This window comes from Lagenorhynchus albirostris, chromosome 2, assembly GCF_949774975.1.
Source record: "Lagenorhynchus albirostris chromosome 2, mLagAlb1.1, whole genome shotgun sequence".
Classification (NCBI taxonomy): Eukaryota; Metazoa; Chordata; class Mammalia; order Artiodactyla; family Delphinidae; genus Lagenorhynchus; species Lagenorhynchus albirostris.
In genome coordinates, this window is record NC_083096.1 from 172,091,503 (window position 1) to 172,233,659 (window position 142,157).

Below are 142,157 nucleotides of genomic sequence, written 5' to 3' on the forward strand. Positions count from 1 at the left end.
AGAGCTGAAGCCTTTGGCAACAAAGGTTTGCTGCCCACAAGCAGAGGGACCCCAGTTACAGAAATCCCTTCTGAGCCTGCCTCTTCACTTATGTGTCCTCAAGACTTGATCCCCTCCCCCTGCCATCTGATTCAGTGAATGAGAAAACTGGAGGTTCTGTGGGCTCCCCAGGCCCTAAGTGGGGTGGGCAAAGTTGGAACTGGGGCTTCAGTCTAAGAGCCCAAAGCTGCTTCCGGATGCCTGGCTTGGGTCCTGGTACCCTCGGCTGGCCCACTGCCGACAAGCCCCACCCACACGGCCCCGCCCCCGGCTAAGCCTGTTCCTGGTGGTCCCAGTCCCCCTGCCTGGGCTGGATTCCCCCCTCCACCCAGCAGAGGTGTGTGGAGAGGCTCCTGAAGTCCTCAGAATTCCTAGGTGATTCCCTGGGAATGCCTCAGGGCTAGGGTCCCCCCTTCTGCTAAAGTCCCAGTGTTCAGAGGAGGAATGGCCGCGGTTCTGGCCCTGAGCCGGACACCCACCCGGGAGGGCCGGCTCCCAGCACTCCCAGAGCGGCCCTGTGAGCTCCACCTCCTCCTCTGGCCAGGGGACCAACTGGAGTTGGGGCCAAAGGGCTCCAGGACGTCATCCCAGACACCATCCTCCTTTGGGCGCTCAAGGTACTCTATTCAGGGTGAGCTGTGATCTCTGTGTCTGAAATGGCACAGAGGCCACGACAGGATTCGGCCGGGGGAAGACTGCAGGCTGACCAGAGACCCTCCTGGGGGGACAGTGAGGGGGCAGACTCCAAGGGGGCCACTCCAGGTCCCTAATCACAGGCAAATGGTGGATGGGCTGTTCGTCTCCAGAGCGCTGGCCATGAGAAGGGAATGGGCTCCTTTCCTGGCCTCCTGGGACCCCAGGGCAATGAAGGGACTGAGGCTGGGAGGCTCAGGGATCAGTAAGGGTTAGGCCGGGACTTGGGCTGGGGCAAGTCGCCCCAGGGGCCCTAGTAGGCCTGGCCAGTTTCCACAGGCAGGAGTCCCAGCACAGCCGAATGCTCCCCAAGCTTCATGCGACGCTGCGTGGAGAGGCTCACGTTTTTGGCCAGGTAATCAACAGCAGCTGGAAAAAAAAAAAAAAGATAAACTCCTAGAAATTGAGGTTCTTTTTGCCTATTATTCAATCTGCCCCACATCCGTTCACCCATCCATCCATCCATCCATCCATATATCCATCTATCCATCCATTTATTCCTTCATTAATTTATCCATCCATCCTTCTGTCCATCTATCCATCTCTTCTTCCATCCATCCATCCATCCATCCAATCATATATTTATCCATCTATGCATTGTCCATTTATCCATTCCTCAGTTTGTCCATCCACTCCTTGCCTCTCCATATGTTCATCTACACATCCACCCATCCACCCATCCATCCATCCATCCATCCATTTCTTCATGAAGCTCTTTCTCTCACTTCCTCTCCAATCATTCAGCACATATTTGCTTAACACATTATTTACCCAGCTCTTTCGTGGATTCTGTAGGGAAGTACAGAGGGTATCACATTGTTTAGAGAAGAATTAGTTCCTCTTTCCACCTATCCCCGCTCTGGGGGACATCCAGTGAGTCCCATGGCATCCAGGTAGCAATGAGGACAAGGTCCTTCTGCCTTTTTTGGACCCTAAGCCCAGCTCACGGATGAGGCAAAGCAAGACCTCGTACTCAAAAATCAAAGGAGATTTTTCCGGGGAGCTGAGGGGTCCACGCAGAAGGAGGAGCTAGAAGCCTGTAATGTAGGGAGTTGAGACGTTCAGCCTTGTCACTTCCGGTCACCCAGAGGAGAAGAATGAGAGTTTGAGGGTGTGTACTTGCGTGTGGTGAACCGTGGAAACGAGAATCTCCGGGATGTAGTAATGGGCACGAACAACACTAGTACATGTACGTGTGCACCGATGTGGGTGAGTGGTGTGCACCTACATGTGTAGAAAAACAGTGGGAACACCTGTGCATGTACAGGTAACTGCACAGGTGAGCTCTACCTAAGCCAGGTCCATGTGTCCGGGTGAGTGCGTATGTGTGTGCAGGTATGTCTACGTGTGTTCTGTCCTCACTGTCCTAATTGTGCCTGCCTGGGGCTGCAGCAGAAATCATCCCTGACCAAATGACGACTGGCATGTGACCAAGGCCTCTTGAAAGGCACAGAGATGCCACCTCCCAAACCAGAATCTGTGGCTGTGATCAATCCTACCCCCTGGACCCCTCGGATCCAGAGGCGAGAGGAAGATGGAGAGGGGACTATGGTAGGAATCACGAGGCCTGGCCCAACACCCTCTCTGTCACTTGCTCACTGAGGGGCCCTGTAACACTCTACATGTCTCCTCAAAGTTGGGGGCTCCTGCCTGGGATGGGTGGGTAGAGCCAGGAGGTGATGGGCATGGCTGGAGTGCAACTGGGGAGGTGAGATGGGCTGTATCAATAATTGAGCTCCAGTGGGACTTCCCTGGCAGTCCAGTGGTTAAGACTCCACGCTTCCACTGCAGGGGGCTCAGGTTCAATCCCTGGCTGGGGAACTAAGACCCCGCATGCCACCCGGCATGGCCAAAAAAAAAAAAAAAAAATTCTAAAAAATAATTTGAGCTCCAGGAGGCTGTATTGCCTAGGGGCTCAAATGACCTAGACGCAAACTCCGCTCCTGTCAACTCTCAGCGTGTGATTTGGGGCATACCAACTCACCTGTCCAAGCCTCAGGTTCCTTGGGAGATAATAATAGCACCTAGGCTGAAGGGTAACTGGGATTAAATGAGAAAATGTATATAAAGTGGTTAGCTAGCACTGTGCCCGGCACACAGTGAGTTGGATAGATGTGGGCTCCCGGGATTGGGGCTTAGTAAGCGGACATGCCCTTTGATGGTGCAAGAAGGAAAGGAACAGTGAATGGGGCAATTCAGAGGCCCAGTTACCTCCTGCTCACGTGGCTTTGGGCAAATCACTTTGCCTCTCCAGCCCTGTTTCCTTGACTGTAAAATGGGGAGAACAAATTCCAGACTCCTCAAGGGCTGTTACGAGAATCAAATGAGATAATGGGCTTTAAGATGCCAGGCACGGAGTGCTCAGGGCATGGCCTCCTAGATTCCTAAAGGATGTGCAAGAGCCCTGGGGTCTTTCTGGAGTGTGTGGACCCTGTGCCCCTCAGCTTCCCAGGCTCTAGGGACTGAATTGGGCCCCTTGGGTGCCGCCTCTGAGGTCATTCAGCCTCCAGGCTCCCAGCAGGTAGGACAGAGTGGTGGCGGCCTGCCTTGGATGTAGCCCTTGCTCTGGGTGAGGGTGGGAAAATCTCCCATCTCTGGCCTCAGGGGGACCTGGCAGCTGTGGTCACACCATCTCAGCTACTTGGAGCCAGTTCCATCTGGGCTCCAGGTCCTGCCCACGAGAAGGCCTCACTGTCAGGGTGATAATAGGAAGGGGAAGAGGGGAAGCTAACGGTTCCCCAGAGCTGGCTCTCTGCCAGTCCTGTTTTAAGCACTTCATGTGCATCATCTCATTTAAACTTCTCGCAGCAACTCTGTGAGGTTGGTATTATTATTATCATCCCCATTTTGCATATGACAAAACTGAGGCCCTGCCCTGAGAGGCTGCATAACTTGAAAGATCCCAGGGCTCCTAAATTATGGAATCATAATTCAAATGCAGGCAGTCTGATGCCAGCTGCTACTCAGCCCCGACCAACCCCACCCAGCAGCCTCCTATAGCATCACCCTTGTTCGTGTACAGCACTTCAGAGTGTACGGAACACTCTATACCCCAAAGCCTGCAATGGCCCCATTTTCTACTTCAGGAAACGGAAGTGACTCGTCTAAGGGCACAGCTCTTCCTGCAGGTGGGGCAGAAAGGCCTGGCTTTGAATAACAATGATGGATGGCAACCACTAGGTACTAGGCGGACAAAATCTCATCTGATTCTTTCAACAGTCCCATGCTTTAGATACGGTTGTTCCCATTTTACAAACATGGAAACCAAGGCTCAGAAAGATGGCTGGCCCAGAGGCACGCGCACGGCAGTGAGCTGGAGGAGCCTGAATTTGTCCTGCTTGTGCCTCTGGGCACTCTGTCTCTTCCTCTTTAGCCTCTCCCTGTCACCAGCCACAGCCCTGCGCACAGTAGGTGCTTGTTGTCAAGATGAGCGAGGAAACACCAAGCCAAAATTTACCTACGACCCAGCCTACTTCAAGGGCACCCGTCATCCCGCAGAGTCTGCCTCTCCCTGGGGTCAGGCCGGGGTCCAGCGAGGGGCAGGGCTGTGACATTTCTCATTATGGCGTCTGTCAATGGCCCTTCCTGTCCTCCTGTCTCTCTGCGCCTCCCCTCTTTTGCCTCGCGCCTGAGCCTGGGCTCTAAATGTCTCAAATTAGATTAATCGGGAGTTGGCAGGAGAGGTGGCAGCGATGCCAACCAGTAAACAGATCTCAGCCGTCAGCGTCTCGTCAGCCCACGGCCCCAGAGGAGGACCCTTCTAGACACAAATTCTTATTAGACTTGTCAGATCTATTAAAATTCTTTTCACACTTCTGCGTTCTATCAGCCCCATCATTAGTACGGCCCTGGCCTCTGGGAACACCAGGGCCGTATTAATCTGCCATGTGCCCCGTCCCTGCCCCCCTGCCCCCACCCACTTTAGGGACGGGGAGAGACGGATGGATGGACGATGGCAGGGAGCAGGAAGGGAAGGTGTGAAGGTGTCCCTGGGAAGATGAGAGGCCCGGGAAGAGGAGGTGGACTCTGCTGCTTAAGAGTTTGGCCCACGTGACTCCAGGCACACCTGAAAGTGATGCTTTCCGTGGCTAAAGGTATGGCCGTGTGCACGTCGATACGTACCACCGGGTGATCTCAAGCAGCCAATCTCTCTGGGATCCCATTTCCTCATCTGCCCAATGGGAATAATCCTGCACCCTGCACAGGGTGGCCGTCAGGATGGAATGCCAGACCCATAGTAGATGCTCAAGAAACCATCATTTCTCCTTTCTTTATACACATACATCTTGAATAGTTCTCCCTTGAAGCTATGTATAGACACACATTAGTGAATACCCACAGAGAAATAAATCTCTGTCCATGCACAGGTGCATGTGAAGCTGTGCACATGAACCCACACCCAGGTGGGTCAAGGTGTGCATCGTTACTCAGGATCTTATACAGGTTTGTGGTTTGGCCCAAAGAGAACTAGGTTTGAAGCTAGGCGACCTGGAGTCCATCACTAACTTTCTGTGTGACCTTGGGGAAAGTTCCTAGTCTCTCTGAGCCATAGCTTTTGCATCTGTAACCTGAGAGCAAATAACCTGGGATTTTTGAGGATTACACGAAATGAGGAACATGCATTTCGCCCAGTGCCCAGTGGGCTAACCTCATGCATGGGACGGATGTGAGAAGATGACAGGTGGCCCTGGGCATACACAGCACGGCTTGGAACATGAGGCTCTCGCACATGAGCTGTGGGAGCCCAGTCATAGGTGGGTTTGGCCACCCATGAACATGGGGCAGTGGTCAGTGGGAAAACCGTGTGTCCCTGGGCTGTCCCAGGATGTCAAAGGTGAGGGGGATGGTACCAGGGGAAAACATCAAGACGATGGAGTCTAATCCCTGGGCCCCCATTTCACAGATGGCAAAACTGAGGCTCAGAGAGGCAGGTGACTTGCCCACACCGTCGTGGTGGAGCGGCAGACTCTCCCTCAGGCCCCTCCCAGCCTGCCCCTGGAGCCTCTGTGGGGTGGGTGGAGGGGTATGGGGTCTGAGTTGGGAGGGCAGGAGAAGGTGGCCCAGGAGGTGCTCTGAGAGACCCTGGAGGAGCCAGGGGAGCAAGGGTGGAGCTAGAGGGGGAGTGAGTGGGAGGAGGGGGAGCCAGAGGGAGGAGGGAGGAGGGAGGATGGGGGGGTGAGTGGGAGGGTGAGTGGGGACAGGGGAGGAAATCACTGGCCAGCTTTTCCCCAGCAAAGGGGAACAAAACTCCTTTCTCGCCTCCTGGGCCCTTTTCCTTTTGATCCCCCCTCCTTCGCGGCCCCCGTGCTGACTTTGGGGTTAATTTTATTTCCGAGTTGGGCAGGCGCCCCTGGAGTGGGGCACAGGGCTCCGGGTGTGACTAACGCCTGCCCCAGGCCAGGGCTGCCGCCGCCGCCACTGGAGCTGCTCTAAACTCTTTATCAAGAGCATGTGTGTCCCGCTCCGTGCCCGGGAACACGGGCTGGGGCAGGGGGTCACCCTGGCCCCTCTGGAAACACTCCTGTGCACATGTAGGCACCCTGCTCTCAGATATACACGCACACGTGTGTTCTATGACCCCATGCACACACATTCACACACAGTTATACACACAGACAGCATCATGTGTTCACACCCAGATGCACAACTGGACACCAGTACACACAGCCACACCTATGCACACACTCAAGCAGACCCACAGCCGTATGTACTCTGCACACACACACACTCCCCAATACACACACTTACACACTCCAGCGTATGTACATGCTGAACACACATGTACATACTGCAACACATATTCGTACACTTACACACACCCCTACACACATGCACACATATTTGTTATACATTCCACATAGCGACGTAGGTCAAACACAGGCACCTACATAGACACTGAGCCACAGGTACACACTTCAACACACGTGCATATGGGTTGTAGCCACATATACTCACATGACCAAACGTGTGCAGGAGTGTTAACATGCAAACCCACATGCAACCACGTGCACACGATATGCTCATTTATACTCACACGCGTGTGTCATATACACATATACCCACATGTGCCACTCACACATTCACATATATACATATAAACATACTCACCTATACGCAAGATGTGTGCACTTACACATGCATGCCGAAACACACACACACACACACACACACACACACACAAACTGTAAGGTATCCATGACGCATGTATTCGTACTCGCCCAGATACACGTATGTGAACACGCACATATACAGGGAAGGGGCTGCGAACACGGCTGGGAGGCGGAGGCCGGCACAGCTGGCCCTCATTTAGCCGTGGAGGCCAAGGCTGCGTGAGGATGGGTGGGTGGGTGTGGGCTTAGGAAGCAGAGGTCAGTGGGGCTGGGTCAGGGCTACACTGAGGGCAGAGAAGCACAGAAAAGCCCTGGGGCTGGAAGGTCACACCCTCTTGTCACATGCCCTTCTGATTGGTTTGACACCAGCAGGTGATGCCTTTGTCGGGGGCGGGGCAAGAGGGGCAGCCTGTGACCTTGGCTCCCCGGGCTGTTTTGACTGGCCCTGTTGCTGCCCCGTCCGTCTGTCCGTCCATCCCCGTCCAGCTGGAGGCTGTGGCCCAGCCCGCCTTTTGCAGCCTTTGGTCTGAGGGTCTGCCGTCTCTCACCCCAGGCCAGGTGCCAAGGGTGTGGCAGCTGGGATGGGCGCCTGAGACCAGCTCACGGTTTGGGGAAACCAAGGCTGAGGATGGGCGCAGGGGAGATACTGCCTTGCCCTATAGCGGAGGTGGGGCGGGGAGAAAGGGGCAGGATCTCTCACGCGGCAGTTGTCTGACACCAGCACACGCGGCTCTCCGGAGCACTTGAAATGTGCCTGGGGCAACCGGGGAACTGAATGTTACCTTCTGATTTCATTTTATCCAACTTAAATTTAAAAACTGAAATTCGCTTTAATTTAGTGGTTGGGAAACTTTTCAGTATATTTGGAACAACTTGGGTGTGTAAATCTACTTCCTCAGTTGTAAATTTGATGCAACTTAAATGCAGATCAAGTATTTCCAATGAAAACAGCATCTGAATGAAAATAGGCTGGATTTCAAAGACAGTGTACGAAAAAAAGAGTGTAAAAAAAACCTTATTACAAATTTTGTACGGATTACACATCGAGATGATCACCTCTTGGATATACTGGGTTACATAAAAAATGTTAGTAAAAATCATTCCACTTGTAAAACGTGGCTACTAGGGAATTTTAATGACACTGGTAGTTCGTATTAGTTCCTATGGGGCAGCGCGGCTCTAAGACAGTAGTAGCGTCTCAGCATCATCTTAGGACAGCCGTTCCGCCTTCTTGGAGCTCCATTTCCTCACCTATGAAATGGGCACCAGCACCCCAGCACCACCTTGCTGTTCTCTACACGTAAGTGGGAGGTCCTTGGAGGTGGGCGGGGCAGGGAGAGGGAGGGGGACGCCCAGGGCGCCAGGCACTCACTCTGGCCATACTGGCCGTACTGGTAGCCAGCCACGGGGTCCACGCTGTAGCCGGGGGTGCTGTAGGTGGGCGGGCAGTAGGACTGGGAGGTGGGCAGGCTGTCTCCCGGCTTGATGGAGTCGGCCCGCTGGCTGCAGCTGGCCGAGATGGAGGTGGCAGAGTCCAGGCCGCCGTGCAGCGGAGAGATGGAGAAGTCGGCCTGGGGCTGCGGTGGCACTGCGCTGGGGTTGCTCAGAATGCTCATCACCTGCGGGGGAGAGACCGTCAGTGCTGGCGCCATGGCAGGCGGGCGGGGCTCGGAGGAAGGACCTGGCAGACGCGAGGGTGAGCAGGGGAGATGCCAGGCTGGCCTTGGACAGGCCTTTGCTGGAGTTGCTCCCTTGAGGCCCCTGCAGCCTTGAGATCCTCCATTTACGTGGCTTGCTTGCCTTTGTGGGCAAGACGGTTAGCAGTTTGTCTGGTCAAGTCCTGGCCCATGGAGCCTCCCTCCACTGAGAGCTTTTGGGGGCAGAGGGCAGGCATAGTTCCCCTCTCTATTCCTAGGCCTGGCTCTGAGGGGCACCTTATTTCTGTCTGCTGAATGAATGAATGCATACATGCATAAACAAATGACTGACTGAATGAATGAATGAACCAGCTAATTATGCCTCTCCCATCAGACTGGGATGCCCCCATCTTCCAACACAAAGGTTAAAGACTCTGGATCTGTCCAGCTTTACTCCCCCATCCTGTGCTACTATGCTCTTGACTTTGAGCTTCTGCCCCTACGTGGCCAGTGCTTTCAAATAGCATTGATTCTGGCAGCTCCTGGATGTCTGTGACCATCACCCCCTTCCTGCTTGGCCTGGTTTAGCAAACAGGAACTCACCATCAGTGCTGGCAACCCCAGCTGACAGGGTGAGGCTTGTCTCTAGAAACTCAGCTTAAAAACCTGGTGTGTTCACTTATTCATTCAACAAACATGCATTGATGATGACTATGGCTCTAGGCCTCAGGCCGGGCCCTGGGACTTCAGAGGACGAAGAGCCATGGTCCTTGACCTTGACCGGAGGAGTCTCTGGGTCTGGTGAGGGTGGCAACTAGCAACAGATCATCAGAATATGGAGTGATGAGGGGCATGGTAGAGGCAGCAGAGGGGGCTGTGGGAGCCCAGAGGAGGGCGCCCAGGCATCCCGGTGGCCCAGCTACTGGAGATAGAGTGGGAAAGGTGGTGAAGGCAGCAGGTGCGGGCGGGGGGAGGTGCAGGTGGGGTGTCCTGGTCAATCCAGGAGAGATGACGGGGAGGGGGATAAAGAGGCAGCCCTTGTGGACCTGACCTGCAGGGCCCAGGATCCTGATGGCCTCCTGGTAATGCCACCCTTTATGGGGAGGGAGGCCCCAGGGCCGGGGTGGTCAGTCTGGCTGATAATCTGCTCAGCACGGAGCTGAAGGGCCATGCTGCAATCCATGCTGGGCACACGGTGTGCTCTCTGACGTCCCCACGCACCCCCCTGGGGAGAAAGCAGGCTTCGGGCATTGGAGCAATGATCTTTTTGCCAACTAGACACCTTGTGAAAATTTTCACCTGCCCATTTTTGACCCATCCCTGCCACAGGCATGAGGCATGGGCGGGGTGGAGGGCATGGATGTGGAATCCTCAGGCCAGGGGCAGACACTGAGCTCCTCCACTTACTGGCTGTGCAGCCGCCAGGGGTCCCTTAACCCCTGTGACCGCCCCCATCCTTAGAGTGTGGCTGGGAGGTTGAGACAGGCTCTGTGTGTGGAAAGTGCTCAGGTATCAGCAGCCCCAGATCCTCTAATGCTCCTCTTCCCCTTCTCCTTACCTTTCCCTCCTCTTAGCAACAGACTCGTGTGACTCTCCCGGTGCAGAGCCCTGCAGAGAGGTGTGAGGTGGAGCCATAAGGCCCATTTCTCGGATGGAGAAACTGAGGCCTGCGAAGGGCTGTGGCTTCCCCAGATCTCACAGCAGGTCTGCCAGGGAGCAGTCCAGGCCTGGCCCCACTCCCCCGATAATGGCAAGTCTGACTCTCCAAGATGGGTTTTAACCACGGTAGGGGTTCTCACCCCAGATGTTTGTTCCCTGGCAGCTGTTGATGGGGGTGTGCAGTGGGGTCCCTCACCCCTGGGGGGCCTGGTTCCTCCGGAATGCCATGAGCACAGCCTCCCCCTGACTCTTCGCACAATGTACCCAGAACGTTCCCCTCAGCCCTGGGGGTCACCCCCCTCTGTCCTTTCTTTCTCACCCTCTCCCAGAGCCAAAGTCAAGGGCACCAGGCCCACTGGGGCTGGACTTTGTCTCCACCGCAGCTGGGGGGGTTTAGCTGGGACTTCATGGGGTGTCAACCCAGTGAGATGGCAAAGACACACGGGGATGGGTCTGGGAGAAGGAGACACCTGGACTAGTTTGGGTGTCTTTAGGGAGCTGAGTTCTCCCAAACTCACTCTTTGTTGAACATACTTCCGAGGCCTCTCTCATGGCAGGGTCCACCCAGGGGTGCTGGTGAGAGGGGCCCGGTGAAGGGGGTGGTGTGTGAGGACGTCTGACACCGCTGAGCTGGGTTTGTTGCTCTCGGAGTGTTGAGATGGGGTCCTGGGTCTGAGGAATTTGCTGGTGTGTGTGTTTGGTGGGCCTGGCGGGGGGTGGGCGCCGTACTCAGGAATCTCACACTGCCCTGGGGTTAAGAGACCCGATTCTCTTCCAGGTTGCCTGTCAGGTTCCCACCTTCCATCTAAATTAAGAAAATCACCATCATCTCATTCCCTACCCCATATCAACACTAACCCTGCTCTTCCCTTCAAGGAGGCCTGGGCCCCAGGAATAAACTTAGAGGTTTGGGGAAAACACACAGGCCCCCATTTCTTTTCCTTCAAAACGACAAGTGTGGGGCTGGGAGACTCTTGTGAGGGTTTGTCAGCTCTGGTGAGACCCCAGTTTAATCCTTACCTCCTGCACAGCACCCAGATGCCACCCCCAGAAAGGATGGGATGGAGGGGACAAAGCGGTTGTGGTTAGGGAGAGGAGGTGGGTGCTTTGGGGGATGGGCTGGGAGCTGTGCATAGACCCAGCACTCATCCTGCAAGGCAGAGCCCTGTAGACAACCACCACCAAATCTGACGACATGGCTTGAATTATCTGTGGCTCCTCGTACCTCCCAGATAAACAGGGCAAAGTCTTCTTGTGACTGGACCTCTACCTGCCTGTCCCAACTCCTCCCACCCATTCCTACCTTGCACTTTATGGCCCAGCTATCCCAAACCATATAGTGTTTCCTGAAGACATCCTTCATTCATTCACTTATTCATTGATCAAACGTTTCACAGACTGCTACTATGTGCCAGGCTAGAGATAGGGCTGGACTGCGAGCTCTTCGAGGGCAGGATGGAACTGTGTTTCATCCATCATTGCAGCCTCAGTGCCTACATTGTACCTGCTACATACTATGAGCTCAGAAAATCCCATTGAATTCATGCATATTCACTTAGCAAATACTTATTGAGCACCTAATATGTGCCAGACACTAAGCCAGGCGCTGAGATGCAGTAATGAACAGCAGCAGCTCCACGACCTCCTGGAGCTGCCAGTCGAGTGAAGGAGGCTGACAACAAATAAATGAACAAATAATATAATTTATGATACTGATAAACGCTCTGGAAGAAAAATAGAGTATGTGGAGTAGTCAGGCAAGACCTCCCCAGAGAGGTGAGATTCAGCAAGACCAAAAAGAACCAGCCAAGGGAAGACAGAGCAGAGAGTTTTCCAGGCAGAAGAGTCAGCAAGTGCAAAGGCCCTGAGGTTGGAACACCTCAGGTTTGAGACATAGCAAGAAGGTCAACGAGAAGACTGAAGATCCTCGGAGCTGCAAGCCTTCCTGGAATGCTTTGTCAGCAGGAGCTCATGTGGTGCCCAGTGGCTTGGACCCTGGGTCATTAAGAGACAGCTCAGAATCAGCTCAGGCCCAGGGAGCTCTCCTTGTAATGGGACTTGTTCAATGGGGTTTGCCCTGGGACATCAAATCAAATCCACGTCTGGGGTAGGTGTGAATGGGGGATGTGCAGCATGTGCCCGCTCTCTTCCAGAGTGCCTGGAGGCCTGGGGATCAAAGGGTTTCCCTTGCATCCAACCTCTGTCTCAAGGCATGACCACTTCCAAGCTGATGGGATTGGACCCATCGAAAGAGCGGTGGGAGCTTCCCTGGTGGCGCAGTGGTTGAGAGTCCGCCTGCCAATGCAGCGGACACGGGTTCATGTCCCGGTCCGGGAAGATCCCACATGCCGCGGAGCGGCTGGGCCCGTGAGCCATGGCCGCCGAGCCTGCGCGTCCGGAGCCTGTGCTCCGCAACGGGAGAGGCCACAACAGTGAGAGGCCCGCGTACCGCAAAAAGTAAATAAATAAATAAAGAGAGGTGAGAGAGGGGAGCACTGAATGACTTCTCCAGCAAATAGGCTATTACCCCCATTCTGCAGATAGGGAAATCGAAGCACAGGAACGTGAAAAGGAGTGCCTGAGATCACACCGCCAGTAAGTGGCAGAGCTGGGATTTGAACCCGTGTCTCCCTGACCCCTAGCTGTGTTCCTTCCCCACAGCAAGCTGTGTTGGAGAGCACGAGAGAGAGAGAGGCCCTCGGCAACCGCACTGCACAGAGCCCCGCAGGCCTACGTGGCCCTCGCCGGCCTGTGGCTGGCCCATGGGCCCCCGGGAGTCCCTCTTTGCCCGCGGAAGCAGGAAGCGTTTGCCCAGAGTTAGGGGCCCAGCTGAGGTCTGGGGCCTGCAAACTTTTGAACTTGAGGAAGTCCTGGTCTGATGCGGTAATCCACCCCCCTCAAGTATGCTAAGGCCTCTCCCCCGGTGGGTTTTACTTTTTTCCCCCCGGTGACCTTGCTTTCACTAATGTATCACTTCTTGGTACGTTACCGTTACTAACTCAAAATCAATACCGACCTCCACATCTGTAAGGTTTTATCTGAAGGCAAATCTCTGGGCTGTCTGTCAGGCTGAGTGACAGCCATCCCTTCCTCTCCCCCTCTACCCGCATGCCCCCCCCAAGCCCCTTCCTCTCCCTCTGCTCTAAATCAGTCCCAGCCTCCACCAGACTAAATCAATAAGGGGCCGGTCTCACCCCGCCACCTTCTGCCGCCGGGGAGAGGCTTCTAGGTTTTGGGGGGTGGGGGCTGCGGGAGCCAAGCACCAGCCCCCCTCCCACATCCTCTGCTCACCGCCCCCTCCCCCGGGACGTGCCGGCGCTCCCCTACTTTAAAAGAAGGGGATGGGAAAAATGTAATTAATTCCCTCCGTTCCTGAGCTGGCCCCGAGGGCCTGGGACAGAGGAGGCTGAGCTGTGAGATCTGCACCCTCTGTGATAACCGAACGCGGCTTTGGGAGCGAGGCTGCAATTAGAAGGGGTGATCACCGTCATCGGGGCTCCACGGCCAGGTTCAGGGTGGGTGAGTGGGCCCATGGCAGGATGCGGGGGGGAGGGAGGGGCAGGGGCCGAGACTGATGAGGTCGGGACAGTGGACCTGGAGATGAGACTGGGGTTAGAATGAGGCCAAGGACCACGGGACCAGTGACCAGGCAGCAGGTGGGGAGCCCCGCCTCTGCAATGCCAGAAGGGGACCCTGAGGCCTCAGAGGGACAGCGGTTTCACCAAAGACACTCGGCCAGTGAGTGCTCTGAGGGGCTTCCCTGCAGCATTGGGGGTCAGGATATTTGCATGAGCATCCCTGCTCTGCCGCTGACTAGCTGTGACCATGGGCAATTTCTTTAACTTTTTGGACCTCAGTTTTCTCATCTGTATAATGGGAATGATAGTAATTGTAGCTACCTATAGGGTTATTGGAAAGATTAAATGAGTCAATGCACATAGGATGCTTACGCAGTGCCGGACGTGTCATTTGTTCTCGGTAAATGTAAGCTCTCCCCCTCCTCTTCCTCTCCCCCTACATTCCACCTGGATTAGATGGGACATGGCTTGAGACGAAGCAGACACAGGGACCTCCTCCCTGTCAGGGACCTCCTCCCTGTCAGGGAGCCTGTCTTTTCTATCTCTTCTCCCCCAGGGGGCCTGGCACACAGTGGGTGCTTTCTGAACGGAGCATCACTCTGCCTGCACTCTGGAAAGGGAGCAAGGCATGTGTCACGTGGACACGTCATACCCCTCCGGGGGATGGTCTGCGGAGGCCCAGTTCATGGCTTGCCTTGGTCCCCAAGGGTCCCTGAATGTGCTCATTTGTAGAGAGTGGCGAATCTATGAAGTCTCGAGCTGAGAACTAGCGAGGCCCAGAATTCACACACCCACACAACACACACACTGCACAGAGCAGCCCACACTGCACCTCCACAGGGACACAGACCTGCATCCCAGAAGTAGAGGCAACTCAAAACACCTCTTCTCCAGATCACCACATGGCTTTTCATCAAAACTCCGATAAACTGTCATGATAAACTTCACGTACACCCACCTACCCTTCTTAAACTCATCAATGCACTTTTGTGCACCCACCTGCACGCAAGCACATCTAAATACACACGTGAAAGCTGGGAGGCACCTCGGAGACTGGCACATCTTCAGAGATGGGCAAACGGAGGCTCAAAGAGCGGCAATGGTTTGCACTCGGGCAGAGTTGTCCCCGCAAACTAGCGGCAGTGTAGCCGGTCCTGGGGCTCACGATGGCCATCCCTCCTGCCGGTAGGCTCCGGTTTGGCCCCAAAATGACCAGCTGGCTTGGCACACAGCGCTTGGCACACAAGTGCTTTGATCTCCAAGCCTTAGGTCTGATTGCAGCCCTGCCTAGTCCACCCGCTTACTAACTCATCCTCCTGAGTTCCACAAGAGCTGAGAGGGGCATGTTTAGGGAGCAGCCTGTTCCCATTGTCAGGGAGAGAAGGTAAGGGCACAGCTTGCCAGGAATGGAACACAATTTCCGTCTGCATTACATGAAATATGTCTCTTTGGACCACAGACTGTCCCAGGCTGAGGATGAGCCGGGGAAGCCCAGCTCATGACTTGCCCTGGTCTCTCAGGGTCTGGGGTCCGAAGTCCACCTCTGTGTCCAGATAAACCCCATAAGGGCAGGCTAAGAGCTGGGGAGAAGCCACAGGGCGGCCCCCTGGGGTTTCTCCGCTCGGAGACCGCTTCTCCATGTTGGCTGCCCAGTGCAATCACCTGGAGAGTCTTTTAAAATGTTGATGCCAGGACCCCACCCCTTAGAGCTGCTGATTAGTTGGGAATTAGTTGATTCTCTGGGAATCGAGATTTTTAAAAGCTCATTCCTCCAATGCTTCTAGTATGCTGCCAACTACGAGAACCACTGCTCTCAGATCATCACTATTATTGCTACACACACAGTATGACTACACCTCCACACCCATGTGGGTGAAATCACGGGCACGCAAACAGAGTACACACAGACACTCATACCGGGATAAGCACGGCATTATACAGACAAGCCAACACGGACACACAAAGAATGAGACACATGAACAACTGCCCGCCCCTACGCCATCCACACACTTCGCAGATGCACACGGGCAAACAGACCTACACACACCACACAGCGCAGGCATACATCACACAAACGCACACCTGCCCATCCCGCCGCCTGTTCCCAGCTCCATGCTGGGATTAGTGCAAGCGAGAAATCACCCACCCGGATAGCCGCCCACCACCGCTGCTCCCCCTCTCTCGCGCTCAATTCTCCGCTAAGAGGATCTGGGCCCCCTCCCCTCTCCCTGCCTCCTGTGGACAGCGGTAATGGGCTTCGGGTGCTGACTTTGAGTATCCGAACAAGATTTCCCGCAGGCCCCCCTGTCGCCGCCCCCCACTTCGCCTTCCATCTTTCTGCTTGTGGCCCTCGCCTGCCACACCCTCCACCAGCCACATCTCACACAGCAGCCCCCCGCCAACCAGGAGAGCTGGTGCCCAAGCAAGGATCCCTCCCCTGCCCGACCCCAGCCCCAGCCCCCTGGCTCCTGTTCCCCTCACGCTTGTCCCCACCCAGTCTTCCATGAAGGCCATTCTCCTGCACGAGCACAGCACCTTACAGTTTCCAAAGCCATCTCCCTTTAAGCCTCAGAACCATTCTATGAAGCGCTGTTACCTCATTTCTCAGATAAAGAAACTGAGGCTTAGGAGGGGCTCACCCAGAATCACCTAGGGGATGAGCACCGGGGCAAGAACCCTCGACCGCTGACTTTTAGTCCGGTACTCTTGCCCTGCAATGGCTGTGGTCTTCACTTACCATATGTGGCTCTGGGTCCTTCTTAACACTGTGTATGTGTGTGTGTTGTGTGTGTGTGTATTATACGGGAGCATATGGGGGATACTGCATGTGTGAGACTAGCGTGGGTGTGTACGCACGCAGGTGCACGTGAAAGTACTGTGTGTATGTATATTTGAATTTTGTATGTGTGTTTGTGAGTCTGTGTGTGCATGTCTCGTACGTGCACACATGTACCCATGAGAGTACGTCTGCAGATGTGAGTTCTGTATGTGTGCTCCTGAGTTCGTGTGATAGTATTGTGTGTTCATGTGTGTGAGTACCGTTTGTGCTTCTCATGTGTGAGTGTTGCTAATGGGTACAGCATGTGTGTCTGGGCACATGTCCAGTCTGCCCCTCTGGTTGATCTCACCAAGGGCACACACTGGGGCCTGGGGACCTCAGAAGCTCGGGAAACAGGCTGTCACTGACTGTCATCTCTGGCCAGGAGGGCCCTCCCCACCGCCAGAGTCCACCAGCTTCTCTCCTCCCTCCACGTGGGAGTTCCACAGACCGCACCCAAAAAGACTCAGGAGTCAGGCTCTGTTTGATGGGAGAGGAAAGCAGGGAGGATAATTTCTGCAGAGGAAGGATTCAGCCAAGGCTGTGGTAAGAACCTCCTGGTGTGTGAAGGGAGATACTCTGAGAGACAAAGCCAAAAAAGGGCATCACTGAGAGAAAACTTTCCGCCCTGCCATGGTCCCCCTTTCTCCCCTGGGCACAGACTGACCTTGACCTTGGATTGGACCAAGAGCGGCTAGAGGCACATTTGCTGTCCTATTTACTCCCTGTGCCCATCACACAGTAGATGTCTAACAAATATTTATTGAGTGAGTGAATCCGTGAATGAATGAATTTACTTATCTTTTATCCCCAGCACAGGGCCTGGCACAGAGTTGGGTGGATGAAAATAAACGGAAGGTCCCTCCTCTCCCCAGGGGTCCTTGCCGGCTTAGCTAAAGGCTGTTTTGAAAATGGTGGGATGCACAGAACGACTTCCCACTCATTGTCCAAGAAGCTAAGACTCTCTCTCTCTCTCTCTCTCACACACACACACACACACACAAATTTCCAGTGTTTGGTCTACAAGATGTCAACCTCCAAATATGTGGAAACTTCTAGAAGCATCTAGAAACACTGGTGGGGTGGGGGCCGACTTTGGCTTCCCCCTCCCTAGGTGGATCCTGGGTTGGCCCCAGTCTGAAGGGGTCCGTGCCAGGATGGGTCCAAGGGCTCCTGGTCCCTGGTGGGTGCTGGAGCTGATGGGGTGCGGTGGGATTCAGAGACCATTTCTGATGGCGTGATAATGGCGGATGGGGATTAGCGCAACTCCGCTCTCAGAGCGGTGGTGGGGTTGGAGAAGGAAGGGGCCGATCGCCGGGAAAGATATGACTATTTAAAGATAATGATTGCATAAATTTAATTAGCACACTTTCACGCGGCAAATGGCCGTTTTGTAATTAATGTATCTGGCCTTACTAAGCATGAAAGATCCCATCTCCTCCCCCTCCCCTCCAGCTCCCCCTCCTCTGCGGCCCTAATGAAAGACAGAGAGCAAGTGACAGAAACAGTTTGTCAGCGGCTCCAGGTGTCAGGGGCCTAATTGGCTGAGCTGAAGGGAGGAGGGGGAGCCGGGAGGGCTGAGTGGGGAGGGGGGGCCTCCTTGACTTTGGCCGGGCCCAGGTTGGGAGAGGAGGAGGCAGACAGGGTGGCCTGGGCTCTCGGGCCCCCTGGCGTGGTGGGAGTTCTCCCCCTCAGTAATTACCAGAGACGAGGACGCAGATTGGCCATGGCAGGGAGTGAGTGGCGGCAGGGAGGCCTCGTTAGTACCTGGGCAGACAAGCCGGCACGTATCACAACGCGTTAGGGACTCACGGCCATGATGGCTCAGGCCCTGCTGGTCCTCTCCAAGGAGCAAAGTCCCTTAAGTGGAAAGAACGAGTGAAAAAAGGAACAAACCTCAGTGTCCTCTTGTATAAAACAGCCCCTGGTTATCAAGAGGCTCACAAGGAAACCTGATCGTAGCCTTCCGTAATTAAGCACCTACTATGGGCGGGCGGCACAGCCATTCACTCCTTACCACAGCTGTCAGAACAACGTGGACGTTCATCTTTCTAGAACTGGAATGCCTTTCACCATCCATTGCACCTTGCTACGGCTGTGGTAGCAATGACACCAGCTGTGTGCAAAGGTTTTGTTGAGGTCTTCTGAGAAGATCAAGAAACGGCCAGCCTTAGGTTCAATGAACTATGGGTATTGGCTGTTCCAATACAGATCAGGAAACTGAGGCTCAGGGGAGCTAAAAAAAACTCACCCAGGTCTGTACAATCAGGAGGTGGTGGACTGGGGCTTGAACTCAGAAGCTGTAACTCCAAAGTCGATTCTCTTTCCAGCATCTATCTCCGGGACCCACCGCAGGGCCAGCTCAGAACCTTTCCTACACGCATGGTACCACGCCCTGCAGGCTGCCTAAGGTGCTTGCCGGGCCCCAGAGGGAAGTCTCTTTGTTAGGTGGGTATAGCAGTCAATTGCAATAACGTCCCCCAAAGTTAGAGCTGCCTGGTTTTCTTGTAGGGTGAGCCGGTAATGGGGTCGAGAGGGTTCCAGCCGCCGTGCCTGACCCTTATGCCTTGGCCGCCTTGGCGGCTGTGTTCTCTCCCACCTCTCTGACAATGACCCTCCACCGTCTTCACCAGCTGCCCTCTGCCAGCCTCAGCCACCAGCCCCTGCCCCGGCCAGCCCAGCCCCTGCCCAGTTTTCTTGGAGGAAGGCAGGGCGGGGAGGCCTTGAGCCAGCCTCAGCTGGGTGGAGCAGGGCCCAGCCGGCCCTTTCCCAGACCAAATTCAATTTCGAAGTTTAATGAGTTTGCGGAGGAGCCGGGTGAGCTCACTGACGCCACTCCTTGCCGGCTGGGTGGTTCCGGCCCAGCCACCGAGCGAGCAGCGGCCCGGGCTGGGAGAGCCCTGGGCTCCATCGAGAGTGGCGGGGGCACTGAGTGAGTGAAAAATGTCAGAGCAAATTGCTCTTGACAGCGTTAATATCTGCACCTCATAGCAATAATTACATGTAAATAAATAGCAAAATCACACTCAGCTGGAGGCAGCTTGGCGAGGACAGACGCTGCTAAGGACCAGCTGGGGACCCGGGATGCTCTGCTCCATCCTTTTCTCTCCTTCTTAGAGTCTCTGCTCCCCCCTCACCCTCAACCAGATTCTTGCTGCAGCACAGAGCAGGGACCTCAACATCCCGGCCACCCATAGAAGAAGTGGAGGGGGAAAAGAAAACATGTGGGTCCCCCGTGTTCTCATCCAGCCTAGAGGAACAGCTGGACCAAGCATCCTCCCAGCCGCTTTCTCTCCTCTCCCCCCTGAGCATATCATTCCGTCTCCGAGTCTCTATAGAGAGAGGCCTCTGAAATCCACATCTCCGCCCTGAGCTCCCTCCTGGGCAGCCCCCTGGCCTTGACCTCCATACATCTACCCTGATCCAACCCTCCTCCTGCACTCCCTGTATCTGTCTACGATTACATCAGCCTCTTGGTCACCCAAACTCCACACATCCAGTCATCTCTGCCTCTCCCTCAGTCTCAACATCCATGATGTTGCATGGCGTCATGTACCATAATACCAAGTCACGAGAGAACATGGCACAACTTCCTGGAGTGTCGACTCGCCCTGACGCTAATTAATTTTATTGTGATGGTCAACAAGTATAGCTCCACAGTGGCAAAGCATGCAAAATGAGCCTGCATTTTAAAGCGAATACATACAAATCTGTTACAGCCCACCTCCGGGGCCTCGGGGGAACACACTTTGGACTTCGGAGAGAACTTTGAGAAGCCCAGTGTGCAACCAGAGTTGCCTCTTGCTGCCATGTTTGGAGGCTTCTGGGTTTGGTTTTGTTCTTCTGTCTGTAAAAGCAAGGACCACGTCTCATCCGTGTCTGGGTTCACAATACTTAGCAAAAAGCCTTCGGAGGTATTTGAGGGAGGAAAGAAAAGAAACAAAAGGGAAGCAAAAGGCTAGGAGGAAGGGGAGGAGGGAAGACAAGGGCATCAGAAGGTAGGAGATAGGGAGGAAGCTGCCGCCCAGGGACTTGACACTCCAGATGAGCCCAGGGATGACAGGTAGCTGGATTGAACCCGGGGTTCCACTCTCTCCTCCCCAGAGGGACCCTGTTCTCCGGGGACCCAGCCTCCCTCCCATTTCCTGCTTGCCCTGTAGGGAGTCCCCAAGAGTTAGGGCTCCCCTGCCTGGGGAGAAGGAGCTCAGAGGGCCGGCCCTCCAGCTACTCCACCGCCCTGCCTGCCTCGCCTGCACAGGGAAGGCAACGCGGGCTCCATTCTTTGCGAAACAAATATCTTCTCCGGAGCAGCCCCTGCGTCCCACACCATCTTGTTTAGCTCACCGACTAATCCACTTATCGAGGATAAAGCGCCTGTGAATCCCCATTTGATAAAGGCAGCCACAAAATTAGCAGAAACGTGCCCACGGCTCCGATGTACCAAACAACAAGAGTCTGGGGACGGTCACGGAGAGATGCTGTCTCTTTGCAGGCCCCGGGCTGGGAGAGATGCGGGAGGAGACAGAAGCTTTCTGATGGTGCAGCGGGCTGGGAAGGCGGTGCCCTGGGTTATCTGAGAAGGGGGCTGGGCAAGGTGGGCTAGGAACCAGAATGGAGTGCCCACCCCATCCTCTACCACATGCACCCCAATGCAGCCGGTTTCCCAACACCCAATACAATCCAACTCCATGACCCTGCGCTGACTGCACTTCCAAAGGTAACCATCTGTAATCCCAGCTAACAGGCTTCAGTGCTTACTCCATGCCAAGCAGGGTCCTAAGCATTTCCCGTGTTAACCTATTTTCTCCTCACAACAACCCTGTGAAACAGGTACTGCTGTCATCCACATTTTATAGATGAAGACACCAAGGCCCAGAGAGGTCAAGTCATTTGCTCAAGATCACACAGCTCGTAACCACCCATCCCAGCTGGAGAGTTATTATCTAAAATAAAGCTCTCCCATTCGACCACGACCAATTTGAACTCAACCTGCATCTCCAACTGTGGTCCCCAACTCCGACAGAAGTCCCCAACGCCACCTGGCAGTACCCCCAACGATCCATGGTCCCCTCCCCTGCCACTATGTATAAGATCCTTCAAATGGCTGAAGCCTGTATGCCCCCTACATGGTTTGATGACGGTCTAATTCACCTCCCGGGGTCACTGTCAGAGCCAAAGTTGTTCTTCTATGCCCTATGTCCACCTTTAGTGCTTCTGTTATCAGGGCTGTAGGGTCCTCCCAGCAGGCTCCCAGAGGTCTCTCTGCTTTGCCCCAAGGGATTCCGGGCCCTTTGCTGACACAGCCTCCTAACCGTGGCTGCAGGATTATGAATGTCACACAGATGAGAAAACGGGGACTTGGATGAAAACTCAGCTCATCTGAGTTTAACTGGCTCCTCTGAGGGTGGCTTTGAGGAAGGGTCAAGGAAGAGGGAAAACCAGGCGGTGATTCTGGAAGGTTCGGTCCCTAAGCTGCCCACACACCCACCAGCTCTGGCTTGGGGAAGAGGGGCAGGTCCCAGGCCTTGGGGGTGGGGACATTAATCACAGGGGAGCCCCTGTCAGGGTGGCATCTGGAACTAAAGGGAAACACTCATCAAAAGGCCAAGACCTTTCACCCTGGGCTCTGGGGGCTTGGAGACCAACCACTGCCACACGAGGAGGCCAGGGCTGGGAGGAGGGCATCTGGGATTCAGGCCTGGGCTTGAGAAAAGGTCCCTGCCATGGACACCTGGACCATAGGGGAGAGAAGGAGCATGGAGAGGAGCTGGGCTCTGGCAGGTTCCCATGTCCCACTGGTGCTTGGCAGGAACCCCAGGTAAAGTTCCTTCCCTCCCCAAGGCCACACAGCTAGGAGGAGGTGGGGCTGGCATTCACACTTGAGTCTGACTGCAGAACTGGGTATGTGTCTCCCTCAGGTCCTCTGCCCCTTCTCTCCTCCAGCTTTGGGGGTCCTCCCTCCTGTCTGGGCTCCCTTCCCCATCCCACTTCTGTGAGTTCATCTCCCTCCAACTGTGCCTCTGACTTTCCATCACTGCCGTCACCCTGGTGTCTCCCTGTTTCTGCCTTTTGCTCCCCATCCCAGTCCCTGTCTGCACACTCTCTCTCCTTTTCCTTCTCCATGTCTTTCTTCCCATTTCTGTCTCTTGGTCTCTGGGTGTCTCTCTGTTTCTGTCTCTTCTCTCGTCCTGCCTCTCTCCCTCTGCCTCCGCCGCTTCTCCATCCCTCCCTTTCCCTGACCATTCTGCACATCTGTCTGGACTGACCTCCCTTCTCTCCACCAGCATCTCACACCCTGATTCTCTCTAGGGTCTGTGGGTCTGTCTGTCCGCATTCATGCCCCTCTGCCCTCCGCTCCTACACACCTCCAGCAGGGGGCGCCTCCCAAACCAGCCCTGGAGCCTAGTGAGCCAGGACTGAGGCCACTAGGCCGGGAGGCCAGGCCAGCACCCTGGTAGAGCTGGTTGTCGGCCCAGCCCTGGACTACAGGCTGGAGGAACCCTCAGCCCATCTCCTCTGCCCCCCTGCTTCCTCCTCTGAGGGATTTCGGCGGCTTCCCTCCAAGGCCCCTTCCCTTCCCCTTCCTCTGCTGCCCAGGGTGGTCCATTCTGAGTCACTCAAGGAGCTTATGGGGCATCTGAGAGCTGGGACGGCATAACGAGCTCATTTTAGCCAGTACTTCTCAAGCTTTCCTCAACATGGGAAGCCCCTGGGCGCCTGTTCAAGTGCAGACCAGACCTGGAGAGGCAAGGGTTCTGTTCTGGCAGCCCGGCACAGAGGACAGAACTGAATCTCTGGCGTTGGGCAGACCTGGCTTTTGGATTCCAACATTGTCCCTTGCTGCTGACCTTGAGCTTTGCCCCTCTGACAATTCCAGGCCCTCAGGGCTCAGGGAGGACCGAATAGCTAATGGGGGCAAAAGCACATCGTGGACTCCTCTGGTTCTGAACAAATCGGGGATCTGTTGTAATTATTATGAACAGTAAAGGTGCTAGAGAAGTAACTCCATTTCTTTGGGAGCCAAAGCAGGGTGGGACCCCAGCTGGGACAGCCGCTTCCTCCAGAGGCCTAGAGAGGGAGACTGGAGTTGGCTGGGGTGGGAGTCAGCATCCAGGGGGCTCAGGGAAGGATGCCTGGGCAGTTAGGCGTGGTGGGGGGCATTATCTGTGGTAGGGAAGGGAAGGCAGCCTCTGGGGGAGGCTCAGGAACATCTGCCCCCAGGCTTCACGTCTCAATTTCAGCCTGGACCGTCCCCTTCGTGCAAGACACTTGCCAGGGCTCTCGCGGGACCTTAATCCTCCGATGCCGCAGGTCACACCCCGGTCTGGCAAAAGGGTCGCCCGCATGCTGAGTCTCCGTGCTCTCTGCTGGCCCCCAACAAACGAGCAGGATGGAGGGACGGGAGCCAGGCAGGGATGGGTCTCCCTCTCCTTGCCTGGTGCTCCATCCTTGGAAAGGTTGCCCAGGGCTTTGTGTCAAAGCAGGGATTGCCCGTGCCACTTGGAGCAGAGGCAGAGAGGACTGTAAATGCTGTCCACCAACCCTCTGGAAGGATCCGGCCATTGCCACACCCACCGTGCCGCGGAAAAGCCCAGCTAATCCCTGAGTCTTTCTAGGCGGTGAGAAGTGTGGAGGGCTACCGCAGGTGTCTCTATTATAACAGGAGGCAGTGGGTTAACTACTTCAAGGGAGCTTTCCAGCCCAGAGATTGCTGGAGAGGGGTCTCAGTTCAATTCAAACAGCCCTGCCCCTGAGTCACTTCCTAAAGAAAGGGGGTTGAGGGTCAAGGTGCTGATGCGATGTTGACAAGGTGAAGGCTCGCTAATCCGGTGCTTTCCATGTGCCGGACCTCACCCCAGCTGCCTCAGATGGCGCCTCCTTTAAAATACAGAAGAGCTATATTTCACACAGCAGAGCTCCTGTATTGACCCATCAGGGTGGAGCCTGGGAATTTCGATTTTTAACAGGCATTCCAGATCATTCGGACGCCCAGCGTTGGGAACCACTGACTCTAATTGAATCCCCTCCCATTCTAAGAACCCACGCTCCAATAGTCTTGACAGAACCAGATCCTGCCTGCACCCCAGAGATGGGGATTCTGCCTCCCCATGACCTCTGTCATCACCCGGATCATGCTGGCTCTCTCTGTCCCAAACAGACAGCGCCCTGGGGCTTTAGGCTGGGATTGTGAAGGTTCCCTTTTGCTCTCCCTTTACATAATCTGACCTCTCGTCACCTCCTGAACCTCCAAGGTAGACCCCAGTTTGCCAAGGAAGGTGGTGGGAAAGCCAAGGTGGACCTCCAGCTGGTCAGTCCAGTCCAGCCTAGCCTGGCATCCCCGAGAAACATATTTCTCTTGTCAGGTGGGTGCGGGGGCCACAGATACTTCCCTACCTCCCCACACCCTCTTGTCTGGGGCATCCTCTCCTCTGGAGGCTTCTGGCGCCTGGTTTCCTTTGCTTTCTTTTGCCAAAGTAACTGGAAGGTTTTTGAAGGCAGGGACCGTGGGGCTGGGCATACGATGGATGCTGTGTCCAATGCGGGCCCACCGCTGTTTATCAGACCCCTGCTATGAGCCAGGCTTTGTGCTGGGGCCGCGCGCCCCCAGAAAAGCCTGGTTCTTGCTTTAGGGGGAGAGAGCAGTATCCAGAAAGTTCGAATTCAGAGGCAAATCTGTTTCCCTGGGAAGGAGTGCGGCCACCCATACTGGAGGACGGGAAGCTTCTCAGAGGAAGTGAAGAGGGCTTGGCTAAGGGATGAGAAGGGAGGGTGAGAACATCCCAGCAAGTGCATCCTTGGCTAAGAGGAGCGACTGAATGGAGGATGGGAATGAGGGAGGAAGCCCTCACTGGAGGCGCTACCAAGCAAGGAAGTGCCTGTCTGCGGAGCGCACTCGCTCCCCTGGCCCTCGGCCACCGGCCACCAGCCACCGTGCGCGCGTCGGCTGGGCCGACGGAGGCAGAACCCGCAACCGCAAGCCCCGCGCCGGGCCCGGCGTTCCGGGCGGCGGCCAGGCTCGCTGCTGCTCCCCGATCTCAGGCCCGGGCCGCAGGAATTAAGCAGGCCGCCGAGCCCGAGCGCGTCCTTATCTCGGGGAGACAGTTGTTGGGAATCACTCTGACTGAGTGGTTTTGTCTCCCCGCATTTTCCACTGTCAGGCGGCCTCGGGCCATGGATCAAAGGCGCGCGGCGGCGGCAGCGGTGGAGGCGGCGGAGCGCGGGGAGGGGCGGCCGCGCGGATCCCGCCCGATCCCCCCACCTCGATGCCCCCGCCCCGACCCGGGTCTGCCGGGCCGGAACCGCGCCCGGTCCCTGCCTGGAGCTCACCATCAGCGGGCTGGAGAGAAGGGGAGAAGAGGGAACACAGAACGGGAGGGGGTAGAGGGTGAGGGGGCGGGGAGGGGCTGGATGGGGAGAAAGAAGAGGTGTTTGCGGGAGAAGCCGGGAGAAGAATGAGAGAGATTAGGGGGAAGAGAGTGGGGGAGGGGACTGGATTTGAGAGAAGGAAGGATGGAGCAAAAGAGGGTCAGATGCAGATGGGGCTAAAAGGGGAAAAGGAGCAGGAGAGCTGGGGATTGGGGGGAGGAAACGGGAAAAGGAGAGAACAAGGAAGCGGAAGAAAATCAGTGCAGAAAAGAAAGCAGCGGTTAATTTCCCATCAGCTGGGCCCAAGAAAAAGTTCTGGGCTGAGGGAGGGCACATGGAGAGGAGACTGGCTGGAGGAGGACGGGGGAGGGCAGTCTGGCTGCGCAGGGCTTGGGGTGGAGACTGTCCTCCTTCCAAAGAAAGTGCTGGCTCTCGTCACTGAGAAGGAAAGGGAAGCAGAGAGTGGTGGTGACTGGCCGAATTACCCCGCAGGAGCTGGGGTGGCACTCAGGCCTGACCTTCCAAAGGTCGCTCGCGATGCCTGGGGGACACTAGCCCAGGTCTCAGATACTCCCAGAAGCCCCAGGAGAGGAGCCTCCTCTGCCTGTTTCCTCCCCATCAGCCTCAACCCCACAGCAAAACTCCCAGGGCAGCTCGAAATACCTGTCCCAAGCCCTTGAAGGTGTTGGAGAAATGTTCCCAGCTGGGGCGAGGGCCAGCAGAGAGAAGGGACTGGTGGGAGGGTCTGGAGAGAGGGGGGAACCCTGGGGCTGAGGCTGGGGCAGGGCAGGAGGGTAGACAGGGAGGCAGGAAGGAGCAGGGGAACTCAAAGGTGCTGAGAAGAATTAGCTGGGGGCCTGGCCCTGCGCCAGCTCACTGTGTGGCCTTGGGAGCCCCCATCTGCAAACAGCTACCCGGCATCGTGCGAGATGCCAACCTGCTCTGCATCTATCAGCACGCTTACTCCTCAGACTGGTTCCATGAGATGGGAAGTATTTATTAGCCCCACTTTACAGAGGGGGAAATCGAGGCAGAGAAGAACCTGTTTGGAAGCACCCAGCTAGGAAGTGATGGTCCTGGGGATTGGGCACAGGCCCAGGGATTCCAGAGCTGGTATTCTGACGCCTCTCCTCTCCTGCCCCTTAGGGCACTGGGAATAGCTGAGATCAAAGAGTTTGGGGCCCTCAGAGATCTCACCAGCGAGTGGGAAACAGACCATTTTTGTGACATGTACTGGCTAAGAGCATGGTCACTGGGGCCAGGCAGTCTGAGTTCAAGTCCAGGCCCTGACACTTGTTAGTTCCTGACCTTGGACAAATTGTTTAAACTGCATGGTGCCACTGTCCACCACCTCATTTGTAAGACAGAAATCATTCCAGGCCCTCCCCGTCCAAAGGAGATGTTATGAAGATTAAATGGAATAATCCGTATAACGGGCTTAGCACAGCACCTGGCCTGTGGTATAAGGGCTCAGAAAATGGAACCATTATTATTATTACTTAGTATTTGTCTACCAACACAGGTACTTTTAATATACTGATAAAATGTGATCAATGCACAGGGAAAGCACAACTAACCCAACATAAGGGGGTGCAGGAAGGCTTCCTGGAAGGGACCAAGTCTTTAAAAGTAAGAGTGAGTCTGAGATGATGACAGGATGGTGGAGGAGACCCAGGCCGAGGGAGCAGCGGGTGCCAAGGCTTGGAGGCAGGGGACAGTATGGCCCTCTGGGGACCCTCAAAGTCACTCCTGCCTCTCCTATCTGGGTACGTGCCTGGCCTCCCAGGTCCGGCTGCCCTGCCATCCCAGAGGCCTCCCTCCTGCTGGGGACCCCAGGGACGGGCCTCAGCAGTTCTGAGTCTGCCTGCTGTATTAAATGCTAATCTCTCTCATTTTCTTCCCCTCTATCTGCCGGGACTGTCTGGTTCAGAGGCCCCAGCCCCGTGCTAATCAGAAAGAAGGACAAATCCGCTATCTGCATTCTTTCCCACCAAGCCAGGCAGGTCTGGTTGGCTAAAGCCCCAGCCTGTTGGGAAGCTCCCCAGGCCCAGGCTGGGGCCCCAGGAGGGTGAAGAGGAAGGCTGGCCCGACCCAGAGACCGAGAGGCTGGGACTCACGTGCTCATACAAAGAACCCACGGGAATCACGGACTCTGATCAGGAAGGTTCCTGACTAGAAGTTGGCCTCTCACTTTCATTGCACCGATAGGGAAACTCAGGCCCAGAGCGAAGAGGCATCTACCAAGGTCACACAGTGCGTTAGAAGCAAAGTCTGGAGGGAACTCAGATCGCCTGACTTTCCAGCCAGTGACCAGGCCTGGCCTGGGCTGAGCCGGACCTCCAGTCCCAGAAAAGAATGGCTAATTCAATTTCTCCCTTGTCCAGTACGGTTTATTACAGGATATAATGTAGTTCCCTGTGCTCTACAGTAGGACCGTGTTGTTTATCCGTTCTATATATAATAGCTTGTATCTGCTAATCCCAAACTCCCGATCCATCTCTCCTCCCTCCCCTCGCCCCCAATTTCTAATTAGGGCAGGGAGAAGCAAAGAGGGAAAAACTGTCACTTACTAAGCTCTTCCTCTATTGCCAGGCATAGTTTTAGGTATTTCACATGAAGAGTCTCATTTATTTCTCAAAATCCCACAAGGTGACCAGTATTGGCCCCATCTTCCAGATGAGGAAACTGAGGCTCAGTGAACTCATGTAACTTGCCTGTGGTCACATAGCAAGTAAGTATAGAAGACCTGGGATCCAAAACCTGGTCTGTATGATCATTTCACTCAGCCCATGATGTATCTGAATTAGACACTGTTTTAGCATTTGCCATATTATTTGCTGCTGTCCAGTCTGCACCAACCTCTTACCCCTTCCCTTATTTTCCCCTGAGCAAATGCTACCTTGCCCTTTGAGACTCCTCCTCCAGGAAGTCTTCTTTGACAATGCCCTCCCTTTTCCAAACTCCTCTGCTCTTCCTATCCTGTCTGACCAGAAATCCCTCTCAACTGTCAATAACTGATTCTCTCATTGCTCTTTGGTGGTGCAATGGGGGTAGTACTGTCTCCCCTAAAACATACTCGATAAGAGCAGAGACAGACACGTGTTATTTCCTTTTTGTGCCTCCCTATACATTGTGTTAGTAACAGGAGCCAGAGAAATGAATTTGAAGGCAATTGAACATACTAACATTCAAACTAACTGATCAGCTGCCTCAAAACTCTCTGGGGTACGGACCACAGCTGTGTGTAGTCAAGCCTGCAATACTCCTGGGGGTTCACCAACACTTGCTGGAGGCCTACCATGGGCCAGACACTGAGTTCTGTGTGTCGCTAGAATGAATCACCATGCAGAGTACCACTGCCTCGCCTGGGGTCCTACTGAAGACCGTGGTCCCTGACATCAAATGGTGTGTGGAAACATCTAGGTCTCCTCTTTCCCACTTGTTTATACCAGGCCTTACTCTGCTCATGGGGAGGGGCAGAGGTCAGCTCCTGCCCACATCTTCTCAAGGTATAGGGTCTTGATTGCTATAGATGTATCAGTAGTGGACAAAAAAGAGGCCCAGAGCATCCCTTGAGGGCAGCCCTCAATCCACAGCCCTTGTCCAGACTCAGGGAGATGAGCTCAAAATGCCGTCTTCCCAGAATCCCACTCAGTCCTCTAAGGAGAAAAAGCCAGGGTTGCCCTCAATGGTAAAAAGACCCCGAAGTTGGGGACTTCTCTGGCGGTCCAGTAGTTAAGACTTCTCCTTCCAATGCAGGGGGTGCAGGTTCGATCCCTGGTTGGGGAGCTAAGACTCCACATGCCTTGGGGCCAAAATACCAAAACATAAAAAGCAGAAGCAATACTGAAATAAATTCAATAAAGACTTTAAAAATGGTCCACATCAAAAAATCTTTAGAAAAAAAAAAAAATCCCGCAGTCACCCAGAAGCCAGGCCATAAGCTAGACCCCCCAATTCCTAGCAGGGCCTACACACAGGCATGACCCGCCTCCATCACCAGTATTCTGGAAAGTTCCTGATCCCGGTCTCGTCTTTCTGTCCACCACCCCCTCAGTCCCCTCCACCCAGGAAAAGGGGTGAGAAAGGCAGAGACATAAACACGAGTCTGTTTTCACAGGAGACGAGGCTCTGCCCAGGCCTCTCCCTGTGGGCTGGAGCTGGGCCTCTGATTGACGTGAGCAGGTGGCTTTGTTTGGCCAGCCGCCAGGGGGGAAATAACTCAGCTTTTCCCACTGAGGTGGGTTAACCATGGCCAAAGGCAGAGCTGGACATGAGAGCAGGGTCTTGGCAGGTCTGTCTGCCCAGGGGCTGGAAGGACTGAGGACGCCTGGGACCCCACGGCTGATTCTCTGAGCCTGCAGCTCATCCTCGTCCCGGGGTGGGCCTGGCCGGGAGTTATGGGGAAGGGGGCACTGGGGGTGTGCGGAGGCCTGATGAGCTAAGTGGACGCTCCTCACGACCTCCAGTTAGTACCCTGATCAGGGCTGTGACTCAGGCTGGCAGATGTGGCTGGCTGATGTGGGGGAGGTCTGGGAGCTGGGCTGTTACTGGTGCAGTGAAAGCCAGTCAGGGGGGGCAGATACTGCAAAAGGGGATTTGGCTTCAAGTCCAAGAAAATCTGGCCACAGGTTCTCGGTCCTTTCCACAAGCTGACCCCTGACCCCACACCATCACCAGTGGTCACCATGAGCAATGGGTAGGTGGCTGAGGTGATTCAGTTAGCTTTCCCCTAATCCTGGGAAAAACCAGCGTCACAGCCTGTCCTTCCAACTGGAGCCGGTCACTCCTTCCATCCCAGCTCATCTTTCCCTGGGACCTGAGGGCGGAGGGAGGAAGATGGCCTTTCCTGTGCTTTCTGCGGAGAGGGGTGCTACCTGTACCCTGTCACCCTCTCTTCCCAAGACTGGAAACCAACTCAGGCATTTTCCAGGTGGGAAGGAAAGGGGGAAAGAGATAGAAGAAATGAGGTGGCAGTAAAACAGAGTTGGGAGGCCAGGGCACAGACGGGGGAGGTGGGTGGAGAATTTATTAAGCACCTACTACGTGCCAGGCACTGTACTCAAATCTCCCTTAGTCCTCACAGCACCCCCTGAGAGGTAGGGATTATTACTCCCTTTTACAAATGAGGAAAAGGAAGCCCAGAGAGGTTAGGCAAGCTGCCCCAGGGCCACACAGCAACTTAGATAGTGGCAGAACCAGAACTCCAACTCAGGGCTGCTTGTTGGCAGAGGTCAGGCCAGTTTCTCTTGCCCCAGGCTTCCCAGGAGAGACTTCCCGGGAAAGGACGAGCCTGGAAGAGACCCTGAGAAGGCGAAGGGAAGGAAGCTGGAGGCAAAGGGGCCGCCGGGAAGGGAGGAAAAGGAAGGGCTGGGCGGGGCCCAGAGGCGCGCTCACTCGGCTGGGGTTAAAGCCTCATGTTCCTACAACCCGCTAAGCCGGAGAAATGAATTCTGATCCTTCCAAAACCCAACCTTGGAAAATGTGCGAGAGAAGGGTCTCCTTTCAGGGGAGCAGGAAATCCTCCACACCTCCTCCCGACGCCCCAGTAATGCCAGGATGTCCCCAATCTGCTTTGAGGAATGGAGAGATTAAGAATAATAAAAAAATTGCAATAAAATATGTGTGAAGGAGGGGGTAATTGTGGACAAACGCAGCATTCAAATTCATTTTTCAGCCCTTTTACACACCATTTCAATCTTATTTTCTGCTTGTTAATGAGATCTTGTTGCCTGGGCTAGGCAAAACCTTCCAATATCAGGACGTAATTGCACATAATTTTCTCTCCTACCAGTGATTTGCATCAGTTTTTTAAAAATTCTGGGCTATTTAACACCCCACGATCCCCCTCCCCGTCTTCTTGCCGACAAATCTCTTACGCCCTCCTCCTTCCCTGTCCCTGGTCCAGCAAGACTCATTTTAAATGCTTATTATAAACGCAGTGTCGCCAATAAAGGGGAAAAAAACACACAGAGGAAGTGAGGGGAGAAAAAGGCAAAGGGAGTTTCCAGTGGCCACCGCGCGAAGGGCCCTGGCTCAGGTCCGCAGTGTGAGAGGTTTCTCCATCTCATCCCGCTGAGGGTGATGAGAAGGTGAGGTGCACGGGTCAGGCGCATCTGCCTTAGAATTGCAGCGCCACCACTCACCTGCTCTGTGGCCTTCAGCAAGTTACTTAAGCTCTCTGAGTCTCTCTTCCCAAGTTCTGTGGGGCCAGAGTAACTTCACAGAAGCAAAGTGCTGACAGGGGATGTGGCATCCCGTAGGTGATCAGCTGATGGGGTGTCTTTCCTTGCTGGACTGGCTCCCCTGGAGGCCTCAAATGATGCCAGGAGGGCAGTGGTGGGACTCTACCATGGAGGGGCATTCTGGAAACCCCATTCATAAAGAATTGAAAAGCCCTGAGCTTTATTCCTACTGGTCTAGGGAGGAAGGGAAAGCTTGAAGGTGTAGACCATGAACCTGACCATGCCGTTAACTGCCACTGTGGCCTCAGACCTCAGTTTCCCCATAGGGACCACAGGACCAATCTTACGGGGCAGATAAAAGAGAACAGCCTAGCGGGCTCTGGAGCCAGACCATCTGAATCCTAGCTTTGCCACTTTCCAGAACCTACCACGGGGCCTGGCATGCGGTAGGGCTTAATTAATACTTGTTAGATGGGCAGATGGATGGATGACCCTGGACAAATCCATTTCCTCATCTGTAAACCAAGGTCACAAGGTAGCCGCCAAGACTGGCTGAGTGAGAGCTGCTGGTATGACACTTAGCCCATTCACGGCTGGCCCACGGTAAGCGTTCATTCTACGTAAGCCGTCACTGTAACTATTACAGGAGGGAAAGGACAACGAGGCTTGGTGTACTGTGATCACAGCCGTGTGATTAACTTCACACTTAGAGACTATCTTTCATTAATTCCACATGGGGGAAATTGTAAATATGTAAATCCCTTTACAGGTTCCTCCACGTTAAGCTCCAGAGAGGAACAAAGGGGACAATGCGCAAGGGACGTCATGAAGAGGCAAGAGGAGGGGTGGTGGCAGGAGAGAAACGCCCCCTTCCCATGAAGCAGCGGCGGGAGCTGTGGGTGAGGTGTCTGGAGCCCTGGGTGCGGGTCCCAGCTCAGCTGCTAACCTGACAGTGTGATCTGGGCAATTTTCTCCCCCTCTCTGGGCCTCAGTTTCCACTGCCAACTCTGATAGTCCGCATCTAAGAAAGCCTGGGGGAGAAGGCAGCTCCCGCTTCGGGCTGCCCCTGTTAACACATCTGCACAGGCCCCGGAAAAGACCCCAGCACAGGGCAGCCTGCCTGTGGCCTTCAGCTCACATGACCCCGGAAATGGCAGAACCTTGATCCTGATGCTTTGCTTGGGAGCTTTGACTGGTCAGTGCTGCGGCTATGAATGGCCCCCGTGGCCTGTCTCCCCCATCACATTGGGAACTCTCCAAGACAGGGCTGTGCTTCCACCACCAGACTGGGGCGTCTAAGGACAAGGGGTTTCCTGAGGACAGAGTCGTGTCCCTCCTCTCAGACTGAGAGCTTCTCAGGTTGGGGGCTGTGTCTCCCCCATCAGACCGGGGAATCTCTAAGGACCTGAGTGTCCCCTTTCTATCTCTGCCCACCACCCTTAAAATTGTGCCCTGCTCGTGATTCCTACACGTGGGCTGGTATGAACTGATCCACCTGCAGGAATCAGATCCCTCGAAGTGATGTCACAAAAGGGTCCTTTTGTCCTAAGCTGTCCTGAGCTTGTTTCTAAGAGTTGTTTCCGAGCAAAGCCAGGGCCATCCACGTGCTGAGTCCCTAATCCTACCAGGCTGGGTTCTGGGGGTGGGTGAGGGCCTAGGCCCCGAGGGAACCAAGCCTCAAGGTCATCTAAGCCTCTCATATGACTCAGCTCTGCCTGCTGGCCCCTAACCTGAGTTAGGCCTCAGTGTTCTCATCCATGACATGGGCTGAAGGAGCTTTCCCTTCCACTGAGAAGGAGGGACTGGCTTCCGAGATGATTTCTCCTCGCTGCCAGCCAGTCTCTCAAAAAGAGAGCATGTGTGGGCGTTTCTGAGAGGCAGGAGGGCAGTGTGAGCGGGTACAATCTCGGGTTCTGGAAACGACGGGTGAACCCAGGGTTTGACGCTCAGGTAGATTAGTCTATAGGAAGCACTGAGAACAGGGTCAGAACATCACAGCGGCTCAGAAAGCTTAGCTGTCCTCGTCCACGTTGTTATTAAACATGCTGCATGCCTTGCTGTTTTATTATGTTTATTGTCTGTCTGTCCTGTTACACTGCCAGCTCCACTAGAGCAGGGACCTTCATCCCTGTGTTCACTGATTTATCCCAAGTGTTCACTGATTTATCCCAAGTGCCGAGAACAGTGCCTGGCCCATAGCCGGCACTCCATAGCTGTGTGTTATATTAGAGCCAGAGGACAGGCCTAGAGCTTAGATGAGTAAATGGCTTTTCTGTGAGATTCTGCTGGGCAGACTCTCCGTGGAGGCTCTGAGGCTTGGAAGCACCCACTTCCCAGGCTGGGTCTGAGGCCAGGACCCGGGTCAACCCACGGAGAGGAGGCAGGTCCTCTCCACGCAGCGGCAAGCCGGTTGGTGAGACAAGCAGGTGCTCAGCAGAGCCCCAGCTGGGTCCCCGACCGCATCCCCTTGGGCTTCTCTAAGAACAAGGGCCGAGGCTATCTGGGCAACCGTGGACCTGCGATCCTGGATGAGGGAGGGGTATGCTGGCCCTGCAGCCCAAGTGGGGCCCATCCTCCCCCTGTTGCCCAGGTGAGCTATGGAGAAACCGCTCCTGCTGGGAAGACAGACATGGTAATGAACCTCTCTTGGTGGAGATCCCCAAGACCACAGAGATTGCTGACCATGTGTAGCTGGCCTGTCAGATGGGGGAAGGAGTACAGGGAAATGCCAGGGATTTCTGTATGAGACCCTAAACACCCCCTCGCTGCCCCCTTCCTTCAGGAAGTGTTTGTAGCCTAACCCGGAGGTTCACACACGCAGAAGCACACACAGCCTGACCCTGCCCTCACGTCCGCCCCGCACGCAGCCCCCTCCCTGCCCTCTAGCAGCTGTTCACCTCCTGGTCCCCTCGGCCCCTGGCAGACCCTCCATCTGTCTTCACACCTTTGGTGGGAACCTCCCGATGGGTCTCCAAAGTTCACGCAATCCGTCACGCCCCGCACAGCCCCTCTGCCCTGAGGAACGGGGCGGAAGCCTTGAGGGTCTCTCAGAGGAGGGGTGAGGGTCCAGGTCAAGTGGGGAAAAGGTCGGCTTTGGTCTGGCTGCTCACCTTAGTGGGTCAGGCTCTCTCCGTTCTTCTGCTTCCCTCCCTGAGGTTCAATTCTGGGCTCAGACAGTGTATGGAACATCTTCTCTTTAATACCATTGCTGAACCATAGGCTCCGGAAGCCAGGGGCCCCTTAATTTGCTAGTTTCTCCTCTGTCTTGTGACAGAAGTGCTGCTCTGGGGACGAACCTCAGCCCACGTGGAGATGGGTGTACACGGAAGAGCCGTGGTCAGGGAGCCAGGTGCCCCGGACTCTCAGGCCCAGCCGCCGTGTCCTAGCCCTCCACCTGTAAAGTGAGCTGGAGGCCCACTTGATCTCAACACCCCTCTTCAGATTTCCTCCAATATGTTTTGTACCATAAGGCCAGGCCTGGACCACATTCTCGAGTGTGGACACTGTGGGTCTCTGCAGCCATCCTTACCCAGCCCGCTCTGGATCCTGTCATGTCTAAACCTGGCTCTGGAAGGTTAGCTTGGCCAGTTAGTCCTCGGCACTAATGAGATGGCGCTGGTGGCCTTGAACCCCAAAGAGGCCAATTAGGTTCTACTGGAAAAACATTCTGGTCTACAGGCTGCATCACCCTCCCAATGTGGGGCCCACGAGGACCTGCTGCTTCACCCCTGGGAGCTCTCCCTTCAGCTGCGTGGGTTCACCGGGCATTCAGCTCTGCACTGGACCTGGCCTAAGTGCTTTACCTAGGTCATCTCATTCAGTCCTCAGCAACCCTATGAGGTAGGGGCTAACATCACCCCATTTCACGGATGAGAAAACTGGGGTGTAGAGAGGGAAAGGGATCTTACCCATAAGTAAAAGATGGAACTGAAATACAGTTAGTCCTTAACGACACACGTTAATTGAGGCAAATAGGAATGACCCCCAAACATGCAGAAATCGAACATTTGGGGGAATATTTTAGACCAACGGTAGCCAGTTTTTTCTATAAGGGCCAGTAACGTTTTAGGCTTTACGGGCCATGTGATCTCTTTTGAAACTATTCAACTCTGCTGTTGTAGCACAAAGGCAGCCATAAATAAATACGTAATGAACGGACATGGCTGTGTTCCAATAAAACTTTACTTACAAAAACAGGTAGCTGGGTGGAAGTGGCCTGGGGGGATGTAGCTGACCTTCTCTTTGGTCCTTTTCTTTAGGTAACACATTTCTCATACCAACTATATTGTCCTGGAATGGCCGGGGTGGTGGGGGTGGGTGCGGGGCAGGGGTGAGAGAACTAATGTTTATTTGGCCCCTATTCTGTGCCAGGCTCTGTGCTAAGTGCTTTGACCTGTTAGCACATTGAATGCAGAGAACACCCCTCTTAGGAGGTTAGCAGCTCTCTGTTTAATTACTCTTTTGTTTAATGGGAGATAAACTAAGGCTCAAAGATGCTTACTAGCCTAACACCCTGAGCAGAGGAGCTGGGATTTAAACCCCCTCCAAGCCTCACCTTTTCTACCACGTTACAGCTGTTCAGATAAGTTTGCACCCCATGTGTTCTCACCACAGACATGACAGAGGTGTCTCAGAAAATGGGAGGCAAGGTAAAATGAGACTTGGATTCAATTCTTTCCCCCACAGATATTTGAGAGTCTGTTATAGCGACAAAAATGAGCTCAGCAGTTCTTCCAATTTACTAGGATTTCGAGCATCACTGAGTCCTGTTCCCCAAACCCTCCAATAACCACATCAGCCTCAGCCTTGTCTTTCTGGCTTCATCTAAAGATGGTCCCACCGCTTCTAACAGCACCGTCAGGCGATGAGTGACTTAACCAGCAACCAACCACATGCGAGTAAACAGAGTTCCAAGACCCAATGAGAGTAGAGTTCCCAGGCTAGAACCATCCCTCCCCTCCCCACCCATTGCCACAGTTCTCTCCACCAGTAGTATGTGGTCCTTTCTTTCACTCATTGGTCACTCCTAGTGACCAAAGTGGGAGATGGAGCCCGGGATGGAATCCAGGAAAGACTCCCGATTCTAGAACAAAGCCCCAACCAGTCAGCATCCCATAGGAAATGGTGCAAGGCTTCCATCAACGCGCCGAAAATGCCTGACTTTTATGGACTGAACAGCCATGAGGGGGGTGATGGGCCAGTTTAATAAGCTCTGGGTGGTGAGAAATATGGAAACCTGTGATGGAAACCTTTTCTCTGCATCTGCCCGCTGGGTCACCCAGGTCTGTGGCTTGAAGAAGATAAACCCAGGGTGAAGGGTCACAGAATAGTGACACGTGCAGGTGGAAGGAGCACCCCCGCCTCCCACTTAAACTCTCTCAAGGTGTCCAACAGCCATTCTTCCCCAAGGGAGAGTCAGCCTGTGTCCCCCAGAGCCCTCGCTGGCTGGACTGGCGATCATCTGGTGATGGGACCCTGGGCGGGGTGTGGGGACACCTACCTGAGGAGACAGGCCATTGCTGACAGGGTTCATGTGGTTGGAGGGCGCTGCCGGGTTCATGAAGCTCTCGGAGTAGCTGGTGAAGCTGTGGCGAGCTCCGTAAGCAGAGCTGGTGTCTGCGGCTGCAGCGGCCGCAGCCAGGCCCCCCTGGTGCATGGTGGACGGCGGGAGGGGCTGGGGCCGGTGCACAGTGCTGCCCCCATCTGTGGAGAGACCCAGGAGAGGGCCTGAGCAAGCGGCCTCACCCCAGAGGGTGAGGGAGGGCAAGCACTTCCTGTTTGGAAGGCAAGACCTGAGCCTCCTCCTTCTCCCAGCCTCCGTCCATCAGATGGAGTGGGGAGGGGACCACCTTCTCTTGCTACTTGGGATGGGACGACTGGCTTCTGGGCAGGACACTACGGACTGGTAAGTCTTGACTGACCGCCAATCAACATTCCAGACAACCTCTAGGCACCTACTATGTGCTGGCCTTGTTCTCAGTGGTTGGCACGTAGTAGGTGCTCAATAAACATGATCTGGACTGGAAGTCAGATCTCCTTGAGGACTGTGTCAATCTGCCCAGGCCTGTCCCGATAGCGCTTTATGAGTGCCGACCACTCACCAGGTGCTCTTACAAATAGTGTCTAAGGGTATGAAGCGATAGTGATTCCCATTTTACAGATGAAGAAACTAAGGCTCAGTGGGCTCAGGGCCCTTGTGCAAGGTGACAAGGCTAGTGAGTGGGGGGTCAGAGTTTGAACTGCCGTTCTGTTCCTAGCTGCTGAGCTGCTCTTCCTCTCTGTCCCAGCCCCTCCACGTAGGCCTTCCGGCAGATGGAACCATCACCATTGGCAACAGTTCAATTTCTCATCAAAAATCACGGGGAGGCCTCGCCTCAGCTTCTAGAACTCTAGCCTGCCAGTCCTTTAAGAGGAGGCCACGGGGCTCCATGAGGCAGAAGTCAAGTAGCAGGATTCTTAATGTGTGCTGGGGGCGGAGGGTGGGAAGGGGAGGGCAGACTGGGGGCCAGGAGCCAGGGAGGGAGGGGAGTTACTCTTCTCTGCCCACCATCATCTCTTCTGCATTTTAATAAGACCCAGGAGATGCATGTGACTCTACAGTTTGAGAAGCTCTGTTCTAAACAGGTGCATGGAGGCGACCTTGTTTATCTTCACCTGGATGCAGAGCCTAGTAGTTCAAGGGCAGGACCCCATCTCTTCTGTCTTAATAGTCTGTCCCCATGAAAGCAGCCAGGCAGCCATTAAAGAGAAACCAAACACCCTCTTATTCTTTCTTTGTTACGGAAGGAAGGAGTGGGTGGGGGTGGAGGGGAATGAAAAGGTGTGGCTGAGATGCCTGGATGGGGCTGCGCACTCACCTTGGGAGATGGTGGTGGTGGGGTAGGTGGAGTCTGGCAGCTGGTAGGGGGGCAGCGTGGGCATGCCGGTGGGCGGGAAGCCGCCTGGCAGAAGGTGGTTGAATGCTGCCAGCTGGTTGGCTCCTGCCTGTTTACGCCAGCGGGCACGGCGGTTACTGAACCAGACCTGGGGGATGGAGAGCGGAGCATGGACAGCCCTCAGCTTGGCTCCTGGCAGGGAGCTGAGGCACGGCTATACCCTCCATCCAGCCAGCATCCTCTTCCGTGGGAGGAGATCCTCACCTCCCTGCAACTCGGAACAGTTTGCAAAGTGATTTCATAGGTACAATCCCATTCTGTCCTCCCGACCGCCCAATGAGGAGGTCATTATCATGATCCCCATTTTACAGATGAGCAAACTGAGACCCAGAGAGAGTGGGGGACTTGTCCACGTGACAGGGTGGGTCGGAGAGGCATAGCCGGGTCTGAGTGACTCTCAGTCCAGTGCTCTTTCCCTGCAGCTGCTCCCGCCCTCAAAGATGTGTGACCACCCTTGTTCATACACATGCTCACTCCTCACCTCCTCCAGGAAGCCCCCAAGCAGGAGGCCGCATATCCAGAACCCACCTGAATTGAGACCCACCTGCCACACTCAGATGTGAAAGCTAGTTCTTTGTCAGGAGCCTGAGACCCTGCTTGGCTTTCGCTGCATGGGCCCCCTTAATTAGGAAAGCCCACCTTCCACAGACACAGGGATTGATTAAGCACCAGTGGGAAGATAACCTAACATCTTTTTTTTTTTTTTTTTTGCGGTCCGTGGGCCTCTAACTGTTGTGGCCTCTCCCGTTGCGGAGCACAGGCTCCGGACGCGCAGGCTCAGCGGCCATGGCTCACGGGCACAGCCGCTCCGCGGCATGTGGGATCTTCCCAGACCGGGGCACGAACCCGTGTTCCCTGCATCGGCAGGCGGACTCTCAACCACTGCGCCACCAGGGAAGCCCAATCTAACATCTTTGGGTCTCCCTTTCCTCCAAGACCTGTGCTAGCTCTTCGTACGTCTGTTCATACATAGACCCGTGAGGCCTGCCCTTCTAGTCCCATTTACAGAAGGGGAAACTGAGGCTCAAAGAGGTCAAATCACTTGCCCAAGGCCACACCACTAGTCTGTAATAGATGTGAGGTTCAAACTTCAATCAGTCTGACTTCCTAGAACCTTCGTGTCTGGATTTGCAGCAAATTCCCTGGGACAAGCCAGAGAAATATTAATACAAGAATGAGTGTGCAGAACGGGGCTGCTGTGAGAGAATGCTTCTCCACCTCTGGACTTTGCACACAATGTTCCTTCCAACCTAAACGCTCTTCCAGGGCTGGCTCCTTGGCCTGCGGGGCTCAGCAGAAATGCCTCCTCCCTGTTCCAATGAGGAATCCCTGCCTCAAAAGTAAGTCCAGGCAGGTCCCCATCCCCTTCTATCAGGAGGCCTCCAGCTGTGAGCTGCCTCATACAATTATTGTCTTTATCTGTTTCTTTGTTTCCCCTTCAGGCCCTAAGCCTCACAGGCAGAAGCCAAGAATTCCTGGCCCATGGCTCACAGCTCTATAGGAATACTTGTTGAATGAATGAATGAATGAACGAACAAACAAATGAACAGTGGAAGGCAGAGATGGCTCTGGTGTGCCTTTGCTGGTGTTTGGCCACAAGGCTCAGTGGGGGGTCCCCCCACTGGTGGGTGAAGACAGGGATCCCCTGGCATGGATCATTTAAGACACCCAAACCTCTGGACGATGTCTGCTGACCTGAGGGCGGTCTCAGCAGGGACGGAGGGGTGTTTATGGCCCCTGGTATTGGCTGTCCTTTCTCCGAGGGGAGAAACGGTGTTCAGCTTACCAAGCTGGATGAACAGGGCAGCTGGCTCTTACCCGTTAAGGATTCACAGAAAAAGGAGATGTGGCAGCGAAATCAAGACCAAAAGCTGGCTCCCAAACAAAATGAAGGTCCTGGCTTTTCCCCACCTCCCCAAGGCAGCGAGGGCTTCCCCACGGGCGCCCTGGGTGGGATGGATGTCTGCCAGTCCGACTGAAGCAGTGTTACCTGCTCCCTGCTTCAGACGGAGGGTGTGGGGAACGGCTTTGTTTTAAATCAGCATTTCCCAAAGGGTGGGGCTCCTCCACTCCAAGGTGGAGAGACATCCCCAAAGGCGAGTAACACAGATGATAAATAACCCTGAACCACTCCCATCTCTTCTGGGCCTGGGGCGTGTGGAAGAGACAGTCTCAGCCTGGCGCTCAGCATCCTTCCTAACACTCGCCAGTCTCCCTGTAGAAAGCACAGGGAGGACGCCCTGGCAGGTGATGTATTCCGGCAGGACTTTCCCATGCTGTCTTGTTTTCCCTTGTGTGAGTGTTTCCAGTTGCCTTCCTTTTTATGAGAGTGATATGCATGTTTATTTTAAAATACACTGATTTGGGGCTTCCCTGGTGGTGCAGCGGTTGAGAGTCCGCCTGCCGATGCAGGGGACACGGGTTCGTGCCCCGGTCTGGGAAGATCCCACATGCTGCGGAGCAGCTGTGCCCGTGAGCCATGGCCGCTGAGCCTGCGCGTCCGGAGCCTGTGCTCCGCAACGGGAGAGGCCACAGCTGTGAGAGGCCCGCAGACCGCAAAAAAAAAAAAAAAAAAAACCACTAATATTATTTTAAAAAGTAAATGACAATACAGATAATACGCAAACGTGGCCAAAGTCCTGAAGATGGTCAGAGAAAGACTTAAGTTTGGGACGCCGTGCTCTAGTTTCACTGCATGCAGCTGTTTCTTCGGCATGGGTCATCTGTTCCTCAAACAAAGAGGACTCAACCAAGTTGGAAGCGTTCTCGCCCTTTCCCTTCCTTTCCCTCCTCCTTCCCGCCCTCCTTACTTCCCTCCTTCCCATCTCAAACTGTTCCTGGGACTCCACTCTGTGTCAAGCAGGACAGTAAGGATAGACGGTGAGCAGGACACAGTCCCAGCCCTCAAGCTGCCCTTGGCCTGGGCACATGACAGATAAGTCAAAGGACAGCTGCTCTCTGGTGCAGTCAGCTCAGATGAGGTGGCATGCAAGGTGCTATAAGGAGGTCTGAGGAGGGGTTTCCAACTCCTCTCAGCATCCAGGAGGACTTCCTGGAGGAGAGGACACGTCTTTTGCTTTTTTTTCCTCTCCTCGCTTCTTCCTCACTGTCCTGTCTCCCGAGGGCTGCCTCCACCACAGCAGGCACCTCCGTCCTCACAAAGTGTGACATGATGGTTAAGAGCAGGGACTCTGGAGCCCAGCTGCCTGGCTTTGAAGTCTGCCTCTGACTCCTAGCTAAGATGGGCAAATTCCATTATTCCTCTGGGCCTCACTTTCTTTGTTGCTAAGAACCACCTACCTACCTTCTTGGTGGTTCTGGACCTCAAAGGAGTTAACACAGGCAAAGTGTTTACTTAGAACAGCATCTACAACTCTTATTCTGCTGGAAAGCCTCCGATGGCTGAGCTGGAAAGGCTCTTAGCCAGTATGTACTTCAAGCTTCCTATTTACGTCTGGGGAAATGAAGGCTCCAGGAGGGACAGTGGTGGCCCCAGTGTCCCACCCAGAATCCCTGCTCAGGGTTGAGTTCTTTAAAAGTAGAGGCTGGATTTTATTACTTACTTTTGGTCCTTCCCTCAACACCTAGCCCTGGTAGCAGGACACTGTAGGAAGCATCAGTTTACCGAGTTGAACATTTCACCTGGCCCTTCTTTCAATGTAGCACCGAGGAAAAGAACACGACGGACAGACTTGGGCTCGGGTCCCAGGACAGTCACTTATTACGTGTGTCTTTGGGAAGTTGCTTCTCTTAGTGAAATCTCGGGTTTCTCACCTACGAAGTGGAGAGACGAATCGTCCCTACCTCCTAGGGTTACAGTGAGAATGATGAAGATGATGTATGTAGGGTGCCGAGCGTCGTGCCTGGCGCATAGAGATGCGTCATAAATGTCATCTAGTGTAATGAGAAGATGTGGCGTCAGTTATTACTTAGCCGGTCCCTCTAGTGCCTCCAAAATGTAATTCTGTTCCGAATGTGCCCAGCCCACCCCCAGGCAAACAGCAGGGCTCTGATCTGGGGCCATATGTAAAGAGTTGCACACAGCCCTGGTCTCTTGGTGCTGGTCATCTGGAGGGTGAGATGTTTTCATAGGCAGTTGTGGGAGACACGTGGGGTGGCCTCGGGACCTATCAGACCTGCAGCCTCTGTTTCTAGAAGAAACACACAGGCTCAGGGATCTTGGAGCTCAGGACGAAACAGATTTGTTCACCTGCAAGGAAGATGTATGCAAAGGTTGGCTTCGGGACCCCAGGTGTTTAGAAATGAAGATTCTTCCAGGGAAAGGCGTCATTGGGCCCTAGGCATGCGTCCTCCTGCCTCACGCCCCTTTCCTACCCTTCATGGTGGTTGGGCTTTCTGGGGGCTGAGATGGGGCGTCTCCACCAGCCATCGGGGGTACCATAGAACACCATATAATGCCCTGCGGGGCTTCACAAGGAGGTTCCCGACCCTCTGCTGGGGAGCAGGGCTGGAAGGGAGGCAGAGGGGGTGACGGACTTGACTGATAGAACCCCGCCTGACATATATTTACCTGCTTCCTTGCTTCCTTGGACATCAGCCCCAGGACAGCAGGGATTTCTTGTCGGCTGAACCCCCTGTGCTTAGAACCATGTCTGGCACACAGTAGGGACCCAATATGACTGCCACATGAATGACCTTGGAGTTTCAAGGGTGGCCAGAATTGGAACCACTAAGAATAGGTGGAGTTCAATAATAATGGCCCCTACTCAGGGCACTTCTGTGTGCCAAGCACTTCCTGACTCTGTGTCTGTGTTTACGTGCAATCATTTAATCCTCAGAACAAAGTGGACCCTGTTTTTGTCATCTCCATTTTGCAGAGGAGGGAACTGAGGACCGAGGGAGTAAGTGATGGAGCTAGAATTCACACATGGGCGTCTGGCTCCGAGACCACTCTGAACCACTCCAGTATCCCGTCTCCCGGCACCACTGAAACGTGATGGCATAGGACTGCAAAATCCCCGAATCATAGGTTCTTAGAGTCAGACGCCAAGACCTTAAAAGTAATCAGCCCCAAAATCAAAGCAGTGCTCAGAGGGTTTCAGGTCCCTGCTCCCTTGTCCACAGCGGGAACCCTCTCACCAGGGTCTCCGATCCACTGGACACTGCACTTTTCCTCGAACACTTCCGGTTACAGGGATCTCATCACCTCACAAGACAGCTCTGATAGTCAATAAGTTAGGATCCTAGAACTTTAAGGAGGCTTAGTGCTCATTTAGCTTGATCCCTTTATCTATAGATGGGAGACTAAGTCTCAGGAAAGGAAGCTGACCTGTTGAAGGTGACACAGCTGATCAGAGGCAGAAACCGATGGGAACCCGGCCTGTGGCTCCCAATCTTGTGTTTTTGTCCCTGCAGACCTTTATATGGGATTTAGGACATGGTCCTATCGGCCCTGGTCTCCCCACCACTCCGAGGGGCCTCTCAGAGCAGCCGTGTCCTCCAAGCCTTCTCTTCTCTGGGACAAATATTCTGTTATTCCTGTCTTGATTTTGGGGTCCACCTTTATTTATTTTTTAAAAACTCAACATGTATTGATCTCTCCTTGGCTGGGATCAGGCCAAGTTCTCAGGCTAAGGGTTGTGGGGAGACCCCGCCCCACCCTGGGGAGCTCAGAGCCTGAGGGGGGAGACCCCGCCCCGCCCCGGGGGAGCTCAGAGCCTGAGGGGGGAGGTGGAGGACGGCGGCCTTGGTCCCCTCACCGTGAGTCTGCCTGAGCTCTGGCTGCCCCCCCTGTTCCCAGGCCCCCCTCCATCCTTGGACCTTGAGTGACACCTGTTTCTGAGTCCCCTGGGCCAATAAAAGCACTGCCCTGATAGCCAAGAAATTTTACAAGGAGCGGTCAGGCTTCCAGGTGGTGGGAAGCAGCCATGGCCACCAGACGTGGGAATGAGAAAGCACCCAGGAATGTGCCCAGAACAGCTGCAGGGGGATCAGAGGCGGGGGAGGGAGGCTGGGGGCTGGGGGGCAGGCTCGGGTATCACCCCGGAGAGGAGGCGAAGGAATGAGATGAGCTGGCTGCTGCCGCCTGCCCACTTCCCCTCAGGATCTCCCTCAGGGGCAGCCAAGGGTCCCCCACTCCAGGATGGGGGTGGGGAGGGCAGAGGGAGGTACGCGGGTCCCCGGATTGCTTAAATGCCAGTTTGCTTCTAGAACTTTATTGCTTTTCAAACCCCAGGCTCTGAGTCCATTTCTTCCTTCTGAATGGCTAGAACCTGGGCTTGGCATCCATCAGGCTTGAGTTCCAGGCCCAGCTCAGCCTCTGCTGAGCTCTGTATCCCCCCCATGTCGCTTCTCTGAGCCTCAGCTTCTGTGCCTGCGCCTTGGGGAGTGGCCATCCCAACCTGAGAAGGCGGCCTGCGCTCCCACCAGGCCACGTGGGAGTAGCCCCCAGCACTGCCGCTGGCATAAGGTAGGTGCCCAAGCAAGGCTGGTCCCCCTTGATAAGATAGAAGCGCCCCCAGTGACCAGTTGGGGGCGGGACCTCTGTAGACCCGCCTCCCCCATTCACAGAGAAGCCAGGCCAAGAATGGGCCCCCACAGGAGCTGTCCATCAGACCCCTCTCTTCCTCCTCTGCACCCTCCCCGACCCACCCAGCCTGAGCCCGTCCCAGCCGGGCCCCTAGAGACTCTGACTTAGAGAACTGTAGACCTCGTGGAATCCGAGAGCACAGCTTGGGGAGCAGAGGCAAGTCCCCCCACCCCACTGCAGGCCTTGAACCCCAGACAGACTCTGCTCTTTCCATGCCCTCCCTTCCCCCAGGCCCACTGATTAGGAGCCACGCACTTTGAGGGTGTAGAGGGCGTGTTCTAGGCCTGCCCACCCTTCCCCGCATGCTTCTAACTCACCAGGAACATGCTCCCAGTCGGCCTGCATGCTTCTCATAACAGGAAACTCATTACCCATCTTAGGAAGCTACGTCTCTTCTGGAATGTGTGTCCTGATTACTTCCTCCCCTCCTCAGAGATTTGGAGACTTTTCTACTCCCCGAGCTCCCTCTCTTGTGGCTGAACCAATGTCCTTCCTTCCTCCCTCCCTCACCCTTTTCTCTTCTCCCTTTCTGTCTCTCCCTCCATCCCTCCTTCCCCCCTTCCCCGCCCCCCCACGATCCAAGTCCTCACTGCCACTCCTGGCTTCCCTGGGACTGCCTAGGGATTAGTTAATCAGTCAACATTCGCTGCCCATTTACTCTGTACCAAGTGCCAGGGCAATACTTGCCTACACGGTTCCTGGATCACTTGCTGCAGAACCTCCATCCCCACCCTGGGGGGTGCCCACCAAACCCTCTGACCCTGGCCACTCCCACCTTCCCAATCCTGGTCTCCGGATGATGCCCACAGCACAAAGCCCCAGGCGCCCCCTCACCTGCACGCGTGCCTCCGTCAGCTTGGTTCTCTGCGCCAGCTCCTCCCGGGTGTAGATGTCCGGGTAGTGAGTCCTCTCGAAGGCCTTCTCCAGCTCCTCCAGCTGCTCGGCTGTGAACGTGGTCCGACTGCGGCGCTGCTTACGTTTCAGAGGGAGGTCGGGTTCTGACTCCACGTCCGAGCCCTCATCCAGACGGTTGCCTACAGCCAGGTGAGAGGGAGGAAGAGGGTGGGGGCCCAGTGAGATGGAGGGGTGCTTTGTGCAGGCCACCACGGCACTGAGCCTCAGATCCCTCCTGAGCACAGGAAGGATGTTCCCCCCGGCACTATTTATCAGCGTGAAGGCTGGGAAGCAACCTCTCTGCCCAACCTTAGGGGATTGGTTAAATACCTTATGGCCCAGCCATTCCTTTAAAAAAATAACCCCTGTAGTTGGGCATTTCGGTTATTTCTACTGACACGGAAGGATGTCCATGACATGGCACTCAGGGGATGGTTTCATGAGGAAACACACTTGTCAAAATTCCTAGAACTATATTCTCCAAAAGGGGGAGAATTTTACTGAATATTCACTGCACCTCAATAAACCTGACTTTAAGAAGAAGGCAAGGGGGTATCCCTGGTGGCGCAGTGGTTGAGAGTCCGCCTGCCGATGCAGGGAACACGGGTTCGTGCCCCGGTCCGGGAAGATCCCACATGCCGTGGAGCGGCTGGGCCCGTGAGCCATGGCCGCTGAGCCTGCGCGTCCGGAGCCTGTGCTCCGCAACGGGAGAGGCCACAACAGTGAGAGGCCCGCATACAGCAAAAAAAAAAAAAAAAAAAAAAAAAAAAGAAGAAGGCAAGGTACAACCAGTGTGTGGAGATCAATCCCACTTTTGGAAAAAGCGTGCATAATACATCATAGAACACTACACTCAAAAGACCAACAAATGTTAACCTTCAGGGTGACAGAATTTTTGTTTTCTTTTTAAAACTTATTTATAGTTTAGTATTTCTTAAATGATGATCATTTAAACAATGACACTATTGCATTTTTGGAAAATATTGCAAAAACTAACGAAAGGAAGAAGCAGGAAGAAAGGAAAGGTTGGAGGAAGGGAGCAAATGCTTGTGCCCAGGGCTGGCAGTCAGGAAGCCTAGATTCCAGGCTTGGTTCTCCCCCAGATGCCCTGAACTGTGACCCTAGGAAGGCTACCTTCCCTCCTTGGGTCTCAGTTTCCCCATTTACAGTATGAAGCGTTTGGACTACGTGACTTCCACACCCAGGCCCTTCCTGGGATGTTCCAGGATCACTGAGTGATCTTACAGGCTGGAGGAGACCTCACCTGATGACCTTGACCATAGCCATGGCTCCCACCACATCATCCCCATTAATTTCCACCCTGAAGCCTAGGGGTAGGTGAAGGCCTTTGCTTCTGTGCAGAGAGAGCCCAGGAGTCGGGCCCTGGATGGGCTGTCAGGACAGGAATTTACCTCTGTCCCAGGTCCAGGTGATGGAGGCTGCAAGAAGGGCTTGATCAAGCTCCTCGGCCGTCAGGGCTGAAGACACCCTGGGGGCTGAACTGACTCTCCACCCCCATCAAGCTTGGGCCTCGTGCCCATCCCTGATCCAGCAGAAGGAATGCTAGCAAGGAGCCCCCTAGCCAGGGCTCTGAAACTGCACCCTCAGGAGCATGGAGGAGGGGGCTGGTGAGAAGAGGAAACCAGGGAAGGGAGAAGAGAAAGCGGCAGAGATGGTCTTCCTCCTCCCCACTCCTGCTTTCTCCCTTTTCTTGTTTCATTTCTCTCTCCCCTCCCTTTCCATCTCCATCTTTGATATTTGTGGAGTACAGCTAGGTTTTGTCATTCATTCATTCCCCAGAGCATTGACAGAGCACCCGCTATGTGTCACGTGCAGACTACGTAAGCTGTGTTCTGGAAGCTCACCTGAGTCAAGCTGGAAGAGCCTCAGAGATCATGTGCTCACACTACAGATGGGAGAAACTGAGTCACAGAGAAGTAACATCACACACCCAAAGTCCCTCAGCAAGTGTCCACACCCACACTCAGACCCTGCTCTCCTGTCCCCCATCCTGTTCTTACCCAGTGGCTTCAAATGTTGGTTATACAGATAGGTCTAGGCTCCTCCCACAAGGGACAACTGTCCCCCATCCCTGAAAAAAACACAACACCTAATGCAACCTCTTAGATGTCAAGTGGAGGTGAAGGGAAAGGCATTCCAGGTGGGGGGAAGAGCATGTGCAAAGTCCTGGCGTGTCAAAGGGCAAGATGCGTGATGCCATCATGGGGCTGCATCCCCCAGAGGCGATGCTCCTCTGCCCCAGACCCCCTTTCCCCCATCCTGCTAACACGGCCATCGGGAGGTCATCCCTGCTTTTCATTGGCTGCTGATTGTGATGCCACACAACAAGGGAACCAATGGCAAGGAGACCTGCCTTCATGGCTGCCTGCCTCACCCCTAAAGGCAGACACCTGGGGTCGGATCCAGCCACCCCCCTGCCCTTTCCCAGCTCCCTGTCACTAAGAGGAGGCCGGAACGGTCACAGCTGGCATGCTGGGGTGCTTTCCCCAGCACGTCTGGGGCTCAGAGCCAAATACAAGTAATCCCAAGGATTCACTTCCTGAAACTCACTGCATAACTTCGATTTTCTGACGTTGGCAAGGAGAGAGCCCTTGGGGCCTCAGAAGGAGAGAGCTGAGATTGGCAGGCAGCAAGGGAGGCCAGCCTGTAGATGGGGAATGGGACACCGGGCTCTGTCCTCCAGTGGGGACCCTTGGGCTCGGACAGGAGCTGAGATGGGCTGTTGGGGGCAAAACCTATGGGCAGAGATCGTACTCAGAGCTGTGAGGTCAGATCGGGGAGGAGATGGAGAGCCCCAGCCTGATGGAGAAGGCACAGCCCTGTCCTGGGAGAACCCCCAGCCTGATTAAGTCTCACTTCAGTTTAGAGCAGTGCCGTCCAATAGAACTTTCTGTGATGATGGAAATGTTCTAGGTCTGTGCAGTTCAATACGGTAGCGTCAGCCACATGTAGTACCGAGCACTTGAAATGTGTCCAGTGCAACTGAAGATCCGAGTTTTTCATTTTATTTCATTTTCCTTCAAATTTACTTAGCCGCACGGGGCTGGTGGCTACCCCACAGGACAGCATGTCTTTAGCGCCGCTGGTCTCTCTTTTTAGCAAGGAGAGGACAGGCCTCAAGATCTTTCTGCGTGCACTAGTCTCCAGGTAGAATTAAACGACATTGTTTGTTTTTAGGATATTTGTTTTTATGGTTCCCATCTGTTTATAGGACGTGACAGGCATATTTCATTTACAAGAGAATTTGTTTCCTTGAACTCAGTGTTTTTTGTTTTTTTTTTATTACGGTACGCGGGCCTCTCACTGTTGTGGCCTCTCCTGTTGCGGAGCACAGGCTCCGGATGCGCAGGCTCAGCGGCCATGGCTCACGGGCCCAGCCGCTACACGGCATGTGGGATCCTCCCGGACCGGGGCACGAACCCGCGTCCCCTGCATCGGCAGGTGGACTCTCAACCACTGCGCCACCAGGGAAGCCCTTGAATTCAGTTTTTAAAGATACTTTTGCACCAAGTAAAATATTAAGGAAATAACAGAATAGGCTGTAGGACTGTAACCAAAATCATGAGTGCAGTTAGCAAATGACCGACTGGAGATAAGTTCAAGGTGCTTCTGTTACTAGACCTTGCCCAGCCTCAGTGCCCAGTCAGGCCCCAGGTGCACTGGATGCTCTTGCCATCTAAAGTACTTCTGGCTTTCTAGGTGCCTCATGGAATTCTGTGTTTATTTCTTCCTCATCTCCCTGTCCCTCCTGCCCCTTATTGAGCACAGATCTGGGATCTCCTCGAGCCCAGAGAGACACCCAGATGGCAACCCAGACTAAAAAAGGCAGAGCAGGGCCCACAAGTCTCTGTTGATTGAAAAGATCTGGAATGATCCACTAGGATGATGGTGGTTGCCATAACAACCTTCTGGATGCTGAGTGGGGAGAGCAGGGCCGTGTCCCAGTAGCTGGGAGATCCAGAGAGATCTCAAGAGAGCTGGACTACAGTCTGTGACTGCAGGCCCCTGGAAGAGATCTCTCGCCTCCATCCTGGCCCATCCCAGCGGAAGAGCCCCCCCATGCTAGGTTGGAGCCACTCTTTGGTATGCCATCCTCGTGGCAGGTCTATGAAGCTGGCACTATTGGTTCTTTTACAAATAGGGAAACAAAGCTCAGAAAGGTTCAGTAACTTGAGAGCGGCCACACAGCCAGTAAGCCCATGCTCATTCCTGGAGAGGGATGGGGCGGAAGGACAGGTTGAGAGGGAGTTTCAGGGACCCTCTGGGGCAGCTCTGGTCTAGTCAAGAGTCCTTCTCTGGGAGGCCTGACACCTGGATTCTGAGCTCTGTCTCCACCCTTGCTGTGTGGCCTTGGACAAGTTGCATCCTCTCCCTGGACCTCCACTGTCTTGGAGGTACACATGAGGATAATGATACTTCCCTGCATGCCTTACCGGACTGCTGTGAGAACAGAATGAAAGGAAGACTATGGGAGTAATTTGGAACATGTAAAGGGCACATGAAGGATTATTATTATTGATGAGGATAATGATGATAATAACAGAAAAAAGGAGCATCAACGCACTCCTACTCATCCAGCAGAACCCAGATGGTGGGTGTCCTCCCCCAGGAAGCCTTCCTGGCCCATCCAGGCCAGGCTGGTTTCACTGCTCATCCTTGGAGCTCTCAAAGCTCATCAGGAGACATCAAACTTGCCTGTTTATGGGTCTCTTGGTCCCACTGGACTGGGAGAAGGGACACAAAGAGCCCTGTTGCCACCACATCACCTTCACTTTGGTTTCCCCTGTGCTGCCTCTCCCCCTCCCCACCCCTGGGAACCCTTTAGCCTCTGAATTAAGTTAATAGGATTAGGTGGACTTGGCCACAGAGAGGCCCTGCTGGCTGGGGCTGAGTCCTCCATGCACTGGGAGCTGGTTGCCTCTTGGTGAAGCCTGGGCAGCTAGCACAGGGTGGGGGACATATAGGGAGGGGGACACGGGCTCACATCCATTAAAGAGGCTGGATTTGGGGTGACCAGTGGGGGAGCAGCCTCCTGGCCATCTGCAGCCCCTGCCTTCCTGCTCTGAAGCAGCTCTGGGTAGAAAGGCCCCAGTGGGGGTGGGACAGAGCCTGGAGCTGGTCTGGATAGCCCCAGGAGAGGAATATGATGAGGGACCCTCTCTCTGGGTTCCCAGATCCTGTCTTGCTTAGGGATGTGAGGAGTCCACTACAGAGCAAGGAAGAAACAGCCCCTCCCTTGGGGCCCTCCCGATCTTATGGGGGAAAAACAGTCTCTGGTTTAGGAAGCTTCCAATCTGATGGAGGAGGCCTCACCCCTGTGATAGGAATTTCCCAGTCTGATGGAGGAAACACTACTTCCAGATGAACTGGGCCCAGGACAGGCATAAACGAGGAAGACAGCTCCGTGATTTGAGAGCAGCCTGAGAATAGAATAAGGGATGAGCGAGCGGGTGACAAGAGCTGTCTGGCTTGTCAAAGCTTTAGGGTGGACGGAAGCAGGTCTGCTCAGGTCAGAGTCCAGCTCAGGCCAGGTTGATGGAAGTGGAGGGAAAATCGCTGGGGGGCAGCTCTCCTGTTCTCTACCCCAGCCTCTGCCCCCTCCTTTGAAGCGTGCTGAATTTCACAGCCACTGACATGGGGGGCCTCAGTTACACCAGCAAGGCCCCACCATCATTGGCCCTGCCCACATGTCCAGACTCACCCCACCACTCCCTGTCCAGCTCTCAGAGTCCTAAATGACCCAGCTGGGCTGTCTCACACCTCCCTGCCTTTGAACTCCAGCCTCCTCTGCTCGGAATGCCTCACCCTTTCATCAGTGCACTCCTGTTCACCCTGCAGAACCCAGCTGGTGGGTGTCCTGGGTCCATCCAGGCCAGGCTGGTTTCACTTCTCATCCTCGGAGCTCTCAGAGCTCATCGAGAGACATCAAACTGGCCTGTTTCTGGTCTCTTGGCCCCACTGGACAGGGAGATCCTTGAGTCCAGCAGAGACTGTGCCTGGCACACAGCAGGGGCCTAATGAAGCCTCCTTAAATGAATAGAGCTTGGCAGAATGCTCAGAAAGTTCCTTTCAAACTCTGACACACTGCAGCAGTCACGAGCCTATACTTGTGCATGCACTCTACAGTTTACAGGCCCTTTCATAGTTCCAACACTAATCTCTCCCAATGGAGTGTCAAGCAGGCAGGATTAGCCCCATTTTACAGATGGTCGGTGAAGTCTCAGGCCAGTGAGGCCGGGAAGAAAACCCAGGACTTGGGACTCCCAGCCCAGTGAAAGCCAACTGTGCTATAATTCCCAGGTGATGGAGAATTCCATTTCTGATCATGAAAACCCAGGAGGCTTCTTCTCCATCCCACCCTCCCAAACTTTCTCTGTTCTCCCTTTTGCCAAAGAAAAGCATGGAAATGAGATGGTCACAATTTCTGGACCTACCCACCTCTCCCTCAGGAGGCGGGAGGGAGCTGAGCCTTCTCCACACCAAGTCCTTGTCATCGAAGATCCGTGGAAGCCAGCAGTTGGCCCTGAGGTTTGGGGTCCTTATCTCAGCCCCCCCCAACTCAGAGACGCCCTCCCACCCCGCTCCTGAGCTCCCCCGTCCCCGCAGCCTCCCAGCCCAGCCTTTATTACAGTTTAACATAGGCCGGCTCACAGCGCAGCAGAGAAATGAATCACATAATAGTTGATATGCGTTTTAATCAAGTAATTCGGGCAGAGCCGAGAGCCAGCGAGTGTGGGCTGGGTGTCCCTGAATACCAAACAGGCCTGGGCGCAGGTCTTGGAAAATGGAAAAGTCATTTACAGCTCAGCTGGGGGCCCCGGGCCGTGGCGGGCGCCCTCCCAGCCCCTCCACAGGAACTGCTCAGCTGTAACCAGCGTGGGGTTCGTGCAGCTCAGTAGGGCCGGCGGGAGCCGGACCAGACAGCACACAAGGCCTGGTGAAGTGGGTGGATGGAGAGGAGGGAATCAGACCCCTAGTTACACCTCCCTGGAAGCGACCCCTCCCACTCACCTTCTCTGCCCAAACTTCTCTCGGGTACCCTTCCCAGCACCAGCACCCAGGCATCCAGGTCACAGACCTCAGGAGTCCTCAGTAACCCCTTTGCTCTCCCATCAAGCCTCACAGGCAGTCAGCCCAGCCCCAGAAGTGGGTGACTCAGCATCCCGCTTAGCTGCGAACCCACCCCGCCACCCCACCCTGGCCCTGCCCCAGAACCTGTCCATCTCTCCCTGGACTCCAGCAGTTGTCTCCGGCCCCAGCAATCGTGGGCCTTCGCACAGGCTGTGCCCTCCGCCTGGAACACCCTTCCCATTCCCCTCTTGGCCTGCAGTTTGCTGCTGGCTGGAGCAGAGCATTGAAAAGCACTGCTGGGACTTCCCTGGCGGTCCAGTGGTTAAGACTCTGTGCTTCCACTGCAGCGGGCGCGGTTTGATCCTGGTCCTGGAACTAAGATCCTGCAAGCCCAGCGGCGCGACCAAAAAAAAAAAAAAAAAAAAAAACCATAGGCTCCCAACACAGTTTGCTTGGATTGTGTAGATTCCACACGTTTAAAATATGGTTAATGATGGGAATCCCCTCCCCCCAAGAACCACTTGCCTTGCTTTGCAGTTTTTCCGCGGCACATAGCACAGTCAGATATGCTAAATATTCCATTTTACTGCCCGTCCCCACCCCCCTCCCCGCATCATCCTGGCCCTCACCAGAGTGCAAGCTCCAAGCAGCTGGGCGTTTTTGTCTCTTTTGTTCGCTGCTGAATCTCCAGTGCTTGGCATAAAGTGGACACCCAAATATTTGTTGAATAACGGAAGGAATGAGTAAATGAGTGAGTATATTAAGGCCAGGAAAGAGTGCCAGGGACAAGCGCGTGCTCAGCAAGTGTGAGCTTCCATCAAGCCTCGTCATTTTCCCACTCAGTTTGGGACCACTCCTGCGGGAAGCCTTCTGGAGGACGGCACCCTCTCCATCTGGGTCTGGGGTGCCCACCTCTGTGCCCTCACGGCTGGAGCTCAGCCAAACTGTCCCCGTGGATTCATTTCAGTCCTGCTCTCCAAGAGGCCTCCCGAGGGGTCGGGAGGCATTGGTGAGGTAGGGGTCCAAATAGGTTCTGTCTGACTCCAAATCCTATGCTATTTCTCAGCGACTGACGGAGACCCAACTTCACTCTGCCAACTCCAGGAGGAGAGGGAAGGGAGGAGAGTGTCTTCAGGACGACTGGGTGGAACTCTCACTTTGTTCATAACCTAAACGTGAGAAAACTTTTCCTTCTCCCGGAAGTCCCCGTCAAACCCCGGCAGGCTGCCTTTTTTAAAAACTCTGAACCTTTGGTAGCTAATTCGCATTACAAAATACGAGGCCCACATGGGGTATTCTCTGACTTTGGCTTCTATGCTCACAGTATGGTCCTGTCCTCAGGCACTAGAGGGCACTCTTTATACACTCCTGCCAGGAAGGGGAATATCTAGGAAGAAGGAAGTAGTACTGTTTGAAATGGTACTGTGTAGTTGCATCTCCAGAATTCAGAGCCATGTTTTCTCATGATGGATCCAGAGCTCTGTCTGCACCAAACTGTGAACCAAGCCCAAGTCACGTGTGGGAGAGAAGAGTGGGTTGGTAGAGGGCTGGAACTGCCTGAGCCAGCACTCAGTCAGGGGAGACTTCCTGGGGACAGAGTTCAAAACTAATGTTTGCCTGCTTAGGGCAAGAGGCTGAAGCTGAAGAGTGGTGATTAGTGCTGGGTAGACAGCAGAGTCAGTTCCCGAAAGGGGCTTTGCCAACGGGGCTCCACCTCACAGAGCGTGGCCGAGCCTGTCACCGGCAGACACTGGGAAGAGGTGGGCAGAACAGAAGCTGTGGGATCAGAAGCACCTGAGTTTGAATTCTGGCTCTGCGCCCTACTGCTCTAGATGCTGAATGTGTGATTGAATTCCAAGCCTCATTCTCATCCTTTCTAAAATGGGGGTAGTGATGGGAGTCAAGGAGGAAAGGAAGAGAGAAAACTATGTCCGGAGGCTGAGCTCCAAGAGTGGGGGTGATGGGCCCCCCCATCCCTGGCTGAGCAGACCCCGTCTCTCTTCTCATTCAGGCAGAAGCCTGGCAGGTGGGGAGCCGGCACTCTGGGCTCAGTCCCCGACCTGCTGTGTGACCCTGAACGTGTCACCCGTCCTCGTGGCATCTCCATTTCCCCATCCACCCACGGGAAGTAAGAACTGCCATCCGCCTGCCCCTCAGGCTGTCGGTGTAGCTGCACAGATGGAAACCTCGAGAAATCACCAAGGGGCGCCTCTGATGCAGTGATCACAGCCTGCTGCCCTACTCACTCAGGGAAGTTACTTCGCTCCTCCGGGCCACAATTTCCTCATCTGTAAAAGGAGGAAAATCACATAGCGCTGACCTCACAGAGTCGTCATACGTGAAAATTAAATGAACTACTGCAAGACAAGGCTTACAACACTGCCATGTATACAGTAAGTGCTCAACATATGTTAGTTGTTATTATTATTGCTGTTACGACTGATGCCCGAATACAATGAGAACTTCCTCTACCTCTGGGGCAAAAGCACATTTGCCTGGCACAAAACTCGAAGGCAAGGAATGCAAGCATGCATGCATGCATGAACAAATGAATGAATATCCCTTGGTCATTCCTTCCTTATTCTCCTGTGGTGGAGGCTTTGCACAACCCCAGCCACATCCACGGACCCCGCATCCCATCCCCAGCGGGAGCCATCCCAGGAGCAAGTGGTGCCCATGGAGAGGAGAGGTGCAAGGGTCTCAAGTAAGCCATCCAGCTGGGGCACTAATGCTGGCAGGCAGGAAGGGACCAAGGCAGGCACTCAGAAAGCTGGGCTGGGAGAGGCCTGGGGTGAGGTCTCTAAATCAGTGAAGGAGAAATGGCAGCACCTGGGGCCCCAGTGGCCAGACGAAGCCGCCCTGCGTGGCGGCAAGGAAGAGGCAGCTTGGCCACCCGTCAGAGCCCCACAAAGCCACTGTGAAAGGACCCCACGCCTGGGAAGTCAAGCCTGCCCAGACCCTCCTTCCTCCACCTCCCAACCTCCACTCCCCCTCCTCAAAGCTGGAGCCTGGAAGACTGCAGCCACTGGAAAGTCGTCACAGAAGGTGGGATGGAAAATGGTTTCAGGACCCCGGCTCCATCCATCAACCCTCCTGCCTCCAGGCTCAGCTCTGAGGAAGGGCTTAAACCTGGGGCTCACTGAACCCTGAAGACTGGGCTCTGTGACCACACAAAGTCTCCTACAGCACAACCGGGCAGGAAGGCCACAGGAGAATAAACATTAAAAGAGCTGCTGATGTGTTTTGAGCTATGTGCCTTTCTCGTGGTAAGTCACGTGGTCGGTCCCATGATAACTCTAAGAGGTGAGTGTTACTATGAGCCCCATGTTACAGATGGGGAAACTGAGGCTCAGAGGGACTTAGTGGCAGACTGACAATTAAACCCGGGCAGCTTGCCCCTGAGTCCCTGTCTTCACCATCAAGGTGACCCCTGTGAGCCTGGCATTCAGGGTCCTCCCTGCCCTGCCCCAAATGTGCCTCCCCTGAAGGTCACTGCCAGGCCTTTGTACCCTGCGGTGGCCTGGGATGGTGCCCTCACACTAGTTCCTACTGTCTCACTTCCCCCATCCTTCAAGTCTGGACTTGAAGTCCACCTAGTCCAGGAAGCCCTCCATGACTGCCACACCCTGAGCGCTCTCCTGGAATCTCTGTGGCATTTGCCCCCCATGCCACCCTCTCAGCACATGGCCTCGACTCCTGCTGGGGACTGACAATTAAGTTTGTGGGGTTTTTTGTTTGTTTGTTTTTAGTTTTTCGCCACACCTCACGGCATGCGGGATCTTAGTTCCCCGACCAGGGATCGAACCTGTGCCCCCTGACCTGGAAACGTGTAGTCTTAACCACTGGACCACCAGGGAAGTCCCAATGTTTTAAGGCCTGTGTTCTGTTTATCTTATCATCCAGTTCGCAAAAGGTTTATTTGAACTTCTCGAGGATGGGAACGAGGTCTCCCCCATCAAGTTGGGGACGCTCCACAGTAGAGGCTTCACCTTCACAATAAGACTGGCAGCTTCTTAAAGTTGGAAACTATATTTCTTCTGTTATAACTGGGCATTACCCCAGGGTGGGGTGACTGGGCATAGCTCTGAGTTCCTATCATTCTAGAATGTTCTTAATAACAGTCTCCCATGGAAACTGCAGCTGTCAGTTAAACGAAGAAACCATGGACCTTGCCTTCCCAAACACAACAAGGAGAAATGACTCAAGCTTCCTCAAAGTCACAGGTTCTCTCTCGGGACTCTGGGCTGATTCCTTTTCCCTCGGGAGCCATTTATAGCCGTCCAACTTCCATCCAGCCCCACCTCCATCTTTCTTTAAATGGGCCTCCCAGAAAACTCTGAAACCTAACATCACATTGCATATCAAGGTGCTCCTTACTGGGTGCCCCACAGACCCACAGGGACAAAAGCCATAGCAGTTACCGTCCACCGCCACGCAAACAAGCGCATTTCTCAGAACCCTACCGCCTTCGAAGAGAACCACTCATACAGGTGGGCAGTGCTGTGAGCGTGGGTTTGAAAGTGAAGCAGGATCACTGGAAAAACAAGTCAGACCCTTAATGTCGCTTCATGGAGTCCAGCCTTCCTCCTTAGGAGCAGAAAGCTTTACCTGGGAAGCCCACCTAACAGAACAGACTTCCCCTCTGTTGTAGACCAACACCAAAGCCTTCAACGTGAGTTACTTCTCCACCTATTGCTGCCTCCGGGAACTCCGGATTAAAATACAGATAGTCACTGCAGACGTGACACCCCCAGGCCCGCTACGGGTAGCTGGCACCCCGGCCAGAGGAGGGGACCATTACCTTGCCCAGAGGAGGGTCTCCAGGGGGCCTGTGGGCTGCTTGGAAAGACTAGGGGATTCCAGACTGGAACCCTGAAGTCTGTTCCTGACTTTGTCTCCAACTTGCTGTGTGGCTTTGGCAAGTCTAAACCCCTCTCTGGGCCCCCTTTTCCCCATCCCTGAAAACCAGAGGTCCTCCTGGGTCTCTAAGAATGACCCTGAGAAGGGGGCCTGGGCTGTATCTGATTTATTCGTTATGTCACACTCCAGAACCCAATATAGTCACTGGCATACGTAGGGCTTTGGATAAATGTCTGTTGCTGGATGAAAGAATGATGATGGGTGGGGCTAGTGAGGAGCTCCAGAAGGGATTGGGATTCTAAGCTGGGAGTGCAGTGTGGGCTACAAGACACCCCAAGATCATCTGATTCCTGTGGGGGTGAAGAAGGATGGATTTCGTGACCCTCGTATTCTGCCCAGGGCCAACCCTGCTTGCCAGTAGTCCCCAACCCTTCTTCCTCTCTTAGGGGAAGGAGGTGGGGGAAGGCTTTTCCCCTCCCTGCCCCTCCCCCCTCCCCTCCCTGCCCCTCCCCCTCCCCTCCCTGCCCCTCCCCCACACACCTCTCCCCAGCCGGTCATGGGCCCCTTGTGTCTATGGCTGGTCGCTGGGCAGCCCGGCCTTTCATGGTGCATTCTCCTGCTGCCCGCTCCCCACCCTCACTCCCCACAAGCCCATCCTGTCGTGCCCCCATCAATCTACGGCAACCCAGCCTCTCCAGCTGGCCTGGCTGGGCTGTTCCCAGGCAGAGCAGGTCCACAGTGGAAGGTGGTGGAAAAATGTGGACAAATTTCTGATTTGCAACACTCTGGGAAAGGGTTTATTGCCATTGTTTGAGGACGAATGTATAAATAAAGCAAGGCGAAGATTGCAGGGGGAGGCTGATGAAAGGCAGAAAACGAGAAATTTTATGGCCATAAGGAGCGCACTCTACTGGGGATTTTTGAGGCACTGGACCATGGTGGTTACTTAGCCAAATGATCGCTGTGAAGCTGGGCAAGGCGGCTTATTTCTTAATTACTGTTACGTATTATGTCAGGCAGACGCCCCAGCCCTGGAAAACTTGGTCTTGAAGCAGACACCAGCTCGGAGCCAGGTCCCAGTGCTGGGATGCTGGTGGGTCGATGGCGGCAGGCCATCGACCGCACCCATCAAGGGCAGGGGGTTCCCAGGGCCCGATGACCTCTCCTCCTGTCCAGCCTCCTGCCCCCAGATATTAATTCATTCACTCCACACATAGGTGTAGGTTCTGAGCCAGCTATGGGTGATAGAGCAGAGGATGAAATGGACAAGATGTCCAGCTTGAAAAGATATTCGTAAAAGGCAGCTAGGGAGGGGCTCATTTGGGGCTCCTCCTGCAAAGTAAGTGAGCAGGCAGGACAGAAGGGGGAAGGAGGCAGGCTGTGTGACCGGAAGGGGGTGGAGAGAGAAGAGGGACGCTCTGGTGTGCTGTGTCACATGGGCCAGGCACACAGCCTCTGTGAACCTCTGTTTCTTCACCTGTGAAAAGAGGGGCAGGACTAAGTTCTCCCCTTTTGGCTCTAACATAGTGTGGTTCTGAAATTCTAAGATGCTGTGATTCTGTTGCTGTTGGGGTTGGTGGGGTTGATTTTTCAAAGGTGATCAGCACTTGTCCTGTTAAATACTTTCATCTTTTGTTTGTTTCCGTCACGTGATGCAGTAATAGAAGCGGGGGGAGGTCACAGTTTATTTAGGGTCTGCTAGGTGCCAGGAACTCAACACGCATTGTGTCCTTTCATGAAATCCGCACAAGCATCTCTTAGGGCCAGTGCTCTTTGGTAAATGCTCAGAAAGGTGTGGAGACCTGTCGGGTGCTCAGTGGCAAAGCCTTCCTTCAGTCGAGGTGGGCTCCAGGCCAAAGCCAGCGAATACGTTTTAAGCCAATCAAGCTGCCTCCCCAGCATCTCCTACAGGAGTGGTTCTTAGGGCATCAGAATCCCTGGGAGGGCTTGTGGAAACACAGATTGCTGGGCCCCTCCCCCGGGGGGAGTTTCTGATTCAGTAGGTGGAGCCGAAGAAGTTGCATTTCCAACAAGTACCCCAGTGATACCGCCTCTGCTGCTGGGGGCCACACTTTGAGAACCACTGTTCCATAGAAATTCAAAGAAAAGTAGCAACAGCTAACAAACAAAAACCACGCTACTCCAGGGAAAGGGAAAAGCATACTTTTCTTGCTATTATCAGAATGGAGGTAGAGCGGCTGAAAGCGCCAAGCCCACAGCCCTTCACCGCACCAAAACCCTAGATCTTTTTCACAATGATGGGGGAGAAGACACTCACCCAGGGGGACCCAGCGGGGGGGCCAGTCTGGCAGGTGAACTTTCTTCTCTGCGGTCCTTGCTCCTGCAGCTTGCCACGGTGGCTGGGTCATCAGACTCAGGACAGACCACCTGGGTGTCTGGAACCCTGACCAGGGCCCAGCCTGTCCCTGCCCTGCCCCAGTCTCTGGACCCACCTCTTTCCACTCCTATCTACCCTGGCTTCTGTCCTAAGCCCTCTTCCTTCTCCCACCATCTTTCCCTCCACCATCAGCAATCAGATGTGCACTGGTATTAACAGGGGAAAGAGCTGCCACAGCATCAAAACGGTGACTTCAAAAGGCTGAAGTCAGGGACCACGCCTGACACATGCCTCCTCCCTGACCCATCTTCCAGCCTCCCAGCTTGAGTTATTTGAAGCGGTGATGTTTCCGCTCCAGAAGAACGAGGACCTTTATCTGTTCTGTTTACTGCTTTATTCCCACTGCCCAGAAGAGGGCCTGGCCCATGGGAAGAGCTCAACACAGATTTGCTGAATGAATGAATGAATGGGTGAATAAATGCACATTTATGGAATGAATGCACTGCCCCCCGCCCCCATATGCTGAGAGCTCGGCAATAACTTGCAACGTTCCGACAGATGCTGACGAAGGTTTGCTCTTCAGGCCAACGTGCTTATTGGCAAGTAGACTCATCCTGCACAATGATCTCATTAGAAATGTATTTATGCATCGCCAGACACCTGGCACCAGGCTGAAAGCCCCAGCTAGCCAGCTGCACGGTTCCAAGAGGTCTGGAGGATTGACGCTCTGTAAAGCAACACACAGGTACTCCACTGAATCCCCTCATCCACATCCAGATGTTTGGTCCACTCAGAGGCGGCCCAAATGCTAATGCGGTGTCTGAAGGATGGTGGCAAAACAGCCTCCGCGGCCGCGGAACCCCTCAGGCCCCCCGGACTGCAAGCACCTCCCTGCAAAGCCTCAGACATCTTTGCAAGTGGGCTGTTGGAGGAGCCCGTTTTTAAAGGAGTTAAAATCCAATTTGATCCTGCTGCTTACGCCTTTTCTAGTTTGATGTGTTTTTGATAAAAAAATTTTTTTTTGATCAATAAAAATAAAATCTGTCACTCGCACCCTGGGGTGCTGAATCTTGATAGAATAAATAATGTTATTTTCCCCAAATGTGGCCAGCTGTAGGTTAGTTACGTTAAGCCAGCAGGGAGGGGGTGGAATCTGAAAACATAGTGGTTCTCAGAGGGCAAAATCATGCTTCGAGATGGTGAGGGACTGGACTTCCCAGTTCTGGGGAACAAGTGGGGATAAAACTCCACGGGGATAAAACAGTGATAATAGGCATTTGCGATGCTCTTACTGGTGCCAGGTGCTACGCCTGGCACACATAACTGGCCTCATCCCACAACACTCAGAGCTGGCAGGCACTGATATTGAACTGGTTGTAAGAATGAGACTCAGAGGAGGGGCAATGACTTATCCAAGGTCACACAGCTCTATGTGGCTGTATCAGGACTTGAACCCAGGTCCATCAGGAGTCTGAACCTATGGTCAGACCCCGTTGCCCCTCCATCTGCCTTTCACTAAGTGAGGGCAGTGACAAGGCCTTGGAAACTAGAGAAGGTTCACAATCCAATGCCCCCTTGCTTCCTTCCCCTCTCCTTGCAGTGCCGTACTGTGCTTGCCCCAAATCACCCTGATAGGGTTGCTGAAAAGACAGTGCTCTCTGGCATGGGGTGGCATTGGTGGGAAGGGATGCAGCCCTCGATAAGTGGATGAACATCATGGGAAGGTCTGGATCCTGTGCGTTGTGAAATACACGTGGAAGGACCCACATCTGCTGTTAGCCGTGGTCCCGCTGGGTGTGTGCACGCGTGCTTACAGTTCACGGGACTTTTACTTTCTGTTATATATTTCTGAACAAAAAAGTTGATCTTACACTAAAAGAATCTGAAGTATCCTGCAAGAGGTCGAGGGAGAAGGTGAAGGAGGGGGGGATGGCTTGGCGACCTCAGAGGCTGAGCTAGACGTGTGATACCGGGAGTCTAGGGGACCTGGAGGCTAGATTCAGAGGGTCAGTGGTGAAAGAGAGGGAGATGGTGGCGTGAGATTCTGAAAGTCAAGGGGATGATCGAGGTGCCTGGAGATTCGGAAGGTGTCAGTGACGGAGGCGTGGAGACGGGTAAGGTAGTGGATGAGGAAGGACAGAAATATACAAACCCAGAGGGCCCCGTGTGGGTCCAGCTCAGATCATACATTCCCTCATTTCATCCTGACAACTACAGCAATAATGAATTTTATCAGTCCCTTTTTTTTTTAACCGCACCATGCAGCATGCGGGATCCCTGTTCGCTGACCAGGGATCGAACCCGTGACCTCTGCAGTGGAAACGCAGAGTTTTAACCACTGGACCACCAGGGAAGCCCTTTCATTCCCATTTTTAAATGAAGAAACAGATGATCATATCAAGCCTCTAACTCAAAGACATACGTCAGAGCCAAGATGCAAGATTCGAATCCAAGCAAGTCGAGCCTCCCGTGATGCTGGGAAGGGAAATGCATCCCCCAAACCCCAACTTTTACCCTCGCAGCCCTCCTCCCACACAGCCCATGGGGCCTCCCAGACCCAGCCTCCAGCTTTCATTCCCCCCACAGGCTGGGCCGCCTGCCCTCTAATTAGATTCCCCTGGAAATAAGAGTGCATTGTACCGTTCTGCTGAAGGCAAACTGATTTTACAATTTCTTTTCTTTCCTCCTCTTTAATAACTCACAATGTCTCAAGGAGGTTTTACTTAGGGCCTGCACACTGGAAAATTATTCTGTCTCTCGTGCACTCGTTTTTCTCTTGAGCAAAATTGAAAACTGGATTCTCCTCCATCACCGGGCCCCCTCTCTTGGCCTATCTTGTGCCCAGAATATGCTATAGTCCATTCCCAAACCCCTCCTGGGCCCTCCTCTACCTCGAAAGCAAGGCCCCCTGCCATCCTGCCCCACAGCCTGGAAAGGCTGGCAGCCCCAGTGATCTTGGGAACAGTGAAGAGTCTTTCAAAAGTTGAGAGAGCAGGCGGGCGGGCAGGCAGGGGGAGGGGCGGGGCAGGGGGAGCAAAGCCGTTCGCTCCACTTTGAGATACTTTTGCCTCCAGAGAACTGGACCGGCTCCAGCACTTTTGAGGTGGGAGTTGGGTGAGGGCAGGGCCTTTATTGGTCCCATCGGGTTCCCGTTAAGTGTCAGAGAGTAAATTATAAACAAATGGGTCCCATTTCCATTTCTGAAAGCATCCCCGGCTCTGCCTTCGCCCTCCACATTTAAGGGTACATCCCTTTAAGTGGAGCCTGATGGGACCAGGAGCCAGGTGGATGGTGTCACACAGGCGTGGGCGGTCATCTGTACAGTCTGCAGCCCACACGGGCTGCTGGGCACCCACTCTTCAGTCGCTGGAGCCAGACCAGCAATGACGTGTGACGGACGGACAGACCGACGGATTGACGGACGCCCGCGGGGGGCTGCAGATCTGGGCTCTGAGTGGACAGGTTTCATAAATTAGAATTTGAGAGCTCTGGCCCAAGGGGAAGCAAGAGGGCGGAGTCGGGGAGCTGGCTGCAGAAAGAGGCCCGGGCAGGGGCTGCGCCGAGGGCGCGGCGGGCGTGACCACGGCCCCACGTGGGCGAAGAGGGTGGTGGAGCACAGCGGGTCCCCGGGGCCTGGGCACTCAGGACATGTGGGACGGAGTGTCTCTGGCACCCGGAGCAGGGCTACACCCCCTCCGTCCCGCCACTTCCCAGCTCCTACCGCCCCGGCTCCCATGATGGGGCTTGGAGATGGGAGAAAGACTCAGCTGCGCCCGTACACATAATTCAGTTTACAGCAACTGGGACCATGGGCCAGGCACCGAGGTCCAGGCACTTATTATCTCATTTAATCCTGGCAATATCCCCACCAGGTAGGCACTGTTATCCGCACTTTACAGAGGAGGGCTCTGGAATGCAGAGAAACCATTCCCAGTGGTCATTACCGCTCCCACGAAGCGCTTTCCACGCGCCAGGCGCTGTTCAAAGGCTTTTTGCGGATTAGTGAACTCACCTAACTACGGCAACATGTTGCAATGATTATTATTCCATCTACAGGTGAAGAAACCAAGGCTCAGAGAGGCAGAATGTGAGTTGATTGCAGGTCTGGTGCAGGCACCGACCTCCCTGTTTGGGAAGGGGAGGCTTCCCCAGATGAACTTGGTCTCTAAATGTTTGAAATCTCCTTTTTGTTTCAAGGGGGTCCGTTGGTTCAAGCTAGGAGCAACCTGAGAGATCACTGAGTCCCAACTCATTGGGACTCAACTTACAGTTGAAAAAACTGAGACCAGAGACGGGGTGTGACTTGCCTGAGGTCACACAGCAAGTCAGTAGGAGGGCCGGGACTGGTGTCAGGCCCCCCTCTAGTCCCAGAGACCCGCAGACACTCTCAGGGTATGTCAGCAACAGGAGGAGGGGTGGTCGACAGCAGGCCTCCTGGACAGGGCTCTGGAGAGGGTGCTGCCAGTATGGTCATGGTTTTAGCTAAGTCCTGGGGCCACTGACTCGGGATGCAGGCTCTGCATTCAAACGATGCCCTGAATTCCTCCTGGCCCTCCCCTGCAAACCCGGAAGCAATGCCATCAGCTGCCACCCCCAGTCTGAGGATGCTCCAGGACTGAGAGGAGGGAAGGAGAAAAAGGAGAGTGAGGCCAAGTGCCAGGAACTGAGTGGTGTCGGCCAGGCTGGGGATCAGAGCATCATTCTTTTGTTCCCCAGGTGGAACTAAGAGGCTGCCAGCAGGATATGGCTTTGGAGACCAAGAACTGGGAGTCTGAATCCTGGGTGAGCTCGGGCTGGTACTTAGCCTCTCTGAGCTCCAGCATACAGGAGGCAGGTGGGTGCTCAGGTAAAGCAAGTGTCTGAGGATGGGAAGGCAAAGGAGAGACCCGCTGTCCTTCACCCCCATCCCTCCCAAGGGCCCCCAAGGAAAACAGACACAGGCGCTTGCTACATCCTCATGGGCCCTGACATGTTGCAGGAAGAAACTTGAGGAAGACAGGCCTGGCTGGGGAAGGGACTCGGCTACAGCTGAGTCACTGTTTGCTGAAGGTTACCTAAGATGTGTCCAAACGAGAACCAGCCAGGGTCCTCCTCCTCCAGGGCCTCCAGACATACCCGCCTGTCCAAAACCAGGACAAAGGCAACCCTCCCCCTGGGAAAAGACGTGCCAACCCAGGAATCATCCAGGTCCAGAAAAAAGCTTATGTAAATGCATGCAAAATACCTGGCACTGAGTGTGTGCTCCATGATTGGGAGCCATTATTATTTTAACAAGCATTTAATGAGCACCTACTAGGTACCACGTGCTTTCTCACATGCTCTCCCTTCTAAGCTGCCTTCCGGCCTAAGAGGGTTCTGATGGTGTCTGGTTTTTGCAGGTGAGGAGGCTGAACCTGGGAGGGTGTGGCTCAGGCGTCCATGTGGCTGGAATGCCCACAGCTCTGATTCTGGGCCAGGGGTTTTCAACCAGGGCCGCTCATAAGAATCCCCTGGGGAGCTTTTTAAAAACACTGCCCCCCTTCTGATGTAATGGTCTGGGGTGCAACTTGGGCACTGAGATTTTTTAAAGCTCCCCCATTGACTCTCCTGCGCAGCTAAGGCTCCTGGGCTTTGCTCCAGAATTTCCCGTCTCCTATTTAGCTCTTGAGGTGGCATGGTTAAGAGATGGATGGTTAAGAGATTTCAGAGGAGAGGGGAGAATCAGGATCATGTGTCCCATTGACGTTGGCTGGGGGAAGAGGAAGAGCAAAGATTGGACCCTTCCCAAGCCCTGGTGCTGGCTGAGCTGGCTCAGGGGTCCCAGCTGAAGGTGACAGGTAGGCAGGAGCTCCTGGGCTGGGCTGGGGAGGTCATTCAGACCATCCCCCTGCCTCTGCCACATTCTCAGAGTAAATCCGACCCCCGTCCCCCAGCTAATCTTCCTCCTCACCCCCAGGACCTCACGACTTGTAGAGACTAATGAGCGTGCATTTCCCTAAATCTAACCTCAATCCCCGCGGTCGCATCCCCCGGAATCTACCTCCTGGAATTTGTCCTCCTTGTGCTGCGTCACTGTGTGAGGATCTAGGCTTCTTGGGAGAAGGACTTCCCTTTATTGGGCTGCTGCAAGGTCAGGGGTGTGTGTGGTCCCAAGCATCCTTCCTTCCCCTGCAAGTCTCTGAAGGATGTAGACGAAGCCCAGCCGCAGAACAAACTTGTCCCCAGCCCTTCCCCTTCTGTAGGACTTTACACTTGACCAAGAACCTCAGAGTGGGTATTATTATTCTCCTCCATTTTACAGATGGGAAACAGGCCCAGGGAGGTAAAGCAGCTTGCCTGACAGCACACGCATCTAGCTCTGATCTGCAGCAGGAGGGAATAAAGTCAGACCAAAGGAAGAACTGCCCAACCTTAGTAGTCCAAAGCCCTAGAACCAGCTGTTAGGGGGAAGCTGTAGGATGTCTCGGGGGCTTTTCTGGATGACCCCAAAGCACCCCTGGCCCCTAAGCCTACCACTGGAGCCAGGCTCCCAGGTACTCCCACCACCAAGCAGTCTGAATTTTCCCCCAGGTGAGTCGGAAGGGAAATTCAATCCTGTTTCCTTTTCTCTGAACTTGCCAAAAGCTTGTTTTCTCTGAGAGGCCCGTGAGGCCTTGGCTTCCTCGGTTTCAAATAATTGACTTTCAAAGCCTGTCTTCAGGTGGAACGCTGCCATGCACCACCTGGGCAAAGGGTTGAACTCCGAGGACTTTGCCAGGGAATGAATGGGGAGGTATCCGAGCTCCGAGATTGGCTGGATGCCTCCCAGAGTCGTCTCAGGGCCCCACCAACCCCTTCCTCCACCCCAAAGCCTTGCCCACAGTCACCGGCTGCCATGGAGTTGACTCTGATTGGGAGCCAAGATGGGCAGGCAGGCTGCAAGCCCCGGCGCACCCTGGAGCATCTTACTGGGCAGCTATTAGAGGGAATGCGGCACTTGCAGGGGTGTTCACCTGTGCCCTTAGCCCTTCTGGGGCTGGACACCCAACAACATCTTTTCTGGAGGGCGCATGAGGTCCCCACAGGCTAGCGTGCTCAGGGTCCCCCTGGACTGAAACCAGACCACTGTGTGGAGAACAGCAGGGGATAGGCCTGAGGTTTGGAGCTGCAGATTAAATGATTATTTTGAAACAGAATGAGTCGAATTAGCAGTCTCTGGATAAAGGAGGTGCAGGAAACTTCACCAGCTCTGCGGCGTTCCCCTCCCCAACCCCGAGCCTGCGCATGCCCACATCTGTCTAGCTGCAGGCCCAAGACACCTGGTCCCTCAGCCTTCTGTGTTGGCTGGAGACCTGGGAAGGGCACGTACCACAGGTGTGTTGTCAAGGCCACTGGGGCCGAGAGCTGGGCCAATCTCAACCCCTCTCAGTCTGTCTTGGAAGTAAAAATAATCAGCGGCCACATTTATCAAGAGGTGTGTCAAGGCTCTCTGCTGAGCTGTGTGTATGCATCACATCATGTAAACCACTCAGCCATGATCTGTAACGAAACTCCACAGTGAGGGAAGTAAGGTTCAGAGAGATGAGGTCGTTTCCCCAAGGACACACAGCACAGGACAGTCAGGATTGGAATTCAGGGTCTAGCTGCCTCTGGAGCCTGGGAGCTTAGCCACCACCTTCCACTGCCATGTTTAGAATCACTGGAAGTAAAGGATGGTAGCTCAGGCTGGGCCTCATCAGGAAGCTGGCATGGTTCCTGGGGAAGGTAATGCATTGTCCTGCTTCCCCACAGGATTTGGGGTTCACCTGTCATATGTCTCGGGGAACAGTATGTGTCTAGGGGAGGAGGTCCTCGAAGAGTGAGCTCCTGGCCTCCCCTCCTCTGGGCCTTACCTTTCTCATCTGTAAAATGGGGGCAGAGAGCTAGATGATCGCAAAGCTCCATGCCCCGCCCCCCAGCCCTGGACTGACACTCTATCACTTACTGTGTGGCTCTGAGCTACTGATGTCATCCTTTGGGCCTCAACTTCCCCATAGGTAAAGCAGGGTGACAAGGCTACTCCACAGAGGGCTGTAAAGATCACAGCCTCGGAAGAGCTTTGTAAACTGTAAAGTAATGGCCAGAGGAGAGGGCTGCGATAACTCCGTAAATGGACTCCCACCACGGCTGCCTCACCCTCAGCCCCGGGAGCAGCTCTTCTCCCCCACCCTCCCCCAAACAGGCTTTGTCTTCCCTTTTCCAGGTCACTAGCTCCCCATTTGTTATGCCTCCTGCCCTCCTCTGGGTCTGGAATACTCTCAACAGTTGGGAAGGAAAAACCCAGATGTGGCTATAGGCCGTGTGGGGGCCAGGAGAGAGGTCACCACTGCCTCAGAGGGATGAGATCTTCTTTCCAGGAAGATGGAATAGGTCCCGGTGCTGCCACTAATTTAGCCCTATGACCTTGGGCAAGTCACTTAAAGTTTCTGGGGCCTTTGCCCCTCCATCTGTGAAAGTGAGAGGGTCAGACTAGATGCTTCCAGAGCTGATATAGAGATGGATCTGATGCAGGAGAAGCTTCTTTCAGCTCCAAATCGCAATCTTAGTGCAAGGATCTGGGGGAGCTGTGAGTTTCATCATCCTAGATGGGAAAGGGAATTGTGGCCCCGGGATCCCATGTTCTTAATGCCAATGGATGAGATGTGGGTTGACATCTTTTTTTCTCTCTGCTCTCTCTTAATAAGAGGGAGAAGGGAAGGCTGTGGTATTAGTGAGCCATCTTGGATGGGCTGGTACCAGCCGGCCTTAACTTCAAGGCCATGTTAAAGTCTCGTAACAGTTCCTGGCCCGTCAGGTGAATGTCAGTACTCCTTATCTTTTGCCATGGGGCCGGGTCATTCTTATCTGGAGTCTGTCCTTGGAACTCAGCAGTTGTGTTTTAGGATGGGACCAACTCCTCCGCACCCCCCAGAATATTCCAGAGGACTTAGAATCAGAAAACCCAAATTCAAATTCCAGCTCAGCTACATTCTAGCAAGGGGCTTGAAGGAACATTCTACTTCTCTGGTCCTCAGTCTTAACCATCTGTGAAATAGGGGCAGCAATGGCTCCTGGAGTTAACAGGTGAGAATGACAGGCACAGGGCCAAAAGCACACCAGGTCTCACTTGTCAGATCAACAGTGACAGAACAACTGACAAAGCCCATGGCCCGTGAGGCATCACAGAGGAAGCAGCTTCTTGTACCAGTCTCCAGAAAATGATGTTTGACATTTTCTTGACACCTGAACTTTTAAGCCCAGAACAGTGCATATTGCCCACTTCATCAAAATAAATATATGTACGGGTGTGCACGTTCCCCTGCAGAGAAATATCTAGAAGATCTGACTCCCAAATTATTCACAGTATTTAACTCTGTAGGATAGAAAGAAAGAAAAGGAAGACAACTTTCTTTACTTTCTGTATCCTTTTCGGGTGTCTGACTTTTGCGCTCACATGAAGCACGTTAATTCTTTTATAATAAAGAACTAATAGGATGTTAGAAACAGCTTTCTTTTGTCTAATTCTAAGCAGAAGCCTGACCTGCAGCTGTAGCCTCTCTTACAGGGCAAGAGAATAAGTGAATGAATGAATGAACTAAAGAAAGAACAAAGAAGCCACTACAAACTCCACGACGTCATAAAGATTCCCGAATGTTTTCACGTCGCTGAGCATCACTTAGCGCACCCTGCAAGGGTGCTGGGGTCCTCATCTTTAGGTCTGTTTTGAGGACAAGATCACTGAAGCTCAGAGAGAATGAATGACTTGGCCAGGGCCCCGGTCACACGATTCAGAAGTGCTTACTTCAGGCTCTGGGAAGCCAAGGCTCCTGCCCGCCACGCCCGACTCAGTGTTTTCCCCAGCCTGCCAGCAGCTCATGGAAGAGAGGCTGCCCCCCTCGCCCTTGAGTGCCCACCCTGTCCCTGGCAAAGCACCCACCCCTGCTGTCCAGCCCCAGAGCAGCCTCTGAGGACACTGGTGCAGGCTGAGACCAGGCTGTGCTCAACCAGGGACCAAAAAATAAATAACACCACTCTCTGGGCTCCGGCAGGCTGGCTTCTACCCCCCTCCCTGGAAACGTCCTTTGATTTCAAAACAGGCTGGAGTGTAAAACCAATAAAGCTTCCTGTGCCCATAAACAAACAGGCAGCCGCTTAACACCCCCCCTCCGGGAGCCCTCCGCCTACCCCCTGCCCCTGGAAGGCGCGGGCAGAGGGCAGGGCTGAGCGCCATTGTCCTGGGTAATTAATTGCAGTAATAAGGAGCTGCACTGAGCTTCAAAGGCTGGCCCGGCCACGGGAGCGGAGCCCCGGCTCCTGTGTGCAGCTGGAAGGCAGCTTGGGCTCCAGGCCCACCTCTGCACCTGCACCCTGAGGACCCACTGTGTGCAGGCCTGGCACCAGGCACTTGGCTTTTTCCAACACTGTACTTTGGGTGTCATTCACCCTATTTTACAGATGAGAAGACTGAGGCTCAGAAAGTTTTGGAAAGATGCACAGGAAATGTGAAAAACTAAAAACAAACTCATTTCCACCTCTTTTTTTCTTATTCTACCGGTTTTTAAAATTAATTTTTATTGGAGTAGAGTCGCTTTACAACGTTGCATTAGTTTTTGCTGTACAGCAAAGTGAATCAGTTATATGTATACATATATCTCCTCTTTTTAAGATTTCCTTCCCATTTAGGTCACCATAGATCACTGAGTAGGGTTCCCTGTGCTAAACAGTAGGTTCTCATTAGTTATCTATTTTATCATAGTACTGTATATATGTCAATCCCAATCTCCCAATTTGTCCCTCCCCTCTTCCCCCCTTGGTAAACAAGAGATTGTTCTCTACATCTGTGACTCTATTTCTGCTTTGCCCATAAGTTCATTGCCACCTCATGAAACTTAAAGCCTGAATCTCTCACGGCCCCTGTGCCCCACCCCAAGCACCTCCCACACTGAATGTGGGGGGGCATATCTGTATGTCTGTCTGTCCCCCACGCCAAACAAGGGGCCCCGAGGGCACGGATGTTCCCATGCTGTTCCCTGCTTCAGCCCAGCGCCTGGCATTTAGTTAGAGCTCAACAAAGACTAACTGATGGACTGACAACCGAGCGCCAACTACTTCAATCCTCAATCATCCCCCACCCCCATCCTGTGCCCCTGCTTTACCACATTTTCTTTTCATCTTTCCCTTCTAGCACTCGTGAGCCCCTATTGTGCTCCAGGCTCACGCAAGCTCCTTCCACCCACATTATTTCACCAAATCCTTACAAAAACCCTATGAGGACAATATTTTTAGCTCCATTTTACAGGTGAGAAAACTGAGGGTAGGAGAGAAGAAATACCTTCTCATCTGGGGAGTCGGCTGCCCACTGCTTCTCCCCCAACTCTCTCCACCTCCCGGGTATCCTCCCACCCCCCCACCCTCACCTCTCCATCCCCACACACCCCCTCCTCGGCCACGTGCTCACAGCCTGGGTCCCGCCCCACCTCTGAGCTCCCTTCTGTTTTTTCACTCAGGATTCCTGAGCCCAAGGAGCCGTGCTTGTTTATAGCCCTGCCTGCCCTGTTGCCTGGGTCCCAGCCCAGGTCAGCTCTCTGGGGCTAGTAGGGACTTTTGAACGTGCTAAATACAGGTTACAGGGGTCAGGGGGTCACGGCCCTTCCTTGGTGGAAGTTTGACTTGAACCATCCATGAAATAGTGACTCTTATCTTGGGGGGGGGGGAAGGGAGGAGAGGCAGATTTCTTAAATATGATGATACTTCAACCGCTTCCCCACCCCACCCCCACTATGCCTCACTCAACCCCACCCGCTTTGGTCTCTGGATAGATTCGGCATCTGGATTTCCCGTTTTCTTCCCTCTAATTCTGTCCTTAAGCCAGAAAAAAATAAGGGGTCTGGGGGGACGAGCAGAGCAGAAGTGAAGGGAGGAGTTAACGTTCGTTGGAGGCCTGCTTTGTTCTGAGCAGACTGGGATTTGAGGGGTTCTCACCTCCCTTTCAACAGGCCGGGTGATGACTCCGCTGAAACCACCCAGGTGGCAAGTGGCAGAGCCCGGCCTGGAACGCCGTCTACAGCTAAGGGCCATCTCACCAAATGGGAGTCAGGCCCACCCTGGGGGCCCCTCCCCGGGAAGAGGCTCCCCCCCAGGCTCTAGCCCCAAGCTCCACTTCCACCCATCCAGGGACCCCCCTCAGCCACCCAGCACAAGGGCTCGTGCCCAAGAAGCACGCTCGAGACACAGCCTCACGAGCACACCGCTCTCCGTGCTTTCCCAAGTCCCTCTGCAGTCCCTCTTCTCAAAGCCGGGATGAGGCTGAGATAACCCTACTTGATGGTGACGTATCTGAGCCTCAAGGCCAAAGAGACTTGTCCCCTGCACCCCAGGATGTAAGGTGAGCAACCATCCCAATTTGCCCAGGACGGAGGGTTTCCTGGGAACATGGGACTCGCAGTGCTAAAACCAGGACAGTCCCAGGCAAACCGGGGCAGTCTGTTGCCCCACCAGGGAGGGAAGGCCCGATGCAGAGGCCAGGCTCCTAGCTCCCAGGCAACAGTGTTTTCCTTCCACCTGCTACTTGCCTAAGCCTCCTTCCCTTCCCCTGTCTATCCCTTTCTCCAGGGAAAAACCATCAGGGAGGATGACTGCAAACACCCTCACTGCCACTGCTACAAGGGAAGCTGTTCAGAAGGTAAAGGCAAGTAATCCAGGTCCAATTCTCTAGCCTATGGTCATAAGGGATGCTCCCTTTTCAGGCCTCTCAGTACCCAAATTAAGACAGGTGTGGGACGGGGAGAGAGGGAGGAGGAGAGGGGAGGGGGAGGAGAGGGAGGGGCGGGCCTCACGCTCAGCAGAGGCCTGGTTGCCCCTTTCCCCTCCGACTGCTCACGTGTCTCAGGCAAGTTCCAGATTTAGGAAGCATGTATTGAGCACTTACTCTGTCTACAGCATTGTACCGACCAGAGGGGATCAAAACAGAATAACACACAGTTAACCAGTCCTTGTCGTCCAAGAAAGTTCTAAGCCGGCACAGGAGACAGAAGCATGGAAGGAAACGCACTAGGACAGTGACTCTGCGGGACACACACATGCACACACACATACGCACAAAGGCACACACGCTACTGCACACATGTGCCCGCATATATACACACATGCACACACAGCCAGACCCATACACAAACACATACACACATACACACTCCCCATCCTAGCTGGAGGGAATCTGGAATCTTTCCCTTACAGTGGCTTATCTGCGTGATAAGCAGGAAAGGATTCTCCCGAGGCCACTTCCAACCCAGCACCCCCGCCAGGTCTTCTCCCACAGCCCTGTGTCCTGGGGCTCGGGCCTCTGCCAGACAACTGCCCTCTCAAAACACACTGATTCTCTCTGAGCTGAGCTATAGCCTCCTGTTCACAAGCCCGCTGCCGTCTCACCGGGACTAAGATTTGCTTTGGGCTTCAACCCCCGTCCTGAGCGCAGCCCCTGAAAAACAGGGCAAGGCCTCAAGCATCAGTCAGGCCTGGAGTGCACCCCAGCTGGATTCTTCCTTCTCTCTTGCCTCACTTTCCCGTCCACAACTTGGGGGAAATAATACCATCATCGACGTTAAAGCTCACCTGAGGGATGACACACATCCGTCCCCCCCTCCAGCCACCGGGACATAGTAAGTGCTCAGTAAAAGTGGTTAGGATGATGGGGACAGACGGGAAGAGACCCCGGTCTCTCGCTCTTCTCCAGAAACACCCACCCTGGGGTCCCTCGAAGACTCCAGCAGGCTGTGCTGGGCAACATATGGCTGGGGGGAGGGACTGGAAGGTTGGGGGAGGAGGGGCAGCTGGGGGCAGGGAAGAGGAGGAAGGGTGTACTTAGGAAAAAAGAAAAACCCACACAAAACCGACAGAATTCCAGCCGATTATTTCTCCTGCTGCAGATGTACATTAATGCAGGAGAAGCGGGGACGGAGCTCTGGGCCGGGGGAAAGAGAAACAGTTCCTTTTAACAAGCCGTTGTCTGGCTTGATCTTGTCACTCTAAAGAGGGCCATTGAGGGGTATTCATGCGTCGGCCCTGGGGGGACAAAAGGGCCCAGTATATATACTGACTGCTCAGTTGCCCGCGGGCCTTGGGGCCTTTGTTTAACCTTCTCTTAATAAACTTTTGGGAAGAGTTCATCAATCCGCTTCAATAGCTGATGTTCTCATTTTCAGAGAGAGAAGAAAACTAGCAGAAGGCTGGCGTGGCTTTTTTTTTTTTGAGGAGGCATTCTCAATAAGAAGGGGAATGGGAAAGAGCGAGAAAAGGAGAAAGCCCGCAGACACCCCACTTTAAAGGGAAAAAGAACACATCACAACTACAGCCACAAATCCTAGATGGGAGCCCAGACAAAACCGCTATTCATGGGGCCCCAGGTCTGCCTCCATCTGAGTGTCTCCGGGCCGCTGGTCCTGGGTCCCCTTGGTGGAGGCAAGAAAGGCTGAGTTCATCGCCGGTAGGGCGTCGGGGTGAGAGAAGAAATTTCTTATAAGGAAAGTGTGGCTTAGAAGGGACAGCAGGCAGGAGCCTTCCATCCAGTTTCTGTGTTTGATCTGGGGTCACTTGGTTTCCTTCCCATCAGGCAGTTTTTAAAAACTGGAGGAGGTGTTTTTTCAGTCAAGGGAGTGGCGGGGCGAGGTGGGCGGGCAGCTTTTTCTCCTCTGAGCAGTTTTTCCTCCTGTGGTTTCAATCCCCAGCCCCAGTCCCCTGAAAAGCTCTGCTTTAGGTTGTAGGAAGTACCCCCCATGCTCCTCCCCAAAGGAGTAAGACCTAGAAATCCCCCCCACCGTTCCACGCTGCATGGTGAGGTGGGGGGAGTGGGCTGAATTGGGGGTGGGCAAGAAAGAAAGGCTATTCCTAAGATTCCTACCGTGTCAGACACTGTGCTAGTTTTGACTCTGTATGTGTTAACTCACTTCTCACCACTATCCTATTTTCTAACACACATTTTTGTCCTCACTTTTTCTCATTTTACTTGGGGAAACCAAGGCTCAGAGAAATGATCCCTGATCCCGAGTCCCGTAACAGGAAGCTGAGGTCCAAACTCAAGTCTTATCAAATCCATGTTTTCAAGTTCTAAACTAAGCTGCCTCTTACATTTTAAGGTATTATTAATAGTCGTAATAGCCACAGACGTCGTGCTTTTAAAATGTGCCGGACTTTGTCATAAGACTTTATGGACACTGTTTTCCCAAGAGCCCAGTGATATGGGTCCTATTATGATATCACCTATAATACAGATGGGGTGACTGAGGCACAGAGGAGAAGGAACTGTCAGACAGCCAGATGGGCAAAGGCAGATTCGAACTCAAGTCTGTTCTGACGCTGGGGCTCCGCCTCGGTCCCTAGGCTGCTCTGCTTTCGATGAAAGGCAAACGCAGGAGGAGGGAAGCAGATGAACAAACGCATGTGACTTCCACCCCAACAAGCCTGGAAGTGGGTCTCCCAGGTCCTGGTTCAGCTTTGCAGTGCAGGCTCCCAGACACACACACACACACACACACACACACGTACACACACACCCTCCACGTCTCCCCAGTGGCTCTAGTTCAATGTTTTACAGGCCTAATGAGTGTTGACAAGTTTAATGAGTTTGTTTTAAAGAGGGGAGGGGGGACCTGGTCAAACTGAGATTTCCGAGTCAAATGAATTAGTGGAGGCCGCCAGCCTTCAGCTGACAGGCCTGGAAACCCTCCCGCCGACGGCAGCCTTGAGCCATGGACCCCGGCCCCCTCAGTGGGAGCAGGGCCCCATGCCAGACACTGGGGGCTCCGGGGGCCTCAGAGCGGTCCACGGGTGCCTGGGTCCCAGTCAAAGCCCACGTCTTCATCCCACAGCCCCCCTCCCTGCCAGCCCACCCCGGTGGGCCCCCCTTCTGCTGGACTCTCCTCCCGCACTGCGTCCCCAACGAGAAATGTGACTCAAACCCAGTTTGGCACTTGTTTGCATATTGATTGCGTGGTAATTAAGTGGCTTCATCTGAGGAGGGGACGCGCCACCTGCATTTCTAAGCTTCCCAGTCATGGGCTGGGACAGGGCTCAGCCCTTGTGTCTGACCGCGCAAACCGGAATCCAGGGAGACCGGCTTCTGGCTGCTAGAAGGGACTTTCATCGTCCTTTAAAATAGTATTGTTTCATTTTTTTTGTGGTGTGGAGATGAATTGGGAAGGAGCTTGCACAAACCTGACCAGCTGCAGATGAAAGAGCAGAGTTAAAATTAAATCATAATTATGCCAAAAAGAAAGGAATACATATGTGCTTCTGATGTCACTGTGTCATGACAGTCACGTGCAAAGCAAGATTAGTTCTCCCTTTGATTGGCCCCTCCTCAGCCACGGGGGGCGCTGACCTGAGTCCTGGACCCAAAGCCAGAGAGGCCGGGATCCAAGCTCCTTCTGCCTCTTTCTAGATCTGATCTTGGGCAAGTGACTTTACCTCTCTGACCCTCAGTTCCCTCATCTGTAAAATGGGCTTAATAAAACCTGTGATGTTCTCAGCGTTGTGGGCCTAAAGGGGACTATTGCCCCCAGCACACAGTAAGTCCTCCACCATCCCAAGTTTGTTTTCCAGAGCTGCATCCCAGCTAGAAATGACCACGATCTGTTCATCTCGAATTATCACAGCCTTGCAAATTTGCACAGGCTAACTTCCAGCCTATCCAATGTTTTTTTTTTCCCCTCCACTAGCCTCAGTAGCCCCTGAAATTCTCAGGGGTCATCTGTCACCCTCATTGCTCGCCAAGAAGTGGGTGAGTGGAGATTCAGGAAGGAGAAAGGCTTTGCAACCCTGTGCGTTGGTTTTGCTTTATTATACTGTGGTATGTCGTCCGTTAAGGAGAACAGAGTTGGAGCTGACACATCCCAGGCTGGGTCACAGCGTCCAGCTGGGATTCCAGACCCACCCCGCCCCGCCCTCATCCAGCTCTCTCTCTCTCTCCCTCTCTCCCACATGTGATTATTTATTGGATATTTCCCTCTGGGAGGGGATGCCCCTCCCCTTCTTTAACTGTCCCCTAATCTCTGGTCTAAGGCGGTGAACTTGTGAGAAGTGTTCTTTCCAGTGAGAATTTCTTTACAGACTGTTTTCCCTTTCCAGCTGGGAGCATGGCGCTGGGCAGGGTTGGGGGTGGGGTGGGGGGAGGGGAGCGGGGAGAGGAGGGAAGGGAGGGGGGATGGGTCACTCTACGTCAAGTGGGCAGACGCTGTGAACCGACTCTCTGGACAGCAGCTGTGGTGCCTCTCTGGTGATTTCTTCACTTCCTAGGTCTTGCCATTGTTCAGTGCTACAGCCAGCTGCGGGCGTTAATCTTTGGCGTATTTGCAGTCCCAGGAAAGAAAAGCCCTGCGTGCAACAGGGCTGGGCTGGGGGCCCAGGGGATGGGCAGAGGCCGAGACGCCAGAGTGAGGAGGGGGACACGCATGTGACCGCACACACGTCCATCCACCAGGCCCCGGGACAGAAGGCAGCATCTACGCTCGCTGGCATGTGAACCTTTATGTTGTCACTTAAACCCTTCCTGGGGAGCAGAGGAAAGAGGCTGGAACTCAAGGAGGCCCTGGTTTTCCTTCCTGGCTCAGCCACTTACTAGCTAGGTGATTTCAGGCAGATGACTTGGGCTCCCTAAGCCTCGGTTGCTGTCTGTAAAATGGGGGCAAGTGCATTTAGACCACAGAGAAACGCACTGACCTGCACCCGCGCACGTTGGAAATGGTGTAGCCCCACGAGTACATAAACACCCAGGGCCATTCACCTCACAGTGCCAACAGACGCACACCCACATCTACACAACCACACAGCCCTGAACACGTTCGCACTCGGTCCTTACACTTCATATCACAAGGACACACTCACACATACCAATGACCCAAGACAAAGCCCCCACCCAGTCTAACCAGGACCCACTCTACCTCTGCCCTGACTCCCAAAATACGATCCATCAGCAACCATGTAAACACAGTACACTGTACACAGTACAAAATACACACAAGAAAAAACACTCTCTTAACAGCAATCCCAACATTTACCTTCCAACACACTCCCAAGGCCACTGGGGATTTCTCAGTTCATAATCCCAAATGCAAATCAGAAATGTGGGCACGGTACCCCATTAAAAAAAATCATCAAGCCCTCTTCTTGCTGAATCTTCTGTTAATGACAAGCCCTTTGCTCTAGAGACAGGGGAAGCTACTCCCCAGGGACACAGGACCCTGTGAGTCAGTGGAGGGCATTCCAAAGTCAGATGCCTGCCAAAAGTTGGTGCATCATGGCAGGAAGAGTTTGTGGTGCCCGGATTCTATTTGTCTCTGCCATTTGCTGGCTGTGTGACTCTAGGGAATTGAGCAAACCTCTCTGAGCTCTGCTTTCAACTGCAAAATTGGGATAACAAATACCCACGGGGCAGGGCCAGGGGTTAGGCGAGATGAGACACCTGGCACAGTGTCAAGAGGTGGACGGGCTGAGAGCACAGGCATCCAATCTTCCAATGAGACATCCCTGCCTGTTTGTGCCCAAAGAGCTGAGCACCTTCTCGTGCCTCAATTTCTGTATCTATAAATGAGCATCTTAATAATCCCTCCTTCAAGGTGCTCTTGGGAGGATTTCATGCATTCATTCCTGTAAAGGGCTTAACCCAACACCTGACCCACAGTCAGCTCTAGGTGGGCTATTCTCCTAAGTAGATACTCAATAAATGGCTGCCTCTTTCCTGCCATCCAGGTATCAGGTCAAATATCACCTCCTCCAGGCAGGCCTCCCTGATAACCCACCTACCATCACTTCCCTGTTCAGCCACTTTCTATTAGCACTCTGCTTTATCTTTTCAAACCCTTGTCCACCTTCTGAAAGTATTTCCTTACTTGAGGACACGCTCATTGCCTCCCTTCCCCCAGGTGCCAGCCCCGGGAAACCAGGGCCTTGTGCATTCCAGGCTGTTCTCCCAGCCCATGGAACAATGCCTGGCACATAGTGGGTGCTCAGTACATCACTGTAGGAATAAAGTGGTAGTTCCAGCTCCACTCTCCTGGGGCACTGGTGGTGGGGGAGGGGAAGGAGGATGGTGGAGGTTGCAGGTGGAGTGGCCCTCCTTCTCCTCCCCGCCCCCCCCCCACCCCCGGGGGAATGTGATTCCAGGCTGCTGGCCCAGCCTTTCTGCTGCCTGCTGCCAAGGGGCCGGTGAGCCTTGATGGGTTTACCTGGGTGTTAATCCCCCAACAATCCCCCCTGGCCTGACCCGAGAGCCAGCCTCCATTCTTGTCCTGGGTCTAATTAAGTGCCTGAAATGCCACTTCCCCCTTTCAAGCCAGGCTGCTTTTCTCCGAGGTGAGTCAGGTAAAGCCCAGCCTGCCGCTTTGAAGCAGAGAAGGCCGGAAGCCCAGGCAGGTGCATGAAGGGGAGGGGGAGGCACTGAGGGGCCTGGGGGGAGGGGGGACTTCTGCCTGCCCCATCTTAGAGAGGACAGACACCTGCAAATCTCCTAACTCAGGATGCTTAACCTTTTGAGGACCCTGAGCCCTAAGAGACCCAGGAAAACTAAGGATTCCTCCCTAGGGAAATGCATATATACGTACACATACCCACGACTGAGAATTCAATTCTGGGGCTTCATGGTCACCCCTGAAGCCTCTATAGTGCCAGGGTTAAGTTGACACGACGCCACTTTCCTTTAAGTATATATCTGTATCTAGATGGATAGAGAGATGGATACTGATATAATCTAGATATATATATGAGACAGCTATACCCCCAATCTCAACAAGACTATCTCTGGGGAAGGAGAGGATTCTCAGTTTTTATTTTATATACTTTTTTTCTGATTTGAAATTTTGTAAGTATATATTACGTTTATAATATATCTTTCAAATTCATATGAAAAAATATATGCATATGTATTTTAGAGCCCCTGATAAAACAATGTGTGTTTGGCTTGGGAAACCCTCAGCAAACTTTTTGGATCCCCTATCGCACACAAATTACTTTCAGGTCTTTTATCTCATTTTAATCACATTCTCCTTATGTGCCAGCCATCTTTTCTGTGTTTTAACTCCTTCACTCCTTCTGTAATTTTTAATGTCCATTGGATGGATGGGAAAACTAAGGCTCAAAAATGTGAAGTAACTTGCTCAGGGGACACAGCAGGGAGGCAGCACCTGGGTCTCACTGATTCCATGTCCAGTGTTCCTTTTGTGGCCCAGCAGCGGCTCCCTTTGGATGTAAGGGCTGAGGGCCCAGAGCTGAGATGAAAGTGCGTGTCTGAAGGCCATCCCTATGGTGTGGGCAGGAGTTGGGGACACCAGGACAGGTAGGGGGCTTTCCCTGTCAGCCCCATGGTTCCTAGCATGGTGCCCTGGCAGATTACACCCTCAAGAGGGGCAGGTGACACTAATAAAAGGTGAGGGACCCAGAGACTTTGGAAGATGTTCCATTCATGGTGCCTGGTCTAACAGTGTGGAGATTGGGTCCCTGTTCTGACTCTGTTCTCGATTTGCTGTGCAACAAGGAACAAGTCTCTTCCCTTCTCTGGGCCTCAATTTCTCCATCTACAAACAAGGCGTTGCACTAGACCAGTGGCTCTCAGGTGGGGTGGCCATCAGAGTGACCTGGGCAGCTTACCCAAAAGCCACTTCCCTCCGATGTCCCAAATCGAGAAAGTGCCCAGGTGCGTAGCCTTGGCAAAAACACCTGGGTGACTCTGGGGCACACCCTTCTGCCCTCCTGGCTCACGGGTCTTTCCATCTCCCCCACCCTGCATTGCATCCTCCTTCCAGGACCAAGCCAAGATGATGCTGCCACCCAGCCACACCACCAGTACCCCAATCAAGCACAGAGAGGGTAACTGCCTCCCCCTGGCCCAGCAGCAAGTTGGTCAGGGCCTCAAGAGGTAAACCCCACTGTCTAGAGACCAGCCCAGCTCTGCCTGTTTTCCCAGAGAGACCTCCCAGCCAGGAGAGAAAGTTCTCTAATCAGGGCAATGGAAGAGGAGGGGAACCATTTGTCACCAGATAAGCAATATCAGCTTATCTCTGAAGACCAATAACCACAGCCCCGGGGCTCTGATTCCAGGCATAAACAGAGCTTGTCCCTCCTCCCCTCCGGAGTAGCCGAGGATAGTAGTCTCAGCTCCTCCCTAGGACAAAGCCCCGTCTCACCAGAGTTTCCTCTATCAATGGGAAACAACGCTGGTTTTGACTTCTTCCCCTCCAACGCAGTCACGCCCAGAGCACCAGAGCCTGAAGGATCCTCGTGGGCCGCATCACCCCGGAAGCTCTTGTTTGGAACCCCAAGGCTCCACGGAACACAGTTTGAAAACCACGAGGCTGATGGCATCTTGCCTTTGTTCAGACAACAGAGCAAAGACGGGAGAAATTGCGTCCAGAGTTACACAGTAGTTAAGTGTTGAAGCCGGGGCCTCTTCATGGGGCATCTGAATTCTAACCCCGGTCAAGATACTGTGGTTACTTTTCCTTGGGGCTGCTGAAAGGACTCTTCTCGGGAAGATGAACAGACCCTCAGAGGACCAAATCTTCAGCATCTGTCAAGTCTCAAGATCCCAGTGGGGGGTACTGCCTTAAGCTAGAGTCTCCCTGGGGCCTGAGGATCTAGGGTTCCTGAAGGATGCGGAGGGTGCTGGGGGCTGCATGGTTCAGATGGGGTAAGAAGCACAGCTGGATCTGTGCCCTTCAGGCTTCGTAGGGTAAAGGCATCAGGGTCCTGCAGACCCTATTAGGGAAGAACGCCCCCCTCCCTTCTTCCTTGGGCTAATTTCTCTGTGCCTCAGTTTTCCCCTCTGAAATGGAACTTGAAAGCGTGTATCGTATTACACACAAAGAATGACGTACTGTAGAGATGGGAAAGGGTTGTATTCGCCCTCACCCCAAGCCTTCGAATTCCTAGAAACAAGACTTCCACCAGCTTATTTTTCTCCTTTACCAGTGCAACTGCCAGCACACCGGGGTTACTTCTCCTCCTTTGGGCTCACTCAGGCCACGCCCTCTGGACCTCAGCTTTTAAATCTGTAAAATGACCTGATGACCTCTAAGGTCTATACAACTCTGTCTTACCCTTTGGGATCTCAGCGTAGAGAGGAATCCCAAGGTCCCTTTAATTGACCTAGCCAGCCATAGGCTCAGTACACCTGGGCATCAGGTGGAAAAATCTGGAAACAGCTGCTTCTCTCCCTTCCTCTCCATCCCAGGCTGGGGCCGCCCGCCCTCTTCTAAAATCTCTCCACTCATCCTTTGCTCTCCATCCCCTCTGTATCTCTCTCTCTCTTTCATTAACCTTTTAGCTGGTCTCTCCACACCTTCCAGTACATTCTCTGCTCAGTCCATTGCTTCCCTGCCTTGGCTTCCCACTGCCCTTGGAATAAGTCCTAACTCCTTCACTCAGCCTTGAGGAGTCCACAGCTGAGGCTCTGGTGGTATCATCCCCAGAACGGCTCACAGAAAGAAGGGTTTCATAAATACTTCTGAGATGAACGGATGAACAGCCTTCGAAATGCTTCCAAGTCATTTGGGTCAGGGCCTGGACCCAGCCTATTTGGGGTAGGGGCAGCTATGACTGGGGATGGGGTGTGTTTGGGGGCCAGTGTCACATACTCGCACCTGCCTCCTTTACACCCGGAGGATGCTTCCACCGTGTCCTCCATCAGGACATGGTGCCAACCTTCCCAACCTGCCTGCCAAAGCTGCCCAGCCTTTATCTGGGAGTGAGGGTGGGGCAGAACTCAGGTGAGGAAAGTCCCTCCACACCCCTAACAAGTCTGTTGGGCTCTGTTTCTGCCTTCTTCCCTTGGCCTCTGTTGAATGAGGAGCTGCCCACAGGGCCCGATGATTTCTTTTCGTTAAGGAAGAACACTATTCATTGGCACCGGCTGAACACCTGCCCTCACCCCCCGCTGCCCCACCCCAGTCCAGATATGGTGATCACTTATAGATTTCCATCCCCTATTATTTCTGAAGCCATAGAGGGGTGGGTTCTAGATTGAAAGAGGCCTTGGAGAAGAGGAGGTGGAAGGGATTGCAGAGCAATATTTATCGTCTCCCAATCGGTCCTGTGTTTTATGTAATTATATTGTTGACCCTTCCCAATGCACTGTGAAGTTGTCATCCATGGGACAGTTTTGCAGATGGGAACACTGAGGCTCTCAGGAGACCTCACTCAAAGTTACCCCGATCTTTCAGGCTCCAGGACTTCCCCTTCTCCTTCATTCTTCCCCCTCCCCACCTCCCACTCAGGTACCTCCTCTAGAGCATCTCACAGGGGTGGCCTCTGCCCACCAGACCTCACTGATCACAGGCCCGCAGGTGGACGCAGCGGGGGGTGACTTCTGGAGGCCTCTGGACCCGACTCCGCGGGTTCAGGAGGAGGAAAGCAAGGCCTGAGAGCCAGAGGCGTGCGCCCTAGCCACGCAGCACTTTGCGACAGACACCTTTCTCGCTTCCTCCACCACCCCCTCCCAAGAAAGCCAGCGACTCCAGGCTCTTTTGCGACACTCCCATCTCCGGGGGCCGCCGCGGGCAGCTGACCCAGCAGAGGCTCAACAGCCCACCGGGGCCTGGCTTCCCCTGGCCCGGGGCTCGGTTTTGTTGTGGGGTTTTGTGCATCCTGTTTTGTTCGGTCTCCCCGCCCCTTCCCGCGCGGGGCCAGCCCCCACCCCACCCCCTCCCGTCCCTGTCCCCTCCCCTCCCCCTCCCAGCGTACCCGCTCTTGACTTCATCCACTAAGTCAATAGCCCGGGCGCGGGCGGGCCGCTCCCCCCGCTCCCCCGCCCCGCGCCGCCCCCCGGTTTTCTTCTCGGGATAATGGGGGCTCTTTGTGGCCTAATCAGCCTCCTGAGGGGCCGGGAGGCCGGGAGCGCTTCCCCCGCGGCCGTCGGTGAAAATGAAAGCGGGATTAGGCCGGGGCCTCGGCCCACACCATAGTAAAGCGCCACCAGGCATTCGCCCCTTCAAAGCCCCTTTCGGGGGTTTGGTTACTTTATTTCTAAAGTTGTTTGTATTTCTAAAGTGGCCATTGAGGCGCGAGCGGGGACAGTGCCGGGAGGGCGTTGAGAGGAGGGGGCGGCCCCAGCGGAGGAGAAACTCTCGGAGCCTCCCTCTCCCCCTCCTCGGACCCGCTGACCAGTTTCCAAAGAGCCTCTCCAGGTCCTGATTTCCTCCCGCCCTGGGAGGTGCGGAGAGTCTCTTATCCCCACTAATCAGATCGGGAAACTGAGGCTCCGGCACTGATGCAAGGCTCCACACTACAAAATGGGCTCCCGGGACTCAAACCCACCACGCAGCCAGAAGGGGAAAGGGGGTTTTGTTTTTGTTTTGGGGGTCTTTTTAGGGGGAGACGCCAAGGGGCATTGATCGCGTTAATCGCCCACGGCGCACAGCTCTCAGCGCACCAGCTAAACCTCTTGTTGTCGCCTGCCTGTACAGGCCATCGAAAGGAACGTCCAAACCCGAACACGATTCGACCCCCTGAGGGACGGAAGTTTAGCCCCACTTATTAAAGAAAGTCCCACAGCCTCTTTTCTTAGGGTTCACTCTCAACACCTCCAGTAAATCCCAGAAATGCTGGCGCAATAATTCAGAATCTTCTCCCACCGCCAAAGATGGGAGGGAGAGAGAAGAGATTTTGAATTTTGGCATTTGCAGGCAGCTGGAGAGGAAGGGGTACAGAGGGGGTGGGTGGGGGACAACGCGGCAGCAGAAGAGGGTTTCTCCTAGCTGCGCCCCTTCTCCCACACGCGTACATTGGAATTTCTTTTTTTCTGTCGTACTTTTTAACCCTCCGAAGGGTGGATCCGAGCTCAAAAAGTCCAGACGTGGAGGTAAACAGTAAAGACGAGGATCGCAAGGGCGGGGCGGGCGGCGCAGGGGTGGGACTTAGTGCAAATTTGGGGGTCAGGTTCTGGTCCTGCGGCTGCACCAGCGTTGTCAGTTGTATCCGTGGTTACAACTCCGTGTTACAACTCCGGGGGATAGAGGCGCTTCTGCAGCCTTTCACTGGGAACGAGACAGTTCCAGAAGGTTCCTTAAGACGCCCCCTGACCCCTCCCAACCCCAAAGTTGTCGCTTTACACAGAAACTCGAGCTTCAATCTGATGCTCTTGTCTACACAGCCCAGATAAATTCGGTGCGGACTTCCTGGACAAGTTTCCAGGGAACAAGAAGGTTTGATCCCATCTCCACGCAAAAGTATAAACAACACACCGGGCAAACACATGTCCACCCCACAAAACCTCGGCGGAATGTCGCCCTCTCTTCACCTTCCTCAGTCACCTAGAGACCCGCGGTCTGAATTCGAACCCGAAGCCGTAACATCCTCTTCATCTGTCACCCCGCGCGACCGTGGAGAGGGACCCGAGGAAAGGTGGCCGCCCACTCGTCTGGGGCTCTGTCGGGTCTGGGTCCCACGGAAAGGACCCCAGAAAAGTTCAGGGGGCGGTTTTCCAAGCTACTTCTCGTGCGGACGCCCCACCCCCTTTTCTGTCCGATCCCGGGGCCTCTTTGATCTTTGGTCAGACAAAGAGCGCAGCGAAGGCCAGAGGCTCCGGAGCCCCGCGGCCGGGCTGCTCCTCCCTCCTCCCCCCGCTGGAACCCGCGGCGCTTCGAGGCCCTGGTTGACGCCTGAGATTCCCGGGATCAGGTTGGAGGCTGCCTGCCAAACTCAGCAAGGGCCCCCAAACATCCTGCTGTTGTGCTCGCCCGGAGAGTTACCCAAACACACACACCCAGACACTTCATTTTCCCCTTCCCCGGCATTCACAGACACCCAGACACACACAGGTAGTCTGGCAAGGAGGCAGGCGCACGGGGAGACATAATGGGTCGACACTCACACAAACACATGCACTGAAGCACAGTCTGTTTATTTTCTGTCTCCACCACCTGGCTCAGAACTCCACGAAGTCAGGGACCTTCTTGATGTCTCAGGTATTCCTGGGCACTTAACACAATGCCCGGGACATAGTAGGTGCTCAACAATATTTTTACAGAATGAATGAAGAAATTGACCCCCTGAGAAAATGTCTCTCTTTTTTTCTTCTTCTTTTTTTCCCTTTTCTTTTCTCTCTCCGTCTCTTTCTTTCAGACATACAAAAGGGGAGCACAGCACTTGTGCTTATCTCTGCATATAACAACCTCATAAAGAAAGAACCCTCCAACAACCAAATGGGGATGGGAGGGTGGGATTCACTGCCTCTGTTTTGGAAAGAGAAGGAAGCGGCAAGGGCCAGACAGAGGTCAGGCTCTCAGCCTCACCTCTTCCGCCAGCCCACCCCACCCCACCCCACCCCACCCACCATCCATCTCCCCCTCCTGGGCTCGGGTTCCTGCTCCTGGACTCAGATGCTCCCTCAAGGATACCAGAGTAACCAGAAAACATGTGCATGTGAAGTTCTTAATGGGGTGTGGCCTCTAGAAGCCCACACACCCCTCTGTACGGTCTGTAAAATTCCTCCTATGTGAACCTCTGTGAATAGCCAATTTCTTAGGTTTTACCCCATTCTCAAAGGGGTCCAGGTTCCCCCAAAAGGATAAGAATCTTTGTCTTAGTGCAATTCTCTGGTTTTTCATGGAAGGAAACTGAGACCCAGAGGGGCTAAAAGAGTTGTTCAAGATTGCATTGCTAGTGAGTTGGGGGCAGGACGGATGGTATACTTCCTGGGCCCAGCGCAGTGCACTTTGCCCCTCCCAGATTCGTCCTGTTGGGCTCAGCTGGAGATTGGGAGAGCAGGCTATCAGAGGCAGGGATCGAACACTCAGCCAGGAACCGGATCCGGAGCAGCACGAAGCCGTCAGCTCCTGCAGTGCTGTAACCTCACTCTTACCCTCCAGTCTGCAGCGTCCCGAAGCTGGGGAGTGGGGATGGTGGCCTGCGCGCCACCCCTTCCCCAACCTGGGAACTTAGAAGGGGCGGCTGCTAAAAACCATAAGGCGGTGAGCCTCACTCTCCCGGCAGTGAAACCCGGACTGGGATATTGATTTAGCGGCGCTCTGAATAAGGGTTCTCCGCCCCTCTCGCCGCTAGTCCCGACGGGGCCAGGCTCACAGGCCGGCCCCTTTCCAGCACCCCGGTCGGAGCGCGGACCCCGGACCCCCGCCTCTGGGTCGGCCTCCCGCCCGTCCCGCCGGCCCGACTGGCTCTCCTCTAATTAAGCGGCGGGATCGCAGCGAGCCGCCCGGCCGCGCTGTAATATGATGAACTGCCTTTGTGACGGTGTCACCGAAAGCGCTTCTGATAAGGAGAAGCAGCGGAGGATCAAAAGGACGACAGCGGCTCGCCCGCCTCCCGCCGCCACCCGGCTCTGCGCGCTCGCCCTCTCCGCCCGCGCTCTCCCGCGGGCCGTCTCTAGGTCCCGAGGTCTCTCCTGATCTCCCAGTCCCAGGCCAGCCTTTCGGTGCCTCTGCGTCTCTTTGTCTTTCTTCCGGCTGCTCTGCGCCTCCCTCGGCCCCGGCGCGTTTCTCAGCGTCCTCAAATGCTCTAGGCAAGGTTCTCCCGTCCCGCACTGGGTCTTTCTCTGAATTTTCTCGTGCACGCGCGCTCTCTCTCTCCTGAAGCTCTCCTCCTTTCTGACTCTCTCTCGTCCCTCCGCTGTGGCTCTGCGTCTCCCAGGCCTCTGCCCATCCCTGCCTTGCCCTCGACCCGGGCTCGGGCCCAGCACACCTCCAGAGCCCGGGCAACCGAATCTTGGAAAGGTTCACGAGCCGACCCGCAGTCTCAGAAAGTCGAACCAATTCATCCTCAGTAGGCCCGCAGGGCTCTCCGGCCCTGGCAACCCGCGCTCACTCAGCTGCCGAATAGAGGGCTGAGCACGAGGGCCCCAAGGCTCCCTGGCCTGCCCGCGGGGCCTCTTTGGAGCGAGACTTGGGGTGCACACAACTTCCCCTCATCCCTCTAGAGGCTGCTGCGGCTCGCGACGCTTTTCCTCTCCCCCGCGGCTGAAGTTCCAAGTGCAGCCCACCCCTCTTTGGCATCCCCTTCCCTATACCCCTTCCTTTGGCCCTCACCTCCCCTTTGCCCTCGACCCCTTCTCTTCCTTCTTCAGGCCCCTCCCCTTTGCTTGCTCCTAGCTCCCCCTGTGCTCCCTCCAGACTCCCTCCCTGCCTCGCCTCTCCCTTCCCCCCACTTTGTTTGAAGTTCTGGAGAGATCTATCTACTAATGGGGAAGTTTCCCCCTTAGGTCACCGTTCTGCCTTGATTCGATTTGGGAAGGCAAGTTCCCTCCCTCCCCCGCCCGACCCCAGCCGGGGCCAATCGCTCCAGAGCAGGTCAGAAAGCGCTGACCCCATTTCCACCTTTCCTCTTTCAGCCAGAGTTGGGGGAAGGGGGAAAGGAGAAGAAAGGCCAACGACAGCAAAAATTGGGGGGGGGCGTCCCAACCTTCCAGTCCCTCTCATTCCCATCCCCAACTGGGTTTCCTAATTACCTCATTAGTCTGGAGTGGGAGAGGGAGACGAGCTATTTTTCTGGAATTCCTGGAATGTGCCCCCCCTTAGTCGTGGCCTTCAAGGCCCCAAAGCCCCTGGAGAACCTCCCCTTTGGGGTGTCTCTTCTGTGTTCTTCTTGGTAGCAGGAAGGCTCCCCCTCACCTGGCACTGTCTATTATGTGGTGTGAGTTCTATCTGGCTTTAGATTATGCGCTTCCAGGACAGAGCCAGGGAGGGGTCTTGGACATTTCATGCTTATATCCTTAGGTGCCCATTAGGAATGAAGCCTCATCAACTTTGCTGATGATGGTAAATAGAAACTCCAAAGAAGCAGCCTAGAAGGAAATCTCATTTGCTCAGTCCTCTTTCCCTATATTAAAAAATATGTGTGTATAGATTATTTATATAAAATGTAGTATGTGACAACTATCATTTTCAGAAAGACATTCTTAAAAAAAAAAAGCCCCAATAATCACCATACTGCTTTAAGGCTACTGTTATATGTGCTTTTAAATCCTTCCATGTAAATTCCACTGAAAAATTTGGAAAGCTGTGACAGGGGAGGGGGCCGCGGGGGTAGGAGGGGGGAGGTTAATCCGGGTTTAACGCTGCGATGCCGTCTTAGGACCAGGGTTAGCCTGATTGCGTTATCTCTTCCCAACATTTGAGACGCCCATATTTCACCCAGCCAAATAGCTCGGAGAGCAGCGCAGATGGCTGCCGTGGTCGCGCCTCAGGAAAATGTGTTATTAATATCTAAATAACTTCCCAATACTGTCTGGTAAATCTCCCCTCCACCATTCCAAATGATGAATTCGTTTGAAGTCTTCCCCCAGCCTCATCTTTTCAATGTCCCCTCTCTCTTCTCTCTTCTTAGCCAGGCTTATTTCAAACTGGTAAATATCTAATTCCTTTAACGGCTGTGCCGTGCACACGAGTCTTTTAGACGCCTGGAAACAGCCGGTGTGTGGCAGTGCGTGCCCGGAGGTGAACAGAAAACCCGCATGCCCTCGCAGCGGGGGACCCCACCCTGTTTAGAAATGCGTTTGGGAGACTGGGGCTGCGCGGGAACCTCAATCTGGGAGCTGAGCCCTTCCTTTGCGCGCCCCGGACACCCTTCTCCTGGTCCCCCGCGGAGTCCCAAAGGCATCCCCTCTCCCTAACGCGCAGCTTTTCCGCGGCTCCGGTCTGCGAGACCCCACCCGCAGCCCTCCGAAGGCGTCCCTCTCTCTCTGGGGCGGATAATTACCCTCCGCTCGCCTGTTCTCCCTTGTTTAAAGTTTGTTTTCTAAATGTCTTCTATTAGATTATGTTCGTTCATTCCCCCTCCAACCTTATCTCCTTCTGTCTCTTCTCTCCTTGCCCGTCACACTCGATTTAGGCACGAGTTTATCTGGCAAACAGTTTGCCGACTTTGTTTATTTACCGCGGGTTCTGGGGCTGCGAGCGCGCGCGCGCCAGTGTTCGCCTTTGTAATAGTTATCTCATTGTTGTTCTTCGTTAGTCCCAGCTCCCTCCACCCTCTCTCTCTTCTTCGGTTGGGGGGATGGAGGAAAGAAAGGGGGAGTCTTGTCAGCCCAGTGTGGGTTCGGCCCCTCGCCCAGAGCCCCCTCCCCCGAGATATCTGCCTCAGACCCCCGCACCCCTCCTCTCCGCTCACCCCATCCCCCCACCACCCCGGCGCGGCGGAGCCCTCACCCCCCTCCCTCTCCCCCTCTGGTCTCACTGAATATCCACCGCCGAGCTCTGCCTAAAGCCGGGGAATTGCCTGACACCCTCCCATCTTCCTCCGAGCCCCCATTATGCGAAGCTGATCCCACTCTGAACAGCCTCAAATCCCGCCTGGACTCTGTTTGATTAGATTGCCAACCCGGGGTAATCCTTTGATTTGGTGGAGTGTCAATTACCTTTCTGTAAACACACATTTACAGAGGAGGGAACTTGTTGGTATAAATCAATGCAGATTGTTTCTTGATAAATGGACTATCTTCGACCCCTCCCTCGCTCCCTCTTCCAAGGCCCCTCTCCCTGGAGGCCCCTCCCCTCCCCTCTCCCGTTCTTGCCCAGCCAGTAAACAATGCCCCTTCCAGGTGTGAAGCCGAAAAAACGGTGTGGGCTGAGGGGAGCCGTGCCCCCCTTCCCCTATTCATTCGCTCCCCCGGAGCCTAATTAAATTTGGCAGGTCCTTGTACACACAATCAAAACAGCTTCCTCCAGTGTAGCAAACGACCGAAAACCGCATTAGCAGCTATCGCAGCTCTGCCAAATTAAATTGTTTCCCACCTCCTTTTACAAGTGTCTCAAACCGACACTTCGGGCTCTCCCCTCCTTTCCGATCCTTCTCCGTCATTTCTCACTCCACACCTGTAAGTTTGCTGCTTTAAAAACAAATTAAGGAAAAATGCAAAGAAATACAAATCTGCCTTTCACGCACGCACACCCTTGGCCTCCACCTCAGATGGTCTTTCAGAGCGGGAAGTCAGCATATTCCCGGGTGGACTTTGACGTCGCCACTCCACCCCTCCCGAAAATACACACTCTTCTTTTTAATCTTGTGAATTTCCACCTTATTTCATATGGATTGTGACCTGGCTGGGCTTCTACCCTAGAGACCAACGTGGCCTGATCTGGTCAGTTTCAGCCTAAACTTGAGCCTTGTCAGATGCAAGAGGCATTGGTGCTCTACTCTTTATTACTGTTGTTACTGCTTTTCTAAATTATTGCTTATTTCTTCACACTCACTCCCTCGGCTCCCACGGAGGAATGGTTTGACTCTTTGCAAACCCCTATCAAATTTCCCACAAGAGTCTCCCTGGACTCAGGCTGGGAAGATCTTTTTCTTTCCCCATCCCTCCTCAAATCCTTCACCAGTCGAGTCCCTGCCTGTCTCTCCCCTGATCCTCGGAGAAGGGGTGAGGAGGAGAGAGTCCAAGTGGATGAGGGCAAGGAACCTTTCCAGGTGTGCAGAGCATGGCCGGAGCCCCTTTCCAAAGCGGTCTGAGAATTCTCACAACCAACAATCCTGATAACTCAGTTTTAACAAGGATAAGAGCAAAAAAAAAAAAAAAAAAATGAACAGCCTCATGAATATCAGCCCAAGGGGAGCAGGAGTGAGCTGTTCAGAGATGAAAGTGCACAGAAATAAAAGCTCAATTTAATCGCTTTAAAACCCTTCAACTTAACGTTTGTGCTTCAAACTCTGAGAGTGAGGACTGATTGCGGATAAATAGTTTCTTACCATGCCTGGAAGCTATTACACCCCTCTCCAACACAGTTTCCTATTCAGCAGTCCCAGTTTTCATTACCAGCTCTAATAAGTCTTAACATTATTAAATGCCAAGCGGACGATAGGAAAAAACGGACTCAGGGAGGGATCTCTCTTTAGCGCTTAAAGAGGAGAGCTCTTAAACCCCTTCTTCGGCGGCTCCCCGCCTTGAGAGAGGCAACCCCCGGAGAAGGCATTTGTCAAGAGCAAGAAGCCAAAACAAAGTTTGTGGGTGTGCACCCCTCCCCCTGCTCTGCCCAAGGGTATCTCTGCCTCTCCCCATCTGGCCCACTGGGGTGGAGGTTGGGAGGTCTTTTCACCTTTAACTTGGCCATGAAACTGACATGCAGGGCCTGGGAGAGAGATGAGAGTTTCCAACTGGGTGGTTCACGGAGATGCCAGCCACTGGCCAAGGTACTCAAATGCGGAGCTGATACCATTTGTCCACAGATGGAAAGACAACCCTCTCTCATCCCCCGTCATACTGCCCATCACACGCATCTACAATCATACTGCATATCCACATAGAATCCACGGCTCCGATCCAAAGGCCCGTGGGCAAACCGCCACACCAAGAGACATGCGCTTACACCGCCGTCCAGCTCCCAATCACAGGACCCAACATGCCCACTGTCACTCAAAAACCACGGGGCTTTCTGGACATCAGGCCCACCGCTTTCATTTCATTTCTGCAACTCCTCTCCAGACTCAGCGCCAGTACTTTCAACCTTCCAATCTGGAACCTCCAGCCTCCTCCTTAAACCCTTGGAGACTTGGAAGTTCCTGGTTCTACTGCAGGGAAAACCTCTATCCAGCGAAGTTGCCTTTCTGCTGGTTTTATAAGCCCAGATCAGCACCGGAAACCCCTGGACTCCTTTGAGCCAAAGGGATTTCCAAAGCGAACTTGCTACCCTTTTCCTTTCCGTTACTTCCCTTCCCATCCCTTCCCATCCCTTCCCTTCTATTCTTCCTCAAAAGAAATTTATCTATTGTGCTTCCTTACAGACTGAATTGGAAGCACATTGGGGTATCCCTGCCACACACACACACACACACACACACACACACACACACACACAGTGTCTCCAAATAAAACCAAACTTCCTTCACTTCTCCTGGGGTACCTCTCAGAAGCTGTATCTGCTGCGCTGTATTTCGCAGGGAAAGACTATTCAAGTTCTCTCCCCCCCCCCCGCAAGAAAAAGAAGTTCAACTAAGTCCCTTTCCAATGTGAACTGAAATAAGGAGTGGGTCTCCTCCCCCCCCAACCCCGCCAGGGATCCCCGGGCTCTAGGCTGCCTCTGCCGAGCCAGGGGCTTACTTGGAAGCCCCAGGCCGCCTCCCGCTGCAGCCCCGAGGCCCTCGGCAGGCCCGCACAGCGGGGCGCCAGGCACAGCTCGCTCACTTTCTTCCCTGCCCTTTTGTCCCCAGTGGGACTGGGCTCCACTTGGGGCCCTGAATGTCAATAGCCCGCTTCTTCCCCAGCTCCAGACTGCTCCCACACTGGGCCGCCCGTACCCCCCCCCCAGCATCCTTCCCCCTCAGACCAGGCCTGTGAGGGCTGGGCCTGGCTGGGAGTTGTCTTTGGAAGCGGGCTTTGTCTGTGAAGTTCATCTTCAAGGTTGGGAGAGACTACTGAAAGCTGGAGGGAGACCTAGGCTAGGAGTTCCAGGAAGGCGAGGAGAGGAGAACCCCCTGGAAGGAAACTCAAATGAAACTGTGCTCTTTTACAAGTTTCAGGGTTCAGAACACTCCCCCACTTTTTCCAAATCCACCATTTTTTTTTGCAGGTTATAGTGGCCACTGCCGTTCCTGTCTGCCTGCTGCCTCCCTCCGTGTGTGTCTGGAGGCTTAGCTTCTCTTCCCGTAGCTTCTTTTCCCGTCAGTCTACGTGACTTTGGGTCTTCCGTTTTTCTTTCTTTACCCGCGTCCCCCCTTGAAGCACACTTAACCAAGTCTCAAAGAGACTTGCGAGGGGAGTGGTATTGAGGAAGGACTCTCCCTTCTCTTGAAACTTACCCCGTCAATAAACAAAAGCACAGTCCCCTTTCCTGGGCGCGCAGGCGCTTGAAAGATAAACGCCTTCCCTAGTCCATCTCCAGAAAAAGCGGGGCTCAGACTCCAGACCCGTTCGGCAACCACGCTAGCAGCGGGGAGAGGGCGTGTGGAGCCTCAATCTCTCTCCCGCACTGGGATCCTCCGACCCTGGGCATCTGAGAACTCGGCCTCAACTCCTGGCCCCGCCTGCGCGTGCCCAAGAGGAAAGCACCTCAAAAGTGCACCCTTCTGCCCCCTCCCCCGCTACCTCCGCGCTGTCTCGGTTCAGCCCCGGCGTCACAGGACGGAGAATTAGGCGGCGGCCCACGCGGCCCTCGCTAATTTTTATTGATTGCAGCGGTCAGTCAACTGTCAGGCGGGGTTTCAAGGGACCGTTTAAAGAGAGTGTGCGGGTCTGCTTAACAAATTCATTTAGGGAGCCGCGGGGCCGGTTCCTCTTTCCTCGCCCCCCGCCCCCTTGCCCAAGTTTCCTATAAATAATAGATCGACACGGACACCTGGACTAGCAGCCAAAACGCCAGCCCCGGAGGACACACGGCCCGGAGTCTTCAACGGGGTGCGCAGTCCGCGGCGCCCGGAGCCCTAACCCGCCGCCGGGTTCCCCGGGGGCGCAGAGGCCGTCAGGACCCCGCTCCGCCGCGCAACTGAGTCGCGGGCTCCGCACCCAACCCGGCCTGGGGGCGCACCGAGGGGGCGCTCTCCGCACACACCGAGAGGCTCCCGGCTGCTCCGGGGGCTGCGAGTCCTCCCGCTAAAGATCTGTCCGCCAGTCCGGGTGGCGGCGGCGCCACCACTGGCCCGCACCCTGGTGAGCTGGAGACGCGGGCTCGGGCGTCGCCGGCCCCGGGACGGCTCCCTACCTTTGTCGCCCAAGATGCCGTCGATGCTGTGCTTGGCTTTCTTCTCGCCGTCGTCCTCCTTCTTGTCCGCTTCGTCTTCCTCCTCCTTCTTCCCGAACTTGATTCTGAGCACGCGGCTAATCGAACTCACTAAACCTCAGAAATTCAAAGGCAAAAGAGCGAGTATAAGTCGTTGGAGCCACGGAGCGGGGCCGCCTGGGACCCTGGGAGAAGTTGCGGAGCCCATTTCCCCCCTAAATACACTCAGGAGGATTCACACCCATTCCCCCCCCACCCCCACCGTTGAACATTTACACCTACTGGGAGGCACAAGTACAGTCACTCACATAGAGACTCACACCTGGGGCACTCACACGGTCGCAAGGCGGTGGCAGAGGAACCCACCTAGTGCATTCCTATCACGTCCTTGCACACACTTGTGCTTTCCACTGTCACGTACCCTAGATGCACTCACACCCACACCCACCTCCCCAGGACCTCCCTGGAGCCCCTCCAGCCCCTGATGCTGTAGTCCCCACACTCAGGTGTGCATCCCAGCCCTGCACACTTGAATGCTCAGGTACACACACAGACACCTGGGGCCACTCTCTCCCACACAGGCAGCAAAATTCAGGGCCTTCACATTTGGGACCCACTGGTGGCTGGTGGCAGCAACAGAATAGAAATGGTGACTTGGAGAAAAAGATCCAGGGAGATCACAATCTATCCTCCTAGGATGGACTCATCTCTCTAGGCCACTTCTCTGAGAAGGCACCAGGGGAGCTTCCCTTACCACACAACTTTATAGGGTAACTTTTTCCACATTTCCCTCCCCCTTCTCTCCCTCCCTCCCTCCCTCCCTTCCTTCCATCCTTCCTTCCTCCTCTCTCCCTCTCTCCCTCCCTCCCTTCCTTCCTCTCTCCCGTCGTCCTTCTCCCTTTCTTTCTTCCTTCTCCTCCTCTCTCCTTCTTTCCTAAGTTCTTTTCTTTCCTTCTTCCCTCTTCCCATCTTCCTTTCAGTTCTGATTCCCTCCTGTGCCCTCACCCTCTTTGCGCTCTGGTTCTTTTCCTTCTCACTTTTCTCTGAGTTCCCTGTCATCCATCATCTCCCCTCCTCTCCCACCTCCAGCCCCACATGACCTGAGCCCTGGCCAGACTCCGGGCAAGTTCTGCTGGCTCAGCTGCCTTCTCACCTGAGGGCACGGTGCTGCGGTCACAGTGCCCGTCCTTCAGCAGCCGGTCTCGGATCTCCCAGCTGAACATGCCTGGGTTTTCCCTCTTGTACTCCTCTATCTTTTTCTCCACATCCGGAGTCGCCACCTGCTTCAGAGGTGGAGGTGGGAGAGTAGGAGTGGAAAGATGGGGGAGGGGGAGGGAGATACTTTTAATATCAACCTCCCAAGAGCCCCAGGCCAGGCTGGTGGCTCTGGTCACCATGCCTCCATTCTGAGATTGGCTTTATCCTTTCAAGAAACCTGTTACTGGCTCCCAGGAAGGCGGCCGGGATTGGGGGATGTGGAATAGGGTAGTGATAGGTAATAAAATAGAAACCTAATTAGGACTGGGGTCCCCCCTCACTATTCCAGGCAAGACTGGGGAAAGATTACCCCTGGTCTGGGATGGTGATAGGGGGTCTGGGAAGATGTCGGGACAGCACAGGAATGACTCATTGGCCTCTCAGGCAATCGGGACATCAGTTATCCCCATCCCTGAGAAATTCAAATAATGGAGGATGTCTGGGAGTGGGGACCCTCTTCCACTGTCCTTCCCAGAGGAAGCATATAGACCCCCTCCCCGGTGCTGCTGGATGACACAGGGTAGAGAGAGGGGCCACAGCCAGGATACCCCAACCACGGGAAGGCTGGCTGCCAGCTCTGCAGCAAAGACACTCACTCTGGGTTTGCTGCCGCCAATGGCCCCAGGCCGGATGGACCCGGTCTCCTGGTAGCGACAGAGAATCTTGGAGACGCAGCCATGGGAGACACGCAGCTGGCGGGAGATGACACAGGGCCGGATGCCATGGTGGGCCATCTCTACTATCTTGTGGCGGATGTGGTTAGGAAGGGGTCGCCCGTTGATGAAGACCCCACCAAGCTGATTGACCCGGCCTTGGCCAAGTGGGGTGGACACTGGAGAAGGAAGGGGGAGATGAGGAAAAAGAGAGGCACAGGGTGAGGATGGGAAGGAGACACTGAGTACACAGGCCTTTTGACTCCAGTTTTGTTTGAGCCCCAAGACCCCTGAGAGCAGATCTCAGTTCCCCACGTTTGAAGCTGTGGTAGTTCGGAGGTCAGGAAAAAACCTGTCATGAAGCCAAGGGAAGGTCTGGCAGAGATGGAGAGAGGGGTCAGGGTTGGCTGCAAGAGTCCCCACAGATGCTGTGTGTCCCCAGTCCTGCCGCACTATGGGGAATGTGGACACACCTGGGGGATCTGAATGCCTCTGAGAAGGAGAGGGAGAGAGGCAGAGGTGAGAGGGCAGAGCCTAGAGACTGGCGGAGCCTGGGGACTCTGGGACCAATGGTCCTCTGGACCCACAGCTTGGGCGGCAGGTCCACTTGCCTTTTATAGAGGCCGATAATGGGTGAGATGTGGCCCCTCTGGTCAGTTCCATGCTCTAAGTGGTCAAGTCTGATCCATTTTATTGAGGCCCAGAAGAGGTTGGTTGATTACTAGTAGTTACAGCCCTGGCTTGGGCAGCAGAACTGTCCTACCCATAACTGAACAGCCAAGGCACAGCAGAGGGACCAGCAACAGAATGCCGTTGGCTGCTGCTTCTGGGGGCACCTGGCTGTCCCTTGAGGGACTCTCCTTCCTTCCAACCCCTCTCAGAGTTCGAATTTCGTTTTGGGATGATTTGGGGACATGCCCCATTGTCGGCAAGCTTCTAATCAAATACTCATTTGGCCTCAAAAACCCCTGAACTGTCCCTGCAGGTTCAGAGAGGCTGGTGCACAGATGGGCCAGAGTCCCTGGGTGTGGGTGACTTTGGGAACCAGGAAGACAGGCTCGCCTGATGTGTGCTAGGGAGGGGAGAACGCCTGGGACGCTTTAATGTAAAGTCCACACAATTTCCTCCCAGAAGGTTGGAGGACACCCGGTGCACTAATCCGGCCTCGATCCCCCCAATTTGGGGACTCGGCGGCTGCGGAGATCTGGCAGATTAGAACGATTTCACAGCCGCCCGAGTGGAGGGAGCTGACAGTATAATTGGAAGGGAGGAGGCGGGAAGAGGCTCCGTTGCTGAGCTGTTCCTACCGCCTCCTCCCTGGCTCTGCCGGTCCCCACACCCCTCTTCGTAAAAGTAGGTGTCTGAAGCCACCCTCGGATTTAATCAGAAATCGTGCGTCGCCAAGTCCGAGTCACTCGGTCTCCGTGGCGGGATATGCCATTAGCGCTGGAGAGCTCTCCAGCGCACAACTTTATATTCAAGAGCCTCTTTAGCGACCGGCACTCGGCTCTCCTCAGTATTCTCCGTCATGTTGGGCAAATATTGTCCTAATCCGCTGCGCGTCCTCGGCCGCCTGTTTTACTTGCATTCGCTACAGGAGAGTGCTACGGCAAATCCCCGGGCTTGTGCGCTCTCCCGCCTGCGTGGTTGCTCGCGCGCACTTGATCACGGAGCCACTCTCCTCGCCTCTGTCTAATTCAGGGACCCGCGCCGTCTAGCTGCTGGAGGGACCCCCCCCCCGCCGCCTCCCCAGATCTCAGGCTGCCTGTCCATCCGTCCCCTCCTTGCCTTCTCTCTCCTTCATGCACAAGGGGCTCATATAATTATAAGAAGAGTAATTAAAAAATAAAAGTCACACCTCTCTCTAACCACTTCTGACATCCTGGGCTACCTACCCCCAGAAGCCAAGTGATCCATCAGTTGACAGGTTGAAGGCCTTCTATTAGTTTAAAAAGAAAACAAAACAAAAACGCAGGAAAGGTGCGCTCCCAGCCCTCGCTGGAGCCCGGAGCCGGTTCACCCCGGATGCCGGATATTTAGGGAGGACACATTACAAAACTAACACTTTTCCCTTGTCTGTACATTTCCCTGCCCTCTAGCCGTCTTGAGGTCTCCCCCGAGAGATTTCCGGAGTTCAGAAGCCCGAGTGGAAACTTTTGGGCGAAAATCGTTACTATTTATTGTTTCAAGTTAGTTTCCAGACCCCAAAGCAGAGTCCTAGTTTAGACATAAAATATCACACATTGTTGGTATTTCGAAATACAAGGGGCTGGAAGACCATCCCAGAGGTGAAAAGAACAATTCAAAAGAAGAGTAGAAAGCACGTAGCTGGCGAACGCAGAGCGCCGAGAAAGTATTAGGTGGAAAGTATCTAAAAATAGCGTACAGAGTTGAAACTCACTAGGACTTGAAATTGACTAGGAGCCGAAATCTACTCGGAGTTCAGCCCCGCGGGTAAAGGCCAGAGTCCTGGACCTGTGAAGCTGAGGCCGCCGGTGGGTGAAACCCACGCGTAAACGGACAAGTGTCGGTCCCAGAAACTTCCTGGGTCCGGCGCCCGGACTTGGATCCAGAAGGGAAGGGGACTCCCCTGCTGCCGCTGGCGCCGCCACCACCCCGTGAAGATCGCCACCTCTCCAAGGACCTCGAGGTCCTGGCGGAGGAGGGAAGCGAGGCAAGTCCAGACGCTCTTACCTTCCAGAGGAAATCCCGTGCGGGGATAGTTCTGCCCGGGAGCCGGCCGCATCATCCTCGGTACAGTGCCGGGAAGGGCCGCCATTCTTGCGCACGCCGGGGACGAATCCAGAGTCGGCGAAAATCGCTTCCCGTCCGCTCCCTTTACCCCTGCTGCGATCTCTTTCTTTCCTTCTTTTTTTTTTTAAACCTCTTCCCCCTCCCCTCCGCAAACACTCCCTACCCCCATCCCCCCACCCCCGGCTGCGGTCGCTCGCGTCCAGAAGCTGGGGAGGGGGGTGAGGTAGGGGCGGAGGTTGCGGGGGGGGGGGAGGGAAGGTGGCGACAACGAAGTTCAAACAAACAAACACACCAACCCCAAGGCCTCCTCTGCCCGCTCCGCTGGGCCAGAAGTTGTGCGGGCGGATGCGCCGGGCAGGAGCCGGAGACGAGGCCGCGCCGCGCAGCGGGGCTCGGGGGGGACGCGGTCAGAGTCAGGGCCCCCAGCCTCGGACTGGCGAGCGACGCGCTCTCGCGCTCCGGGCCAAAGTTTCTGAGCCGAGAGGCTGCGGAGTGGATTTCTTTTTCGTATTTATTTATATATTTATTCCCTCGCTCTCGCTCCCCTCCCTCCCTGTCCTCTCCCACTCCTCTCCACGCCTTCTTTCTCAGACCACACTCGCTACTCCCTTAAACACCAGCTTTCACACCCCCGCCCCCCAAAAGACTTGGGGAGGGAAGAAGGTGCCTCTCGGGTTTCTGGGCTTGAGGGGAGGCGATAAGGGGTGACGAGGTTGGGAGGAGAAGAGGGAAAGCGAGGGGGCGAGCGATCCGCCGGGTAAGTTGTGCAAAAGTGCTCAACTGGAGTACGAGGAGGAGGAGGAGGGGAGGCAGCGAATGAGATCTGATAGGTTCGGACGTTTCTTTTATTCATGAGGAGGGAAGGGGGCCAGGGCGGAAGGCAGCCGAGGACCAATAACGAAAAGAAACCTTAAACGAATATTTTTTTCCTCTTTTCTGATCCCCGGCTCACCTCGCTTTTGGGGGAGAATTTGGACTGCCGGTTAAAACAGAGGGAGCAACGGCGGGGAGTGGGGGCTGGGGGAGGTAGGGAGGGGCCAACTCAGTCCCAGTGTCTTCCTTTGACGAATGGGCCGGGTCCGCGGAGTCCCCAGTCCCCGGTCGCCCACGGCCCCGCTCTGCAGTCCGGCTGCATGGGAATGCCCGCCTCCCGCTGGTGGCTCTCTTGGATTCTCGCGTCTTCTCGAGCCTCCCAGAATCGGAGTCCGCTGTGTTTCACGTCTTCACCCTCATCTCACAACACTCTGAAATTTCCGCCGGTGGGGCCCACCGGGAATTGGCCTAGGTGGCTTCATGGGAGGGGTTTATGACTTTCTCTGGGAAATAGCCTCTGAGCCCCGGTGTCCCATTCTTGCCTGGCCCCCTGCAGTCTGAGAAGCCCAGAATGATGGCTGGGCCTAGTGCTTAGAAAGAGGTCCGCGGAGTGTTAGGGACCCGTTTCTTTCTTTCCTCCCCTCCCCTCACCCATCCCCAGCCGGGATTAAACCCGTGCTCCTCTTCGGGCCCCCAGCCCACATCCAGAGCCCCTCTCCAGCAGGTAGTCCGGTGCCCTGAGGCGGAACAGCAAGTGGGTGCCCGGGATCTGGGGGTCCAGAGGGGTGGGAAGTTGGGGGGACGGGGCGGTCAGGATTTGGTACCACCCTGAGCTCCCCAATTCGGAGCTCCTCCACTGTTGGATTGAGGGGGAGGGTGCCCGAGTTAATCAGTGGGGAGTGGGAGTGGGGTGATGGGAGGTCTGCAGCTCTCTGCTCTCCCCCTGCCAGAGTGACCAGACGTCCCTGCCCGGGGATACCGAGTCCTGGGGGCGAAACGCCCTCCCAGCGGGGCAGGACGCCATGACTGCAGGTCTTTTGTCTCCCCCGGGAAAGAGTGTCTCCGGCCCAGCGCTGGAGGCAAAATACAATAAAATAAACCCAGCCCTCAAACTCGCCCCCAGCCCCGCAGCCTGCCCCCTGCCCGCCCTCTCCCGGTGCTGGGGTCAGCCTCTTCTTGGCCTGGGAGCGCTCCTCAGGCTGGCCCCCGCGTGCCCCTCTCCCCTCCCATTTTCCTCACCTGTGACCTTTGCCCCTCTCAGCATGTGACAAACTCCCTCCTCTCCCCTCTATCCCAGTACCAGGGGCTTCTCTGGCTGGGGGTGGGGATGGAGGGGTGGGGGAGGCCTTCTGGAAATGGGGGCGGCCTTCTGGAAATGGGGGCCTGCTGAAGAGCTGTTAAACACGCCCCCAGTGGCCCCAGGATTGAGGTGGGGGGAGGCCAAGTTGCTTTAGAATTGAGAAGGACATCTGAGTGCCTTTCCCAAACCAGGGTGCCAGGCTACCTGAGTTATAGGGACCCTACAAGGTTTTCTGGGACACTTTCCTTTTTGGAGGTGCTACCCCACTGTATCCACTGGCCCCAAGAGAGATTGGAAGATGATTTTTAAGCTCTGATGTATATGTCTGGGGAAGATGAGTCAGCCTTGAGTCCCTTTTACATCTCATCTTCCTGGAGGGTCTGGCCTGTCTTGACCTCCAGAGGTGGCTATATATATACACAGATACACACACACAAGCCTAAGTATGTAATATACACACACATATATATTGTTCATTCATTCATTCATTCATCCACCAGTAATTTCTGTTTTGGCGAGTAAGAATTTAAGGCACCTCTTCTCTGTGTCTGTGGGTGGAATGGGCCAGTGTGTTTGTGTGTGAATATAGGCTTACGCCCACGTCTGTCTGTACCCAGGTGAAGGTGGGTTGTGTGTGTAGGTCTGCTGTCGGCTTGTATGCCAGTCTGAGTAAGTGTGTGCTTCTAAGTGACGGTCGTGTCTGCATTTAGACTTTGGAGTCTCTTCCTTATTGCCTTAGCAAAGCTCTATGCGCCCATCAAGAAGGTGTGAGCTGTGATTTGGTCCGTTCCCCGTGGTGAGAGAAGCCCTCTGGGGCGTGCCGGAAGCGGCCGCTGAAGACTCAGTCCCTCCTGGAGGACTTGGCCGCTGGCGCGGGCTCGGCAATGGGGCTAGCGCAAAGCCAGACCCCTCGGTTCAGGGCCACCACCGATCGGCTGCAGCCGGGGACACTGGAACCCCAGGCAACCCGCGCGGGGGCCACCTAACCGTTGGCCTGGTTCCCGCCCTTCGCTGCAGAAGACTCAAAGCGGCGGGTCCAGTCGCGAAGGAGACACCCCCAGAGCAGACTCCCCTAAACCCCGCGCTGGCAGCAGCAGCCCTGCGTTTCCGCTGCTGGGGGATTCCGTGGCCTCCCGCTGGGCAGGCGGAGGGGAGGGAAAGGGGGGTGTCTGTCGGAATGAGCTTGGCCGTTCTCGCCTGTTGGAGACCAATTTCACAAATGATTTTTGCAACAATTAGGAAGTGTGGCGGAGTGAAATGGCGATTTCACATCCAGCAGGGGAAAGGGGGGTTCACTTGGGAGCTGGGGCGGCTGCAGCTGGAGGGGGGATCTTTCCCCCTCCTCTCAGTTCCCTTCGCTAACCCCCTTGCCCCATTTCACTCCCCATAGGACGTTAATCAACTCCTAAGACCTCCAGTCGTTGCTGTAAGCGCGATGGTGTGTGTTGGGATGGACGTGGCTGGGAAAGTTTTCCCTTCAGCCCCTCACCCCAAGCTCTCTCTCTCCCTGTTTCTTTCCTCCTCCCTCTCCCTCTCTCTCCCTTTCTCCGTCTGTCTGTCTGTCTGTCACGCACACTCTTCTGTCCCTCTCTGTCCCCCTACAGTCAGTTTCATGGGCTCCTCCATCATTTTGTCCCCCACTGTCTCATTTCCTCCTTGCCTTTCTGACGTCTCCCCGGAGGTTTCCTCTCCTCCGCTGCCCATTTTGTCCACCGCTTCCCCCAACTCCATGGTTTCCTGAAGTATGTACGGGCCTCCCTTGCTCTCCGTGCTGTAACTCAGACCTGAATCCCTGGGGAGCCCTTTGGTCAGATGGGACTGGACACAGACCATTGGGAAGGGACCCTCCTGTGTTTGGCATCTACCTCAAACTCTTGAAAGCAAATTGTCCAGGCCCAGCCCAGGCTGATTCCAGCATACAATCATCCCACACCCCCCCACCACCCACTCCTTGCAGAAATCAGTCCGTCCTAGTGCTCTAAAGGCTTGAACCACAGCCCCTACCTCCACCTATCCCTGTCTGGTCTGAGATCTCCCCCCACCTCTTTTTTAAGGGCCACAACAATGCTAAAAATAGGAATTCTTTTCCCAAGTTCCCAAATGGAACCCTCCAACCCCAATTAAAATGGGAGAGAAAGACATAGGCCCAAGGGTCGGGGCAAAACCCCAGGTTGACTTCAGCTGGGGAAGTTGGCCTTCCTGTGGCTGTGAAGTGATGGGAAGTATGAGACCAATAAGGGCCACCACTGGGGCTCCTTTTCCAGGCTCCCAGGTGGCCAGTGGTCCCTTCCCCCTGCCCAAGGGAGAGAACACTCCTTCTTTCAGAGCCCTGTGCTATGAGCACTTTTTGAAAGCGATTACCCAATAAATCTTCCTTTAAAGAGTGATAAATCCACCTTGAAAACCAGCGGTTTTGATTTCGGCGGGGCCTTTTGCATTTTCAGAGGCTGCGGCCAAAGACATCGACAAATGGAATTATTCAGTCTTCAAATGTTTGATAATGAGAGAGGTGGGGGTGGGGAGAGAAATGGGATATCCGTGAACAAAGGCCCCTCTGGAGGCTCCCTCCAGGCGCTCCAGGTTCCGGAAGCCAGAATTCCTCAGGGCCGCATTGGAAGAGGCACCCTTGGGAAAGAACACCTTCCCCTCCCCACTCCCCAGCATCTTTTATTATTTTTTCCTCTTACGAAGTAGCGCTAATTCTCAGAGTGACCTTGAAATATATGCCCAAACCCAAATAGGAAGAAATGGAAAACTGGGATGTGTCCCTGCTTGACATTTTAATTTTCCCCAGAAAAATAGAATCGTATGCATTGGATTCCAGTTCCCAAAGTAAATAAAAACAATAATCATAATCAGGTTTCTCCCAGGCCCACTGTTCATCAGGATCTCAGGCAGCCTCGTCCCCCCCTTCTTCTTCCTGGCCCTCCATCGTCCTTTTCCCCCTCCCTTTCCCTCTCCTCCCTCCCCACCTATTCCTTTTCCTCCCTCTGTTCCTCCTTCCCCTCCCCCACCCCCCCTTCTTCTTTCTCCTCCTTCTCAGGCTGGTTCTGGGAACCTCTTACCTCCTGAAATTCTGGGAGGTAAGACAGGCTGAAGCCTAGAGGTGCCAAGATGCCTCTGTCACTCACCTGGATGTGGCCGACTGCTAGGGCGCCCCCCCTCATCCCCAGCCTTCCCCACCCTTCTCCTCTACTCCTCTGGACTTCCCTCTCTTGCCAACTGCTTTTCCACTGGCTTTCAGAAATGCAGTCAAGGCCATCTTTACAGTGTGTTCCCCAATATCTGTGAAAACCTTTCCTCTGCCCATTAACCCCTCTTTCCTTTCCATTTCTGGCTTGGGCAAAGGGCCTCCCCAGGAAGAGGAGAATGCCCCTCCAATCTGGCCCCAATGGCCTAAGCGGAATGGAGTGGGATGGAGGTGACTGTGTATCGGAGTGTGTATGTGGGAACACGTGAGGCTGAGAGCATGTGGGCACCCATATAAGAGTGTATGAGAGCAAATGACTGTGTACATGGGCATGTGTGCGTGTTATGTGTGTGAGGCGCACACGCAGATCTGAGGAGATGGATGTGTGTGTGCAACAGAAATCTCTGTTTGCTGGATCCATTGAGGAGCCTGGGGAGGGAAATCTCCTAAGCTCCCAGCTGCCTGAACAAAAGACCAAGTGTCAGATCGCACTGGGCTGCCTTCTCCGGCCCCTTTAGATCATTTCTCCAAGTTCAATTGCACTGAGTCCAGTGTTAATGGGTTGTAGACTGCGCCCTCAGACAATTACCTTATCACAGCTGAGCATCTATGGAACCGGCAAAGCATTTTCATTAAACAAATCAAAAAGGGGTGGCGGCTCCCAGCTCCGGCTGGCCCGGAGCTCGTGGCTGTGCACACATTCCAGGGAAGCCCACAAGCCCAGGCGAACTTTCCCTCCAGGCCCCTAGGCTTTTGGGGGGTAGAGTGGGACTGGAATGAGGATGAAAAGATCAAACACTGCCGGGTTCCCACCTCAGATGGGCTTGCTGCTAAGGGGAAGTTGATGGAATTGGGTTCCTTTGGTCCCCAGGGCTCCTCTGTCCTCCTCTCCTCGGGAAGCCCCCTCCTCCATCATGGCCTACTCAGTGAGGAGGGGTCTTTCTTCTCCTGGATGCAGGAGCACTTGTTCTGTGCATTCACTGCTGTCAGCTAATTTCCCTAGTAGATGTTCAATAAATATTCATTGGATGAATGGATGAATGAATGATTCTAGCTCAAGCAGGACACCCGGACTTGGGAAGAGGCTGGGAGATCTAGGCCTGAATCGTACGAGGCCAGTGATTCGTAGGGATGTGGAACACTGGGTGTGCCTTCTGTGGGCTAAGACTTTCTCAATCTCTTGGAACACGAGGAGGGTGAATAGCTGTATATGCACAGAGAAAGATGCTCAAATGGAACTCAAAACATGCCAATCTGTACCATCTTGAGTAGCAGTGGCAAGCTGGGTGCAAACACCTAGGCTAATGTTTGGTCTGCTGTCGGCACTCAGTGCGTGCTGGCTCCCTTGCTTCCTGCTTCCTCTATATAGTTGGCCACTGGGTTCCTTTTGTATTTATCTCTGTAGTTCTGGGGCTGAGCTAGAACACACAGCGTGCTCGAAAAAGGGCTAAGATCGAGAAAGGGCTAAGATGAATGATCACGTTACTCTTTGACATTGGGCACCAGTGTTAATAACTAGTGTTTTTGAATGGCAACCCTGCACCAGGCATTCAGGCAAGCCCGTTTAATCTCACAGCCACTCGGGGTGGTGGATTTCAGCATCTCTGTTTTACAGAGTAGGAAACTGAGATTCAAGGACTTCCAAGGTCAAAATGAGAGTGGTCCAAGGTCAAAGAGCTATCAGGTGGTAGGGAAGGGATTTTAACTTAGGCCTCCTTGACTCTAAAGCCTGCCCTATTTCCTGCTCCCGTTTCATCTCTTGCTGCCTCTGTTTCCCCGTTTTGTAAACTGGGTAATCACCAGCACTGAACACAGAGACTGGTACAGGGCAGGTGCTCAGCAGGTGCTGTTGAATGAATGAATGAACTGAAATATCCTAACGACCATAGGATATTATATCTTGTATGGGAGTCCGTGCGGGTGGGGTGGGTTGGGGGACGGGGACGGCAGGACCAGAGCATGCTAGAGCTGGGAGGGAGCCTTTGAGATGACCTCGTCCAGGGATGCAGGTTCAGGAGCCGAGCCCCCTCCTGGGGGCTCTGGGGGAGTCAGAAGGTGCCTAGCCTGCGGGAGGAGGTGGCCAGTCCGGGGGGTGCTCTGGAGCCCCCGGCAGGTGCCAGGTCTTCATTGGTATGTATAGATGGAAAGGAGAGAGCACTTCATATTTGTCTAGGTGAATTAAAAGCACAATCCCCATTTCCCAGAGGGAGCCGTTGGTTCATATTTATACATTTAGTCTTACAGGTGTAAAATAGGTTTCCTTTATGCTTATATAATAATTTTTCATTTGAATTTCAAGGCTTTATTCCCTTCTTTGGATTCAAGTCTTCCACCTGAACCCGATTCTCTCCATAACCATTAATTCCTTCGTCATAAAAATGAATTCCATCTAATTCTCTATAGCGGCAGTTAGAGCAGATCAAAAAGTGCCTTTGCAAAGGGGCCCCCCCACCCCGCTTCCACCATTGTAGTTTTCAGCTCGCCTGTTCACCCCACCTCCCTACCAATGCTGAGTTTCAGAAACCAGAGCTTGGAGCAGAAAAACTTATTTCTCTAACTCAGGAAGTGTGTGTGTGTGTGTGCGTGTGTGCACGCGTGCACGCACACACGTGCCCACGCGCGTGCATAGGTGTGCTGTAGAAAATGCTCCTCAATTTCAGAAAGGCAACAACAACAATAATAATGATGATGACTTATGATGAGCCAGACACCTGCCAGGCACTTTATAAACATTATACTATTGAATGCTCCTACACACTCATGAAGTAGGTTTCAGTATCCTCATATTACAGAGGAGGAGATGAAAGTCCAGAAATGTGAAATAAGTTGCCCAGGGTCACACTGCTAGGAGGTGGCAGGGTTTAAAACTCTTTTTTTTAATTATTAAGTATTTCACACAGACATTAAATACAATTGACACCTGCAGACACGGTTGGTATCCTCGCGCTCTCCTCCGCTCCATCATTCTCTTTCTTTTCCCCTAGAAGAAACTACAGTCGCGAATTTGATGTGTGTCATTTCTATACATGCTGAAGGAGGCTGAATAACAGCCCCCAGAGGTATCAGGTCCTAATCCCTGGAACTTGTCAACGTTATCTTAAAGTCAAAAAGGATTTTTGCAGATGGGCCTAAGTTAAGAATCTTGAGATGGGGAAGTTATCCTGGAATATCTGGGAGGGTCCTAAATATTATCCCAAGTACCCTTATAAGAGAGGAGAAAAAAGAGATTTGACACACACAGAGGACACAGCACTATGACTGTGGAGGCAGAGATAGGAGTGAAGTGGCCATAAGCCAAGGAATGCTGGCAGCCACCAGAAACTGAAGGAAGTAAGGGATAGATTTGGCTTTGTGACTCCTTGGTTTTAGCCCAGTGATAGTGCGACCCCCAGAACTGTGAGAGAATAAGTTCCTATTGTTTTAAGCCACGAAGTTTGTAGTAATTTGTTACTGCAGTCACAGGAAAGTAATATACATGCTTTTATAATTTCACTATCTTCTTACATTGAAATATGTGGGTTTTACAGTTTATGTAATGGTATACTGTAGATTTCACCCTGAAAATTGCTTTTCTTGCCCCACATAATGTTTCTGAGATTTATCCTTATTGACACAAGTAGTGTCGGTTTAAAGGCAGAGAAGAATCTAATCTGCAGGACAGGCACAGTGGATCTTGAAGGGCCTTATTTTTGCCTCTGTGGGATGCTCTGCTGGGGAGAAGCTGAGGTGCCTCTGGCTGCCACGTCTGGAAGGGCAGGGCCACACTTGGTCCCCCTGTACCCCCAGGTATGGGGACTCAGATGAACACGGGTTTGCCATGTGTCGGGAAGGCTGGGCTCATTGGAGGAGGGGGAAGGTGTGGGGACCCGGTTTCAAGTGAACTCAGGGATTCCATGTCTCTGAGACCTCAGAAGAGTCAAGGTTCCCAGCCATGAAGAAAAAGACGCTCAAAAGGAAAACTCAAATGGAGACGAGAATGTGTGTGCACGTGTGCGTGGTGTGTGCGTGTGTGCATGGTGTATGCATGAGTACGTGTGCACGTGCGTGCGTTAGTTCTGTTCCCTAAAGTTACAGACCCAGTTTGCCTCTCCCCCCAGGACCTGGAAAACAGTGATTATTTGTTGAGTGAATGATTGAGTGTGATTATGAGGGTGAGAAGGGGGTTGGTGATCTGTCCTGTAAATATAAGTATCCAGCTATATATGATGGAGTCAAGTTGATACAAGTTGGTATAAATTGTAAGGTTGTGAGTGAATGAGTGATTCTGTGGAATTCATCTAGCATTTACACCTTTGTTGAACACTTTCACAGTTTATGGGGTTTTCATGTCCATGTTTTCAAAACTTGATTCTCACCTCAATATGGTGTGGTATAGAGGCAGGCTATCATGCTCCCCAGATAAAGGAAAGCTGAAGATGAGGGGGTGAATCAACTTTCCTGGTGTCATAGAGCAATCAGGTGGCAAACTGGGGGTTAAATCCAGGTAGGTCCAGTGAGTGGGGCTCTGCAAGAGGACACAGGCTTTAAATCCTGATGAGCTCTATTTTAATCTCGGTCTCTGTCCTCAGGAGCTGGGTTTCCTGGGGCAAGTGACTTAACCTCTCTGAACTTCCATTTCCTCATTTTAAAAATAGGCACAGAAACACTTAGCTTGTAGGGATTGCTGGAGACAGAAGGCACGTACAGTGAATGGCACTCAGTATGGCTCAGTAAGGGCAGCTCTCATTGCTTTCCTCAACTGGATAGTATTTTTCCTCTTGCAGTCCTGAGCTATAACCTACATTCCACCAAAAGTTATCAGGGAAATTTAGAAATGCAAGCTGCCAAACCAGTTGGCTGTCATCAACTGCTATCACCAGGGGGCCTGAGTTATCCTTTTTGGGGTTCATTGGAGCGTGATGACCTGTGACCTGTGCAGCCAGCAGGGGTAGGAGCCCAGCAGATTTGGGGTCATCTCGGACTTCTGGAGAGATCTGAGAGACCACTTTCCAATCTGGGGTTTTTCATTATGTAGGGGGCAGTAAGTCCAAGGGACAGCCCCAGGCTACAAACTTAAATGGGCCCTAGGCTGATGGAACTGGGCAGGAAAGATGCTGATGGGGGAGGAAGCTATGGCTACCCTGCTTGGTTACCAAATGGACCTGAGGAGAATGAAGTAACACACAAGGTGGAAAAACCCACCAAAAATAGAATTGAGAAGCAAATGAAAAACTGGAGAAAATACTTTCAACATCTCTGCTGCAAAGGGTTAATGTCTTTGCTATATAAAGAGCTCTTGCAAATCAATAAGGATGATGAACAACACCTGGTCAATGAACATGGACAGGCAATTTATTGAAGACATATGTGAGGGCTAGAAGCATATAAAAATTGTCAGTCTTACCAAATACCTAAGAAAAGAAATTAATGAGTTACCATGCTCGTCCATCACAGTGGCAGTTGTGAGGGGGAAAATGATACTATCCAGGGTTGCTGAGGGTTCTGGAAGCTGGGACTCCCATATACTGTTTGTGGCAGAGTACATTGGTATCAGCTTTCTGAAGGGCACTTGGAAAGTATGTTTCAGGAGCTCTGGAAATGTTTAGAACCATCATCGGGCCATCACTTTGTACTTCTAGGAATTTATCATGCATACGGGCAAAGATATGATAAGCATGTTCATCACATTTTTTTTTTTACTGTAGAGAAAACAGGAAAAAATCTTTAATAAGAGGATATTGCCAATATGTTATGAAACTTCCACATAGTGGAGTACTCTGGAACCATGACAAAGACATGTAGTAAAAGACGTAACATTTGGGTAATGTTTCTTTCACTCCATGCTAGCGACCATTCCAAATGCTTAGCTCATTTCATTCTTACAACGGTTTGAGATAAATACTAACGTTATCATCCCAACTGGGGAAGAATAGAAGGCACTGAGAGGTTAACTTTTCCTTGGTCTCTTACCTAGTCAATGACAGACCTCAGTGTGAACTCAGGTAGTCTAGATCCAAGGTCTGTCTTTTATTTGTTTTTCAGCTGTGCTGCGTGGCTTGCTGGGATCTTGGTTCCCTGCCCGACCAGAGATCAAACCCAGGCTCCAACAGTGAAAATGCTGAGTCCTAACCACTGGACTGCCAGGGAATTCCCCCAAGGTCTGTCTTCTTAACTGAAATATACTACCTCTCAGAATTTTTAATGACTTGGCAAAATGTTCATGAAACATTGAGTGAAAAAAAAGCAGCGTCCAAAACAGCATGATCCTACTTTAAAAAACAAACAAACAAAAAACAACAAAAAAACCCAAAAAACTTATGTGTAGAAAAATAACCCCAGGACTTCCCTGGTGGCGCAGTGGTTGAGAATCCGCCTGCCAATGCAGGGGACATGGGTCTGAGCCCTGGTCTGGGAAGATCCCACATGCTGCAGAGCAATTAAGCCTGTGTGCCACAACTACTGAGCCTGCGCTCTAGAGCCCTCGAGCCACAACTCCTGAGCCCGGGTGCCACAACTACTGAAGCCCGCGCACCTAGAGCCCGTGCTTCTCAACAAGAGAAGCCACTGCACTGAGAAGCCTGCACACTGCAACGAAGAGTATCCCCCGCCCGCCCCAGCTAGGGAAAGCCCGCGCACAGCAACGAAGACCCGGCACAGCCAAAAATAAATTAAATAAAATAAATAAATTTTAATAAAGAAAAATAATCCCAGAATAACGTTAACAATGTTGACCAAAATGATGAGTAAGCACAACTAAGGGGTGAGATTGCGGGTGATAGTTTTCTTTTTTTGGCCTCCAGGGATTTTCTAAACGTTCTATAATGAGGATAATAACTTTAAAGAATAAGGACATCCACGTGAAAGTTATTACAAATGAGAAGAAACAGACTTGGGGCCCATGTTGGTGCCTCAGCACCTAATTACCCCCCAAGCCAGTATCAAGGCAAAGAAATGAGATTCATGGGTCATTCCTGAGGTTCTCCTAGACCCTGTCCCTTCCTTTCCACTTAGGGAGCGGGGAAGCACTGCTATAGTTTACGCGTGATTTACCTCCACCCAACAACCAAGACAGCATCCAGAAACCCACCTTTACCCTACACCCACGATATGCCAGCCCCAGGGCTGGCACTCCTGCAGCTTATGTCAGAGCTCGGGTACCAATACCTCTGCTTGACTTGGAGTCTTATGCCTGACCACTGTGTTCTTCACCTCCCAGATGAATAACAGATGGAAAAGTAGTTTTTTTCACTCTTTTGTCTGGACCATTTCAATGGCAGAGAACACTGATCCTCAAAGTGTGGTTCCCTGGAGAAGTGGCATCAGATCATCGGGGACCTTGTTAGAAATGCAACTTCTCAGGACCCACGCCAGACCTTCTCGATCAGAAACTCTGGGTGGGTGGGTGGGGGGCAGTGATCTGTGTTTTAACAAGCCTTCCAGATGATGCTGATTTATGTAAAGGGTGAGGGTCACTAAATCAGAGGGATTATGGTGCTGGGTTAGAGTATTTGACGGCGTGAGAGGCATTTCTCACTTTTTTCAGATGCCCCCAAAGTGACTGGCTCTGCTAAACTCGTTTTTGAAATCCGGAAGACAGGCTCTGGGAAATGCGTTAGTTTCCCCTCCCCTCCCCTCCCTTAGAACGCTGCTGACAACTGATTAATGGGGAATGCTCTCCAAAGATTTCTTTACATATATTAGGTTAGGAAAATCTTTGAAAACTTTCTGTGGCAACTGTGCCTGTGAAGATTCCCTCCATTGGCTTTCCTCGGGGATGGAGAAGTGTATTAATCTCCTTGCAATTTAGACAATGACCTTGATTCTTGTACCTCTCTGGGCAGCGCTGGACTGGGAGCCAGGGGACCTGGGACCCACTTGGGATCCAGCACAGATTCACTAGATGACCTTGGGCAAGTCACTTCCCCTCTGGGACTCAGTGTGCTCCTCTGTTTAATTATCGGGTCTGAGGGTCCCTAAGCCTGCATCTGTGACTTGGAACCTGAACATTTCCTTCTGTTCTGAATTTCCAGAGCTGGGTTTGATTGAGAAGGTTCCCAGAGCTGTGTTTCATATATTGATTAATTTTAGGGAAGAAACTCACGGAACTGTAAAGAGAGAATGTGTGTGGGTACACACTTGTGCATGTCTGTGCCCTAAAGACTGACGTGGGCTGAAATCCATAGAAGATGCAGACGGATACAGATAAAAGAAGTGGACTTCAGTTGTCTTTATTCCCTGAAAGATATGTTAACCAGAAAGTGTTGACTGATCCTGGGTTGGTTGCTGTGAGTTGTGAAATATGGACCATTCAGCCTCCAGGTATTTGTGTTTTTTAGTTTTTTTCTTGTAGTTGATTTCTATATCTCATAGCATTGTGGTTGGAAAAGAGGCTTGATATGAATTATGGGCTATTCAGATGTGTTCATTGGAAAGTCAAACATTTCTTCAAGTGCTCACGGACACCCAAGCTTTTACACTAAAGCTAGGAACCTGCATGAAAGCAGAGCGTCCTTGGAATGAACTGGGAGTCCTTTCAAAACCCTCCAGAGGCAAATTCTTTATTTTTCCTTCAACTGAAAAGTAAGTCCTAGAGGGTAGGGGTGGGAGAGGGCAGTGGAGGGATGATTCTGAACCAAGCCTCCCACCTCGTGCGCCAAGATCTGATGCCCCAAACTTGGGGTGCAAGTGGGGGGCTGAGCCAGTTGCCTCCAGCTACACATCTGATTTATCCCAAGTATTATCAGTTTCTGTGCGTGCCATGATGTGTGAAAAGTTGGGAAGCGAACACCTACACTTTGTCGGTGGGCCATGTGCTCGGGCTGCAAGGTCTTAAACAGCATCGTACCTTGTCTTCTTCAGCTAGGTGATGTCCGCTGACCTACAGCGGGGTCACAGTGTCCACCAGTCCATGCCTGGCTAGTGTTCCCTGCCCCTCCAACCTCTGCTGAGTGGTGGGAGACCCAGGGCACCAACGGCTTTAGGCCCAGGGCACTGCTGCCCACCTGTAAGCCAGAGCCTTGGATCAAGATTTCCGGTGGCCTTATTGGCTGAACCAACCCAGGGCAGCCAGTTTAGAATCCATGACCCCCAGTGCTATATAGATCCCAGCTGTGAATCCCAGGCCATAGAGCTAATAATCTTAATCTTCTACACATCCGACCCTCTTGGGTTCAGATCCCCTGACTCTCCAGCTGTGTGATACTGGATGACTGTGCCTTCATACCTTCACCTGTAAAATGGGGATGCTAATGCCCACTGGTGAAAGGTTAAATGAGGTGATATGTGAAAAGCACTTAGCGCAGGGGCTGACACTTAGTAGTTGCCCAATCAATGTTTATTATTATTAAAGATTTGTCACAAATGTTTACTGAAACAGATGTGACATTTATCGCCAAGCCGCAGCATAGCCAGAGGGACAATGTAGACACAAAACTGAGAAACAATTCAAAGGGGCTTTGGCCCTGGGTCCAGGGATCTGGGTTCAAATCCCGACTCTGCCATCTTCCAGCTGTATGGCTTTGGGCAGCTGTTTCTCATTGGTAGAGGTGCACCTGCCTCAGAGGGTTGTCCAGATAGGTGACTAAGTAGACCAGAGTGGCCTGAATGCAGGGTTGAAGTCACAGGCAACCCTGGAGTTCTGAGGACTTGCGCATTTGAATCTTACTGGAACATTTGCCCCTCTTCAGCATCCGTGGGGGCTTGGTTCCAGGAGCCCTTATGGGTACAAAAGTCACGGATGCTTGCGTCCCTGATGTAAAATGGCACAGCGCAACAGAGTACAGCCCACCCTCTGTATCTGCGGGTCCGTATCTGTGGGTTCGGCATCCGTGGCGACAGAGGGCAGACTTTATTTCTTTTTAACAGTGGTGATTCAAATGACTTGCCCAAGGACACCCGACCAGTTAAGCGGCTGAAGCAAGAATGGAAAGCATTAGATAGAAGGCAGCATGGGATGGGGTGGGGGAGAACCACCTACGCTCAGATTGAAAAGGATGGTCCTGATTCTCTCTGAGAAAGAATTCCATCATGGGTGGAACCAGAGAATAGAGAGGACCATGTTCTCCCAGAGGGAGGCTATGTGTCCCCTCCAAAACTCCATTGCCCTCTGGGACTGGGTTTGTCTGCTGCTCTCTGCTGAGGCAGCATCTCTGGGAGGTGGCCAGGAGCAGCCTGCAGCTAAATGGCTTCTCTGCCTGTGATCCGGATTTCCCCCACTGCCGCTGCCATGACAGGCAGAGAGCAAAGAGTTTAGTCCATTTGCAAGCCGGAAGCCATCTCAAAGGGAAGGCTGGTCCTTGATATTCCCGGAAAATAGTTGAAAACAATGTTTTTGGATTATAAAAGCAACACTTGCTCTTTGCAAAGTACGTAGAATGAAATAAAGACTGCCCACCACGAAATCATTCTCTGCATTTTCTTGTTTTCATGTATTTGCTTCTAATATTTTCCCTGTACCTGCATTTGCCATCCTACTGTGGGTTCAAGTACCATTTTACTCAAATCTATAGGAAAACATATCTTCATGTTCTCAGTTGTTTTATTCTTTTTTGTTTTAATCCAGACAGCATATTGACTAGCTGCGTCATGCTCCGTTGTATGGATACAGTGCAGTGTCATTAGCTATCCCAGTTGAGACTTCTGTGGCTGCTTCCCCCTTCCCCCAGGATAAATAATGCTGTGATGAGCCCCCGGCACACCTGTTATATAAAACCCTCCTCTCTTGGCCCCAGGGAACAGTGATGCCCCATGGGCCCCCCTTGCATCCTTTTCCCATCGCTTGGAGTGGGACCAAAACTCACTCTGGCTTCAAATGCCTGAGGCCAAATCCTTCAAAGAAAGGACTTTCCCTCTTCTATTAATTGGGCAATTTGGAAACCTGGGCTTGTGTAAAAATATTATTTTTCCTTAGTCATTCTCAAATTGCTTATTCACCAAGTTAAAGCAGCCAGTCAAAGCGAGGGAAAAGAAAACAAAACCCCAAACTTCGAACCAGCTGTGCCGTGTTGTGTAGACAAAATAACCCTTTGACAGACCGATCGCATCACCTTTTTGACCTGTTGATTCCCCACAACGTCAGCGAGACTTCAGCTGTTCCAGTGGTTTGGGCTGTTGTTTCGTTCTTCTTTCTCCTTTCCCCCTCCTCCTCGTCCTCCTCCTTTTTTGATTGGTTTGTTGTGCAAACAGTATTCCAAAATGGAGAGATGGAAGAAAAAGAAAGAAAAAGATGTTCACATACACTCCTGGCCCAGAGGAGTCAGACTGGTTTTTCTCTCCCTCCCTCTCTCTCTTCCTTCCTTCCTTCCTCCCTCCTTCCCTCTCTCCCTTCCTCTTCCTTCCTTCCTTTCTTCCTTCCTTCCTTTCTTTCTTTCTTTCTTTCTCTTTCTTTCTTTCTTTCTTTCTTTCTTTCTTTCTTTCTTTCTCTTTCTTTTCTTTCCTTCCTTCCTTCCTTCCTTCCTTCCTTCCTTTCTTTCTTTCTTTCTTTCTTTCTTTCTTTCTTTCTTTCTTTCTTTCTTTCTTTCTTTCTTTCTTTCTTTCTTTCTCTCTTTCTCTCTTTCATTCTTTCTTTACATTTAAAACAATTGTGAGAAAACACAAACACACACACACACACACATATATATAAAACACACCATGTTGGGCTTCCCTGATGGCGCAGTGGTTGAGAGTCCGCCTGCTGATGCAGGGGATACGGGTTCGTGCCCCGGTCCGGGAGGATCCCACATGCCGCGGAGCGGCTGGGCCCGTGAGCCATGGCCGCTGAGCCTGCGCGTCCGGAGCCTGTGCTCCGCAACGGGAGAGGCCACAGCAGTGAGAGGCCCGCGTACCGCAAACAAAACAAAACAAACAAAAAAACCCCACCATGTTTTAACCATTTTAAACTGCACTATATGGTGGCATTTGGTACATTCACAATGCTGTGTAACCATTACCACTATGTAGTTCTGGAACATTCTAACCTCTCCAAAAGGAAACCACATACCCATTAGTAGTCACTCCCCATTCCTCCCCTGACCCCAGTCCTTAGCAACCACTAATTTACTTTCCGTCTCTGTAGACTTGCCTATTGTGAATATTTCCTATCAGTGGAACCATAAAATACGTGTCCTTTAGTGTTTGGCCTCCCTTGCTCAGCGTAACTCTTTCCTGCTTCGTCTGTGTTGTGGCAGGAATCGGCTCCTCATTCCGTTTTATGGCTGAATAATATTCTATTGTACACATATACCTATATCTGCGGTTTTGAGGCTGGTGTTCCCATCAGGCAGCCTGGTGGCTCGGATGGGAGGGCAGGGAGCACGGTGAAGACAGGGCGGGCTGAAACACGGGCTGACAGCATCAAATGTGCTAATCACCTGGGTCCCTTAGGTATGTTGGGTTTCCTCCTCTTAAAAAAGGAAATAATGTAATAATGTCATTTTTTAAAAAGGGTTGCTGTGAAAATTAATTGGTTAAGCCCGATAATGCATTAAGAGTTATTACTATTCCCTGTCTAAGAAAATCAATACGATTTAGTCTCCAACAACTCACTTAATGCAGGTGTAAGTCCCAGCTTCATCATTTACTCATAAAGTCACCTGGCTGAGCCTGTTTCCTCACCTGCTTGCTTTACACAGCTATTGAGAGAATGAAATGTTATAAATGAAACTGCAAACCATAAACAACTTTAAAAATCACTTAAAAAACAAATAGAGTTTAGTTGTGGTTTGGTTTATACACCCTCTTTTCCCTAGAACAATAAAACACAATTAAATGAGGCAAAAACCTTGTAGGCCTATTGAAAGAAGGATAAAAGAAGATTGAAGATGGGGGTAGAGGAAGGAGTTGAATCAGAAACCTAGGCTGAGAGAAGCTATGGCAATTGAGAACTTTGTTCTGAGCTTCCTAGTGGACAAGGCAAAAAGGGAAAGCAAATGGTTTACTCAATCTGATGCAGGGTCTCTCAACCTAGTTACCAGTGATATATTGGGCTGGATGACTCTTTGTTGTGGAGGGCTGTCCTGTGTCCTGTGGCACGTTTAGCAGTATCCCTAGCCTCTGTCTACTAGATGCCAGAAGCATCTCCCAGCTCCTTCCCTGCTCAGTTGTCATGATTAACAATGTCTCCAGACAATGCCAGATGTCCTCTGAGGGTGAAAACTGCCCTGGTTGAGAACTGATGATCTAGTGAAAGGAAACCATCCTTGATGTGGGGTCTTCTGATAAAGGACTGGAGAATGTGACCAGCAAGGTCTTCAGGATTAGATCTCAAAGTCCACACATTTTTCAGCCTGTGCTGTTCCCAGCCTACGAAGACATCAGACCCGGCTCCGGTGACTTCTGTCATTGATGTTAATCTTCTCTGGGTGACACTATCTGTTCCTCTCATCCCAGAACCGTTTCCTTGGTTAAACGTGTTTGCCAGGTGCTGGGCTAAGCACCTCATGTGCCCCTCACAGGCTTTATCTCATGGACCCTTTAGACCATGTCTTTGCATATTATTTCCATCCCCATTTTACAGATGTGGAGACTGAGCTTTAGAGAGGTAAAGTGGCTCACCAAATGCTATCCTGTAAGTGGCAGAGGGACTTTTGAACCAGGGTAACCTGGTCCCTGTACTTTTAGCTACTAGAGCAATGGGGGGGGTAATTTTGTCCCCCAAAGGACCTTCAGCAATACCTGAAAACAATTGTGGTTGTCATAGTTCTGGGGGTAGGAGGGGGAAGCTACTGGCATTTAGTGGGTAGAGGCCAGAGCTCAGTGTCCTACAGTGCACAGGACAGGCTCCCACAGCATAGCATTACCTGCCCAACAGGTCAGTGGTGCTGAAGTTGAGAAGCCCTGCCCCAGATGCTGGTGGTGCAGTGGGAGGAGAGGTGAGCCTGGTGGGTTGGGGAGGGTGGGTCCTGGAGGAGGAGAGAAGATGGGGAACATGATAATAGGGTCCGTGGGCAGGTGGGGCCTCCACTAACTGCATTTGGTGGCCTTCTCCACACCCTCCCCACCTCCTAGAATAAAGATCCAGACCTGGATTTCCCCATCTTTCAGCTGACGTTTGCATAGGCGCAGGAGAGTACTACCCAGCACAGGAAACTCTCGGAAGTCTTAAGAGTCCAGACACATTTCTTTCTTTGTTTTTAATTGATGAGGAAAAGTTGGAAAATAAATGGATAATCCTAGACCCGCAGAACCATCCAAGGTGGTTACACCGAGAGTCATGAGAGGAGGGTTTGGAGTCAGGCGGGACAGAGGTCTGGGTACTGTCACTGCCTGCCTGATGACAAGGCTTGCTCCGCCTCCCGGGGCCACCGTCCTCGCTCCGCCTCCCCGGGCCGCCGCCCTCGCTCCGCCTCCCGGGGCCGCCGCACTTGCTACTTCTGCTCCGGCTCCCTCATCTGCACAGTGAGGATAATAATACCCAGCCCACAGTATTCTTGGGAGAATTCAATGAGATAATATATGTGACAGCTCGGCGCCAGCCACCCTTCAGCTCTCACCATGTGGTAGTTCTTATGGCTGTTGTTATTATTACTATTTAATTATTGTTATGATCAGAATCAGGAATATCTCTAGAGTTGATCTAATCCAACTGCTTGGTTGCCAGATGGGGAAAAGCGAGGCCCAGAGAGGCAGGGACCCTCTCGACATCACCCAGCGAACAGATGGATATGCTGGGCTCTTGCTCCCAGCCCAGTGCTCGCTCTGGGGCCCATCCTGTCCAGAGGAGGAATTTCCACCTGAAGTTGGAGCGGGGATGTGTAAATAGTGTCTCCAGCCTTGCCTTCCCTGAACCAATTTGTAATTAATGGCTTGTGGCCATGTTGCTCCCTGCGGCAGACCTGTAAAACCTGTATGGGAAGCTGCTGTGGGCAGGGCAGCTGACTGGGCAGCCAGCGTCTCTGTTCTGTCCCCTTTGTCCCTTTGCTCCTGCAGGAAGGGGAGGATGGGCCACCTCCCCGTCCTGCCTCCGCCCCCCAGCCCTTTCCTGCTGGCCAGTAATCCACGCTTGTCTGGGCTGTAATTTGTGCCCGGTGCTGGGGTGTGGGGCTCTGCTGGGGGCGTGGGGAGACCCCGAGGGGCAGGGGCTCCTTGCCGCCATCTGAAGAATTTGGGATGGTGATGCTGGGGGTTGGACGGTGGCCCAGAGGAATGAGGACAGCAGTGGGTGCCAGGTCCAGCCAGGGCCACCTCCCCTGCTCCCCAAGGTCCCATGGGTGATGCCACCGCAGCCGGAGGTCCGGGAGCTGGGGTGTCTCTGCTGTAGCTGCTGACTTTGGCAAAAAAGGAAACTTCCTACTTGATACACTCTCCTTCCAAGATAGAAGGGGGGGTTTGAAGTCGGCTGTGGAAAGGGAAGACAATCTCGTTACTAATGTACCATAAAGTACAATAAATATTCTGCTGACGGACTCCAAACCCAGGAAAAACAATTCTGAAACTCTAAAAAAAAAATAATAATAATAAAGAAAAAGAACCCAAACCTTCCTGAAGCCTTTCTCTTTTGGGAAAATTTTATGAAGATGGGAAGTGAAGTCACACCCCTTCCCTGCCCACCCCCCGACCCGGCATCTCTCTTCTGGGTCAAGATCTTCCTCCTAGGCTGAGAACTGATGTCTGATTTTACAACTTTGAGGTCAGAGCACCGGCAAGTGGGTTGGGACACGGTGCCCTTGTCCCCAACCCTCCTGATGGAGGGGAGTCTCCTCAGAGCTGACCCAATAAATACCTCCCAGCCCCCTTCTCTCTCCCTCCACACCCCACAAGCACACCGAGCTTCAAAACCATCTCCATTTTTTCATTAAATCCGAGAGTCATAGGGAGGGAATGACCTGGCTACTTCAATTAATTTTTTTTCCCCTTTCAAATCATAAGGTTCAATTTCCTTTGGAGGAGGTGGTATCTTGCAGGGGGAAGGAGGGCTTAAAACGTAGGGCTGCATTTGAATGTTTGGTCTTGATAGGAGATAGGGACCAGCATGGAAAATCATCTTTATCACCCCAATATGGAAGAGAGAGCGTGTGGCCTGGGCCGGCATACCAAACGGCCTGCCAGCCCTTATCATAATCCCAGTGGGCGGCCGCCCCCCCCCCCCCCCCCCCCCCCCCCCCCCCCCCGTCACCTCTGCTATTCCAGGCGAGTGTCAGACGTCTTCCCTGCTGTAGGGGGCCAGATAGCACCGAGCTGGGCCGGCTCAGCGGGCATAATAAGAAGTGGAAATTGCTCCCAAGGAAAGTTTTCCGAGGAATTAGCTTGCGATGGGTGGGAGAGGTGCTGTGGGGTTGGGCGGGCAGGGAGGGGGTGGGGGAGCTGGAGAAGGCAGATGGGGAGCTGGGCAAAGGCAAGGAGAGCACCCGCAGCATCCGGGAAGGAAGGCGAGGACTTGCATTTATCCGGAAGGGACGCGTGGCATCGATGGGAAAGACAGTGGGCCAGCCGTGCTCCTGGGGGCAAGGGCGGCCGAATAGCCGACGGCAGGGGCTTTGGGACCCCGGGACCCTCAGCTGCCCGAGGGGAGGGGATCTGCGTTCCCCCTCTGGGTGCCAGTTGTGCCGCCCGTTTGTCCCAGAAATCGTGCAGCTTTGGGAGGGAGGGATCCTTACCCTGATATGCTTTTGCTGATTCTCCTTCTCTGAGCAGTTTCCACCCCTATCCCAGCCTCCTTCCCTTGTTCAGGCTAAGCTAAGATTCCCACCCCTGTGCGGAGGGCTCCTAGGCCTACAGAATGCTTCCTTCCAACCTCTATTCATAAATATTTGTTGAGCACCTACTGTGTGCCTGTCACTCTTCCAGGCGCTGGGGACCCAGCAAAGAGTAGGACCGGCGGGGCCGGATGAGGACGCAAAATCGGGGCCAGTCCAAATAGACACCTTCTTGCACACAAACATGCGGAAAGATAAACCGAGAGGAAAGCCCTGTAAAGGATATGAAATCTGGTGGGGCCGTAGGTAGTGGAGCGGCCACATGGCAGCCATGACACCTGGGGCAAAGGACTGCTCCCCGTGCCTCAGATTCTTCACCTGTAAACTGGGGATGAAACACTCCATTTTCCGGGAGGTGAGCTAGGTATAAAGGACCAGCACTCGGCACAGAGCCTGGTGTGTAGTATATGCTCAATAAAGCTTTGTTCACTTTTAATAAGCAAGGGCAAATGCAAAGCTGGCAGGTGCCCACATGGGGAAGTTCTGAGTATGAGAACATGGGGAAGGAGCTAGACTTCCTCCATCTGAATCCTGGGTCGCCTGCGTCCTCACTGTGGGACCTTGGGCAAGGACGTGGCCTCTGGCCTCAGTTTCCTCATCCATAGATTGGGGATGATACCGGTAGGTACGTTACAGGGCTGTGGTGAAGATTAAATGCCTTGCTACGGAAGGTACTCCGCTGCAGTGCGTTAAGTGGGAGCTATTCTGTCACAGATTTTGATACGCATTTGACCACGTGTGCTCAGGGGATGTCTAACATGGGGGGTGCGGAAGGAGCTTGGGCTGGGAGCCAGCTCCCCGTCTTCCGTTCTGGGTGGACACCCAAGCGTGATTGATGTAGCCCTGGGGTAGCGCTGTGGGCCACGCAGGGGCAGAGGGGCAGGAGTGGTGCATTACTGGCCTGTTGATTTGCAGGGGCTCTCAGGACAGCTAATGAGGCCAGATGCCCAGAGAGGGTGTGGGAACTTCCTCAGGCCACACAGCAAGCAGATGGTCCTGGCAGGGGCGATGGAGGAGGTCACAGGGAGACGAGGGGGAGCTGGAGTGATCATCCTCGAGTAATTGGGTGCTAATACCATTATGCCTCCTATTTCATACTTTCCATGTCCCCAGGGCTCTCTCTCCAAGGATCTCAAAGCCCTTTACAAGACAATGCCGCTGTTAACTCATAAATCCTCCTCGGCCTGCTGGGAGGAGAGGTGGGTGGTATGTGTGAGATGCTAAGGAATTAACCTCAATTATTTTCCTCTGATGCAGACTTCACAGAGTTGTCAGGTTGGCTCTGGGGTTTGGTGGGCCCCAGTCAGCGCTTGTAGGGCAGAGGCCAGAGGCCGGGTGGGACTGCTGGCATTTGCTGAGCAGAGCTCTGTTCTCTGACTGAGTTAGTTGTCCGTGGTTTCACTTCCTAATTTTCAGAACAGCCCCCGTGGTGGGGTGTGTGTATCAGGAGCAGTATTCCCATTTTACAGTGGGAGAGATTCAGAGAGGGCAATGATGCACTTAAGGTCACACAGCACAGCGAGTGAAGAGCAAGGCTTGAATTTAACCCCCAGCCGCTGCTTTGTCACCAAGCACAGGGTTGTCTCAGAGCTGGGGGGCAGGGCTGGGCTCCAGGGCCTGGGCCTGCAGGATGGGATGTCTGGCCTCCAATCACCTAGCTGTGTGACTCAGGACACTTGCTGCCCGTCTCTGAGTGGGACCCGTGAGCTGATGTTCCAAGGTCAGGGTCTTAGGTCTTGTGCTTGCTTCCAGATTTGAAGGGGTTGCTTTGCTCCACACTGGTGGAGAAACACAGGCCCCTAAGGGGACTGGGTGAGAAAGGAGGGTGTTGCAATCATACATTCATTCATTCATTTATAAGTGCATGTATTCATCAATTATGCTTTGTGCTCCCCCTGTATGGGGTGGAGGTTAATCGCGTGGGCTCTGGAGTTGGGCTGCTGGGGTTCAAAATATCCTCCCTATGGGACCTTGGGCAACTGACTTTATCTCTCTAAGCCTCTGTTTCCTCACCTGTGGAAGGGGGGCAATAACGGGCACTAGGTTCCCTCCCCAACCAGGTCCTGAGCACCAGCTCTGAGCCAGGCCAGTTCCCCGACCTGGAAGATGGCAGTGAGCCGTACAGACAGGATGGTTGGCCGCAGGCCCCGTGTGACCCAGTGGGGGAGGCAGACAAGCCCCGTACAAGTAACTCTCTAACCATCAGGTGGTGGACGCACCTGAGGGTGTGAGATGGTTGTGGGGATTAGACCAGGTAATCCACAGAGAATGCTTTATGTGGGGTTTGGTGCATGGACAGTCTTTAATCAGTGTTAGCGGGAATTTTGTTGCACTGGGCCCTACACTGGGGGCTGGGGACATGTGACACACACAGCCGTGTCCATCAGAGCCTACCTGCTCACCGGAAGTGAGGCAGAAGCAGTATCTCCTGGTGGCAGGTGGCAGGGGCTCTCCTCCCGCCTTCAACCCTCCATCTGACCTGGGAGGAGGGGACGTGAGGCCGCCACAGGGACCAAAGCCAGGGCTCCGGATGCACAGTGACCTGTCTTTGGGCGGGGGGCATGGAGATGTTTCCGGAGCTAAGTTTCTTGGGCCAGGGCTGCAGGGAAAGGGGGAACCGGCTCCCATTTCACAAATGTGGAAACTGAGGCCCAGGGGGTGATAAGACTTGCTCAAGGTCACAAGGTCAGGCCTGGCTGATTCCAAGAGCCACTGGCTGCCCCAACATGGAGGCCTGGAGAAACCCTGGGGTTTGGAAGAGCATTTGGACTCCTTCCTCCTCTGACGACCCCAGAGAGTTGGGTGTATATTAGAGATGGCTGGGATTCAACGCTTTGTGGAAAATAATAGTTTCCTGAGTGTTCATTCAAATGTTTATTCACGGCAGGGCGCAGATTTCCAGGTGAATACAGCCCCGATTGGGAAGGGAGTGACACCGATTCTGGGTTCGTGTCACCCCACCTCTTCTAATCCTAAAGGATGGGAGAAGTGTGGGGGGTGTCCCACGTAGGGTAGCCAGATTTAGCAAATAAAAATGCAGGCTGCCCAGGTAAATCTGCATTTCAGATACACGATGCACCATTTTTTAGTGTAAATGTGCCCCAATATTGTCCTGTATCTTATTCGGCAGCTCTAATCCTATGGGTGGAGCAGAAAGGAAGCTCAGAGTTATGGAGCCTCTTCTGGGTCTTAGTTTTTCTGTCTCTCCAAGAAATCTTTTTTTCTTTTTGGCCACACTGCACGGCTTGTGGGATCTTAGTTCCCCCATCAGGGATCGAACCCAGGCCCCCTGCAGTGGGAGCACAGAGTCCTAACTACTGGACCGCCAGGGAATTCCCCAAGAAATCTTTTTCTATAAGAGAGATTAGGAACAAGACATTCTCTGGAATTTCCAAAAGACTGCCTAAGTACAAGGTCAGTGGTTCCCAGGGAGGGTGTGTGATCTTCCCTTTCCTTCCTCTGGATTTCTTCCCATCCCTGCTCAGATACTGCCCTGTGCGTAGAACAGGGATGAGCCGGGGCTGTGGAGTCAGGCAGACTTGCATCCATTGGACTCCTCCTGGCTCTGATACTTCTGAGCTGAGTCACTTTTGTCCAGTCCTCAGTTTTCTCATCTGTATAATGGGCACCATCATAGAGTCTAACCCACAGGGCTGTGGGGAAGCTCAGATGCAATAGTGAAGGAGAGATTATAGTGCCTTTGTTTTAACCAGGGTTGCTGGATCCGGGTGAGCCTGCCGGGTGAGGCTGGAGTGAAGTCCATTGTGCTCCACCTGGTGCCTTCTTTTCTGGAGGCAAACGTTCATTCTGTATGAGGCATTACAGCACGATGGGGAAATGGTGACGGCTCCCAGGGGTGAGAACAAGGTGGTCGCAGCAACAGATGGAAATAGAGAAAGTGTGGGAATGTGTGACCTCTGCACGCTTGTCCTCAATGATCAGTAGATTCCCTCTTCCTGACAAGGGGACCCTGAGAACAGCATTTAGCACTGGCTCAGGTATCCTGTCCTGAAATCCCTGGACCTGCCAGGTTTGCTGTGTGACCTTGGGCAAACATCTTCCCCAATCTGAGATTTGGTTGGGAAGAATCTTCCCTCCCCGGTACTCAGGACTATTAGGACCATCAGTCTTGTCTTCCAGGGAAAGACGCTGATACGTTCCCCTTGGCACCTAGGATCTGGAAAATACATGCAAGAAGTAAGAAGGGCTGTGCTCACTGACCTGCCTGTACAGGTGTCTTAGCCATCCCTCCATTGCCTTCTCTGCTGTCCAGGTCCTGCTTTGTGACTTCTAGCTCTCATCTCTCTGGTTGCTCTGTCTCTCTGTCTTTTGTCTCTCTGCCTTTCTCTCTCTCTCCCCCTTCCCTCTCTCCCATCTTGCCTCTCTCTCTTCTCCCTTTCCCATCCCTCCTCCCTTCTCTCCTCTCCTCCTCCCCTCCTTCTCTCCTTCCCTTGCACTGCTGCATCTGTTTATCCCTGAACCACTTTTCCTGCAGAGAGACAATGGAAAGCCCTGGCTGCAAACCACTGCAATCCTAATCTTCCCAGCAGACGGCCTGAAATGTAATTTATGAGCAAGGCTCTCCCGGCTTCTCTATCCTGCAGCCTGGGCAGGACTCCCAGCCATTGGTGGGGCCGAGGATACAGGAGTGGAGATGGGGGCTGGTGTCACTGGGTCATCTCCCATTCTGCTCTATCTGCCCTTCAGCGGGCGAACAGGTCCAAAACCGGCTGGGGGAGATTTTGACATGGAACAAACTTCCGTTCTGGGTTCATAGAATACAGTCACCCTTGAAGCAGCAACAAATTGCTCCTTTCCTATGGGTTCTGCCAAGCTTGGGGGCAGGGGGACCTCGTGGAGGCCACAGGATTAGGCCAAGACGTTCATGCACGCTATCATTCATTCATGCATGCATTCATTCATGCTTTCTGAGCTTCCGCTACCTGCTACACATCAGTGCTGGGAGATGAGAATATAATTTGGAGCACAAAGAGACCAGCTCCTTTCTTTCTGGAGCTGACACTCTGGTGGGGGAGAGAGACATTAATCCAATAGTTACTTAAGAGAATGTTAAGTGGGTCTCCTTTAGATGGTGATAAAGGAGAAGTACGTGGTGCCCTATACTATAGGGTTTGATTGGGTCTGTAGGGGGAGGCATATAGGGAGCCACACCCTCTTTCTGGAGTGATTAAAAAAGTACCATTAATTGAGCATTTATAAAGACAGCTAGGCAATCACAAATATAATTCCTCCTGCTTTGCCATCACTTTTGATCCTGTTTTAATTTAACTTGACTTTAGCTACTCCTCCAAGCAGATGTGCTGGGGTTCTAATGGAACCTAAGAGTCCCCAAGAATGTGCACTGCGCTCAACTCCTCTCCCTTCTCATCCTCAGAAGTGCTTATGCCTCCTGGACCCGTAAGCCAGGACAGGTAAAGGCAACTTTCCTCCGCTACCTCTGCCCCCACTGCTCTCCCTGCCACTGCTTTAGATTCAGGGAGGCATGGAAAGCTCGGAGAAGAGGCTGAGGTTCTGCCGTTGGAGGATTTTGTGCCTGCCACACTCCCCTCTTTGAACCTTTGCTCTCACTTGTAAAATGGGCTACCAGGTCCCAATATGGTGATCTCATAGAATTATCTGTGGCCACAATTGATGTGGAAGGTATTTATTGTCTTGGAACCCTCTGGAATAATCCTCACACTGCCACCATCCCTGTCCGTGAAGGGTCCCTTGGAGACAAGGGGCAGGGAGAGTTTCAGCTCCCTTCTCTCTGCGACTGAAACTCCCAGCTTCTGGAAGCGCAGCGCCACCTTCTCAGCAGAGCAATGCTGCCACCTAGTGGTCACCCTGTGTCTTTCTCTTCTGGAAGCTGAGGCTCAGCCAGACTTGAGAGCTGCCGTCAGCAGCCGCTCTACAAATTACTCCCCCGCCCCTCCAAGTTCCTAATGGTCAGGGATTCCGTATCTGGTCATTGGAGGGTAAATATTGCAGTGGGGAAAGAAGGGAGTGAGGATGTAGGGTCCCTGCTCTCATCAGCTGAGATTCCATGGGGAGGGGAGCGTGAAAGCAGAGGTCTGAGAGGCTCACAGACCTCAGCTGGACCTCAGCAGCTGGATGCCTGTCAGTGTCAAAGGCAAGAAACTCATTTGAGCGAGGCTGACCCTGTTTCTACATCCTGCCTTTCTATAGGCTGTTCCCTACGTGGCTTCCGAGCTGACCCTTTTAAAAATAAGTCAGATTAGGTCACTTCTCTGCTCAAAATCCCATAGTGGCTCCACTTACAGCAAAGCCAAAGACAGCATCCTGGCCCATGATGACCCTCCCTACCCGTGTTTATCTCTCACGCCTCACCTTGCCCTTGCTGGCCTCCTTGCCATTGCTCAAACAGACATGACTCCCCCCGCCCCAGGGCCTTTGCACTTGCTGTTCCTTCTGCTTGGAATGCGCTTCCCCCAGACACACACCTGGACTGCCCCTCGTGTTACTCAGCTCTCTGCTTAAATGTCACTTGCTCAGAGAAATCTTCCCTAACTACACGAGTAGCCTCCATGACTTTTATTTCCCTTTTCCTATTTTCCTTTCTTCATAGGACTCACAACAGACTAGAAATTTGTATGTTTATGGGGGACACCAGGAGAAGACATAGCTTCTACTTTTGGGAGTTTTCTGATCTGAAGAGGGAGACATCACTAGGGTCCTTTAAGAAGTCTCAGTCTGCTGGGGGATTAAACAGCTTCTGCCGATGGAGGTCTCCTGCTCTGGGAGGAGACTGATGGTGTCTTGTTGAAGGTGGGAGCTGTAACCCCAGAACACGGCCCCTGGAGTGTAGCAGGTGGGGAAGAGCAGATGCTGGGCTGACTCCACAGAATGCTGGTGTGTGCTTGTCAGCATGAGACGGCAATTTTCATTTGTCCTCCTGGAGACCATACAAAAGGTGAATAAAGGTCCCCACAAACAACACCTTCAGCAAAACTAGAAATCAGAAAATGCAGACTCAAAAATAATACACAAAGGCTGCCCATAGCAGCTGTGATGGGTATAAAAGCTGCGCAGGGTGAAGGGTCGCAGAAACCACGCGGGAGGATCTAGATGGCAAGATTGTCAGACACTGGAGGGCTCAGAAAACATGAGAAAAACATACTTCCTGTCAGCTAGGGGCTCGCCCTGCAGTGAGAACATCTCTCTCTTGAGTATCACAGGAGCCGGAGGAGTCGCCTACAGACAGCCAGACTAGGAGAACCTGGCTTTTCCCCAGTCTGTAATAAAGAGGGCACTGGACCCCAGCGAGGGAAGTGAGGAAGTGAGGAAAGAAAGTGTGAGGCAGGGTTTTACACTGAGCTGAGCCATCCTTCAAGTCCAAGGGTCCCCCACACAATTCTGACCATTTCAGCCAGTGCTGTCCCCATGGAGTCCGTCTTGAGGAAACTCAAGGTGAAGATGAACTTCGGCCACTGAGGAGTGACTGACAGAGAGCTGGGGGTGTGCTGACCGTGATTAAGCTTGGAAAGAAGACTCCACAGGTGTGGGGAATAGAGGGGCAGATAGGAGCCTGAATGATTGTTCCCTTGACGGTGTGAGGAACGACGACGGGAGGGATGGGAGAGAGAAGCGTGTGTTTGCCGAACGCCTGGTCTGTAGTTGCTGGGAACCAAAGACCATCACTCAAAGTTGACAAATCAAACATGAAATATGGAAACACGTAACAGAACACAGGACATCACTAAGATAGGAAACTTCAGTGCCTCAAAAGGGGATGGTGGAGGAAAGGGAGTGGTGGGGGTGGGCAAGAAGAAACACCTTGATTTTCTCACATTCTGAGAAATGGTGGACCAAAGATATTACGTAAAGTTATAATAATAAACAAATGTATGAAACTCCTTGTATAGTGGAGGAACCACATACAAAAGCAAAGGCTTAAAAACTCCATAAAAACAGAAAAAATGACATGAAAATGTGAGAAGAAGAGATATTAGAAATGTCAATAAATATAAATGAGCTCAATTTGCCCAGTAAAAGGAAGAAAAAATCCAGTTTGGAGTCTACAGCTGAATTCAACTCTATGCTCTAGATAAGAGGCGTACCTAAACCAACGTAATTCAGAATAGGTGAAAATAAAAACTGGGCAAAGGCATCCTAGGCAAATGCAAAAAAAAAAAAATCTTAATATATCGTCATCTTAATATTAGCATGGAGTTCAGACTAGAAAAGTAGTAAGATAGGCACTAAAGAAAGGCACTTTAGAACATATGTGTAATCCACAAAGGAGATAATAAGAGTTATGAACACCAATGCCCTAAATAACATAGAAGGTGTACTTACAAAGGAGAAGTTCCATGAGCTACAAGGAGAACACACTTCAATTCACTTTCTTCATTACAAGACAGATAAAGGGTGTAGAATGTCTCCGTCACGTGATTAATCACTCTTATCCACTGACTGACCCTTAGGACCACGTCACTAATTGGTACCCCACCGCAGGCACCAATTCCTGGATTATTGAGGATAAAAGGTCTAACTCTTATAACCAAAAGACCCCAAAATAATTGGCTTGAAGAACAAGGAAGACCTCCTCTCTCACAGCTGCTTGGTTGGTGGGGGCAGCTCTACTCCAGAGAGGTTTTCAGGAAGTCAGATCCCACCCAACATGCTTCTCTGCCCTCCCACTGGGCATTGCCATCATTTGCATGGTTGACGTGGGTCGCTGTGGGTTCCAGAGAGAAGGAAGGGAGAGGGGAGTGTGGAGAAGGTGCACTCTCTGTGGAGCATGGAAGGGGCACCCAGGGCCATTGGTGAGGACTTGGAATCATATGTCATTTAACTGCAAGGGAGGCTGGGAAATGTAGTCTCACGGCGTACCTGGGAAGAAGGGAAGAAGGGATTTGAGAAGACAGCTCATGGAGTGGAAATGAGTCCCGGTACTTTAGAAAACTACTAGGTGGTATCTGGCAAAGCTCTCCAACACACACCCCATGACCCAGCCATGCTACTCCTCAGAGGGCCCAACAGAAATGAGCTCATGTGTGCACCAAAAAACATGGACTAGAACATTCAAAGCATCCCTCTTTCTACTAGCCCTAAACTGGAAACAACCCAAATGCCCACCAGGCGTAGAATGCTTGGACACGATGAAAAATGATGCAGTAATGGAACCGAGCAAAGTACTGCCACGCGGAACAGCATGAATAAATCCTGCCAACACACTGTTGCGTGAAAGAAGGTACCAAAGAGTACAGACGGTGTGATCTAAATGGCAACGTTCAAAACCAGGAAACACTCCTGAGGGTAGAATTGGGGAAAGTGGCTCCTTTTGGGGAGGATGGGCTTGGAGGAGGTGCTAACCATTTTCTATCTCTCAATCTGGGTGGAAATTTCATGGGATATTCTCTTTGTGGAAATTCATCCAGCTGTATCCTTAAAGATTTGTGACCTTTCTGTATTCCTGTTATATTTCAATACATATTTTAATTAACACAACTATTAAGAGACAAGAAGATGTGATGCGTCATGGAAAGGTGGATCGTGTTTGAGGAAGGAGAGTCAGCACCATGAAATTCTAATTCTCTCAAAGCCAGTTGAGAAATATACTTTGATTCTGGGAAAAACGTCAACCGTCTTCAGTGAACTGGATGTCTATCCTAAAGTTCACATGAAAAATTAACCAGTGAGCATAGCCAGGAAAACTCTGGAAAGAAGAGAGCCCTGGAGGAAAGAACCGTATCATGTATGATGCTTCGATCATTAAAACAATGTGGTTTTGGCTCATGAATTCTCAAGTGGACCAATGAAACAGGATAGAAACCCAGAAATTGGCTTCAATTCAGATAGGTATTTAACACTTGATAATGTTACTACATCACCGATGGAGAAAAGCTGAATTATTCAATAAATGGTGCTGGGACAACTGAATGGCCACCTGGAAAAAAATTTTTGCATCTCTACTCTTTCCCTGAATTAAATTACAGAGGATGCCATTTGCAGCAACAAGGATGGACCTAGAGATTATCATACTAAGTGAAGTAAGTCAAAGACAAATATCATACGCGATCATTTATGTGTGGACTCTAAAAGGCAGTACAAACAAACTTGTTTACAAAACAGAAACAGACTCACAGGCATAGAAAACAAACATACGGTTACCAAAGGGGAAGGGAAGGAGGGATAAATTAGGTGTATGGGATTAATCAATACACACTAGCTTATGTAAAATAGACGAACAACAAGGATTTACTGTACAGCACAGGGAACTGTGCAATATCTTGTAATAACCTACAATGGAAAAGAATGGAGAAAAGAATATCTATATGTACATATATATGTATAACCGAATCACTCTGCGGTACACCTGAAACTAACACACTATTGTAAATCAACTATACTTCAATTAAAGTTTTTAAATAAAACAAACAAACCCCAAAGGAATCAAATATTTAAATGTGAAAACGAAACCATAAACGTTTTAAAAGGAAACATGGAAGAATTCCTTTATGATTTTAAAGTGCAGGGACTTCCTTCTGTATTTTTTTTCTTTTTTATACTTAATTGTTTTTTCTTATGATGAGAACTTTTAAGATCTACTCTCTTAGCAACTTTCAAATTTGCAATACGGTATTATTAACTATAGTCACCATGCTGTACATTACATCCCCGTGATTTATTCATAACTGGAAGTTTGTACCTTTTGCCCACCTTCACCCAGTTTGCCCACTGCCCACCAATCTGCTCTCTGCATGAGCTCAGTGTTGTTGCTGCTTATAAGATTCCACAGATAAGTGAGATCATATGGTATTTGTCTGATTTATTTCACTTAGCATAATGCCCTCAGGGTCCATCCTTGTTGTCGCAAACGTCAAGATTTCCTTCTTTTTTATGGCTGAGGACTATTCCATTGTTGTATATACCACATTTTCTTGATCCATTCATCCATCGGTGGACACTCAGGTCGCTTCCATGTCTTGACGATTGCAAATAAGGCGGCATTGAACATGGTGGGAGTGACGGGGTGCAAGGAGACTTCCCAATTATGACTCAAAAATCTAGAAGCCATTAAAAAAGACTGGTGAATTTACTTACATAAAAATAAAAAATGTTCTGCATGCTGAAACAAATCTTATTATGAGCGAAGTCAAAAGACAAATGACAAACTGGGAAAAAAATGTTTGCAATTCATATCAGAGGCAAAGGGATAATCTCTCTCCAGAAGAACTTATAGAGATTGATTTTAGAGAGCCAAACAATCGTACGTGGGCCTCTCACTGTTGTGGCCTCTCCCGCTGCGGAGCACAGGCTCTGGACGCGCAGGCTCTGGACGCGCAGGCTCAGCGGCCATGGCTCACGCGCTTAGCCGCTCCGCGGCATGTGGGATCTTCCCAGACCGGGGCACGAACCCGCATCCCCTGCATCGGCAGGCGGACGCTCAACCACTGCGCCACCAGGGAAGCCCGAGAACGTATATGCTTATTTGCCTGGGTATGCAGAAGAAATGTTGGAAAGTTACATAAGAAACTGTGAACAGTGGTTATCTGTGGGGGCAGGGTGCTGAGAATTGACAGATGGGGGACAGAGGTGGAGCAGAGTGTACTGTGTACATTTTTATGTCTTTTGGTTTTTGAAGCAAGTTAATGCATTAGTTATTCAAAAATTAAAATGAAGTTTAAAATAAAACTGCCCAAGGAGGCACATTACGCTTCATACTCACCGTCTCAGACACATTTAAAAATATGAACCTGGAGAATGGCTTCTGTCTGGCTCGGCCACCCTCCTCCCACAAATTGGAAAACTCCATTTCTTCCAAGGAATCTTCTTGGATTAACCAGAGACCTGGCTGTGGCCAGTTATAGCAGCTGCTGCAGCTCGCCCTCCCTACTTCCCTCCCCCTTTCCTCAGGACTCCCACCCCCACTGTCTCTTTCCCCTGCCTCCCATTCCTAGAACTCCACCCTTTAGTTCCCAGGGGATATGGATACCTCAGCCCTGCACTTGTGCAGGTAATGATGTTGCTCATCAGAGAATGCTAGCACCTTCCCTCTTGGTCTGGGGATGCCGGGGCAAAGATGCCCTCTTATCCCGCAGGGTATGACCAAGGATGCCTACAGCTGCTGGCCTATTACCAGCCACTATTTGGGACCAAGTAAGTTGCCAGCTTTGTGGGGGAAATCCACACTGCAAAAGGCAGAGAGCAAAGATGGAAAGAAACCCGTGTCTTGGTCATATCTCTGAGCTGCTGCTGGATCAAACCTTACCTGATCACACAATGCTGGGCTGCAGTTATGGGAGCCAATGGATTCCCTTTGTGGTTTAAGGCAGATAGAAGTGGGTTTCCTGAAAGCATCCTCAGAAGGCATGCAGCTTTCTTACCCTCATTTACACACGAAGAACTGAAGCACAGAGTGACTGATGCACATTGGTCACCTGAGTGGCCCTGGACCAGGCTCGTGCCCAGCTCTGGGGCATGTAGTGTTTTAGCACCAATGTGAAAGGTGGGGATGCCAGTAGGATGCACTTACCACTGTGCTGAACCTGGAGACAGCTGTGGTGCAGTGGACAGGGCCTCAGTTCCCCCTTTTGTACCATAAGGGGTTGGGCTAATTAACTGCTTTGCCTGAAGGCCTCCTGAAATCCCAGGCTTTGTGGTGGAGGCTGGGGTTATGTGGGTCACTGAGGGTCTGTAGGTGCCTTCCTCAGACCACTCTGGTTCAGGGGGGCCTTTCTGTCCCTCTAGGCTGCTTAACACCAGACTATTTTCTTCTTTTTTAAAAAATAATTAATTAATTAATTATTTTTGGCTGTGTTGGGTCTTCGTTGCTGCACATGGGCTTTCTCTAGTTGTGGTGAGCGGGGGGCTACTCTTCGTTGTGGTGCATGGGCTTCTCATCGCGATGGCTTCTCTTGCTGTGGAGCTCGGGCTCTAGGCGCTCGGGCTTCAGTAGTTGTGGCACGCAGGCTCAGTAGTTGTGGCTCACGGGCTCTAGAGCACAGGCTCAGTAGTTGTGGCGCACAGGCTTAGTTGCTTTGCGGCATGTGGGATCTTCCTGGACCAGGGCTCAAACCTGTGTCCCCTGCATTGGCAGGCGGATTCTTAACCGCTGCGCCACCAGGGAAGCCCAACGCCAGACTATTTTCTTAAAGAGCTTTATCGAGATACAGTTGACATACCATGAGCTGCACGTATTTAAAGCGTGCCATTCAACAAGCTTTGCTCTTTGTATGCACTGTTGAAACTATCACCAAACTCAAGACGATGGACACATGCGTCACCTCTAAAAGTTTCCTTGGGCCCCAACCATCCCCAAGGCAACCACTGCTCTGCTCTCTGTCACTGTAGATTACTTTGTGTCCCTTATAATTTTATGTAAATGGAATCATACAGGATGTACTTGTTTTGTCTAGCTTTTTCTGTAGCATAACTATTTGGAAATTCATCCACGTTGTCATGCACATTAATAGTTTGTACCTTTTTGTTGCCAAGTATTCCATCGTATAGATACGTCACAGTTCATCTGTTACCTGTTGATGGATATCTGGGTTGCTTCCAGCTTTGGGCCAGTTAAATAAAGCTTCAATGAACACTTGTTTTCATTTCTCTTAGGTAAATAGCTAGGAATGAAATGGCTTTATCACATAGTAGGTGCTAACTTAACTTTTAAGAAACTACCAAGTGTTTTCAGAGTGGGTGCGCCGTTTTGCCTTCCCACCAGCAGTGTCTGAGTGTCCCACCTCCTTACCAGCACCTGGGATGGTCAGTCTTTTGAATTGTAGCTATTCTCATAAGTGTACAGTGGTATCTCATTGTGGTTTTAATTGGCATTTCCTTAATGGCTAATGAGGTTGAGCATCTTCTCATGTGCTTATTTGTTGTCTATATACCTTCTTTGGTGAAATGTCATCTAAATCCTTTGCCTGTTTTAAGCATTTAATACGCGATGCTGTTAAACTTCTGGCAGACAGCTGCTGTAGAGGTCTAAGACTTCCTCACCACTGCTGCCTTTCCCCTTCCTGCTGACGACAATCCTTCTGCATCATTCTTGCCAACCTACCCCACCTCCACCCGCTCCCTGGATCAATCAGGTCTAGAGAAGATTGAACTCCGTGTGCTGATGTCCCTTCCTGGGGTCCAGGAAACCACAGCCTCAGCCCCCATTCTGGCCCTGCCTCCCACTCACTGTATGACACTAAGCATGTTGCTGCCCCTCTCGCAGCATGTGGGATCTTAGTTCCCCGACCAAGGATCGAACCCACGCCCCTTGCAGTGGAAGCGCCGCACCCTAACCACTGGACCACCAGGGAGTTCCCCCTCTCTGGGTCTTAGGCATCATTTATAACAGAGAGATTAAATGGGGTCATTCTTTAGAAACTTCCCAGCTTCCCCACTTACCAGCTTGTGACCTTAGGCAAGTTACTTAACTTCTCTGTGTTTCAACTTCCTCATCTTAACCTCGGGATGATAATACCGACATGTTAGCGTCTGGCTTGCAGGGTTGCTGCGAGGATCAGGTGAAATGATACCCGTGGAGCCCTTAGAACAGAGCTGGAACATAGTTAAGTGCTTAGTAAAACTTGGCTCTTCTTTGACAGTCTAAGATCTACCCTTCAACTCCTCAACTGCCAGCCTTTGCACAGTCTATACAGTTCATTCCAGGTTTTGAGCTTTTGCATGGGTATTCCCTTCTCAAGATGCTTGCCCTCATATTTTTGGCCAGTCCATAGTTTCCCTTGCTCAAAGTACAGTGTTATGTTTGCCTCCCCCTTGGAGCCGGCCGTGATTGATTCCAAACCCTTGTCAAACTCTTAGCTCAGATGGTCCAGCCTCCATTTCCTGGGCATCTATTTGCCTTTGTCTATTTGTAGCTTTGCTTTAATGCTGTTTTCATCTTGGGGTCTTGCCTTCTTTGAGGCTGAAGCTACCAGAGGCGGAAGCTTGGTTTCCCCCATCTGACTGGGGTTCCCTAAAGGCAGAAGCTAGGTCTCTCCCATCTGACTGGGGCTCTTATCGTGGAGGATCCAGGACCTCCTATTTCATACAGGGCCTCAGCCGATTCCTGATGCTGGCTGAAGGGTTCGCATACCCTGTTCCCGATGGCCTTGTTAGAGCTTGTGTCGCCTCCATCCCCATGGGCCCCAGGGGAGCCCCCAGCCAGAACTGTACTCACGCCCTGGCTCTGCCCCTTCCTGCCAGGCCAGCCTGACCCTGGGCTAGAGAGGGTCAGCCCAGGTGCCTCAGGGCTCCCAAAGGAGCCGGGCTGTGCCTGGGAGTGAAGGCGGCTTTGACAGAATGCTGCAGAGCCGGCAATTAAATGTTTTCCGATCCACGAACAAACCCATGTATTGACTGGAGATCAGAAGAATGAGATTCCCCCAGAAAGAGCAAAGGCTTGTCCCAGAGACTCTAAATGGGTCAATACATCTCTGTGATGGTGGCTGCATGGGTGGCCTGGGAAGCTGTGAGGGGCTTTGCCAGAACCTCAGGGACCTGGCTCAGCCTGCTGTGGACCTGGCGATGTGAGGCAGGTGGCACCCTGGGCCTCCACCTCTTTGGAGAGAGAAGTCTCAAACCCACGGATAGCAGGGAGTGAACTAAATGGGCACGTAGCACTGCGTTAAGGGTCAGAGGGTGGTTGACATTCCAGGGACAAGCTGGGATTCCTTGGGAAAATCAGGCTGAGAACATTATTATCAGAAAAGACCTTGGAAATGATTCCATGCTGCTCTGCTACTTACCAGCTGTGTGACTTTGGACAAGTCACTAAACCTCTCTGAGCTTGTTTCCTCATGTGCAGTATGGGAATAATACTAGTGCTTACTGTAAAGGGTGAATGTGAGGAACAACACGTGTTAGCTATTATTGTGCACCCTTATTTTACAGATGAGGACGCTGAGGTTCAGAGAGGAGCAATGACCTGCTCAAATTTGCTCAGCAAGTCTGTGCTCAGTCAAGCATTGCTCCCAGGTCTCCTGATTTGAGGTCCACAAGAGTAAGAGTTGGGACATCAGTCAGAGAGCACAGCCTCTGATTCCCATCAGATTGGTGGTTGAGGGGCAATTCCTGGCTCTGCCAGGCTGTGTGACCATGGGAAAGTAACTTGGCATCTCTGAAATTCAGTTTCCTTGACTTGGAAATGGGGATCCTGAGAGTAAAACTGCAGGGTTACCAGGATGAAAAGGGAAGAGGTAGAAAGTGCCTGGCACTGCTGAAGATGTGGATGGGTGAGTTAGGCTGGAGCTGAGGGTAAGGAAGGAGGCTACACAGGCAGAATTCCCACTCTGGATGTGGGCAGGGAGCCAAGTTCCAAGGCAGAGACTAAGACCTCATGGAAAGGCTCCTTCCTGCCTTGGGGATCTTGAAAATGCTGGTCCTTCTGCCCAGAACACTCTCTCTTTCCCTCTTTACCAAGTTAGCTTTTGCTCTTCCTTTAGGTCTCAGTTCAAGCACCAACTCTTCCGGGAAGCCCTCCCTGACTTCCCCAATCAGGTCAAATCCCTTTAATGGGGACTTATCCAGTGTTTCCTATTTCCTGATAGCAAACCAATTTTATAATTTAATAACATTTTCATAATTCTATCTTTATTTTTGCAATTCTTTGATTAATGGCTCTGTCACCGGGCTGTAAGTTGGGAGAGGACAAGGGCCATGTCTGTCTCCCCGGGCGTAGGGGAGGGGATCCACCCTCACTGAATGACCCAGAGAAAGAAGTGGTCAGCTCTTGAGTGGGGAGTGTTGTCCAAAGTGTGAGTGGGGAGGAGATTTTATGAGGCACATGAATACAATTTTTGAAATTGTGGATTTAGTATTTCTTTTAAAACGTATTAGGAAAAATGCAACTAACACATCAGACTTGGGATTTGATGGATGAAGCTAAGTAAAACATGTGAGTTGATTTAAACAGCAATGGATGGAGTACATAATAGTTCAGATGGTATGCGGACAGAGCAGAAAGGGAAGGAGGCGAGGAAGGATCTGAAGGCAGAGTTTCAAAGCCCAGCCCGTGTCTGAACCGGCTCCGCGGCCACCTTGTAGCCTCGGAAGGACACGAGGTGGTGCTAGGGCCCCACCTGTAGTGGGTGTGGGCTGAACCGCGCCGTCTCAGGCCCTGGATGCCTCTGCCCCTCAGGACGTCCCTCCAGGTACCCTGGGGTGGGCTCCTGAGGGGAGAGGGCTCCGTTGCTCCTCTGGGGGTGGGAGCAGAGCCTTACCAGTCCCTGGGGGTGGGGGGGTGGGGACATCCCCAGCCACCACCTCTCCAGTCGCTGCAGGTGTCACCCTGTCGTCCCTCCATTGACATTACCGGGAAGCTGTGATGATCACAGGTAATGCCTGGCACCTTGTAGGTGTTGTCAGGTGTAAATTTCCTTCCCTTGTCCTCTCCCCTACCCCCACCAGGGGGCTTCCTTTTAGAGTGAGGGAAGGAGGCAGGGAAATGGGGACATGGCCACAAGCAGGCCCCTCGAGGCAGGGCTGGAGGAGAAGTAAGAAGTGACGTGAGAGCTCAGTCATGTCCCAGCTCAGAGACACCCCAGCAGCCTGTGGGCTCTTCCCCCCGGAAAGCCCATTCATTCTCAGCTGAAGGAGGCAGGGATGTGTGGCCATGACCACGGCATTTTCATGAGTTTATAAACTGCTGAGGACATGACTGCTCTGAGCTCTGGGCCATTAAATGGCCCATCAATTCATGCTCCAGCTTGCTTTATGGGGTGCTGGGTAAGCAGGTGTCGGCCCCCTTCACCGCACCCTGTCCCAGGCCCCAAGCTCATCTCTGGGGCTTCTGGACACAAGCAGCACCGCTTACTGCAGAGCTACACTGGGCCACCCTTGCCCTGAGTAAGCCGAGGAGAGACACTTGGGTCCTCTGCCTCAGTCGACTCAACTCTAAAATGGGAATAATCCCTCATACTCTCAGAGGGGCTGGGAAGCTGAAATAGAGCAATATCCAACCTGTCATGGAGTCCTGGTCAGTGCTCCACCTGCAGAACCTATCCAGGCTCTGACTGCTTCTCCCACCTGCACTGGGACCACCCTGACTCAGCCACCGTTGTCTCTCCCTGTGTTGCCGGGCAGCCTCTTCACTGGTCTCCTTGCTTCCATCTTACAAGTCTGCTCTCCGAGAAGCAGCCAGAGGGAATTTTTTTAAGACGTGAGTCAGATCTTGGTACAGCTCCGCTCAACTCCCAGCCGCGGCTCCAGTGTAGAGCCAAAGGCCTTACAAGATTCTTCTTTATGAGGTTCTGTCACCTGCTGGTTCCCCCTGCTCCAGCCACTCTGGCTTTCTTGCTGTTCTGAAACATGGCAGTTCCTCCTTGCCAGTTTCCTGTGGAGACACAGCGTAATGTTGATGATGATGGTGATGGGGATGCTATGATGATGGAGACGATGATGGTGATGTTGATGCTGGCAGTGATGACGGTGGAGATGGTGATGGGGATGCTGGCAGTGATGATGGTGGAGACGGTGATGGTGATGCTGGCAGTGATGATGGTGGAGACGGTGATGGTGATGCTGGCAGTGATGACGGTGGAGATGGTGATGGTGATGCTGGCGATGACGATAATGGACATGATGGTGGAGAAGGTGATGGTGATGCTGGCGATGATGATGGTGGAGATGGTGATGGTGATGCTATGATGATGGAGATGATGATGGTGATGGTGATGCTGGCAGTGATGACGGTGGAGATGGTGATGGTGATGCTGGCGATGATGATGGTGGAGATGGTGATGTTGATGCTGGCAGTGACGATGGTGGAGATGGTGATGCTGGCGATGATGATAGTGGACATGATGGTGGAGAAGGTGATGATAATGCTAGTGGCTGGTGACGATGATGATAGCTGTCCTCTATTTTGTGCTTACTGTGTGGATTCGAATCCTGGCTCTTTCTACCAGCTAAGGATTTGGGGCAAGTTACTTATCCCCTCTATACCTTAGTTTCCTCAGTGTGAGTTGGGAGTGTTTACTTGGGAAACCTGCCTCCCTAGCTGTAAAACTGAGTGCCTCCAATGGCTGTTGTGAGGTTTAACGAGATGATGGGCACAGGGTGCCGAGCAGGCTGGCTGGCACCTGGGGTGTGCTCAGTACCTTAGTGATTAGTGGGTTCCGGGTACTCAGCGCATTGCACACACCATCTCATTTAATCTCCACAACTACTCTGGGCATTGTGACGCCATGCAGAGACTGAGGCTCAGAGAGGCTGAGTGACAAGCCCAAGGTCACACAGCTGCTAAGGGTGAGGGAGCTCTGTTTTGTGCATCTATTCCTATGTAACAAGCCACCCCAAACTTAGTGGCTTAAAAAAGCACTGTCACTTGTTATCTGTCATGACCGTGGTGTTTCTGCTCTGCGCAGTGTCGGCCAGCCCTGCCGTTGTGTGGAAGCTGTGCCGGGGCTGGCATGTCCAGCCTGTCACCCCCGTGGTGCCCCTCGCTGCTGGATTGGCTGAGGGCTCAGCTGACTTTCCTGCATGTGGCCTCCTTACTGGGTAACATGCCACTGGATTCCAAGGAGTGTTCTCAAAGGGGAAAGCTACGGCCCAGTCCTGGGACTTACACAGTATTACTTCTGCTGCATTCTATTGGCCAAAACTGGTCCAGGGATGGCCAGAGTCAAGGGGAGGGAAATAGACTCCACCCCTGGGTGTCAGGAGCTCCACGGATTTGCTGCCGTTTGTAATCCCCCCACAGGCATCGTCCTGACCTCCACACTGACTGGCTTCTGCTCTTTCCACAGGATCGTGTGTGTGTGTGTGTGTGTGTGTGTGTGTGTGTGTGTAACTGCAGAAGGAGGAGGCCAAACCTCCATCTCTTTCTGTGGTTCTCTCACCTCCCTCTCGCCATCTCCCTCATTCCTGGTTCCTCATTTCCCCATATTCTTGTTCCCGTGGACCCATTCCTGGACCAGCAAACAGCCAAATCAGGGACCTGGAGCTGGAGACTGAAGCCAGTGACCACCTGGGGGCAGCAGAGTCAAAGGCTTGGACTCAGCCATGTCCCAAGTCTCTGGTCCACTGTCGGGTGGGGGGAGAAGGACACACAGGGAGTGCAGAGGCTGGGCGAGGTGGGGACCCCGTGACTGCCAGACTGTGCGCTCCCAGCCATTCATTCAGAGCGTAGCGCTCTGCCCTCTATTTTGGGGTGTCCCCGAGGGTGTCAGGAGACTTGAGTGCCAGTCCTGTCTCTCTGT

The 142,157-nt window shown here is 53.1% G+C and overlaps 1 protein-coding gene across 2 annotated transcripts; it reads right to left on the reverse strand.

Annotated features, from left to right (window-relative positions):
* Positions 1-327: 327 nt before the first annotated feature.
* On the reverse strand, positions 328-100,105 carry PAX7 (paired box 7). 2 transcript variants are annotated; one of them, XM_060142790.1, is made up of 9 exons: positions 99,978-100,105; positions 97,227-97,462; positions 96,527-96,656; positions 95,356-95,484; positions 46,405-46,604; positions 38,943-39,108; positions 37,586-37,788; positions 8,215-8,461; positions 328-1,101 (listed from the first exon to the last, which is right to left on the reverse strand). In XM_060142790.1, the coding sequence occupies exons 1-9, from the start codon at positions 100,060-100,062 to the stop codon at positions 986-988; spliced, it is 1,512 nt and encodes a 503-aa protein (XP_059998773.1). In that variant the 5' UTR covers positions 100,063-100,105; the 3' UTR covers positions 328-985. The 2 variants fall into 2 exon arrangements, with proteins under 2 accessions (XP_059998773.1, XP_059998772.1); XM_060142789.1 differs by having other exon boundaries at positions 95,356-95,490.
* Between the last annotated feature and the right edge of the window lie 42,052 nt (positions 100,106-142,157).

Coding starts and splice junctions, on each gene's coding strand:
- PAX7 (XM_060142789.1), bottom strand. CDS start 100,062: ATGGCGGCCCTTCCCGGCACTGTACCGAGGATGATGCGGCCGGCTCCC. Junction 97,463..99,977: donor CACGGGATTTCCTCTGGAAG/GTAAGAGCGTCT, acceptor TTCCTTCTCCAG/TGTCCACCCCACTTGGCCAA. Junction 37,789..38,942: donor CACCACCACCATCTCCCAAG/GTGAGTGCGCAG, acceptor GTCTCTCCACAG/ATGGGGGCAGCACTGTGCAC.